The 144,179-nt window shown below is 39.5% G+C and overlaps 1 protein-coding gene across 2 annotated transcripts; it reads right to left on the bottom strand.

Moving 5' to 3' along the window:
* Nucleotides 1-31,303: 31,303 nt before the first annotated feature.
* Nucleotides 31,304-142,551, bottom strand: LOC126266937 (uncharacterized). Of its 2 annotated transcripts, none has more exons than XM_049971630.1 (5): nt 142,427-142,515; nt 110,884-110,999; nt 104,679-104,813; nt 64,358-64,485; nt 31,304-32,331 (listed from the first exon to the last, which is right to left on the bottom strand). In XM_049971630.1, exons 1-4 carry the CDS (start codon nt 142,428-142,430, stop codon nt 64,393-64,395), a joined length of 348 nt encoding a protein of 115 aa, XP_049827587.1. In that variant the 5' UTR covers nt 142,431-142,515; the 3' UTR covers nt 31,304-32,331; nt 64,358-64,392. The 2 variants fall into 2 exon arrangements, with proteins under 2 accessions (XP_049827587.1, XP_049827586.1); XM_049971629.1 differs by lacking the exon at nt 31,304-32,331 and adding an exon at nt 42,667-43,391 and having other exon boundaries at nt 142,427-142,551.
* Nucleotides 142,552-144,179: the final 1,628 nt, after the last annotated feature.

Below are 144,179 nucleotides of genomic sequence, written 5' to 3'. Positions count from 1 at the left end.
CAACGTCATCATCATCTTGGGAGAGGTTATAAAAATAATCTGAATTCAGTAGTAATACAATACAAATGTAAAATTGTCTATTGCCAAACGAATGTAATATATAGCTGTAGCAAAGCTTTGAATGATTAAATATATTATTAAAGTAACCGTCATCCGTATACATATTCATATTCTTACCTTACGGTTACTGCTACTCGTTCTGTCGGAGTAATAGGTATCCTTCTGAGACTTTCAAGTGTCAGATTGTCTTGTATTTTGCCGAGAAGCTCGTGGAAGCAACGAATAGACATACGAAAATATGTATTAAATTTGTCTTCGTCTTTGCGCAATTCGGAATACAATGTGACGAACGCTCCTTTTGTACATCTTTTCTCCACGATAGGATGCACCCAAAACCGTCTCTGGCGCGTGGAATTTCCCTTTTTGTATATCATATAGGCTGAAATGACTTTTACTTGCAGCTAGCTCATCTCCATAGATCCGATCAAACAGAACGATGTGTTGCACCACAGATGAGATCCAGCACAGTGCAGGGAGGACCGCGTTCACTCGACTGCACACAACCGCGCGCATCTGCCCGACTGTGTGAACCATGACGACGGTCCGCCAACCGCCATCCGCGTAAGTGTGCAACGGGCCTAATAGATTCTGGACGGCAGAAGGTGCGTGCAGATAGAACAGAACAAGTGGGTTTTTGCGCTGACACTGCGTTTAACTGTGTTGATATTCGGACAATGAGCAATATTGTAAATGAGTGTCCTAACAGACGTTTCCCTAGAGATATCAAGAGTCTGCATGAAACATCCGATGAAGGGCTCCGCAGGACTGAGTCTTCCAGCTTTAGTGTGTTGTCTGGGATGGTGCTTGTTTATATGTTTGTTAAATATTAGGTTGGTGCATAAGTTCGTAGCGTTTCTGTTTTGCCTGTTGGTATCTGGTTTCTATATGTTCATTTATCGATTCTTATTTCCTATTTGTACTTCACTGTTGTTATTTGAGGTTAAGTCGTATATTGTCATTTTGTTATTTGAATCTAGTGAGTGGAGTTGTGGACGCTGGAAAATGGAGTGCCAGGTGGAGAAATCGGGGCATTTCGGACATGTATTTCCGTTTAAATTCAATAAAGGGGTGGCAGCAGTGGAGACAACCAGAAACATTTGTGCAGTGTATGGGGATAGCTCCATTAGACTGAGCAAGGCAAGAAAATGGTTTTTCGATTTGAGGAGGATTGCTTTGCATTAATGACTCTTAACGTTCAAGAAGGTGAAGTTTGTTTATACGTATTAATCCACATTTATCTACGCCAGTGTACTCCAGAACTGGCAAGTATGATGAACTGCGATCGTTCCGCCATTATGCGACATTTGCATGCAATCAGTAAGGCTCAAAAATCAATTGTAAGGCTACCACATGCTCTAAGCCAAAATCACAGAAGCAGGGGGTGGCCAAATGTCCATTTCTGCTTGGTCATCGTCAGTCGCTCGTGAACAACGCCTACCATTCCTATCCTGTATCGTTACTGATGACGAGAAATGGTGACTTTATGCCATCATAAGGAAAAGAAAGGAATGACAGCCCAAACAAAGCAGCAGCTCCACGTACAAAGACCTGCGCGCATCCACAAAGGAAGTTACACATCTGGTGCAACATCGACGGTATGGTGTACGAAGAATTACTTCCCCGAGGTGAAACCATCACTGCTAATATTTATTGTCAACTGAGAAGTCCTGCAGGCGCAATGCCAGAACAACAACCAGGAAGATTACATGAAGTGATGGTACTTGTGGAGATACTGTTTCGGTATTTCTTCATAGACCAAAATGTAAAATATTTGCCAGATATCGATCGGCCAATCAAAGATAAGCAAGGGCACTGATATACTCTGAGAGACAATGACATAATGATGCTCTTCAATTATTAGCTTTAGTAGTAGTAGGCTGTTCTGTTCTTGTTCGTCATGAGTGTATACGTATATGTGAAACCTGGTACTATATTTATGAACGTTTATTTGAATAGTCACCAGTATAAGTCAAAACGAAATCTCTGCGTTTATCACTATTTATGGAAACCAAATAACACATTCTCATTCTCCTGGACCAATATTGTTATTATTTATGCGATATGGATACAGACAGCAGCGGCGATCTTCGCGACGCGCAGTACAAAAATGGAGGTAGGTGAACACACCCTTTGCTTCCTTTGTGGCCGCCATTTTAATTTTTTTTAATTTGGTTATTTGCCGCGACAATAATACCTAACGAAGTCCGATTCCTTTTGTTATAATTATCATCTCATTCTTCAAAAATGTTCAAATTTGTGTGAAATCTTATGGGACTTAACTGCTAAGGTCATCAGTCCCTAAACTTACACACTACTTAACCTATATTATCCTAAGGACAAACACACACCCACATGCCAGAGGGAGGACTCTAACCTCCGCCGGGACCAGCCGCTGTCACATCCTTATTTGCACCTAACTGATATTCTTTACAACCAGGCCACAAGGGAAGGTAAATCTAAGAAAATACGTGCGTCTACCTCTTCTGTATATTCGGTATATGTGAGTGACTTTCACAATAGTTACAATTTCTTACCATCATCCCCAAATCCAGTAGTTATTAGACAGCCCAGTGACTCACGAATGTATGCACCATCTGATATTGCGTCCTCAGATTTTCTCCTTTTTCGCGTTCAGTCTAACAACTTCCATTCCGGATGAAAATGTGCTTCAAGCATAGTTCGATGACTTCTTCACCTCAAAACCACGTGATTTTTACAGTCGTGGAACCAAAAGGTTACCCCAGGACTATCAGACTTTTGTAAATAGTGAAGGAGAATAAATTATTGATGACTACAGCCTCTGCTATGCATAACTTTGTTTATTAAACTTATGGGAAACGCTACGAACGTATGCAGCAACCCAATAATCTAACAACTGTGTTGTTGTAATTGATGCATACGATAATAAAAAGTAACAGAACAGCTGCTTTTCATATTCTAGTACATTAAAGACGGGACTACCGAAGAACGGGATACAACCCGTCGGCTTTGACCAATGACATCAGAATTTGCCAGAGATGATTCATTGCACAGATTTAACAGCAGAGACGAGTGTTCATAAACAGAGGAATTCAGAAGAGGAAACAGATTGTTGACATATATCACGTCTAGTAATATTTCGACCATAATGTTAAAGATATCGCTTGCTTGAGTCTTAGTACTTCTGTAAAAAATAAAGAAAAATGGGATAGAAGTAGCGTTAGGATAGAATACCTCAGTTGACATATATATGAGATGCATCTCTAACTTCAGTCGACCTGCATAGGTGAATTGCAGTACGGAATACAAATTTAACGTACGGCGATTTCTTCGTTTTCGTTAGCATTAGTATCATGTTCTTCAGTTGGGTCAACTGCAGTAAGGGATAAAAACTTTACAGGTGTTGTTTCTTTCGCCTCTGCTACTAGTGGCGTTCTGTTCTTACGTAGAGTTATTACTAGCGAAGGCGAAAATATCTACATACGTAATATTTGAATCCCATACTTCATTTGACCTTTATAGGTGAACTAAAGAGCAGGATATTACTGCTAACTGAAGTGAGGAAATCGACGTACGTAACGTTGGCAACATGTACCTCACTTCAACCACGCGAAGGCGGAAGAAGACGACACACATAGAATTTGTATCCCATACTTCAGTTGACCTACATAGGTCAACTCAAGTATGGGATACATTTTTTTTTTGTTGCCTTTGATACTAATAGTATCGACCGAAAGTTATCATAATCTTGCTAGCGACGACAAAAAACCAACAGCAGTGAAATTTATATCTCATTCTTCAGTTGAGGTATGCCGGTCAGCTGAAGAATAGGATACTAGTACCAGCGAGTGGGAACTAACGTCATTTATAACATTGTGAATCCTGTATTTCAATTGACCGATATAGATCAACTGAAGAATGGGTTACAAATTTTACGTATACTAGTACTGAGAAAGGGAAAAAGAGCGACAACTGCAAAATTTGTATTCCGTTTGCAGCTCGACGAACCCATACAGACAGTATAATACGTCAAAGAAATGGATCAAAATAGACAAGTTCAGTACAACATAAAAGTAAAAGACTAAACTTATGGCTCGCAAACCCCGCAAAAAACCGAAGCTCGCCTTGAAACACATCAACAAAAATCGCATGTACACATACACAAGAAACACAACATCACGAAAAATACACATAAAAATATATAAACCCGGAAGCTCACATCAACGAAATGAAGTAAAATAAAAATATCCACAGAAGAAAATTACCTGACATAAGAAAATGAAGAATGACGGATCAACCCCAAAAAATCCAAATCAATATTTTAACCACCCCAACCAAACCCACCCTTCTCCTTAATTATCAATTACCCCACAACTCCCATCCCAATCTGAAATTAACTAAAATTTTGGACGATACGTTTGCCCAACATGTTTAAGGAAACACTTAAATCGGCAATATGTACCGTGAACACTACGCCTCCACGAATATTCAGCTAAATGGCTCTGTAATATCGCAGTTCGTCGTTTACCCCTCCCTACAACCGATTTTATGGCTGACCAATAACCTTCTATACTATTGGTACGACGCCAAGTTGATGAAGATCTGAATTCAATATTATGCTTGACAACAAGATGATGAAAACCCCTATTACCCAAATCCGTATAAGAAGAAAAACCATCTATCTGAACTGTTTCTTATTTAAATTGTTTTGTTAATTAAATTGCATTGTGTATTATTGAGAAAGAGCGGGAAACCGCGCATAGATAAATTTTGAGAAAGAGCGGGAAACAGCGCGCAGTAATACATCTGTAATGGTAGCAGGGATTGTCTGCACCAAAAACCATTGTTGGCAGCGAGACCGCACTTTTGTAGCATTGAGCGTTGGAAGCGAGCAGTTGCGAGTAAGATGTGAGACGAGGCAGTCGTAGCTAGCGAGACATGAGAGGAGGTCGCTGTAAGCGAGGTATGAATTAACACTTTGAAAGAAGCGGTGTGCTCGCCAGCCACTCGCTATATGTAGCGCAATGCTAGTTTTTAAGAATTTTTGTAAAGAACTATGCCCCTTGTAATTGTTTGTCAAGATCGTTCTCAGAATATAGTTATGTAATTTTGATGGAAAATTAGGTATGTAGCGCAACGCTACTTTTTAAGAATTTTTGTAAAGAACTATACCCCTTGTAATTGTTTGTCAAGATCGTTCTCAGAATATAGTTAACTTCTACCAGATTAAATGCATTAAGAATTTTCTATCCCAAAATCATTCACGTAAATGCTTTACGGAATTTATTGTTATCTTAAAAGAAAAGTCTAAACTGAGCTTCAGCTTTTATCAAATCTAAATTAACTTCAACTTAAAGAATTCCAGTCACAAAGTATTATGAAACTCCACCAGCAGCTTATAATTATGTTAAAGAGAAGTAAGTATATTCATTCCACAGTTTGCTGTAGCAGTCAGATGGCGATCCAGTATAAATAATTAAAGGTAAGAATCAGTCTTAATAATTTCAGGTAACGACTGAGGGCCACGGCGACAACACATTTTATGTTTCGTCGTAATAATCAGCAGGTAGTCTTGACAGAGCAGCAGTTAAAAGATTTTAAGAGACGCAGCGTTCAGTCAGCAAGCAAACGTTCATCCAATATTAGACGGGAAGGTTTCAATGGCTCTGTAATATCGCAGTCCGTCGTTTACCCCTCCCTACAACCGATTTTATGGCTGACCAATAACCTTCTATACTATTGGTACGACGCCAAGTTGATGAAGATCTGAATTCAATATTATGATTGACAACAAGATGATGAAAACCCCTATTACCCAAATCCGTATAAGAAGAAAAACCATCGGAAATAACTACAGAACCCTCTGCAATATGATCAATTAATTCCACCAAACTTTTCTTCGTTCATTTTGGAACTACTTCAAAAACTACATTGTCACATTCTGGACCAGAAATTACAGCCCCCCAAACCCATAAACCTACCGCAGGTTGCCCCCTGTTGTATTTTGTTTTGCCAAAATGAGACTCATCAATTTCGACTATAGCACCCTGCCCCCTCTCCAAAAAAAAAAAAAACCCTATACTTTATATATTCCCCTACAAACTTTCCTACAAAGCGAATACCAGTCTAAAACGGTAAGCTCACTCACACGACATTCATGTACACACAATACCTCAAACTTCAACAATATGTAATTTTTATTATATCCCTCAAGGCAAGCTTCGATTCCTAAAACCATGTTCCTCGTCTAATTGAGCGCCGTAGTCGCTCCTTGCTACACCTCCATACGAATAAATCGTTAGTACGATGAGGACATACACCTATCAGGCGCATATGTTCGCCACACTCACGACATCGAACGTAATCAACAAGAAGACTAGACATTTGCAAAAATCGAATGGTTGCCATCCTGTCTAGGCCCAAAGCTTCTTAAGTCTTCTATGTTCATGGGAATAGATAAATCCATACCTACAAACGGAAACGAAAAAGTAAAAATTCTTCTAAATGAAAAACTATCTCAAACTCACTAAGAGTGAAATTAACTACTGAATGAATTGCAAAGTACCAATTATTTAAATAAATGCAAACGAAAAAAATCTTACGCAATGTCTACCGCTGTCTTTTAAAACCACATTCAGTTTACAGTGATGGCACGTATCCACAGCCGACAACCGATTTAGTATCTATGGCTCGAAAGTAAACAAATTAATATCTATGAGTAATCTATGGTGTCATTTGTCAAAACCGTCCGGTTGCATCCCGTTCTTCAGTTGATCCGAACCAGTGGATGGTATTAGCTGCATGCAATATCAGGCAGTTTCAACGTGATGCAGTTACCTTTGAGGCAATTCTGTTCACTAATAGATGCGTTAGATTTCGACAAAATATCAGCCTATTGTTAAGACTGGCAACTAGTCAGCAATGAAAAGAACATTGACAATGTGCACGACGTAGAATATAAAAGCGTGGCACCACTGATTACAAGCTCAGATTCTTCACAACTAGAATCACAGATATTTAGGTCTAACAAAATGCAGAGCTACGAAGTGGAGAGACCCTATAGGCTTACAACTTAGTTGCAGATAAAGCAAATGGGTTTCTATTCGCTGTTAGGATATTGCGAATTTGTATATTTTCTACAAAGAAGATTGCATACAAAAGATATTTGCTGCCCATACTGACCGAAGGTAAGAGGCCCGTACCAGATCGGACAGCTATATTTAACTGGCGAGAGACTGTGATAGAGTAGTTGAAAAATCGTAACTTGTAGATAAGTGAAGGAAGACGCTGCACTTCTCATGAGAACTTCTTTAAAAACTGGAACTAACTTTCAGGACATTAACCACAAAATATATTGCTCAGATCCTTATATATCCTTCCCATACATATCGCAACAGTTAAGATCACTCAAGTTACAACTCACATGGAGGTTTACAAGCTATTACTTTCCCACGTTCGATCAGTAAATGGGACGTAAATAAACGGTACAATAAAAATTACCCTCTGGCAGGCACTTCACAGTTATTCGCAGTGTCTATATACATACGAAGAGGAAGTACAACGTCAAAATCGCGTGCCTACAATTTTTTTTCCTGAAACCAAACTGATAACATGTAGTGTTTCCTGAATTTTTTGCGAGTTGTTCGAATGTAAGGAAAAAATGACACACTATAAACTGAAGACTTGAAATAAAAAAGGATCTACGTGCCAAAATCATAAATTTGAGAAAAATGAGTTTTAAGTATACTAGATATTGATGGTCATAATTGCACTATTAATGTGTTTTATTTGAAAGTTAAGCATAGTATGGATCTAGTTTACAAAGTAAATTACGAACACTGCATTGTAATACTATGTAAAACTTACTAAAAGTATAAACGTAATGAAAAGCTCTGGGTGTCATAGTTCAACAGTCAACAAAAATATAGTAAAAGTTCATTCCGATTTTGAAAAACTGTGTGTGGCCGTTATTTGTCAGGTACTGTATCATTTCAATCAAATATTTCTTTTCTTCATAGATGTGGCTCTTAACATCGAGGGCAGGCAGTTGCATTTTCTTGACGTCCTATACACGTACCGTACAACTATTCTCAAAATGGGGATTCCTTCCCAGGCTTCAATTTCATTTAAGCTTCTCCTGGTTTTAACTACATGAAGTTTATGTTTGTCCATATGTAGACCTTACTTTGGATATGTTTAGACTTCCTCTTTTTACATTACACTCTACAGCTTTCTTGAAATCTAAGTAGTCAGATGCATTTATGTTGCAAAAGGTGAATGGCTTTGTTTATTTTGAGTGCTGTATTGTGTCCTTTACATCTTCTGGAACAAGGCAGTTGATAACTCAAGAATAAAAATTCTGTCCAATTGTGGTGTCGGTTAGCGATCAGTAACGAGACTTACCGCCTGCACGAGCTTTTGCAGGAATACATTTATTGTTTTAATCCATGTATTCATTTTTCAGTTTTTTCTCATTGCAGCTACAGTACCTTCTTTAATTTGTCGTTTCTTTCCACTCAGAATGTTACAAATATGTGCTGGCTCCGCCATTTTATCTAAAGTAAGGAGCAAGTGCATGGAACGTGGAGTCTTTCATATGTTAACAATAGCGGCTGTTAAACGACAAGCCATGCGTTGATAGCATTTGGTACCACATTTTCATTCGTGGCATTTTGAGCCTTTTGTACGTTTTTGGGCTTCACATGCATATTCCATTTCATGCAAAACCTCAAAACTACTCACTGTGGCAGTTAGAGCCTTTTTTTATTTCAAGTCTCCAATTACGGAATGAGTTTTAGTCGTAATTTTCGTAGCCGAACAAAGAGTGGGAAATGGAAAAATGTGGTATCATATTGACTAGTGTGAGTTCTAGTTTTTCAAAACGGGTTCAATTGCTTGATAGTAACAAATTAACTAACAAAAGTTTAGTTATTGGTTTGAGGGAAACGTTTCATCCTATCTGCCATAGCCAAACAAGTTGTCGTAAATGGATACATGGGGTATCAAACAGAGAGAACTCTTAATGTTGCAAAAAGATTTCATTTCTAAAAAGAAGTCAGGGTAATTAAGAAAAACTTAGTGATTTGCGGGAAAACTGAATTATTTCTCTAACAGCTGGTAAAAAGTATGTAAGTGAAGCGTCAAAGTTCATATATTCAAGGCCTAGCCATTTTGCGCGTACAAAGTTACATTGGTGGAATATTTAACTGTCAAAATGACTTCTTTTGAACCAAGTACGGTACTAAATTCAAAAGGTTTCGAGCACTGAAGACACTAGGGAGGCAAATGAGGTTCATATCTCCTACGTGTAGTGATACTGCATACAAGAAGTTGCACTGGTGTAGTATTTGGTTTATTTAAGTGGCTCCCTTCAAATCAAGTACTGGAACTTTTAGATTTTTAGAGAACAGCTTTCTGAACAAAATGTGGAAAAAAATTTAAAAAACTGGTAAAAGTCGCGTTTTATGGTCTGACTTGTCCAAAAGTAATAAATGAAGTATACTAACAAACATTGCACACGCCGTTGAATTATGCTTGACATCATTTGCAGCAAAACAGAAGCTGATTGAGCATGTACATTTTCTTTCCTGTGGTCTGAAGGATTCATTAGCGAAAAATTCAGTATTGGAAAAGTTATTTTTGGAATGTAACTAAGTTACAGTTAAAGGTACTTCCTGGGAAAATTAACATAGTTACAGTTATAATTAGTACACACAAAAAGTAACTATCAGTTACAGCTATCATTAGAGTTACTTTTAGAAATTATAATGGTAACTCATCTGTAAATAAATAATGAACTCTATACATATAGAGAGGAAACAACCACTAATGTCAACCAGTAATTAAATATTTTGTCTATGGTGTCTTCTCTGTTTGTAAATTTCAGTTGAACTGCTTGTCCATTTTCAACAGTTGTTTTTCTTATGTTTCATCTCCCAATTTGCCCTTATTTCCCTCAACAGAATACCCCTTATACTGAAAACCATCTCTATAGGGTTCCTCCACCACATTTAGTAAAGAGGCTATTGATTACATGAAGCACACTGAAGATTTGAGTGTCTGTTGAATAATTTAGTAAAAATAGATCAAGATCCTGTTAAGCACATGATATATGTATAATTTGTGTCACAAAGCAGAAAAAATATCATCCTCATCCTTAAGTACTTCTGCTTCATGCTTGGCAATGTGTCTTGCAGCTGTTGTTTGAAACATGGCTTCCAGCATATGAACCTTACCTACATAGGCTTACCGTTGATTCATCCAGTTGGTTTTGAATTTTGGGTGAAAACAGGAAGACAGGATTAGATCTTTGTTTTCAAATGCATGTTCGAACTTTTTCTGCGATCCCAGAACTGCAGTACGCAGAGGTCTGCACAGTGTCAACTTACTGGATAACTTACCCAGCTTTTGTTTCAAAGCAGTAAAAGTTGGGAAAAGGAAACCCATGAATACGTTGTCTTCACCTTGTAGCAAGTTCAGAGCATGTGTCAGTGGACTCATCACTTCACTAGATCCTCTCAGGAAAGTAATTTCTTCAGGGTTTAGTCTTGACAGTGAACAAAAATTCATACAACTTAAGCTGCTTCATTACCACTATCCAACAATATGAAGATCTGCTGGACAGCGATATGTATTGAGTTCCATCCTGTAATTACACTTGCTGACAAACACCACAAGCATCTTTGATATGGTATGCAACTTATATTGACTGGTTCTGTCCGGACCAATGTCTGGAGCACTTTGCTGTGGAGTTTCTTGAAACATTTTTAAATTTTCTATTTTTAAGTGTACATACAGATTCTTTCACGGCAGTCAAATTTAATGTATGACTTGCACAACAGTGGCGAGGGAGCAATAGTATCTCTTCTTCAGAGTTTTCGTTTCTACTTACTTATACTGAAGGCATTTATAAATTCAAAATCATCATATTCATCATAAATTTCATTATTGTCTTCTTGTTCATCAGTAATATTTTGCCTCTGGAACAATCCCAAAGTCTTGCAAAAAAACTGTGACATTGTATGTAGTGGCACTACGAAATTCAAGTTGTATCTGATATTCTAACAATGTGTAACCTATTTCCTTTGCCACATCATCTTATGTATGCCTTTCTTTCATATTTCTACATTGAAGCACTTCCATTTTTCTTTTCAATATGACTAAATCAAGCCGGTGACCATTCATTCCAGCGACTTTCCTAAAACACAATAAATTAGTTGAACAATCAGTGAACGGAACTTGAAAACACAAGGAAAGCTACTTGGAACTGTATTAATCTCCACATAAAATTATAAAATAAACTAAGTAAATAAATAAATACTCAAATAACGTACTCTCAAATATGTGGTATTTATGAAAGTACCTTTGGCCTTTACTCCACATATTGATGGAGTTACCATCACATCCATTTTTGATTGATTTTTCATTCTCTCAAATTTCTTACTTAATGTGCCACTTACAGTTTTCCTAGACACAACTGACAGAGACTTGGGGAAACCCAGACAAAAAAAGGTCTTTAAATGAAGATTCTGCTAGTATGCTGAGTGGCTGAGCAGTATCTACGATAAAAGTTCATTACTGGTTTGTAAACCATACTTTGAGTTACATATGGTGAAGCTGAAGGGATAGTCCAGGAGTTTTGAGGCTGTACTGTAAAGATATTGCACTACTTTCTTTTTGTTATTTGCGCTCTATTTTCCTCACTTTTTTTTAAGGAATGTGGATATTTGCTGTAAAAGAAAATGAGAATTGAATTTATTAGCTGTTTCAGGTTTGTAGTTATAAATGTTGAGGATATTTCCTATTTAAACAAAACAATGGTATCACCTAACGCTGACATCAAGTAAAATACATACCTGTTAACGACTGAAACATTTCAGCATTAGTTGACCAGGGCATGAGTGTGTCTGCTTCCAGCTCCACGTTCGGAAGATATGGGAATGAACATAACCTTGAAGATAGCGTGTTATTCACGTGACACGTCTGCAATGTAATCATTGATGAAAATATAATTTTCAGAAAATAATGTTATGAACGGATGAATTCACGAAGAAGAATTAGATGCAATAAAGGCACTTGAAATTATAGACTAATTAAGGCATCAGACATTGCTGAAAATATTTAATTAAGAAACAATTTTTATAAAAATGAAGACCAGAATTAGCCTGTCTTGAGACTATCACAACTAAATATTTTACACGCAATATGAAAAATTAACAGCACTTTCGTTAAAGAGTCACCGATGAAAGCAATTTAAGTATGGTACAGTTTAAGTAACTTCATGGAACTGATAACGCCACTAGCGACCGATACCTTCAAAAAGTAATTATTACTACACCCCGATTAAAATTACTTGATAGCTGAAGTCTGTCATTTGCCGGTCGGCGTTTCCATATCGAGTGACGGCTACCGCTTGGTTATAGGTGACACAGAAACACGGCGTTCACTTCACAGCTGCTGTTAATGTGCAACACGGAGCCAAGTTGGAAGTGGCCACTGCGAGGTGACAGAAAAGAGACATGCTCTCTTGACACCTGACTTTAAGTGACCAGTGACTGAATTGTGGCAGACGACGGGTTTTGCACCCATGAATTTAAATTAATGTCCTAACCTAATCACAAACTCATGATGTTCAAAGTATTCGAGAAAACAGCTGTTATCAATCTTGGACAGAATTAATATCGCGATCGCATTGTTCACAGCGATTAAAGCTAGCCTCTACAAATGAAATCAACACAGAAAAACTTTAGTTACAGCGCAAAAAGCGAACTAGAATTTCTCGCTATTATTGGTTACCAGGAATTATCCTCGCATTGGTTTGCACTTGGTTGCAGATAATAGGCAACACAAACAGATTCCGAACGAAAACAGAATGATAGGAAGAAAAATAAGAGCAAATAAAAAAGTCAATACATTGATGAAAATGACACAACAAAGTATCAGAATGTTAAAAAACTTTTAAACCAGTTACCGGAATAAAAATATTAAAGACCTTTGGTTAGACTCAGAAATAAAAAAAATTCGGTGTATTTGACGAGATTCGAGCCTACTACTTTCTACACATCAGGTTTCTATGGTAACCAATGTGCTACGCCACTGAACTGCAATAAGCTGTATTCACGACTCTGGTGACACAGTTGCAACAATGAATTCCACCCTTCTAGAATTTGGCTCTACGCAGTATCGCGCGAAGCTTTCTAATAAATTGGTCTCTGTGATTATAATAACTGTATCTGTGATGCGCAATCACTTCTTGTGTGGAATGATCCAGTAAGGTATGATTGGTACTTTGTATGAAATGGATGTATATCGTTATCATGACTGTGTGCGAGCGCGCTCTGGCGTGTGTGTGTGTGTGTGTGTGTGTGTGTGTGTGTGTGTGTGGCAGGGCGGGGGGGGGGGGGGGGGGGGTTACTGCGGTTACATTGTGAGATGAAAAAATGCCAGACCCAGGACTCATGATCCGAATACATCAATTAAGAAAGCTGGACAAGGAATTGGAAGTGAACTGCCCAACTATCGTGGCAGCTTGGAATAGCGAATGGTTTGGATGTAACGTTGAGTTCTCTGATTGAAGGAAACGAGCTCCAAACGCATGAAGCGTCAACTATGAAGTAATTTTAATCGCACGATAGTAATGGCGTTTTTAGTAACGTGTTACACCCTAACTCTCGAAAAAATGTTTGTGCCTAAAAATAGTTGGTACTTTTTTACACGTTGAGCATAGGATGACAGAAATATGTCAAGGCCACACAACGGCAAACAGCTAAGTCTACATAATTCGCTAAACAAATATCCCTACCCTTTACAGATCTAAAATTCTGTGTTAAACATTGAATTTTAAATGCTCGGTCGTCACCTCGTTTCCTGTACATTATTTCGAGCCACATTCAAACATGCGTCAGATATATCTCTTGGATAGGCTATTCTGTTCCTTACTTTTAGACGATTCATTTCACAAAACATTTGTCCGGGACTCTTCTTTTTTTTTTTTTTTTTTTAAAAAAAAGAGCGTTTTTATATCTGATGATAAGTCGTCACTTCAAGTGTGTACCTAAAGGTGAGTAGTACAAGTAGTACGTCACAAAGTAAAGTGTAATTATAAAAAAACGGAAAAAAGCAACTGTTGTGTGGTGAAGTTTGAAAATGTCACTCGAGGAAGTTCTCCACCACCATCTGAATTTCTCCACAGTACGAAGGAGGCATTGCAGACGTTCCGAAGCACATTAAACGGCCGAATCTGTAGCTGGTCTACAGTTCTCTCCTACACTACCGCCTCCACTCCCTTTATTCCGAGCTTACTGCCTCTCCTTACAGTCATCATCATCTTGTAGTCCGTTAAGTCCTTATTAACGCTACTCGATCCAACAGATGAGTCAATGCCATCGGGTAAATGTCGCACTGAGTCAATGTAATGAAAATGGAATCCAATGTAAGAACTATAAAATATTCAAACTTGGCACTGACAACGTTAAGTGGGCCAGACAATATATCCATCATGTCATTCATGTGGAGATCGTACAAATAAAAAGCAATCAAATAACAGTTCGTATAGAGGCACACAAGCAGTCGTTTTACCAGCGCTTCGTCATTAAGTGGGACAGAGAGAAAAGTAAATAAATGCTACAATGAAGATTACACTCTGCCACCCTCTTCACAGTAATTCGCATTGCACAAAAATACAGGGTGCACCAAAATTGGCGCACTAGGCGCCAAGGGACGATTCCTTGCTTACTGACATTACAAAAACGTCTCTGACAAAGTTTCATTTCGTGCACATTTTCGATAGAAAAATGGACATCAGAGAAATATAGTTCGCAAAACCTTTAAATCACATGTGTGACAAGTATCGTCGTCTAATTCTGGGTAGCTGTGCTCCCAGTTAAAGTGGAGGATAGAGTTTTCCGTTGGAGTACTCGAGTTTGCAAATTCGTTTCCGGGTTTAAGTGCAACTTTTTACGATTTCCTAATTTTCGGCTGCGTGATGTGGTATCTAGTTTCTTAATCGTTATACAGCAATTACGTCAGGTCTTATACAGAACACGTGCAGTTACTTACCACTAACACAGTACATTCGTCTATTAATTACAATTTTAAAGACGTGATTTGCTGCTGTTGTCTTACACGCACTACACCCTTCCATACATTCCGGTAGATTGTCAGCATTGTTGATCTTTCCGTCAGTTAGACCTCTTTCCCCAAGGCAATAAAAAAACTGACACCATCCCTCCTCTCCTTGGTTTATGTCTAATTCTTTTATCGGCAGTTCTCTTGCAAACATGTAATTAAATATATTGTTTCGTACCACATGATCAGCTACATAAGTACACAGATTCAGCGAAACCTTCCTGCCACTACACTGAGGTGAGGTGACAAACTCATATCGTATCGGATATCATTTTGCCCGGCGTTGTGGAACAGCTCGATGCGTCATGGACTCAACACATAGTTGGAAGTCCCCTGCAGAAATATTGAGGCCTGCTGCCTCTACATCCGTCCATAATTGTGAGTGTTGGCGATGCAGGATTTTGTGCACGAAGTAATCTCTCGATTATGGCCCTCGCCAAATTATTCGCTGGAATAATGTTCTTCAAGTCAATCATGAACATGGCGCATTGTCATCCATAAAAATTCCATCGTTGTTTGGAATCATAACGTTCAAGAATGGCTGCAAATGGCCAATGTTCGGTTCAGTTGGACCAGATGACCCAGTCTATTCCATGTAAATACAGCCCACACCATTATGGAGCCGCCACCACCAAGTTGCACAGTGACTTGTTGAAAATTTGGGTACATGGCTTTGTGGGGTCTGTGCCACACTTGAACCTTACCTTCAGCTCTTCCAATTGAAATCAGGACTCGTGTGAGCAGACTGCGGCTTTTCAGTTGCCTACGGTCCAAACGATGTCATAAGCCCACGAGAGGCGCTGCTGGCGATGTCTTACTGTTAGCAAAAGCACAAGTGTCGGTCGTCTGCTGCCATTGCCAACTAATAACAAATTTCGCCCCACTGCCCTAACGGATACGTTTGTCATATAACCCACACTGATTACTGTGGTTATTTCGCGCATTATTGCTTCTTTGTTAGCACTGACAACCCTGTGCATATGTTGTCGCTACCAGTCGTTAAGTAAACACCGTCCGCTGCGTTGACCGTGGTGAGAGGTAGCGGTACTGCTTCAGATCATCAGCGCACACTTTACACTGCGGATGTCGGAATATTGAATTCCCTAATGGCTTCCAAAATGGAATTTCCCATGTGTCTGTCATTCTGCGTTCGAAGTCTGTTTACTTCCCGTGATACGGCCATTAACACGTAGGAAACCTTAGTACAAATGACAGCGCTGCCAGTACACTTCCCTTTTACGTCTTGCGAACGCTATAATGTCGCCATTTGGATATCGCTATCCCACGACTTTTGTCGCCTCAGTGCATTTAATCGATAGTAGCAACTACAATACTTGTCACTTTCATATCCATTGCATTTTAATAGGACATAACACCAATTTGGGTACATGGCTTTGTGGAGTCTGTGCGTCTCTCTTTAGACTCGCTGATAGCATCTCAGCATGGTAACAGTTCTATGGAGCAAATGTTGCAACATATTCAGCAATATCAAGAGAACTGTCACCGAAATGTGGTAACCATCAACATTACGACCACTAGTCTTGCCATGTTTCTGGTAGTAATTTGTGTACTTTGCTTTTGTCTCAGACAAAGACGTGACCATTTTGAAGACCTAGCGACACATCAGATACTTGTCGAGTGTTTAATTTAACGCAAGAAATGTAGACTAAGAAGACTATAAAATTATTGTAACTCGTAAAGACAAAAGTAAGAATAATATAGAATAACTGTGGAATGGTTCAGCAAACCGAAATTTAAGAATAATGGTACAGAATTATGAAACGAGAAAATCAATCTGAGCCAGCTCTCATGATACTAAAAGTTGTTGCTTAGAACATGCTGTACAATTATACAGGTTGTTTCAAAAATGACCGGTATATTTGAAACGGCAATAAAAACTAAACGAGCAGCGATAGAAATACACCGTTTGTTACAATATGCTTGGGAGAACAGTACATTTTCAGGCGGACAAACTTTCGAAATTACAGTAGTTACAATTTTCAACAACAGATGGCGCTGCAAGTGATGTGAAAGATATAGAAGACAACGCAGTCTGTGGGTGCGCCATTCTGTACGTCGTCTTTCTGCTGTAAGCGTGTGCTGTTCACAACGTGCAAGTGTGCTGTGGACAACATGGTTTATTCCTTAGAACAGAGGATTTTTCTGGTGTTGGAATTCCACCACCTAGCACACAGTGTTGTTGCAACAAGACCAAGTTTTCACCGGAGGTTTAATGTAACCAAAGGGCCGAAAAGCGATACAATAAAGGATCTGTTTGAAAAATTTCAACGGACTGGGAATGTGACGGATGAATGTGCTGGAAAGGTAGGGCGACCGCATACGGCAACCACAGAGGGCAACGCGCAGCTAGTGCAGCAGGTGATCCAACAGCGGCCTCGGGTTTCCGTTCGCCGTGTTGCAGCTGTGGTCCAAATGACGCCAACGTCCATGTATCGTCTCATGCACCAGAGTTTACACCTCTATCCATACAAAATTCAAACGCTGCAATCCCTCAGCGCCGCTACCATTGCTGCACGAGAGACATTCACTAACGATACAGTGCACAAGATTGATGACGGCGATATGCATGTGGGCAGCATTTGGTTTACTGACGAAGCTTATTTTTAAATGGACGGCTTCGTCAATAAACAGAACTGGTGCATATGGGGAACCGAAAAGCCCCATCTTGCAGTCCCATCGTCCCTGCATCCTCAAAAAGTACTGGTCTGGTCCGCCATTTCTTCCAAAGGAATCATTGGCCCATTTTTCAGATCCGAAACGATTACTGCATCACGCTATCTGGACATTCTTCGTGAATTTGTGGCGGTACAAACTGCCTTAGACAACACTGCGAACACCTCGAGGTTTATGCAAGATGGTGCCCGGCCACATCGCACGGCCGACGTCTTTAATTTCCTGAATGAATATTTCGATGATCGTGTGATTGCTTTGGGCTATCCGAAACATACAAGAGGCGGCGTGGATTGGCCTCCCTATTCGCCAGACATGAACCCCTGTGACTTCTTACTGTGGGGACACCTGAAAGACCAGGTGTGCCGTCAGAATCCAGAAACAACTGAACAGCTGAAGCAGTACATCTCATCTGCATGTGAAGCCATTCCGCCAGACACGTTTTCAAAGGTTTCGGGTAATTTCATTCAGAGTCCACGCCATATTATTGCTACGCATGGTGGATATGGGGAAAATATCGTACTATAGAGTTTCCCAGACCGCAGCGCCATCTGTTGTTGACAATTGTAACTACTGTAATTTCGAAAGTTTGTCTGCCTGAAAATGTACTGTTGTCCCAAGCATATTGTAACAAACGGTGTATTTCTATCGCTGCTCGTTTAGTTTGTATTGCCGTTTCAAATATACCGGTCATTTTTGAAACACCCTATATAAGTAAATCTATGAGTCTGTTGCATAGGATAATAAAAGGCACAATTTCGGACGAATTTTTCGAAACAAGGGAGGAGTATTGTGCAGCAGAATAATTTTCTTGTATAGGTCTATATTTTTCAAAATTCACCAAGTGAGCTCAGAACAGAGACGTTCTGGTGTACCAATCCGAATGTGAACAAGGTATACCGCCAATGTAACAAACATTAGTCAGGGCATGAGGCGAGCACTGCCACACAACCTCAGAGTGAGGCAAGCAGAAATGCAAACATTGAGATGCTACGTAATGAGGTAGTGTGAAGTAACACTTAGTAACTTCAGTGCCAGACAGCCATTACAAAGTCTAACTTAGGCTGAAAGACATAAGTCAGTGAGCCAGAATAATTATTGAATTACCACAGTGAGGTAAGGTGCACTGACAGCACCAATCAAAGAGGGCACATGCATTCACACACCCAGAGCCACCGCATCATATACGCAGTTTCCTCCCTTTAAATAACAAGGCTTTTCAAGCTCAGATGCATCGAGTAATGTTGCAGTTATATCTGGGTCAACATGATGCATACAACGGCGATGTTCTAACATTGCTGCCTACTACAACATAGCAGATGAGGAGAGGACTGTTGTGCAGCCGGCTCTTCTCCGCTAAAGGACGTCTGGGTGTGTGATGCCTTCTTGTCTCCATGCTGCCACCAGCACAACACGTGTACATAGCTCACTGACCTGCAGGGTGATGTCACATCTTGCTGTGGAGGCATCAGTACTACTTCATGGCACACTCTTATGCCCAGTCGCCGCCCTGAAGACACTTTATACCTGTGTAAACTCAACACAAGAAACAAACGTCACTGCAGATATCACTGTGTCACTGATAACCCTGGGCGTAAACTGGACCACTCTCACACACTTCATGCCTTCCTCCTGCTCACAAATGACCCCAGCTCTCCAGGTCGCAACAGCAAGTAGTGTTATGACAATGCCTATGTAGATATCTGATGTTAGGTCATCACTTTAAGGAGGTAACGAAAGGTAACACGAGTATTCCTCCCAATACAAAGGAGAAGACGACCTCCACAGGCAAATACTAATGAAACGGTAGCGTAATTGATGCAGCCATTACATAAATTTCCAGTATGCCTGTGCCAGCGATGGTGTGTATGAACGTCTGGGTAAGCAGCGCACTGAAGCAAGAAATGTTTACGTCGGTGCAGTGAACTGCGAGGGTACAGTGTGCCCTACCTGTAACAGTAACATGTACCGTGCAGACTAACGTGGAATAATGACTCAAAGCGATAGAAAAGATACCTCAAAGATTACCGTTGACAAGAATTTTCCTAGACAAAAACTCATTTGTGATAGAATCATGACTAAAAGAAGTCGTGCAAATCACATTCGACAATATTGTGGATATTAACTGCTGTATAGTGAGCAGTGTCGTTTACATCAAACAGGAAATCTTTGAAATATGAGACAGAATATTGTGGAAGTGTTTTGAAATTCAAACAAAGAGATGGTAATGTTGGTAATTTAACAGTTATGTATGTGGGATTTTGCATCTGCACAGTCAGGATTCTCAAGCAATCCTCAAATTGCAACCGAAAAGATAAATTTTGTAGTAACACCTTATGGCAAAGCGATCAATAATTTAATTGAAAGGCAGTCTAACGCTCATAAATTCCTGGTGATTAATGGGGTGAGGCACGCTAAGATAGAGCTTCAGAAGCACATATCGCAGTAAATGGACATCATGCTATAGTAATATATGACGGATAACCATGCACAAATGCTGGCTGTGGCTTGCCAGGCCACATCCGCGCACAGAGCATACAAAGATAAGTGGTGCCGACATCTGTTAGTGAATCATGAGGCCCCCCATGATAATGGCACTGCCTGTAGCATACACAGCAGCAACCAGGGACTCAAACCCACGACTCAAGCCATAGCTATCAGTTTAAGTGATGAAATTAATTCAGGAACTCTCGTGAAAATTAGTGATGATGCAAAGCCAACAGTACTGAACCAAGAAGAACAGAAACAACTTATGCTCTCCCCTTGAAGTTCAAGCCTCCAAATCCGACACTAACAACAGAGGATCAAAGCCTGACAAACAGTCAAACTTGAACTCTAAAAAGAAAGATAATCACAAAGGGACCTCTTCTAGAAAGAAGAGGAGACTGACATGTCAGAATGCTAATGAAGTAATGCCACAACTTCAAGAAAAAGTAATAAGGATTATAACCAACTGCCCCAGAAATATTCTGAAAATCCTGTTTTGAGCCAATCTAGGACAAGTCTGATGGACATCGATTCAAGAGACTCCCTCACAGTGATTAGGAAGGGGGGGGAGGGGCAATACTGTGCACTAAAAAGCCATTTTTTAAAATATTTTTTAGTTTTTGAACTCAACTGAAATGGCGATCATCATGTTTTGACAAGCAATCAGTTAACTACAAATTTATGGTTCCAGATTTGGTATATTAAATCTATTTACATTTCTATATGTGCTTTACAAAAATTTATGTTCCACAGTATTACGCCAATGATCGGGTAACCACATGCAGTGTAACGTATAATAGAATATAGCACATAAAACGGCAAAAACTCTGTAAAAATAAAACTAAAAAAATTCAAACTTAATAATTTATTTTCAACTGAAAAATGTAAAGTTCACCACTTATTAATGTTCTCACAAAGAATAAAAGGTTAAAAAATCTTTTCTGGTATAACAACATTGTAACATAATGGCCTCAACATATTTCTGTTCAGATTTTAGTGCCTATTGCAGTGGCAGTAATCAGAAACATACTTTCCAGCAGTGTCATATCCACTACACTCTGAGTGAACCCATTCACAGCAAATCACATATTGAAACCACGGCTCCCTGCTTTTCCCAAACAGAGTAGGCAGACAGAATCACTGTCTTTAAATTTTTCAGTGTTTCTTGTAACAGGAGTTTTTCCGAAAGGGTGTGTGTCATCCAGCTCATTGTCACTACAGAGTTTGTACAATGATGGGTCTAAATCATCATCTGATGTAGACTTAAGGAATTTTCCATTGAAATTTCACTATGCCAGGTTGCTGAGGGCTCCTCTTTGATGAAACCTTTCTGAACTTGCTTTCTTCCTTATGCTAACTCTAATTTCCTAATGATAATTCACCTTCTTTTCTTTCCTTCTTAATTTTGCTTTCTTACTTTCTGAACTAACTTTGTTAGGACTCAAAGCAAAAATTGAGGAATGATGTTGTCTGACACTTTTTTTTTTTCAATTTAAGAGGGCCTGATAATTGAAAAATATCTTTGAATTGTAGCTCAACTGCAGGCTGAACTTTTAAGTCTCTGTCTACATTATCGACGACTCCAGTCCCTGTCTTTAAAGAACAAAGCACAACTGTCTCATTACATTCATAAGTTTTAGGTGCTGCCATCCCCAACAACTGGTGGTCTTAAAGCTGTCTCTTCATCTGGGTGAAAAAGAACAAAGTCATTATCACTAAATTTGGTAGTTTCTAGGGGGAAAATTCCTATCTTTCTGAAGCCAGAGATACCCTTTCAAATATTTTCAATCTTTGTGACAGCTTTGCTAAAGATAGAACAAATGTCATAGGGTGTTAGACTTCATAAGGCTGTCATATTATTGATAAAATGAAATCTTCAAGCTGCTAAAAAATGCCACATCTAAAGGTTGTAACCAGTGAGAGCAGTGAGGTGGTAGTGTTGCCACTACTATTCCATTGTCATTCTGAAATTTGTAGGCTTCTAGAGACACATAGCTAGTGTGATTGTCTAAAATCAAATGAACAGCATGGGTCTCACATGTCATAGTAAAGACAGCAAATCGGTACACTTAGCAAAATGCTTCAGCCACTTTGGAAAGAGGTTCTTGGTCATCCGATCATTCTTGCTTTAATCCTACATTGAATTTGGTGGCTCCCAGCAGGGATCATCCTAAGCCAAGGAAAAATAGACATGGGACGTACATATGTCCCACTGGCACTCACTGCACTGTAATGCTCAAAATTTTTCCTGGCTTTTGAGCTGTTGATATCCCTAAAAAAATTGTAAATTCTAAATGCCTCAACCGCCTCAAACTTATAAACGTCCATTACAACAGTGAGGAGAAAGAGTGTTTAACTCCACTTGCATTAAAAGCTGAGATAAGGTTATGACTGGTAGCCTCAGGTTTCCAAATACTGACTGATGGATGTCTTGAAAGAAACCCAATGCGCCAATCCTTTCCAGCTATTTTGGATGATTTATTAAAATTATGCTGAATATTATTTGCCTCGGCACATTGACACACTAATCTTTCCAACTCCACTGAAGATATTCCATAAAATCTCTCTGCTGACAAACACACATGATTGGCTACGTCATCTTCCTCTTCTTTAGAAAATGTAGACTTTCTTCCTAAGCTTACTTTAGAACAGTCTTCAGTTTTAACCTCTCTCTTGAAGTAGGAACGGGTATTCCATACAGCCTTGCAGCTCCTCTCTGTGGCTTTCCATTTCCTATAGCATTGTGCAGTGTGGAATTCATTTCGTGCTCCATTCACCTGTCCCCCATTTTGGTCGTCCTGACTATCTCACCATCTGTGATTAAAAAAAAAAAAATAAAAGCTTGCAAGATGGCATACACTTCCAAAAATATAATCTGTGAAAATACTAAAACAAAATCATCATATGGGGCAATAGCATTCACCATGGAGCCATACAGTTTATTCTGCATGGTACTGACCCGTGACAATATGACCCCGCATTTTTAATTCTAACCTGATAATCACCATGTTTAACTGCTAATATTTGACATTTGAAAAAGTTCAAGAAATGTGCAATTAAATCAAGCTACTTTAAATATTGTTACCATTAACATAATTCACTTACCTCTACACATAACAAAACAGTCAAAATCAAACGAAATCAATATTGGAAACAACTGTTCTGTTAAAAGCTCACAACCTCTAGTTCCTTCTGTTATGCAGCAGCACTATGCAGTGCTCTTTACTACCAGTAGGAAACTGGAAAAAGCAGTGCACACTATTACCTTGCAACGGCATTGCCCCACTCTACCGTATGTAATATAAGGGCACTATAGGAAGATAGTCTTGGTACTCTATGCCAGATCACGATAAGTCTGAGAAAACAGAAGGCTCTTCATATTGGACCATACAAACAGGAATCTGGGTAGAAGTGGAAGAAACGGCTGTGAATAACGAAATGTGCTGTTGAAGAGTCACTGCTAGCCCCCCCCCCCCCCCAAAAAAAAAAAAAAAAAAAAAAAAAAAAAAAAAAAAAAAAAAAAAAAGAAGAGTACACTTCAACAAAAGAGAGTACCCCAAAAGAACTGATTTTGGAATGTGGACTTGCATTGAATTGCCTCTCAAATAAGGACCATTACCTCCCAACATGTACCATACAACATGAACCTGCCTCAAGCCCATAAAATTGATACTTTGAATATACATAAGAACCGATCTTATCTCCCACTATTTAAGCTACAAGATCTCTTATATGCTGCATATATAGACACACTATGTTATTTCCAAAAGTAGCTGATACTGAGCTGCAAGAACTAACTGGGTACAATGCATCGCTAATCCGGGAAGTAGGGCTGATTTAGGTGCCACCTATTTAATTTAAGAAGGGATTGTAACGAAAGACATGAAAAAACTACCAAACAGCAGAGGAACCCCTGTCGCCGTTAACCATACATGGATAATAATCAATGTGAAAGCTCCATCAAGAAGCAGCACTTGACAATGCACTGCAGATTATTTTGAGAGCCAAATAGTCCAACTTTTTTAGAAGGAAGAGAGACTACATAAAATCAGCAGGTGATTTCAATTGCGTGCTATGCCCAGCAGATCGGACACCTAACTTATCCACATTCGCAGAACTGGAACATATCATTCATGAAATGAGTAATGGATACTTGGGAACATATGCTTGCAGCTGCACCTGGGTTCGCACACGTCATGAGCCACTGCGTCAGTTGGGTCGACAGAATTTGTGTTTCAGGACATATAAGAAACGAAGCCCAACATTCTGGAGTTTGGTCGACAGTTTTCTCTGATAATGCCACATATGTATACTTACTGTACACACGAGTGACCAAGGAACATTTCACATCAAAGGCACACGGAAACACAATAATACTCATCTCCAATAAGTAGAATGCTGGTGTGCCTTTAACAAAACATGGAGGGAATCCAAAAGAAAATCAGCACAATACAATTCAGTAAAAGAATAGTGGCTAAAACATGTGAAATTAAAAATAAAATTTTATTTCACTTCTGTCAGAGACTTGTGCAAGTCAGACTCATCAGCAATACACAATTATCTGAAAATACCTAAATACACAATTATCTGCAAATACGTAGGTGACAGCAATCAGAAGGTCATAAAATAAGGTCCAGGTGATAGAGGAAGAGGAACCATCCACATTCCAGGTAAAAGGAAGTCAATAACTAATCTAAAGCTACGCTCCTGCAACAGACCATAATAAAGTATGCAGTGCACGAATGCTTGGAGGAGCTGCTGGCAGTGAAGAACACCGATGCACGAATACAGCTAGAAGCTGTGCTGTCAATGTTACAAGAGAAGATCAAATACATCATGTCAGCTTTCGGTCATTTTGTTACGTGAGAACAAATTTTTAAATTTAAATAAGGTATGTTAACACTTGCCACAAGAGATGGGTGATATATCTATATATATATATAAAAAAAAAAAAAAAAGATCGTAGGGCATTATAAGTTTGTAATGCTTATAAAATATGTAGGGATTGTTTCTTCTGCAAGATGCAGGCAACCAGGGCAGGATTGAAGCCACTGGTTGAGGCAAAGTCTCTTATTGTGTCTAACTCTGCTTTGAAATCATCTTTGGACAGAGGAACAGATATGAAATGGTGCATCAGTGAACAGAAAGCTGCATGTTTGTGTGCTACTGGTTGTTATGATCAAGAAAGTGTCTGTAGTTTTAGTTTTCTATGCATTTTGAAACAATGTGTGTGTATACTGATGTCAGTGGTTAGATCTGAGAAGTTTGTGGGTTTATTGCCAATCTACATTGTGAGCTTATGTAAAAATTATTGATTGTCTTGTAGTATCTGTCACATACACAGATCATCATCTGCAAACTTGAACCAGTATTTAATATTTGCACTCGAAGGTTTTGTTGTTCAAAAAACATGTTCAAAGTGGTCCATGAATATTTCATTGAAAACTGGATCACCTGGTCAATCAGACTTGCTTATCAGAAAACTATTTTCAATGCTGAAGGACTATGTATTAACAATTTGATGGGTCAGCTATGGAGACCCCTCTCAGTCCAAACATTGCTTCATACTTTCCCTTCACATAATGTTCCCAGTTTTCCATAACTTCCCACATTGTCTGTTCCTTCCCATTGCTTCATTTTCCTTAGTCTAGATGAGTAATATCTTTTCCAATGTTGTTTAAAACACTGTAACTTCTTTGACGACAACAGTCAGTTAAAGTCTGATGATGGTCTAGTAAGCCAAAAACATAAGAAATTTTGTGCTTTTCACTGATAATTACGTTTTTCACCCAGAAGACGGCAGTATACATTAACATAGTCTAGAGCAACTACAGTACCATATGCTGCTCAGCAGTTTTCATAAACTGATTGTCAGATGGCTTGTAATACCTCACCACACACAACACCATCACAATTCTCACACAAGGCATGACTCAAATTAACATAGACATAGCTCACCAATCTGCTGGCATAGCTCTCACTGTTTCGATCTCGATGCACAGCAGTGATGATCTTCTAGGCTAACTATGTCTGCAGGTGAGTCACGGATGCAGCACCTCAAGCTGGACAGGATGTACTGGAGACAGAACAGCATTCAGCAGTCAAGAATGTCAGTGAAGTATTGCCAATGACATTAGAACTGTCAGTGGCTGCTGACAACTAACTACCACTAGTGGACTTTTGAAAATTCTTTGTGCTAAATGAGGTTAATCAATATTGGGTCCCCAAACTATAAATTATTCTAACTTTTTTCAACTGCAGTGTTAATATCAGCTTACACACTGCTGCAAAGAAGAATGGTGATCTAGTTTTCTAGGACACCAAACTCTATTCCTTGAAAATTTTTTGATGAAAACTTTAATTTATTTTCATTATATCTCATCAGTTGCCTCTCCAACACAGAAATGTCTTGTGTCCTTTCAACAGGTAGCCAAAATGGAATGTTCCCTACTGTATTAGTCCAGAACCGTGCGACTGGTACGGTCGCATGTTCGAATTCTGCCTCGGGCATGGATGTGTGTGATGTCCTTAAGTTAGTTAGGTTTAAGTAGTTCTATGTTCTAGGGGCCTGAAGACCTCAGATGTTAAGTCCCATAGTGCTCAGAGCCATTTGAACCCTACTGTATTGCTCAGGTACTGAGAGGGAGACTCGTGTATTAATGCTGATGGTGTGCATTATCTGGAGTTTATCTGCCTCTCTGTATCTTCTTTATTGTTTTTTGGGGACTTCATCTCCTGTGCACTTTGACCTGTTATGGAAATGGAATCATTCTTATCTACTTTCAATAAGCTACTAAAAACATATGTACTAATATTTTTCATGTAATTACAAGTTTGGTAATAATTATTTGCCAGTACTATACACACTGTGCTACACACTACTTCACTGAAGTGGTACGTTACACTTCAAAGAAAAGTACCAGATAGGAGAGAGTGTGACATCTGCCTGTTTTATTTCTTTGTTAATAGTCCTCAGTGTTGATGTACTGCATTGTTGTACTGGCTGAAAAATGGAGAGTGCATGTTCAACACTGACCACTGTAAACGATGTAGCCGACAGTTGCATAATTGTGTTTCACAGTTATTTACTTTCATTGTTCACAAACCCCCAATATTACACAATTATGTGGCCAGTTCACTATTGGTAAATGCTGACAAGTCTCATTAATAGGTTGCAGGCAACATCAGCATACTGCTACAATAGTTTGCTGTTGAACATCTATCAGCAGTAAACACCAAACCACACAGTTCACAGTTCTTGCAGAACAATACAGTACTTGTGACACTATTTTTCAAATAAATTAAACAGACATTGTCATTAATTGTTCTAACACACAGCCTATCTGTGTTACACTTATTCCACTGTTAGTTGATACATTGTTGTCAATCTAACCAATACATGTTTCACATCCGAAAATCTGCCGTGGACTGACTTTCTTGGAGCCAAAAATTGGCCCTTTATACATCCTCACAATAATAGGCACTGGAACTATACATTGTTCAATGCTTAAGTTACAGAAATTAAAATTAAAACATAATTGATACAACTAACTGAATACATTGAAAAATTCCCTCTTTTTAATAGTCACCTCTACCACAAAGGTTATTTATTTAAATAACAAAATTAACATATATAGTTATATAAACAATACTTTTGACAACCTCCCCCCATGAACCATGGACCTTGCCGTTGGTGGGGAGGCTTGCGTGTCTCAGCGATACAGATGGCCGTACCGTAGGTGCAACCACAACGGAGGGGTATCTGTTGAGAGGCCAGACAAACGTGTGGTTCCTGAAGAGGGGCAGCAGCCTTTTCAGTAGTTGCAGGGGCAACAGTCTGGATGATTGACTGATCTGGCCTTGCAATATTAACCAAAACGGCCTTGCTGTGCTGGTACTGCGAACGGCTGAAAGCAAGGGGAAACTAAGCCGTAATTTTTCCCGAGGACATGCAGCTTTACTGTATGATTAAATGATGATGGCATCCTCTTGGGTAAAATATTCCGGAGGTAAAATAGTCCCCCATTCAGATCTCCGGGCGGGGACTACTCAGGAGGATGTCGTTATCAGGAGAAAGAAAACTGGCGTTCTACGGATCGGAGCGTGGAATGTCAGATCCCTTAATCGGGCAGGTAGGTTAGAAAATTTAAAAAGGGAAATGGATAGGTTAAAGTCAGATATAGTGGGAATTAGTGAAGTTCGGTGGCAGGAGGAACAAGACTTCTGGTCAGGTGACTACAGGGTTATAAACACAAAATCAAATAGGGGTAATGCAGGAGTAGGTGTAATAATGAATAGGAAAATAGGAATGCGGGTAAGCTACTACAAACAGCATAGTGAACGCATTATTGTGGCCAAGATAGATACGAAGCCCACACCTACTACAGTAGTACAAGTTTATATGCCAACTAGCTCTGCAGATGATGAAGAAATTGAAGAAATGTACAATGAAATAAAAGAAATTATTCAGATAGTGAAGGGAGACGAAAATTTAATAGTAATGGGTGACTGGAATTCGAGTGTAGGAAAAGGGAGAGAAGGAAACATAGTAGGTGAATATGGATTGGGGCTAAGAAATGAAAGAGGAAGCCGCCTAGTAGAATTTTGCACGGAGCACAACTTAATCATAGCTAACACTTGGTTTAAGAATCATGAAAGAAGGTTGTATACGTGGAAGAACCCTAGAGATACTAAAAGGTATCAGATACATTATATAATAGTAAGACAGAGATTTAGGAACCAGGTTTTAAATTGTAAGACATTTCCAGGGGCAGATGTGGACTCTGACCACAATCTGTTGGTTATGAACTGTAGATTAAAACTGAAGAAACTGAAAAAGGTGGGAATTTAAGGAGATGGGACCCGGATAAACTGAAAGAACCAGAGGTTGTACAGAGTTTCAGGGAGAGCATAAGGGAACAATTGACAGGAATAGGGGAAAGAAGTACAGTAGAAGAAGAATGGGTAGCTCTGAGGGATGTAGTAGTGAAGGCAGCAGAGGATAAAGTAGGTAAAAAGACGAGGGCTGCTAGAAATCCTTAGGTAACAGAAGAAATATTGAATTTAATTGATGAAAGGAGAAAATATAAAAATGCAGTAAATGAAGCAGGCAAAAAGGAATACAAACGTCTGAAAAATGAGATCGACAGGAAGTGCAAAATGGCTAAACAGGGATGGCTAGAGGACAAATGTAAGGATGTAGAAGCTTATCTCACTATAGGTAAGATAGATACTGCCTACAGGAAAATTAAAGAGACCTTTGGAGAGAAGAGAACCACGTGTATGAATATCAAGAGCTCAGATGGCAGCCCAGTTCTAAGCAAAGAAGGGAAGGCAGAAAGGTGGAAGGAGTATATAGAAGGTTTATACAAGGGCGATGCACTTGAGGACAATATTATGGAAATAGAAGAGGATGTAGATGAAGACGAAATGGGAGATACGATACTGCGTGAAGAGTTTGACAGAGCACTGAAAGACCTGAGTCGAAACAAGGCCCCCGGAGTAGACAACATTCCATTAGAACTACTGACGGCCTTGGGAGAGCCAGTCATGACAAAACTCTACCAGCTGGTGAGCAAGATGTATGAGACAGGCGAAATACCCTCAGACTTCAAGAAGAATATAATAATTCCAATCCCAAAGAAAGCAGGTGCTGACAGATGTGAAAATTACCGAACTATCAGTTTAATAAGCCACGGCTGCAAAATACTAACGCGAATTCTTTACAGACGAATGGAAAAACTGGTAGATGCAGACCTCAGGGAGGATCAGTTTGGATTCCGTCGAAATGTTGGAACACGTGAGGCAATACTGACCTTACGACTTATCTTAGAAGAAAGATTAAGAAAAGGCAAACCTACGTTTCTAGCATTTGTAGACTTAGAGAAAGCTTTTGACAATGTTGACTGGAATACTCTTTTTCAAATTCTAAAGGTGGCAGGGGTAAAATACAGGGAGCGAAAGGCTATTTATAATTTGTACAGAAACCAGATGGCAGTAATAAGAGTCGAGGGGCATGAAAGGGAAGCAGTGGTTGGGAAAGGAGTGAGACAGGGTTGTAGCCTCTCCCTGATGTTATTCAATCTGTATATTGAGCAAGCAGTAAAGGAAACAAAAGAAAAATTTGGAGTAGGTATTAAAATTCATGGAGACGAAGTAAAAACTTTGAGGTTCGCCGATGACATTGTAATTCTGTCAGAGACGGCAAAGGACTTGGAAGAGCAGTTGAACGGAATGGACAGTGTCTTGAAAGGAGGATATAAGATGAACATTAACAAAAGCAAAACGAGGATAATGGAATGTAGTCAAATTAAATCGGGTGATGCTGAGGGAATTAGATTAGGAAATGAGACAATTAAAGTAGTAAAGGAGTTTTGCTATTTAGGAAGTAAAATAACTGATGATGGTCGAAGTAGAGAGGATATAAAATGTAGACTGGCAATGGCAAGGAAAGTGTTTCTGAAGAAGAGAAATTTGTTAACATCGAATATAGATTTATGTATCAGGAAGTCGTTTCTGAAAGTATTTGTTTGGAGTGTAGCCATGTATGGAAGTGAAACATGGACGATAACTAGTTTGGACAAGAAGAGAATAGAAGCTTTCGAAATGTGGTGCTACAGAAGAATACTGAAGATAAGGTGGATAGATCACGTATCTAATGAGGAGGTATTGAATAGGATTGGGGAGAAGAGAAGTTTGTGGCACAACTTGACTAGAAGAAGGGATCGGTTGGTAGGACATGTTTTGAGGCATCAAGGGATCACAAATTTAGCATTGGAGGGCAGCGTGGAGGGTAAAAATCGTAGAGGGAGACCGAGAGATGAGTACACTAAGCAGATTCAGAAGGATGTTGGTTGCAGTAGGTACTGGGAGATGAAGCAGCTTGCGCAGGATAGAGTAGCATGGAGAGCTGCATCAAACCAGTCTCAGGACTGAAGACAACAACAACAACAACAACAACACTTTTGACAAACCTGGTAATTATTTTGGAATTAATTAAGGGCTGGCTTTGCTAATGTTTTCTAATAGAGTAAAAGAAATATTTTAGGAATCCTAGTAGTTCCTCTTCCAATTGTCTTTAATTAGTACAGATTTTATATTTGTTTATAAGCCAACAGTAGAATCTAAGTAACGAAACAATAAATGATTTCACCCTATAATGATCTGTAGCAAAAGATAGTAACTAGGAATGGTCAAAATAAATTAGGAAATTAATTACACACACAAAACTAAACACAAAATTACACCTGGTGCTATATTCCTTAAGACTGAGGCCAAGCCTTTCGCTTTTATGGAAATGCAGATTACACTCATGCATGTTAATGGCAATTAGGCAAAAATGAAAATAAAATTAATTTAAGGAGGCAGATGGCAAAACAGGAGAGGAAGTAAGAGACCCCAGCCCGCATCGTCACATTATCCCCTCATTGGATTGACCAGATAGATATTGCAAACAGCTAACTGGGCAGTTCGATGATCACAAGTGACCCCAGAAAGTGAGTATAATATTTCACACACAAAATAATATTACATAAGAAATCTCCTTATCAAAAACTACAGTACATATGTTTTTCAGCTTCTACTTATATGAACTGGCCATTGAAAACTCCCCATACAAAATATTTATATATAATGTATTGTACAAAGCACAAAATACATTTTTAATAAAAATAGGCATTGTCATCGTATGTGATGTTCTTTTTGGATAAAAACAAACATTACATTCTAAGATACATATCACTTTGTACAAATCCTTTCTTGCTTCAAAGAAAAAATGATCATGGGTTGCAAAAAGTTTAATTGCACCGTGCCTTGCAGTTCATTTTCAGACATAAAGTTTCACTTTTTCAATGTTTAGTATTTTGCACAAGCACTTTCACTCTTTTAATGAGCTTTAACGGATTTTCTCACCAAGTCGTCCATGCCTTCACAGATCCAACTGGCAGTTAGTAAGGAAATGCACTGCTATCAGTTCCCTTGGAGGTGGTTCTGAAAAGATTTGACAAAATACCCTACACATTAATACACTCACATTTACTTCTAACTAAGAATATGAGAAAAAAATGTTTTACACACTAATGGCAAACAATAGTCATTACTTCATAAATAAATACATTACACAATTCTCATAACATCACAGTAATTAGCACTAAAATTGCCTATAGTATGAAAAGTGGGGACCAGTACACATTTTAAAATCAAGTGCACATTACACTACAACACATTACTCTAGGTCGTAGCTCTGTCCCAAACTGGTTAAATTTGAAAGTTTTCAGTTTCTTTTCCATTTGCAAAATCACTAATAGCCAAGTCCTGGTTTGAAATTCACACCATTTATGGATTCATATTAGAATAATGTCCAAAATATGTACATTACCTCTAGCATAATCTGAAGACATGCAGTAGCATAGATTTACTAATCATTACATTATGGGAAAAGAACAGAGTTACCATTACATAACTTAATTACTACTCAAATCAAAATTAAGGCGATGGAAGTTGTACCTACTTCTCCAGTCAACTCTGAGTACTACTTTCATTCAACCAGAAAATTAAATCCTCACAAAATGTTACCAAATAGTTGGCCTGTCAGAGTATTCATATCACTCTAAAACTATATTTATAATTTAATCAGCAAAATTACTTTTCTTCATTCCAGCATTACCACTTTAAGCTTATAATTCCTCAGAACACAAATAGAAATTTTCAGATAACCTAAAGATCCAGTAATGCAGCATTATATGGCTTGTACCTCACTAAAATATTGCTTTTTATGTTAAGCTTTCATTCTCAGATGCAATGTCATGAATTGCCAATATGCGAGGGTTGGAACTTTAATAGCGGCAACTATTTATTTACAGCTCGTACAAAATAGATACATGTTTCAAAGTTTTACTGACTTTCAAAGTAGTCACCAGCATGGTGTATAACCTGTTGCCAGCAATGTGGAAGTCTTAGGATATTCTTAGCAGCGCCAGTTATGTTGACAGTTCAAGCGGCGCGGTCTGTTGCCCAACGAATTTTGTATCAGTTCTGAAGCAAATGCCGTGAGTGTGTTTCCTTCAGTTTAAAAATCAAGTTGAACTTACAAGGGCTTAAGTCAGTGGAGTGCAGTAGGTGGTATAGCACTTAGCAGCCCCATCAGTCAAACAAATCAGTAACAGCTTGCACTTCCCTCTCTAAGCTGGTCGTAGGTTGTGTTCCAAAAATGAACAGCATAGAGACATAAGAAGGGATGACACTTTCTGGAGGACATGACCATCATTTTGCAGGGAAATGTTCAAGCACGTACAGTGCAAGCTGTTACTGTTGGTTGACCTTTCAATAATCCCCCACGAGATCATCTTTTGAATTTCTTTTCTCACAGTTTTTTTTTTTTTTAAATGGAATATATAAGGCTTCTTGAAAAATGGTTCATGATCATTAAACTTTAATTTGCAACTCAAAATCTTTTACCAAACCTGGGCTGTCTGAAAATGCCTTACAGGTGTTCAGGAGAATACCTTTTAATTCCTCCCTTTGATTATTTGTAGTACCTTCAACATCGTCAACTCTCTTTATTATTTCCAACCTTACTCTCTCCTCCTCTTCTTCTTCTTCTTATTATTATTCTTCTTCCCCAGTAACCTGCTCCATGGCCAAAACTGTTAATGGCAAATCTAATTCAGTTTGCACATACTTGTCCATACCTTCCAAAACTGATACTTCGTACCTACTTCCAATGCACTTAAAACTAAACTTACCACTAGCAAAATCAATATTTACACACTGTTTGCACAAGTAATTAGTCCCAAATATTACATCAATGCTGAGATTTTGAAACAACAAGGAATTGCACTCAAACAGCTGTCCTACAAATTCTACAGTTAATAGTACCTCTCATTTCACTCTCTTTGACAGCTTACCAGTAGCACCAATAATTTTTATTCCAGAAAAATGCATCACTACTGTACCCTCTGCGTTCCTAATAGATTTTTAAAAAAAAAATGCCTGTGAAATGCCATTCGCATCACTACCACTGTCTAGTAAACACTTAACACGTATACCTTGGACAGTTGCTGTTATTACAGGGTGCCACACTTCCTTTTTTACTTACCACATGATCTTCATAAAACAAATCCTCATTAATCCACTCCCTGGAAAAACTATCATCCTGCTTACCAAAACAATTATCAGGCACAGTCAAAAGACAGATAACATGGTCTTCTTCCTCATTACCACTCTCATTAAACACTAACTCTTCATTAGGTCTAATATTATCATTCTTTATTTTTTTCTTTACTTAAAACATTGGCATAATTATAGATGATAAATTCAAATACCTCGTCCTCATCACTACTGGATTCATCATTGTTATATTCATTACAACTATGGTCAGAATCAGGCTCACTGTCACTTTCATTCTCCTCAAATACTTGGTTCTAATTAGTTGATTCTTGTTTCTAGTATTAGACCACAAAGCTAAACACCTGAATGCATTATGTTCACTTAAAAACTTATCATCCATTTTGTCACTTTGGACATACTGAGTAACAGCAGCATTTACTGTTTCATCACTTAATTGTATTATAGTAACTTCCTCCTCTCCTTTTACAGGATAAACATTGCTACGAACACCATCATTCAACCTCTCACTAGAATTAGCCTGTGATTACAGCACCTTTATATGCACGTGGCTCTTCATCACTACCTGCTTATAGTGCGAGCCAAAACTGGAGCATTATCTAGTTTAAATGGTTTGATCCAGAATTACCATATTCTTCTCCATTTCTGTTTCTTGAATTTCTCCTACCATTTCCTTGCCAATTCTGGCTAATCACAACCCAATCATTCCTTGAATTTCTACTATAATTAGTTCTGTTCATCCTATTTACCCCAAACACTTTCCCTGACTGACTATTATCATCAAAATTCCTCCTACGATCTTCCACTGACAGCTTCACCATAATTTAAATAAAATCACTAATACTAACCCTAGGGGCAGGTACAAGCAATTCTCTAACTTTCTGAGGCAACTTAGTTTCTAAAGCCATAATTATTGATTCACTATCTAGCTCTTTGTGCAAATATTTCAGTTTGCTTGTCCAAAACTGACAAAAATCTTTCACAGTACGGTCCTATAGTCAAATCCCTCCCCTCCCCAAAATTCACTCAAAACTTTCTGCTGCTTCTCTTTGGACCAACAGTAATCTAAAAATGCTTTCTTAAAGCTATGCCACGAAGTACAACTATCGGCTACCTCAACTGCCAATCCATAAACATCACCTTTTGATAAACCTCTGGCAAATGACTTTTTATCTTTGTCATTCCATGTTTTAGGCAATTCATTAAATGCCCCAATGAAATCCAGTGGATGCACTTCCCCATATGGTTCAAAACTTATAAATTTTTTGCAACTAACAAATGAAGGACTATTTGGGACACTACACACACTATGCTTTAGATCTTGTACCTCTTCCACCTTTTTCTCCATTTCAGCCAATTTTGAATATATATTTTTATTTACTTTTACCCTATTTTCAGCACAAAATTTCCTGGCTGCTTTGACTTCATATTTACACTGTTTCTTGGAAGCCTCCACACTCCAACTATAGTCATCGAAAAGTTTCTTTATCTCTTCTACACATTTACTACCCATTAATGTTAATTTCTCATTAGTATTCTGTACTACTTTCTTTCTTTATCTTTTCATTACAATCTTTCACTACCGCCTCAACCTTCTTATTTAATTCTGAAAGATTAGAGTTGATTACCTAATTTCCTTTTTAATTTCTTTTTTCAGTTCATCCTTTAATCTAGCCAAGTCAGTTTTAATGCTATCAGTTTTATTTTCCACCCTACTAATGTCTTCTTTCATAGTCATACTGCTTGAACTCATCATAATTTGCTTTACATCGCTTCCAATTTTTCATCTGCCACAAACTTTTGTCTTTGCCGACTTGCGCTACTAGATTCTTCCTCCTTAGCCATAACGATTTCACCCATTTCAGTACTGTTTTCATCCATTTCACTCACATCACCACACAATGTAAATGATGCTTTCACCATCTCATCTACAATATGACCTACGTCCCCATCATTCAAAGTTACATTCATGTCAGATTTATAGCCACTATCATCTACTGAACCAGTCCCTATGGAGCCTCTTCATTTAAAAACTTAACCTCTACAGCTCTGTCTCTGTTATCAATCACATCACTCCCCAGGTGTCCATTCTCCCCCATCACACTGTTTTATTCACTAAGGCCACTCATTACTTATCACTTAATATAAAACAGCTTTTGCTATGAATTACCTCATTTTTATTCTCTCGTCTCTTGCTGCTGTGGTTACTCCCATTCGTCCAAAACCTGCTTGTTTACATCAAGTGGGTTGAGCCCAGTTGGTGCGCTTATTGGGTGCTGTGGCTTCTCTTCATAATGGCTATCCTGAAAAGCTTGATTCCTAGTTGGTTGCTGCTGCTGTCCTCCATAATGGCTGCTTTGATGAGCTGGATTCCAGATTGGCTGCAGAGTTCAACATTTATAATTGCTGCCTCCATAACTTGGCCAACGATCTCCAGTTGTTATGCTTTGTTGTTGTTGCTGCTTCCTATCGCATTACTTGTTCATGCACGATCAAATATTTGGAATACTGTAATTACTTTTCACTGTCAGTTAGTCTGTTCACTGTTCTCAGTAGTACTGGTGCCACACATACTTTAAATTCAGTCACTCCATTCAAACTGCACTATTCAAAGTTTGCGAGTCCTTGTCTATTGTGTCCAAATAAAATAGTCCTCACCCAAAGGGGTAGCATATGTGACGTTCGCCAGCTTTATTTTTTAGTTGACAGTCCTTGGTGTTGACATACTGCATTGTTATACTGGCTGAAAATGGGAGTGGAAATCCAAAACTGACTACTGTAAATGATGTAGCCAACAGTTGCATAATTGTGTTTCACAGTTATTTACTTTCACCGTTCACAAACCCCTCAATATTACACAATTATATGGCCAGTTCACTATTGGTAAATGTTGAGAAGCCTCATTAATAGGTTGCAGGCAACATCAGCATACTGCTACAATAGTTTGCTGTTGAACATCTATCAGCAGTAAACACCTATCCACACAGTTCACAGTTCTTGCAGAATAATACGGCACATGTGGCACTATTTTTCAAATAAATTAAACAGACATTGTCATTAACTGTTCTAACACATGCCCTATTTGTGTTACACTTATTCTACTGTTACGTTGATGCATTGTTGTCGATCTAACCAATACATCAAAATATCCACGGGTGTACTGCCAGTCTATAGTGTCCAACGGCACCAATACATGTTTCACGTCTGAAAATCTGCCGACTGTCTCAGGACCAAAAATCGGTTCTTTATATATCCTCACAATAACAGGTACTGAAACTACACCTTGTTCAATGTTTACGTCACAGAAATTACAATTAAAACGTAACTCGTACAACTAACAGAATACATTGAAAAATTCCTTCTTTTTAATAGTTCCTTCCACCACAAAGGATATGGTGAATTATTTGTTTAAATAATGAAATTAACATATATAGTTACACAAACAATACTTTTCGCAAACCTGGTAATTATTTTGGAATTAATTAAGGGCTGGATTTGCTAATGATTTTGTGTAGAGTCAAATAAATATTTTAGGGATCATACTAGCTCCTTTTTCAAACATTTATAATTAGTAAAGAATTTATATTTGTTTATAAGTCAACATTTGAATCTCAGTCACGAAACAATGACTGATTTCACCCTATAATGATCTGTAGCAAAAGATACTAACTAGTAACGATCAAAATAAATGAGGAAATTAATTACAGATACAAAACTAAACACAAAATTATACCTGGTGCTATATTCCTTAAGACTGAGGGCCAGCCTTTCTCTTTTATGGAAATGCAAGAGAGGAAGTAAAGAGATCCAAGCTTACTCCGTCACAAGAGACAGGTAACTACATTAATGCTGTTATATTATATACAAATTTCTTCAAAGTGTCAGTGGGATGTTGACAATACCAGCTGACTTGAGTTTTTTTTTTTCAGTTCTTTTATTGCTTTTGTGACATAATTTCTGCTAAGGGTGTTAAAATACACTGACTCTGAACAAATTTCTAAACTAAATTTGGCAGGTGTAGCTTTCAGTTTAAACTGCATCTTACCACATCTTCTGCAGTGCTTGTAAAGAAATTATTAAACAAGTTTACCACTGCTGTGGGATTATCTATTTATTTGTTCTCGTGCATTAATGTAATGCTCATACCTGTGTTATTAATTTCAACATTTTCCTTATTTCAGATTTTCTACGTTGTGGTTACTTTGTACGCTGCATAGTTTATACAGAGTGAACATTTGGAAATGCCTCATTGTCACTGTAGATGGCGCTCATGAATGACAGTTCCTCTGACCATGTGGCATGTATTCCTTGTGCGTTGCGGGCTGAGTTTGATGCAACACACTATATGCAGCAGAATGGTCTGGTATTCATGTCAGAAACTAGTCAAGATAGTGTCTGTGTACAGACAAGCAGATGGAAATGGCCAAGAGGGAGCATGGTGCGGTGGCCTGGTGTAATGTTAAGCTCCCTCTATGCAGCTTAAGCGTTTTCGTGGACTTACTTGTTGAAGAATACTGGTTCTGCTTTCTAGCAGCGCCGATGTCTTCTGCTACCACCGGACGCTTCTCCAAAGATTTCACTGCTAGGAAGGGGAAATTTTCACTCTCTCACTCTCTCTCTCTTCTTATTTAAAAATACGCTACTCATGGAATATCATTCAATGCACCAGAACATATTTATTTTCACTTTCTACAAAAACTACCTAAACCCTATGATGTAAGCCCACACATTACTGAGCACCCAAGATCAGTTATTACACATTTTTGAACACAATTAATACATAAGCTTTAATCGTGGCTGACTACCCATGTCCAGTCCACGTGCTCTCAACAGCAGTTCAACGTCTAATAAACAGTCACCATCTCGAGTCACTCCATATGTTTTTCAACAATACAAAGCTGCATTACTCGTTGCAGCCGGCCACGGAGCTTCCGGGCCGTATATGTTTATTCTTGGCAGGTCGCGCTGAACACTTGCCAGTGCGGATGAATTTTCTCCCTTCCAGTTTCGCCTGCACAAGCAATAAATGGGTGTAGTATCCCACGCTCATCCTTACGCCCTGCTTTAAAATAACGCGTGTTCTAAACGGCTGGAACACAAGTGTCTCCAGACTTTCGTAAAATTCTGGGGGCACTACAACAGCAATATCAAAACAAGTACCGTTACAGACACCAACAACATCACACAACATTTCAAGCCTTTTTTGGGTGTTTGAGATCATGGGCCCTTTCAGCAGATGAATGTGCAGAGAGGCTGCAGACTGTGCATACACCAGATTTGGAGGACCGCTTTGTAATGGATATTGAGACGAACCCACGTACAAGCGCCAGGCAAGTGGCCCACCAATGTGGTTTAAGTCAAAGTATGATTGTGTGTGTCCTGCATGATAACCACTACTATCCCTATCACCTGCAGTCCCATGAAGGCCACTTTGAACATCTGTTGTGACGTGGATGCGATGCAGCTCCGTACCGCATTCCAGAACTATTTGTTGTCTTTGCACACACCATCCATTTCCGGACACATGTTCATAGGACTTTTTTTTCCTCTATTTCCCGCCAGAATCTGTCCATGCAGTTTGTCAGTTTTATTAATGGCCACTATGTATTCTTTTAGCAAGTCGAATAACTTTTGTTTAGCATTTTGATATATGTTTTGTAGTAACTGTGTAGCTCCGGTGATGTATAGGTCTGTCTATACAGCTTCTGTAGAAGTCTCTTTCAGGCAAGAGTTTATTAAGGTTATTATCTTCTGTCGTGATCCATTTGGACACCTTGATTTAGCAGTCACAATTTTTAGGTGAAAATTAATTTTAAAGTAGGCTAGTGGATTAAAATTTATATGAAAATAGAAAGTTTTTAATTTCTTATTCAGCTTCTGCCTCCAAAAGATGTATGAAAACATGTAAAATATGCAACATGGACGCAAAAGAATAGTAATGATTGAAAGTAATATGTAAGTTTAAAGGTTTTGTAATTCAACAGCATTAATTTTGTATTCTCTGTATCCGAAACAAATTTTGTTCATCCTTTCATTCATGTAACAGTGTCTTTGGTTTGTCTAGTATAGTTACAAGTAACACATTGGCTTCATTATATGAATTCTTTAAAAAAATATGAAATCACACAAGTGTACAGTAAGCCTGCTCACAAGGTACTAAGCCTTTGGTAGCCTAGTAGTTGCTCAATGACAGTTGTCTTCCAGCTGCTGAAGGATCTAATTAGCATATGTCAAATACTGCACACCACACTGCAGTAATTAATTTTAAATCTATTCATTTTCATTTATAAACACTCTTCCTTCACTCGCACCCGCTTAGTCATAAACAATAGTCTAAATATTTGCACCACATTACCAAACTACACTAATAAGTACCATGTCACACAGTTCGCTGGTGGCAGATGAATACATTAATTTAAACTATTTGGTCTTGAAATGTACATTTGATGGCTACATACCTACTAATTCATGTACATAGTCTCACATAGTACCTGTACTACAGAATGACTTTCACGATGAACTGCTGACTCAATACAGATTGTTAACTTCCTGATGCCCAACCATGGATTGACTATGATGCTGTGTGCCATGCCTATTTATAGATGAGTGAAGTATGAATAACGATAAAATGTTGAAATACAGAGCTATTATATTTTGAATAGTACAGTAACATAAAAATCAGAGGCATTTAAAGATGCAGATACAATAGGCAAGGAGCAAGTCTAACTAAGAGCTTTATGAAAGACAAAATTATAAATACTATTTTATGAGTATGATTTCTATACACATGGGGATTCACAAACATCAGCGAAAAGTTTTGAGGAAGTTCAAACTGAATATTTAACAAACTAACAAGTTATTTTAATGACAGTAGACATTTTTGGAAACAGGAAGCTCTGTGCTAGAAAATTATGGCACTGAATTTTGGAAAGAATCGCTATTCAAGACCACTAAATTTTCAAATGTTAATATATTATTTTAAAATAAAGTTTCTGAAAAAGTATCACTTGCTGAAAAGATGAGAATGAGAGCTAAATAAAACAAAATTACATTGACATGAAGGACAGTATAAGAACAAGTAGGATGTCTTGCCTTGCTAGGTTAGAGTGTATGTTTTACAACAGGAAAAACCGGAGAGGGGGGTAGGGGGGGGGGGGAGGGGGGGAGAGGGAGGGGGAGGGGGGAGGGAGAGTTGTGTTGCCTAATGCAATTAAAACAGACGTCCAGTGGAAGAAGTAAGTAGATCGATGTTGAAACACAAAAGTATTCAAAATTATTTTTTCTAGCAAATAATTTCAGCATGGTATAGTTTGGGTATGTGGAAGAAATCTTATACTTCTATCACGCTGCACATTTATGATAAGGCATACCAATTTGACAGAAATTATAATGATAATACATTTACTACTAGAGTTCAAAAGAAATGATCTGCTGTAGGTACAATATTAACAGTGCAGTGAACAGCCAACAGTCACATTACAGAATCGTCTGAAGAAATAATTTCTCTATTAAGGGAAGTGTAGACTGGGTTTTTCTGTTTAGCAACAAGAGGTAATGACTTCTGAATATCTTTAAAGTTGAGTTGGCAAAATCAGTTAACACTTTTTGTTATGCTTGACAGTAAGGCTCACTTGATAACAACACAAAATATTGGATTTATATCATGACAAATAAAGGATATGTGATGATATTGTTAGGTGCCTCAGAGTCTACAAACCAGAGACACTTTAATCAAGGGATGCAGCTCAACTTATGTTTCATTCAATTTTTTATAGGCATTGCTACAGCCCTTGCAGTTCAGGCCAAGGAAAATCTGTTTTCTGCTGTGCCCACTGCTGCACTTAATGTTTGCTGACCTTAATGCTGACACCACAAATTCTAATGCTCCTTCATTGCAATATGTAGAGGGGTTCCAATATATAGTGCTTGTCTTTACTTTCTGCTGTGCTGTGATGATTTTCTAGTGTACCCTCAAAATAAACTGGAAAACAAAACATTAGCATGCAAAATATTATCAATGCCTTGAGGTTATAAGTATATTTACTGTTGCAAAGCATCTGCACCTAATTCAAAAAGTTGGAGTGTGATCGTGATTTACGTATGTGCAACATACAAAACATTTTCCACACACATTTTGCATTACTGTACAAATTTTGGAATTAAATTTCACACTTCAAGAAATATTAAGTAAGACAGAACTTCAGAGGTGACTTTTTTTATTTATCTTTCACTTCTAGAAATTGTGTACACATATTCATGAATTACAAATACATGTTTCCATCAAGGATGGCTATTTTCTCAGTAAAATATTTCTAAATATTTTATAATCTGTTGATTTCTATCCCGTTGTTTGCATACATTTACACAAATCTTGTGTATATACTAGCATGTAAAAAAAAAAAACTGAATTTGCTTCTACAAAAGCAACAAATTTTCTTTGTGTGGTTTGTGGCACACATATAGAGCAATTAAAATTTTAAGTAGTGCTAAGAAAATAAGCTTTACTGATACATACAGAGTTTTCATTAATGAAACTTCGTAACATCTGATGTACAAAAGTAAAAATGACAATTCACCATTTTGTCAGTGGCAGTGCTACAATTTTAATTAAGATGTATGTCTTGTCTGCTTTCTGAGAAGGAGATAAATGTCTGTAACGCATAACACATTTACTATGTAATACATTTGATAATTATTTACAACAGATTTGTGCAATTTTATTGTGTTAGCATACTTTCACTCTTCTCCTTCTGTTATTAAACACTGAAAAGAGCCTTCTCCTGCCTGTTTTCATCAGTAACTTCAGGTAGTGCGTTACATCAACATTCTCAATATTTCAAAGACATAGTTGGCTTCTCAGTGTCTCATGCTTCTCAGAGTTATACTCCATAAATAATGCAGACTTGATTTAAGCTTTTTGTTTGCTGAAAGAGAAAGCATGATATATTGTTATCAGTGATGTTCATACAGTTTTGGTAACAGGGAATATCACTGGCAGTATACTACCAATGTGACTGACCAGACAGCACTCCAAACTTTCTCTGATATTTATACTGCTAGAAACCATGCATGCAGAACATTTCATCCTACAGTTTTTTTAATAGAATCTTAAGTACACACAACTCATTATGGTTTGAATACTGGTTTTCAAAATTCTATTTTGTACAACAGAGGGAGAGTATTTTTAGTCATGTTACTCGTGGACAGACATTTCAAAAATATGCACAGACTTGAAAAAAGTTCAACAACAATGCAAATTATCAGTAGTCCATTAACAGAGTGAGAGGAAAAAAAATTGGAATAACTTAAAGATAGCAAAAGCAATATACTGTAAAAGAATAGATATGTCAACATATACATTTTAAATGAAAGTGAAGACCTTTAATACATTACTGAAACAGGAACGATAACAACTCGCTGAATATGAACAGCTAAGGTGATGAGTTGCAGACATGCACATAAACAAAATTTCCTCTGCTTTCTCTCCCCTCCCATCTTACCATCGATTAATTGCAGCCATTTCTGAATTTTTTTTTGTCAAAGTAGTGGTGTTCCATATCCATAATAGATACAAGGTCTCAGACTTGTTTATGTGCCTCTTAACAACTCAGCACCTCAAGTATTAGGTCAGTTGCTAGCGTTACTCCTTTGATCATTTATATTTGACAAGGGCTTTCTGTTATGATCTGTAAGACGGGCATGTTAAGTATCAGGAATCAAGCTATGGGAGGTGAATATAATGAAGCCAATATACAAAAAAAACAATAATGGTGGTGTGTGACAAAGAAGTATAAGTCAGATTTACAATACATTTATGGTAAGCTTAACTGTATTAAGCAGACTCATTCAATTCACTATAAACTATGAAAAGAGGTGGTGGTGCAGTAGGGAGAAGTAGGCTAGCACAAGCAACAGGTCCCTTAAATAAATTGATCTTTAGTATTAAAGTAATAGTTTTGGAATAAGTGTGAAGTTTTTCAGCCCATAAACTTAGAGCATGCTTTGGCATGGCTGAAAGACCTGAACTTGTGAACATATAATTCTTTTCAGACGTGATATTACAAGAGTATCCGAAAATGTCAAATGAAGCAGTAAGATCAGAAATGTAATGGCTCTGAGCACTATGGGATTTAACATATGAGATCATCAGTCCCCTAGAACTTAGAACTACTTAAACCTAACTAACCTAAGGACAACACACACATCCATGCCTGGAGCAGGATTCGAACCTGCGACCATTGCGGTCATGCAGTTCCAGACTGAAGCGCCTAGAAATGTAATTCTTTTAATGTATTTTTTAGTGTAGTCAAAAAGCACTTTGCCTACACTCTAAGATCACAAAAGACAACATCCTTGGAAGAGGTAATGAGAAGTTTGTAGACATTGTTACAGAGAGACTAAACACATGTTATTGAACACTTACTGGGCACTAAGGTCTCCTGAGGCATAATAATTGACAGAAAAGTCAATGGGAAAATACCTGCAGGAAGACTATGACTGATGTACATAATCAACTTGCGAAAGATGTTGAGTGAGAGACCTATATGGTAACGACGGATACGAAGGATGGCGTTCTCCTGCTAATCATAATGCTACCAACCAAGCTTCAAATTTAATAAATGGAGGAAGAACACCTCTAGTCACCAAGTTCTTTTTTTTTAATTTGCTACCGCCATTATTATGCAAAACAGTACACAGTGTTGAGGCAAAGTATTCCTTATTTTGAGGGGTGGAGTATGGACTAAAACAAGACAAAAATATCCAGTAAACTTGGGCTTTTAAATACATACCTTAAGAGCTATGAGGCGTTTTTCATCTTTGATACTGTGAAACATCTCCTCTACAGTCTTTGCTGTTATGAACAATCTACAGAAGGCAGTAAACAAATGAAGACTCACTCTTCTGTTACTGTTCACACATACAGCACTAAATATCTGACAATACTGTTACCATATTCACTTTTCTGAGTAAGTGCAGCACATACATTATTTCTAATGGGCAAGTTTGTGTTTGATAAGTTTCTGAAATGCTTTTACATTGCACTGTTAGCTTTGCATTTATAAGCATAATGGAAGCCTATAATTTCACACAGAAAATGGCAAACAAGACGATATTTTATGGTCTGGCAAATGAAAGCAAGTGTTGAGCCCATGTTTTGAATGCTGAAAAAATGTCCAGAATGCAAGGCACTACGTACACAATTACTGTATATTTCAGCAGATAAGATGACCTTTATATAAGGTGAGGTACAAATGATGAAGATGTATAGTTTTACCGTATGCTCTTCCTATAAGATGATGCCCAAATTATCAATGACCTGTAAATTTAGTTTAGAACATTGATCATCTGGGTGATAATAATAGGTGCTCTGCTTTGGGTAATGAGCTTGAGTACTTACAAAAGTGTTATATTGGCTATTCAGTTTTGTGGACATGCCACTCTCTACTAGTAAGCAACTGATACACCTGCACACGTCATAAAGCAAAAGCCTCCTTCAGCATCGTTAGTTCTGTCTGTAGAAGCACATGCCAAATAATGAACTCCTATGTATAGCTAACAAGTATTGCTGCAGGTAATGTTGTGTGTTCAAACTGTTTGTACTCGAGTGTAATCAGCGTAAAATTTGTAAAGTGTGCACTGAATGACTGAACCAAGAAAAGAAGGATATAAATGAAGCAATGTTCAAGTGAAAGGTCATAAAACAGGCTAAAGAATCAAACAACTGTGCTGCAAAAAGGGCTTTCGATATAATAGAGATGATGGCAAGAGACTGAGGAGAGTGAAGATGCTATTTAAAAAGATTAAAAAGTGTTCTATGAGGAGAGGAATAACTTTCTGCCTAGATTTAGAAAGTAGTGTTGCAGAATGGGTACAAGAACAGTGACATAACTGTTATGTTGTTAGAAGAAATATGATTACGGCTTATGCATTGAAGTGGGCATGTGCCAATCCAGAGCACAGCAAATAATTTAAATTACCAGTAGGTTTGTGAAACTGTCTCACAAACAATTAAAAAATGTAGTTGTTTTATTTATTTACACATCACGTTCTGTAGGAGCAAACTGAGGAGCAAATCCCCAAGGTCATGGAACGTGTCAGTACATGGCTCAGAGCACTATGGGACTTAACAGCTGAGGTGATCAGTCTATCAGTACATGAAATTACAACATAAAAGTAATAACAGTTAAAAATAAATGTTTATGAACTCGAAAAATGTCAGTCCATAAGTTTAATTAAACGCAATCAACAGTGCAATAAGCTTAACTCTTCAAGGAACTCCTCGACAGAATAGGAGGAGTGACCCATGAGGAAACTATTCAGTTTCAATTTGAAATCATGTGGATTACTGCTAAGATTTTTGAATTTGAGTGGCAGCTTACTGAAAATGGATGCAGCAGTATACTGCACACCTTTCTGTACAAGAGTTAAGGAAGTCTGATCCAAATGGGGGTTTGATTTCTGCTGAGTATTAACTGAGTAAAAGCTGTTTATTCTTGGGAATAAGTTAATACTGTCAACAAGAAATGACAGTAAGGAATATATATATATATATATATATATATAAAACAGAAAGAAACTTCCACATGGGAAAAATATATTAAAAATAAAGATTCCAAGACTTACCAAGCGGGAAAGCGCCGGCAGACAGGCACATGAACAAAACACACAAACACACACACAGAATTACAAGCTTTCGCAACTGGCAGTTGCTTCGTCAGGAAGGAAGGAAGGAGAGGGAAAAATGAAAGGGTGTGGGTTTTAAGGGAGAGGGTAAGGAGTCATTCCAATCCCGGGAGCGGAAAGACTTCCCTTAGGGGAAAAAAAGGACAGGTGTACACTCGCACACACACACACACACATATCCATCCGCACATACACAGACACAAGCAGACAGAAATATGTCTGCTTGTGTCTGTGTATGTGCGGATGGATATGTGTGTGTGTGTGTGCGAGTGTACACCTGTCCTTTTTTTCCCCTAAGGGAAGTCTTTCCGCTCCCGGGATTGGAATGACTCCTTACCCTCTCCCTTAAAACCCACACCCTTTCATTTTTCCCTCTCCTTCCTTCCTTCCTGACGAAGCAACTGCCAGTTGCGAAAGCTTGTAATTCTGTGTGTGTGTTTGTGTGTTTTGTTTATATATATATATATAGAGAGAGAGAGAGAGAGAGAGAGAGAGGCCAATGCCAAAATACCCAGACTCGTGAACAGGGGTCAACAAGAGGTTCGTGAACTTACACCTCTTATTGCCCGAACTACCCATTTCTGAGCCAAAAATATACTTTTAGAATGGGAAGAGTTACCCCAAAGTATAATACCATATGACATAATTTTCGTGCCAAATGATTACTCACTTCAGGTACTGTTCGAATAGTAAAAACGCAAGCATTAAGTCTTACTGTTCAGTTTCACGAATCATCTGCCCATTCCATGGAATAAAATGTCAAGTTCTGTTGAATTTTGTGTTAAAAACTGTAAAAACTGAGTCTTACTGTGATTTAGCATTAGTTTATTTTCTACAAGTCATGAACTGCACTATTTGAAACCGAGCCAATGTTGCACACAACATCCTTTACTACTAAACTAGTTCCATCAGCAAACAGAAATATTTTAGAGTTACTTGTAATACTAGACAACATATCATTTATATAAATAAAGAACAGGAGTGGCTCCAACATTGGTCCCTGGGGCACCCCCCACTTGACCATACCCCACTCAGACCCCACATCACAGCCATTATCAACATTGTGAATAATGACCTTTTGCTGTCTGTTGCTAAAGTAAGAGATGAATCAATTATGAGCTACTCCCCGTATTCCATAATGGTTGAACTTCTGGAGCAATATTTTGTGATCAACACAATCAAAGGCCTTAGTTAAATCAAAAAAGATGCAAAGCATTCGAAACCTTTTGTTTAATCCATTCAGTACCTCACAGAGAAAAGAGAATATAGCATTTTCGGTTGTTAAAAGACTTCTAAAGCCAAACTGTACATTTGATAGCAAATCATGTGATATAAAATGATCAATTATACTTACAGACACAGCCTTTTCAACAACTTAGCAAATACTGATGGCATAGAAACAGGCCTAGAATTGCCTACATTATCCATTTCTCCCTTTTATAAAGCAGCTTTACTACTGAGTACTTTAATCTTTCAGGGAACTGATCATTCTTAAAGGAAAAATTACAAATATGGCTAAATACAGAGCTAATATGTGCAGCACAGTACTTTAATATTCTGCTAGGAACTCCATCGTAACCATGAGAGTCCTTAGTCTTCAGTGATTTAATTATTGACTCAATCTCCCCCTTGTTTGTATCACAGATGTGTTTTTCAGACATAAATCTTGGACAGGCATGTTCCAAGAAAGTTAGGTGATGCCCTGTAGAAACTAAATTCTTAATTAATTCATAAGCAATGCTCAGAAAATGATTGTTAAAAACTGTACATATATCTGATTTATCAGTAACAGAAATATATTTACTATGAACTGACTTTATATCGTCGACATTGTGCTGATGACCAGACACTTCTTTCACAACTGACCATATGGGTTTTAATTTTATCCTGTGAATTAGCTATTCTATTTGCATACCACATACTCCTTGCCTTCCTAATAACATTTTTAAGCACCTTAAAATACTCTTTGTAGTGGGCTATGTAGGTTGACTGTGACTTCTTCTAACATTTTGATATAATTCCCACTTTGTTCTACATGATATCCTTATCCTACTAGTCAGCAACCCGGGCTGCCTATTACTGCTAGTACCCCGATTAGAACATTCAAATGGAAAGCAACTCTCAAAGAGCATGAGAAATGTGTTAAGGAAACCTTTATATTTATCATCTATGTTATTGGCACTATAAACATCCTGTCACTCTTGTTCCTTGATGAGGTTTAAGAAACTCTCTATTGATGTTGGATTAACTTTCCTACATAGTTTGTAATTACATGTGATATTTGTTTGAGTACAAAAGCCTTTTAGTGTTAAAATTTGTGCGTCATGGTTTGAAAGGCCATTCATCTTCTAATGAAGAATGAATAAAAATTTTGTCTATGGCTGTGCTACTGTTCCCCTGCACCCTAGTTGGAAAAAACACAGTCTGGATCAGATCATATGAATTTAGGAGATCTACCAACATCCTTTTTCTTGCTCCATCATATAAAAAAGTTTTATTGAAGTCACCATATGTAGCTAATTTTTGGTACTTCCTACTTCTCTAGCTTGAGCAGAAATGCTCTGAAGTCAAAGTTAGGGGACCTAAAAACAACAATTAGAAGTTTAGTTTCACTAAATTCAACTGCCCCTGCACAACATTCAGATACCTGTTCAGTGCAGTGTTGTGATACATCTATGGACTCAAATGGAATATCGTTTTTTTATGTACATAGCCATTCCCCCACCCTGCAAGGAACTCCTTGAAAACAGCCAGCTAATCTGTATCCTGGTAAAGGAAACCTCTGAACTGCCAAATTATTTAAGAGGTGCTCCAACACACCAATAATTTCATAGTCAACATCTAAAAGCAGTTCACTAACTTTATCTCTAATACCTATTATATTTTCATGAAATATGCTAATTGCTTCTCTACTTGGAAACATGACATCCTCTGAAGGTGAGCCTTAGTTAGAGGGACTTCCTTGACACAGGTATACCTATCAGCTGATTTCAATCTAAAAAAGATGCACTTCTAACAACAACAACTACTAACATGGAAGAAAACAAAAATTGCACAGAAATTTACGAAACACCTCAACCATAAAGTTACGAATTTTTGTAAGTTTGTTATTCGTATGAGGTAAAAATAGAACTTCCACTATCTTATATTAGGAAATTTGGATGAAACACCAATGAACTTCGATATGATAAACAACAGCTCTGTGGAAACAAAAGACATAAAACTGTTTAAGTCAGAAGTACAGATAATGAAAAGACCAGATTTACTGTAGTATTAACATGCATGGCACATGGAACAAAGCTATTTTCAAGAGGAAACCATGCCTAAACTAAAATTTCCACCAGACATTTTTATATATTTTCACAAAATGGGATGGCTGGATGGACAAGAATGGTGTAAAATTATGGATGTAAAATGTGTGGCAGAGGCAAACAGGTGCTCTAAAAAATCAACCAAGTTTGTCAGTATGGAGGTATATTTTGCAATCACGTAACTGATAATACCAAAAATCACAAATCACAAAGCAATACTAAGATTGCTATTATACCGGATGGTTTGATTTTGATGCTACAACCTTTAAACATATCTGTGAATAAACCATTCAAAACCATATGTGTGAACAATGGGACAAGTGGATGATGAGTGGTGAAAAGTCACATACAAAAGATGGAGCTGTGCATACTGCATCACTTGATGTTTTGAGTGATTTCATGATCAAATCATGTGAAAAAGTGAAAATGGAAATAGTGATTAAATCCTTCAATTAGTGTGGAGCTTCCAGTGCTATGGATGTCACTGAGGACAGTTTGTTATCAGATACTGATGATGAAGTGGAAATCGATTCACATGGTGTAGAACAGTACCCATACACCAAAATTGTCAACAATGAAAGTGTGACTTATGACTCAACATATAGGTAGGGCCCTACAGCAGAGTAATTAGATAAATGATTTACAACAAGAATATGACGTGCTACATAAAAAAGTGTTTTCCAATGTGATGATTTGTTTAAGGATTACTTTCCAAGGTGTGTGTTTTCTGTCAAATTTCTTGTACTTCTAACCCTGTAAACTGTATGCCAAAATGTAACAGTAATGTATTTTCAAACTATGCTACCACTATGAGTGTAGATTTATGTGGGCTAGTAACAGAATACTTTCATGTCAATACTGTATAATAGTTAGGGCTGTCCGCTTATTATTTTATTTATGTTTGAATTACATTTATTTGGCTTCTATTCATTCAATACAGTGACAATATAATGATAAATATTCAATTCATTAAGACAAATTATATGAACAGGAAACACTAATAGACAATTGTTATTAATGTGTCACATTTAGCCATGCTATTTCAATGGGACATTACAGCACTGGTTATAATTACTGTAATTTTAAATTTTAAATTTTTTTCCCTTTTTGTCTTTCTATATATTTTTGAAACTTGAATATTCAAATATAATGTCACCATTATATTTTATCAAATTAAAGTGTTATTTTGGTGGGGATATGCAAGGATACAGTACCCTTACATAGCTGCAGCCTTACATAGTATCGATCATACGCTCTCCACAGTGATCATAAACTAAAGCAAAGACTGCAGTGCACTCAACAATGTTCAAGTGGGTAAGCAGGAGTCGAGCATTAGAGTCAATGAGTGGAAGTCAGGTATGTATACATGTATTATTTTAACATTATGCACAGGGCAACCATCATAGGCTCCCTCAAGGTTCTCAGAGAAGTTATCTTCATCCTGGTCATTTGCGAATCAGGCCTTCAATCTTATTTGTGAGATTCTAGATTTTTCCAGTAAATCCACCCACTATGTATTTAAATTTCTGTCTTGCTGCAGACCCTGTAACAAATTTATTGTTGCTCTCTGTACCATGAGAGAAAATTATCCAGCTTCCCATATCAAGCACTCTGTGTCTATTACATTGCATTTAATGTAGGGCAGCTATTCCTGTTCTGCCTTGGTTTTACTGAGGTGTTGTAGCAGTGACCTCAGCTCCTTGCTTCTCCTACCGTATAATGCTCCTGCATTCAAGGTTCTTTTTTTATTTGCCTTTGCCCTTCCCCTTAACAGTGCTGTGTCACTGTCCATGTAGCAGTCCGGCTTCTTTACTTTGAAGTTTCTGGACTTTTTTATTTACAGAAAGGGATTGTTAGCCACCTGCCCAACCCCCAAGTTGGAGTACCAGGATTTGTATCAGGTTTACTCCTTTACTGAAGTTGGCTTCACTACGTCTCTAGAACCCTCCCTGTCCTATATTGTGGGATACGCATTGTCTGGCTCCTCTGTCAAGACCACTTTGGCTTGAGTGACCCTACCATTAGCTATGCTACCGCCAGCATAGCTCTTGACTTTGACAGTGCATGCAAACCCTCCCACCCGGCACTGAAGGCACCTCTGACAAGGTGACATGCCCTGTAAGGTTTCCTTTAGATGGTCTATGAACAGGTTAGCATAGAATAGTGCCATGCGGTTGCCCATGACTGGGCTGAGGATTTACATCAAAGCAGTAGTAGTTCTGTACTAAGATAAAGGTAGATAGGTGAATGAGGTAATGTGTTTGAGCATTAAGGACACTGGGAAATGTAGTGTTCAGTTGTAACAAGACCATGGGCAAGAGGGATTTTGGTGCTTAAGGAAGTGGAGTCAACAGTGAGCAGTAGGGAACCAGGAGGTAAATTGGTGTGGATGGTGAAGAGATGGTGAAGGAAGTGGTTGGTATCTTTGTTGTGGGAGCCTAGATTTCAGGCAATTGGCTAGAGGCGTTTCTCAATGCGGGTTGAAATACTTTCAGTGGTGGTACAATAAACAGCTACAATGGGGTATCCAGCATTGTTTGATTTGTGAATTTTGAGGAACTTTTAGAAAGTGTGTATGTAGGGAAATGGATTCAGGGGCCTAAGGATTTAAGCATGGATTGGGGGTTTTGTTAAACTTCTGGGATGGCAGGTGGACATGTCAGACAAGTGGCAAATGCATTTAACCAGATTGTTGCTGTGACTCATTAAAACAGTGGTGGAGCCCTTGTTTGCAGGGAGGATGATTAGGTCAGGATCTAATATGACTACGGTCACAATCTGTTTTCAGATTGGGTATGGCTGTTCATTCTTCCACTGAAAGGTTGTTGTACTTAGGAAGGGACCTAGAGAAGAATCGTGAGGCCAAATTGGAAGTAAGGAATTCCTGTAAGGTGACCATAGGGTAGTTATATAGGGTGGGAGGAGGATCAAAGTTGGATGGTGGAACAAACTGGGAGAGGCGGGACGGACTTTGGTTGTAGGGATCAGTGGAAAGTGTTTCCTTTACAGGAATAAGGTAAAGGAGGATAGGTCTTTGATATGTCCACCAAGGTTAAATAAGGGTGAAGGGCTAAAGGTGAGGCCTTTGGGTAGGACAAACTTCTGTGGGACTGAGGATTTGGGTGGAAAGCTTAACAACTATGTTCCGGGATTATTTAGGCTCTAGATTTCAAGTAATGGTAGTGAGTTGTGAGGGATGTGGCAAGTTGAAAAGGTCCACTGGGCAGGGTCTTTTTATTGTGCCTCTTTGCAGTTCAACGGACCATCTTCATGGGGAGTAGCAATCTGTCTTTTTCCTAATGTTGTTAAAATGATTCCCATTTCCACTCTTCAAATGTGTATTATGATATATGGTTTATCACACAAGCTGACAAAATACCATATAGTTTGTGTCAAAAGTGAATGAAATTGACACCATTTGTTTTGGACCAACATAATCCATAACTTTCACAGAAATCAGCATTTTGTGAAGCCATCAAAGAAACAAACCTTGTGTTTTGAAGTAGTGTTATAAGTAACTGTAATATCTCAAAAGTATTAGTTGCTACGTACGATTTTTCAGAGCTCCTGTTGTGCATTGTTAACACTCAGAGGTGCTAAGAGTGTCTTTTATTGCTGCCGAATGATAATTATTCCATTGCTTCTTGTGATGTCAAATATAAAATTATACTCACTCTGGTCTTTTAGCTTTATTTGAAAGGATCCATTGTTAAAATAAAGCCGTATAGTAATATTTCATTTGGATGTTTAGTAATCACAATCACACTAGATGTTGTGACAAAGCAAGTGGATTCTTTCCATCTGTTTACCCCTCCTCTCCCACAAATAACCAAATTTTCGCTGATTCTGATCTTATTTTCGACACATTTGTCCAGGAACATGTAACAGTTACTTAAAAACCTCAACTTCCTATTCTGACTGATTTATACTTAAATTTTTAACTCAGATTTTTATTTCAAGTGCTCTGATCCCATTTGTATAATTAGTTTTCATTACAGCTCCTTTAATTAAAAGTTACAGTTAACTGAACTTAAAATTATAGTTTATCAAATGCAAAAATCTATGCGTTAATAATCATAGTTGCATAGTGAGCTACACCACTTGAAAGTTAAGCATTCTGACTTTCCTGGTAAGTATGTTAAATCAACAAAAACTAATTATCTTTGACAATAATTAAACTTTACTGTCTGGGCCAGTAGCGTTTTTCATCACAGATTTTGTAATGACCATATTTAGATTCTAGACTTTGACTATATACTTTTGTTACCTTGAATTTTCTGTACAAAATGACACACAGCAATGACTGATTAACTTAAAATTAATAACTTAGATAATTATGTTTAATTTACAATATAGTGCTTAAAGGGAATTCACGGGGGCGTGTTTGTTGCTGTTAGAAGTAGCTTACCTTATTGCGAAATTGAAGTACACAGTTCCTGTGAGTTAGTATGGGTAGTGGCCCTTCTTGGTAATGGGAATAAAATAATAATTGGATCCTTTTACTGATCTCCCAGTTAGGTGACAATTGTTGAAAGGATCAAAGAAAACTTGAGTTTGACTTCAAACATGTACCCAACTCGTACAATTTTAGTTGCTGGTGACTTTAATTTACCCTCAATACGTTAGTGAAAATAAATGTTTAATTCTGGAGGTATGTATAAAACATCATTCGAAATTGTGCTAAACGGATTCTCTGAAAATTATTTCAAGCAGTTAGTTCATGGGTCCACACAAATAGTGAAAGGCTGTGAAAACACACTTGACCTGTTGGCAACAAATAACCCTGAGCTACCAACGAGCGCCAAAACGGATACAGGGATTAGTGAACACTGGGTTATCGTAGCAAGACTGAATATTGTAACCCCCAAATCTTCCAAACATAAACTAAGAATATACCTATTCAAAAAAGCAGAAAAAATTTCACTTGATGCCTCCCTGAGACGCAATCTCCACTCCTTCCAAATTGATAATGTAAGTGTAGACCAGATATGGGTTGAATTCAAAGATACAGTATCAGCAACAATGGAGATATTTATACAAATTAATTAACAAACGATGGAGCTGATCCTCCTTGGCACACAAAATGTATCAGAACACTGTTGTAAACACACACACACCATGCTAAATTTAAACAGACACAAAAATCTCCAAAATTGGCAATCTTTTACAGAACCTTGAAATGTAGCATGTGCTTGCGAGATGCTTATAATAGTTTCCACAGCAAAACTTTGCCTTGAAACCTGGCAAAAAATCCAAGAGATTTTGGCTGTATGTGAAGTACGCCAGTGGCAAGACACAATCAACGCCTTCTCTCTGCAATAGCAGTGGAGATACTATCGAAGACAGTGCTGCCAAAGCAGAGTTACAAAACGCAGCCTCCCAAAATTCCTTCACTAATGACGACAAAGTAAATATCCCAAATTCAAATCAAGAAAGCTGCCAACATGAGTAATGTAGAAATAGATATCCTTGGGGTAGTGAAGCAACTTAAATCACTTAACAAAAGCAAGTTTTCCGGTCCACATTGCATACCAGTTAGTTTCCTTTCAGAGTATGCCGATTCAATAGCTCCATACTTAATCATATACAACCGTTTGCTCAATGAAAGATCTGTGTCCAAAGACTGGAAAGTTGCACAGGTCACACCAATATTCAAGAAAGGTAGTAGGAGTACTCCACCAAGTTATAGGCCCATATCATTAACATTGATATGCAGCAAGATTTTGTAACATACATTGTGTTCGAACATGAATTACCTCGAAGAAAACTGTCTATTGACCCACAGTCAACACAGATTTAGAAAACACCGTTCTTGTGACACACAACTAGTTCTTTACTCGCACAAAGTGTTGAGTGATACGGACAAGGATTTCAAATTGATTCTGTATTTCTGGATTTCCAGAAGTGTTTTGACAATGTACCACACAAGTTGCTTGTAGTGAAATTGTATGCTAATGGGATTTCTTCTCAGTCACGTGCCTGGATTCATGATTTCCTGACAGAGAGGTCAAAGTTCGTAGTAACTGACAGAAAGTCATCAAGTAAAACAGAAGTGATTTCTGGAGTTTCCCAAGGTAGTGTTACAGGCCCTTTGCTGTTCCATATCTACATAGACGATTTGGGAGACAATCTGAGCAGCTGTCTTAGGTTGCCATTCTATATTCACGAATATGCAAAGCTGGTACTTTTTGCCGATGATACTAGTATAGCTATCACACCCAACAGACAAGAATTAACTGGTGAAATTGTACATGATGTTTTTCAGAAAATCATTAAGTGGTTCTCTGCAAATGGGCTCTCATTAAACTTTGACAAAACATAGTATATACAGTTGCACACAGTAAATGGAATGACACCATTAATAAATATAGACTTCGATCAGAAATCAGTAGCTAAGGTAGAATATACAAAATTTCTAGTTGTATACATTGATGAGGGGTTGAACTGGAAAAAACACACTGAGGATCTGCTGAAAAGTTTAGTTCAGCTATTTATGCTATTAGGGCCATTGCAAAATTTGGCAATATACATCAGAGTAAATTAGCTTACCATGCCTATTTTCATTCTCTGCTTTTGGATGGAATCATATTCTGGGGTAACTCATCATTGAGTAAAAGAGTGTTCATTGCACAAAAGTGTGTAATCAGAATAATTGCTGGAGCTCATCCAAGATCATCCTGCGGACACTTATTTAAAGAGCTAGAGATCTTCACTGTAGCCTCACAATAAAATAACACACAATCACACACACAAAATTTCTAGCTTTTGCAACCAACGGTTGCTTCTTCAGGAAAGAGGGAAGGACTAAAGGATGTGGGTTTTAAGGGAGAGGGTAAGGAGTCATTCCAATCCCGGGAGCGGAAAGACTTACCTTACGGAGAAAAAAGAATAGGTATATACCCCCCCCCCCCCCACACACATATCCATCCATATATGTCTGCTTGTGGTGTGTGTGTGTGTGGGGGGGGGGGGGGGGGCGCGAGTATATACCTATCCTTTTTTCTCCCTAAGGTAAGTCTTTCCGCTCCCGGGGTTGGAATGACTCCTTACCCTCTCCCTTAAAACCCACATCCTTCCCTCTTTCCTGAAGAAGCAACCGTTGGTTGCGATAGCTAGAAATTTTGTGTGTGTTTGTTTGTGTGTTATTTTATTGTGCCTGTCTACCGGCGCTTTCCCACTTGGTAAGTCTTGGAATCTTTGTTTTTAATATATTTTTCCCATGTGGAAGTTTCTTTATGACCAAATGAATCATTTATAGCTAAACTAAAATTAAGCCTGCAACTGCAGAAAACAGCAGGGCTTGAGCGGCGACAGAATTAACTGGAATACCATTCTTCTTGTCTCCAGCTGTTGTGGCAAATTCGATGTTCTCGATGGTCTTGTAGACTGTCTGTCTGGAACGGCGGCGATATCTTCTTTATGGCCTTTAAATATGTCTGCTTGTGTCTGTGTATGTATGGATGGATATGCGTGTATGTGTGTGTGCGCGAGTATATACCTATCCTTTTTTTCCCCCTAAAGTAAGTCTTTCCGCTCCCGGGATTGGAATGACTCCTTATCCTCTCCCTTAAAACCCACTTCCTTTCATCTTTCCTTTTCCTTCCCTCTTTCCTGACGAAGCAGCCGCCGGTTGCGAAAGCTCGAAATTCTGTGTGTGTGTTTTATTCATTGTGCCTATCTACCGGCGCTTTCCCGCTTGGTAAGTCTTATATATATATATATATATAAAACAGAAAGAAACTTCCACATGGGAAAAATATATTAAAAACAAAGATTCCAAGACTTACCAAGCGGGAAAGCGCCGGCAGACAGGCACATGAACAAAACACACAAACACACACACAGAATTACGAGCTTTCGCAACTGGCAGTTGCTTCGTCAGGAAAGAGGGAAGGAGAGGGAAAAATGAAAGGATGTGGGTTTTAAGGGAGAGGGTAAGGAGTCATTCCAATCCCGGGAGCGGAAAGACTTCCCTTAGGGGAAAAAAAGGACAGGTGTACACTCGCACACACACACACACACATATCCATCCGCACATACACAGACACAAGCAGACATATTTCAATATATATAATAGAAAGAAACTTCCACATGGGAAAAATATATTAAAAACAAAGATTCGAAGACTTACCAAGCGGGAAAGCGCCGGCAGACAGGCACAATGAACAAAACACACAAACAGAATTACTGGCTTTCGCAACCGATGGTTGCTTCTTCAGGAAGGAGAGGGAAAGACGAAAGGATGGGGGTTTTAAGGGAGAGGGTAAGGAGTCATTCCAATCCCGGGAGCGGAAAGACTTCCCTTAGGGGAAAAAAAGGACAGGTGTACACTCGCGAACGCGCGCGCGCGCGCACACACACACACACACATATCCATCCGCACATACACAGACACAAGCAGACAGAAATATGTCTGCTTGTGTCTGCTTGTGTCTGTGTGTGTGTGTGTGTGTGTGTGTGTGTGTGTGTGTGTGTGTGCGCGCGCGCGAGTGTACACCTGTCCTTTTTTTCCCCTAAGGGAAGTCTTTCCGCTCCCGGGATTGGAATGACTCCTTACCCTCTCCCTTAAAACCCACATCCTTTCGTCTTTCCCTCTCCTTCCTGAAGAAGCAACCATCGGTTGCGGAAGCTAGTAATTCTGTGTGTGTGTTTGTGTGTTTTGTTCATTGTGCCTGTCTGCTGGCGCTTTCCCACTTGGTAAGTCTTGGAATCTTTATATATATATATATATACACCTTATGAAATTTGTTATTAACAATCCGAACGAATTTAAAAGTAATAGCAGTGTACATGGCTACAACACTAGGAGAAAGGATGATCTTCACTACTCAAGGTTAAATCTAACTTTGGCTCAGAAGGGGGTAAATTATGCTGCCACTGAAGTCTTTGTTCACTTACCTAATAGTATCAAAAGTCTGACAGATAGCCATATAACATTTAAAAGGAAATTAAAAGAATTTCTTAATGGCAACTCCTTCTACTCATTAGATGAATTTTTGGATATAGTAAGTGGGTAATTCTCCCCCCCCCCCCCCCCCCCCCACACACACAAATAAATAAATAAATTAAATTAAATTAAGTGTCATGTAATATCTTGTATAGACACCTTTTATTAACCCGACACATTCCACATCATTACGAAGTGTCGTATTCATGATCTATGGAAGAAGTACTAATCTAATCTAATCTGTTTGCAGGTGACTCTGTCTTTTATCATCAGAAGAACAAAACATATTGCAAAACGATTTAGAAAAGATATCTGTATGGTGCAAAAACTGGAAATTGACCCTAAATATGACAAGTGTGAGGTCAACCTCATGAGTGCTACAAGGAATCTGTTCAACTTTGGTTACATCATAAATCAGTCAAATATAAAGGCTGTAAATTCAAATAAATACCTAGGAATTACAGTTATGTACAACTTAAATTGGAAAGAATAGACAGGAAATGTTGTGGGGAAGGCTGACTAAAGGATGCTTTTTATTGGCAGAACCCTTAGAAAATGTAACAGACCTACTAAATGGACTGCCGACAATACACTTGTCCATCCTCTTTTAGAATACTGCAGCGCAGTGTGGGATCCTTACCAGACAGGACTGATCGAGTACGTCGAAAAAGTTCGAATAAGGGCTGCACGTTTTGTATCATTGCCAAAGAGGGGAGAGAGAATCGCTGAAATGATACAGGATTTGCAGTGGACATCATTAAAATCGAAGGCGTTTGTTGCTGCAGTGGAATCTTCCCACGAAATTTCTATCACCAACTTTCTCCTCCAGAGGTGAAAATATTTGGTTGACACCGACCTACATGGGGAGAAATGAGCACCATAATACAATAAGGGAAATCAGAGCCTGCGTGGAAAGATGGTGTCCATTTTTTCCGTGTGCTATACGAGACTGGAATAATAGTGTGTTGTGAGGGGGATTCGATGAAACCTCTGCCAGGCACTTTAATGCAGAGAATCGATCCAGAAGTAGATATTGCAGAAGAAAAATAGTATTCATATATTTTTCTAAATCTGCAACCAGCAACATTTCCTGTAACCTGAAATTCTATTGATTCCTGTAGCTAACTGAAAACATTAAATTCCAACCTAGTCATTTTTCCAAGTATTATGTAGTTTTCAAAATAAAAGTTGTTCTTATGCCTGTCTATAAGTAGTCAAATGTCACAAAAAAACAGTCAGTCCATGGTTTGAAATTAAATGACAAAACATCCATGTTTGTCTTGGTGTTCGTCTTTTCCCTACGTGTGTTCATCACGCCTTGTCTTTTTGGGCTGGATATTTTCATGTGGCTGGCTCATCCTCTTTCATTCTTGTGGGCAGCCAGCCCAGACCATCTTCTCTATGGTTTTAATACCTTCCTCTAGTTTTCCTTTTGGTGTGCGTTTTCCCCCAGTTTTGTTCCTTTCTTTCGTTTTCTCTTTTGGTGTGGTTCTCCATTTCTTTTACCCCCTTTTACCTCCACAAATTAAATTTGGGTGTTGTTTTACCTTGAGCCTTGTTTGCATCAGGAAAAATGGACTGACGACCTTGTAGTTTGGTCCCTTATATCCCAAACCAACAATCTCTGTTGGAAGCACTCTTGTTGTTGACTTAGGCCACCACTATGAACATTCTGTAAGTGAAAATACATGCACAAACACTGTGAAACTGAAGAACGGTAATATAAAAGAATTCCAAATATTTCTGTTACCTGAAGGGAACAATATTTTGAATAATTTTGAGTGCAATTAGCAAGGCTGAAGTATTATTGTCATCAATCTGGTTGTTGGACATAGTGCTTTCCATGAGGAAAAGACTTGATTTAACTACCCATATGTGATTCCCTCCAGCAGGTACACTGATGCTTCTAGGTAAGTGTGAACTGTTTACTTCTGCCACAATCGACTGTTTCACCACTGTGATTGCACTAATGATTGTTTGTAGTGTAAAAATAACCGTAGTTAATAACTAAAATTTGAAGGGAATAAAATGTGAGGGTTAATTTCTTCTAAACTATGGTGTCTTTTACATCAATGAACAAATCCCATCCCACACTCAATCAGATTTTCAGCTTTGCAGTGATCATATCTGGTGCCACTGGGGGGAGACTACAACACTACTGGTCAGTTCTTTTCACAGCATATCTAACTAGTTCATTTCTTCAAGAGAAACGCATTGACCTATGTTCATGCGAAATGATGTTACAATATTATTATTGTAGACAGTGTTCTTAATTTCTCACTTGATGACCATTCATGTTCATATGTTAAATTGTTAAATAACTTGTGTTATGGTGATGGGTTGACAAGATTATTGTCAAGCACAACAGAGCCAACATTCTTTGGAGAAGATATTTCTAATCTAATCTACAACTTACAAGGGAAAAAAATAATAAAATAAACCGCAATTGTCCACCAACACATGGGCAAATATGTTTTGAGTACAACACAGAAGTTTTGGCGGGAAGCCCTTACACATACCCCATACAGTCCCAATCTCTCACCATATGATTTCCATATTTTTTGAGTCCTAAAGAAAGGCAAACTGGCCATCAGTTTCTTTTGAATGAAGAGATGCATTTCTGTCTACAATCATGGTTCTGTAGGCAACTGCAAACATTTTTCCATGAGAGCATTGACAGTATTTTCTCAAAGTGGGATAAATGTAGTAAAGATTATGGCGATTACTTTTGAATTGATGAACAGTATACATACTTTTTTCCAAGTGACTCATTTTCATATGATTACCCCTTAGAGTGTCTACTGGAAATATTAGTTACTGGTAAGCCCTATTCTGCTTTTAAATATTTACTCTATTCTCTTCAACACACACACATCTTTTTTTCATTACAACCCTTTCCTGAAAGCTACAAAAATGTACAGGTTGTAGATTTACCTTCTTTTCTTTCTTTTTTTTCTCTTTGCGGTAATGGGTATAACTAGGGTGACCAGATGCGATTGTTTAAAAAGGAGGACAAACAGCTTTAAAAAGGAGGACAAAGGAAGGAAAAAGGGGATACACCAAATGGGTCAACTGCAGATGAGGATACCACCTGTCAGCTTTGGACAAGTCACATGACTGCTGGGAATTACCGGTAAAACTAATAGTTAATTATTACTAATGGTCAGGTGGTGGTTAACTGTGCAATATAGAAAAATTAAAAACATTGATTGTGCTGACAGTGTGGCGTCAATTGTTTTGTTATGTCAACAAAACGTAATAGTTTACAAAGTGCAAAACGTAAGACCATTCACCTCCCTTCATTCGACGCACCACTACCAACATCTACAATTCAAGCAGCAGCTGACAACATGTAAAGTGCACTTTAACCTTCCGATTACAATTGATTATGACACAATGAAATAAAACCATGAAAGTTAATCTGTCGAGTTATTTGTTACCTTTATTGGCCACTGAGACGTACGTTCCAGCTCCATATTTCTTACATTCCATTTCAAATTCATTTCTCCCTTTCTTGAAAGCTGGATATTTGCAGGAAAGGACACCAGAAAATGTGCACTTTCTTTTAGGCATAGCCAAATATTTTACGTAACTCACGCGGTTAAAAATTACACTAAAAAATCACATATGCACTACAGGAAGCCAAGCCAATACAAAGTGAAGATACAAAATGAAAATTTTAAATAATCGATATTTGCATTCGTTTATAGGTCGATCAACGATAATATCGACGATCCTGGTGCCACCTACTAACACCACCTTCGTGCGTGTTTATCACGAAGGCTGTGCCAATAGTTACAGCATTTAAGAAAAGAGTAATAGAACGGAACGAATTGTAAATTTAACTGTACTACGCTCAACTTTGGGGAAAAGCCGGACACTGTAAAAATCCGCCCGGACAAAGAGCTAAAAAGGAGGACATGTCCGGATTAATCCGGACGTCTGGTCACCTTAGGTATAACTGAAGAAAAGTAAGCAATGTTGCCATGGATGGAAAGCATTGTACAGGCTGCACCAATAGTGGATGTGCTCTGTGTCAAGGATGGCGGAAGGGAAGCAAGAAGAGAGGTGGTTTGCATTGGAGGAGTGAAATACACTTAAAATGTGGATATATTCTGAGTGCTAGGTTACATAAGTGCTCACCCAGGCCGGACTGTAGAGGAAATTGCCAGTACGGGGGACAGTTGAATTCAAGATTGGAAGAGGGAGAGAAGATGCTTCATGTTAAGTTTGGCTGGTGACTGGTAATGGAGCACAGAAAGAGAGAGAGATGGCAGAAGAAAATATTACTCCTGATAATCCAGACTGGCTAGGTGTCCTGTACAGAAAGGAAAGGTGTAATGCATCGAAGAGAGCAGAGTAAATCATCAAACACAAAATATGTCTTTGGAAAGTGAGACCAGCTATAACTGCTGTAAAATGAGTAAGAAGCCAGATACCATATCAAACAGTACAAAATCAGAAAAGCAAAAAATAATTACAACTAGTCCCAGAATCGAATTCTCTAAATCAAGTGTTCTAACACAAAACTCTACTGATTGCACCAGCATAGCTATGCAGCAATGAATGAAGGTACTTATTGTCCATGTGATTTGAGTGTTGCCAAATTTCTTTTATTTGATGTCCATTTTCTATCAATAATTTGCATGAGATGAAATTTGGTTGAGTCTTTTGTACTCTCAGTATGCAGGGGATCATGCTGTGGCATCAGAGCACAAGTTTTAGTCCACCCTGTATATCTGATCTAATGCCTAAATGCAATTAAAGCTTCAGTGTAGCCCGAGACAGCCATTTTTGTGCTAGTACTAATGTCTTAGAATCTTAATTGTTTGTATTTATGTTATTCATTTGTAGCATACATAAGATGTATCTATGATGCCAGTTAAAGTATTTTTATCCAGCAGAGTGCTGTATTACTAACATATCTGGCCCAATTCTCAGAACTTACCAGCAAACCTTCTCCATGCATCCCCACTATCAAGGTCATTTCCGTAAAAGCCGTTGCATATCCATCTGTTTATCTCTTATTTGTAAAACTTCACTGATATCCTTTAAGGAGTTGGTAACTTCATCAAGCTGTAAAGAAATGGCAGATTTCTAGAGTGTTTCTTTGTTTGAGACAAGATTTTGACATTTTACTAATAAAAGTGGGAGTACTTAATAATCTGATTTTAATTCCATAATTAATATTTATGGAAATAAAAAGTATCAGTAATTCTGAACATATCAATGAAAATAAATAATTTTTGAAAGTATAATCAATTGGATGGTTAAAAAAATCTACTCATCAAGCAGTAGTACAAGAATACAAATATAGTGATATTTAAATTTGCAAGCTTTCTAAGCCATTTGCTCCTCCTCCTGGCAGAAGAGTTGGAGGAGAAGGAAGAGGGGGAAAGAAAAGGACTGATGAGGTTAACGAAATGCCAATGTAAAAGGCCGAATAATGTTTATGTAACAGCCCCTTTGACAGCATATGTTTTTCCAATTACAGGGCTGGTATAGGTGGAGGGTGCATAGGGCAAGTCTTACAGAGGGGATGGGCACAGAGGTAGGAACCATACGGTTGGGAAATGGGTACTGGAGCTTAGGGTCTGACAAGGATATTGTGGAGACTGGGAGGGCGATGACAAGCTATTCTAGGTATGGAGGGCAAAATATCAGCAGATGGATTTATTTTCAGTGTATGATGTATAAGTCATAACCTTGTTGAAGTAGCTGATTAATACATTCAAGACCAGGATAATAGAGATACACAAAATTTGAACTTGTAAGTTGTTTTTCGAGTGATTGTACCATGATTGGATATAGCAGTTTGAGAGACCTGCTTTTAAACTAGGCCAGCAGTTTAATAACGTCCAATAAAACCTGAGGTGAGAGGGTTAAGTGTATTGCTGTAAGGTATGTATACTGAACAATACATCTGGCTCAAATGCTACAACTGTACACGAGGGAATGTTTGACATGGAAAGGATGGGAACTGTCAAAATGTAAGTAATGTTGTTTGTTACTAGATTTAATGTGAACAGAAATGTGCAGCTGACCTCCGGTGAGTATGACGCCAACATGGAGAAAAGCGGCATGAAATTCTGAATAGGACCACATGAAATCTAATTGGGAGAATGTATTTAGAGACTCCAAGAATTTTAATGGGTCAGCCTCACCATGAGTCCATATGGCAAAGATGTCACCAATATACCTAAACCAAACCAGGGGTTGGAGTGTTAAGGACCCCTCATTAAAATCTCAAGCCCTTCACAAGGACTAACACAACAATCCATTCAACTTCTTGCCCCACCTAAACCAAGCACTCCTACCTTTTACTTTCTTCCTAACATCCACAAACCTAATCACCCTGGCCGTCCTATAAATGCTAGCTTCAAAACACCCATTGAACGTATATCTGCCTTATTTGATCAACACTTGCAACTTATAGTACAAAGACGTACCTCCTATATTAGACACCAACCATTTCCCAGATTTTCTGAGATCTGTGCCCCTCCCACTCCCTCCACACATCTTGCTTGTCACAACTGATGCCACCTCCCTCTATACCGACATCCCACATGTACATCGTCCATCTGCTACTGAATGTTTCCTCGGTCAGCACACACCTGATACCAAACCTATGACATCCTTCCTGCTCACCTTAATCAACTTTATACTTACAGAAAACTACTTTACCTTCGCGGGGTAAACATACAAACAGATCAGGGGCATGGCCATGGTAACCAGAATGACTCCTTCCTACACCAATCTGTTCATGCGTCACTTGGAGAGGGCTTTCCTGGGATCCATAAGCCTTCTGCTCCTGAGTCAGTTTAGATATACTGATGACATCTTTGCCACATCAGGCCATGGTAAGGCTGACCTGTTAAAATTCTTTGGAGTCTCTAAATACAGTCTCCCAATTAAATTTCACATGATCCTATTCCGAATCCCATGCCACTTTCCTTAACATTGATCTCATTATCTCTTAAGGTCAGCTACACACTTCTGTTCACAACAAACAGTACTTACATCTTGACAGCTGCCATCCTTTCCAGGTAAACATTCCCTCCCATACAGCCTTGGCATTAAAGGCAAATGTATTTGTTCAGATGCAGCCTCTCAAAAGCAATACACAAACATTCTCACCTAAGCCTTCACTGGACATTATTATCCCACTAGCCTAGTTCAAAAGCAGATTTCCCAGACCATCACATCCAATCCTGATACAGCTGAACCTGCCAAAAAACCTTATGAGTACACTTCTTGTCACTCAGTATTATCCTGGTCTTGAATACATTAATCAGCTACTTCATCAAGGCTGTGGCTTCCAAAAATCATGTCCTTAAATGAGACCCATTCTGTCTGATATTTTGCCAACCACACCTACAACAGCTTTTCACCACCCTCCCAGTCTCCAAAATATCGTTGACAGACCTTATGCTCCTTCTGTACCCATTTCCCTAACACAAGTTTCCTAGCTCTGTGACTGCCCATGCTGTAAGACTTGCCCTATGCACCCTCCTACACCAGCCCTGTAACTGGAAAAACACATACTATCAAAGAGAGAGCCACCTGTGAAACAACACATCATATACCAGCTGTTTCGTAAACACTGTTCAGCCTCTTCCATCGGCATGACTACCACACAGTTATCAGTTAGGATAAATGGGTATAGGCAGAAGGTGTATACTGGCAAAACACAGTATCCTATGCATGCAATACAACATGTCAGTCGTGACGTTAGTGCGTGTTTCAACAAACGTGCCATCTGGACTGTTCCCCAGACACCAGTTTCTCAGAATTCTGCAGGTGGGAACTGGCATTACAACATGTCCTTGTTTCTCGCCATCCATTTTGATTTAATTTACTTCAATTTCTCCAGCCTTAGCATTTCTTCACAGAAACTATTCCTTTCTTTATTCCCTCTTTGTTTCCTATATCTTCTATTTTCTGATCCTTCCCCCCTCCCCCTTCCCCCACCACCACATACTGTGCACTTACCTTTCCACTCTTATTAACTTGTGCACAGTGTTTTGGCAGTAATCTCTTTCTTTTGTATTACTCTATCTTCTACCTTCAAGCTCTCAGGTTTTCAAATCTCATCCACAGCAGTCCCCAGCAATCTGGCTTTCTTTCTCATCTTGTCCAGTGAATCTCCTGTGAGCCAGGATTCTGGGCAACTTCTCTGAACTCTTCCTATTTACTAAATCAAAACCAGTCCTTTTCCTTTACCCCTCTTCCTTCTCCTTCAACCGTCCAGCCAGGAGCGGCAGCCACTGACTCCAAAAGCTTGCAAATTTAAATACCTTTATACTTGTGTTCTCCTGCTGCCGCTTAGTGTGTATATTTTTTATCTATACAATAGTTTTGAACCGCTTTTTTCGACATAAACAAACACAAACACATTCGGCAGCAAGATACATTGCATCAAAAATCAATAAAAAGTGGTTGTGTTTTTGTGGTCTACAGTATAAAGATTGGTTTCCTGCAGCTCTCCATGCTACTCTATTCCGTGTGAACTACTTCATCTCAGAGTAAATGTTGAATCCTGAATCCTTCTGAACCTGCTTAGTGTATTCATCTCTTGGTCTCTATGATTTTTACCTCCTGCTGTTCCCTCCAATACGAGGTCAATGATCCCTTGATGTCTCAGGACATATCCTATCAACTAATCCCTTCTTTTGCTCAAGTTGTGCCACAAGTTTGTCTCCCCAATTCTATTCAGTACTTCCTCATTAGTTACCTGATCTACCTATCTGATCTTCAACCTTCTTCTATAGCACCACTATTTTGAAAATTCCTATTCTCTTTTTGTCTAAACTGTTTAACATCCATTTTTCACTTCCCTTATATGGTTACACTCCAGACAAACACTTTCAGAAAATAAAATAAAAGGTTATAATATAATTAAACACCGGACAAAGACAAAAATATGAGGTTTATTATGAGAGGTAACATATACTGACCAATTAATTAGCAAATTCTACATTTTTATCTCCTCCCAGACCAATAAAAACTGAGGAAAACAAGTCTTTTATACAAAATATCCCCAAACAGAAGTCGCAATCCACAAATATAATTTAAATAATGCCAAGAATGAAGCTACCTTATGAGTTAAAACAACATTTGATACTACAAAAAACACCATCATAGCATCAAATGTTCTCTCAAGTTTCTTGGCATGATTATGTTATGGAGTGCTTCCAGTTGCTCTGTTGATTTAGCACTTGAAAAAGATGGCTGAGTTGGTCATCAAAATATTGTGCATAAAATGGGAACAGCATCTTGGCAGAACACCCAGAAGCACACCATAACATTATAAATCTAGTGAATTGGCAATAGAAGCATTACAATAGCAGGATGAAAAAATACGCAAACATTCACTAATACTAGTGGTATGAGGAAATTGAGATGAGGTAAACCTAAAAATAAAATAAAATAATCAGGCAGTAAAGTTCTGAACAATATAAAGGTTATTTCACGACATTCAACATCAAGAAAAAAAATTCAAGGAGCAAGAACTAATCTTGGAAAAAAAACTTCTATTGAAGGAAAACGTGCAAAAGACTGCGAACAAAAAAGGATTAAAGAGGGAATTCTAAATAAATAAAGGATGTTAAATATATCAGACATGACTCTTAGGGGCACAGGAGGAGGAGGAGAGAGAAAGGGGGGGGGGGGGGACGGGACTGCCAACAGACTATATGGAGAAGCTGACTAGCTGTCTGCTGCCTACAAGGCAGAGTGAGGAATGATCTATGATCCTGGAAATGGAATCAAAATTTTGCTAGTCCTTCCAGCTGTTATTACCAGTACATGAATCCACATCTACATACACACTCCACAAGCCGTTGTACAGTGCGCGATAGAGGGTACCCTGTCATTTCCTTTCCTGTTCCACTCGCAGATTCAGCGAGGGAAAAATGACGGTCTGTATGCCTACATATGAGCTCTGACTGCTCATATCTTATCTTCATGGTCCTTATGAGATATGTATATTGGTAACAGTAGCATCGTTCGGTAGTCAGTGTCAAATGTCGGCTGTCTTTATTGTCTCAATAGTGTTCCTCAAAACGAACATCACCTTCCCTCCAGGGATTCCTATTTGAATTCCCGAAGCGTCTCTGTAACACTTGCTTGTTGTTAGAAGCTATCGGTAACCTACCTTGCAGCCTGCTTCTGAATTGCTTAGATGTTTTCCTTTAATCCGACCTGGTAAGAATCCCAAACACTCAAGAAATACTCAAGAATATATCACACTGGCATCCTATATGTGGTCTCCTTTACAGATGAAACGCATTTTCCTAAAATTTTCCCAATAAACCAAAGTTAATCATTTGCTTTCCCAACCACAATCCTCACATGCTCGTTCCATTGCAATGTTACAACCAGGTATTTGAACGATGTGACTGTATCAAGCAGGACATTACTAATGCTGCATCCAAATATTATAGATTTGTTTTACCTACTCATCCACATGAACTTACATCCACCTACATTTATAGCTGGTTGCCATTCATCATACCAACTAGAAGTTTTCCTAAGTCATCTTTTACCCTTCTACAGTCACTCATCTTTGACACCTCTGTGCACACCATAGCATCTTGAGTGAACAACCACAGATTGCTGCCCACCAGGTCACTTATGTATATAGAAGAAATAGCGGTCCTATCACATTTCCCTGGGACACTTCTGACAATCCTTGTCTCTGATGAACACTCACTGTCAAGGACAACACACTGGGTTCTGTCAGTTAAGAAGTCTTCAAGCTATTCATACATCTGGTAACCATTCAGTATGACTGTACCTCTGTTACCAGTCTGCAGAGGGGTGCTGTGCCAAATGCTTTATGGAAATTGAGAAATATGGAATCAATCTGCTGCCCTTCATTCATAGTGAGCAGTATATCATGTGAGAAAAGGGCAACTGGACTTTTTGATCTCTAGGGAATTTATTATATTCGAATCTTGATGATGCCATTACTACTTTATTCAAACAGCTCCCCATTTGGCCTCACAAGGCTGGGCGGACCCTTTTCGACACTTTACTACTTCAGAAAAATCTATTGAGAATCGAACCCAAGTCCTGCTGCACCTAAGGTAATGATGCTAATCATTCGGCCAGAGAGGCAATCTTTTTACAAAGTAATGAACAAATAAACAACTGGGCATGAGGGTCAAAATGACGTATCAAAATAAGTGACCAAGAGTTAGAAGGGCAACTGAAATTGATCAACAGAGCAACTGGACCTGATGGAATAAGAATACAGTTCTACATTGAGTACACAAAATAACTTGCTCCTCATCCAGCAGCAACATTCCATAGGTCACTGGGGAGGAGCAATTTATTCCATATGCCTGGGTAGAGAAAAAAAAAGTCATTCCTGTGGGAAGGGTCTTCAAATAGATGCACAAAATAATAGAACTGTACCCCTTATGTCCGTCTGTTGTAAAATGTTGGAAAATATTTTATGACTCCATATTACGACATTTCTGGAGACCAAAAATCTCCTCTGTGTAATCAACATGGGTCCTGCAAAAATGATAATGCGAAACGTAACTCGCTCTGTTGATCCACATGACTTAGAAAGGAGTAGATACTGGTTACAAGGTTAATGCCTGTTCCTCAACTTCCAGAAGCCATTTGATACAGTTCCATACTGCTGCCTAATTAATAAAATACAACTGTATGGAGTATCAGACCAGCTTCGTGACTGGTGACTGGACTGCAGAGTTTCTAGCAAACGGAACACAGCATGTCATTCTTAACACAGAGAAATATCTAAGACATGAAAGTAACTTTTTTTTCTGTTGTATACATGTAAGTTGCAATGCTACAAATTTTTTGCGAAATGCAGGAAGACCTGTAAATGATCCACACTAGGTGCAGGGATTGGGAATTGATTCTCAACATAAACAAAGGCAGTGAATTGTGTGAACTAAGCAGAGAGGACCATTAATGTATGATTACAGGATTGGAAACTACCAATGGGAGCAGTCACATCCATAAAATATGTGGGAATCTGTGTACATAGCAGTTTAAGGTGGGATCACCACATAAACCTGTAAGGCAGATTCATTGGAAGAAGCCTCAGGAAATGTACGCTATCCACAAAGGAAGTTGCTTATAATTCCTCATACCCTTCATTAGTCTGGGATCTGTATGAGATAGGATTGATAGAGGAAATAGAGAAGATAGGAAGAAGAGCAGCATGTTGTATTACATATTCATTTAGTAAGCTTGAAAGTGTCACTGCGATGCTTAGCCAACTCTAGTAGCAGTTGCTGATGCTGCAAGAGAGGCATTCTTAACTAATGTGTCATTTATTGTTAAGGTTAAGAGATTGTACATCCCCTAGGAAAGTCAATCAATATACTGCTTCATTCCACTTATATCTTACCATGAAGGTAAAATTAGAGAGATACTCAGGCTCACATGGAGGCTTACCATTAATTGCTCTTCCCACACACTATTCGCAACAGGAACAGGAAAAGTGGGAAGTGACAGTGGTACCACAGTAACACGCCGTAATGTGGTTTGTAGAGTATAGATGTAGATGCAGACACAACACTACACCCATCTACAAACAGAAATAGTAAAAGGGGCAATAGAATCTTATAGAATGGAACTGCTACATGTACTGGAGGCATTCCTAAGAACTGGTCAACTGTGTTACTAGTAAACTGCATGATATATTAAGAAATCTCTTTGATAAATGCTGAAATGGAGAGGATGTAACGAGTAATAGGAAAAAATTGAATTTATTTCAATAAACAAAAAACAAAGAACAATTACACTGGTCAACATGATTTTTGCCTTGGTTGTACCAATATTTGTATGTAATGCAATTTTTTATCATGTTTTCAAATATGTATTCGGAATTTTTCCACCATCCACAGCTACTTTTATTTCAGTTTCAACTTTTTTTCTTTAAAATGAATGTTTTTTCCCCCATTTACCCAGTCAAATAAAACCACCCAGAACATTGTAAATACGATGGAACAGAATGAGCTAACTCAAATGTTACCCACATGCATGAACAAACATGATCTGGTGTAGGATGCATTCATCACAACGATGATAGTTGTGAGATAGCAGTGAACCATCAAAAACATCATTGTGAGTGCTTTGTGTGTCTGGATTGTTTTATATAATATATATATTCAAATTTAATTCTTTTGGTCAGTCATTAGTTACAAAATTCCTGGATCTGTTCAAATCATTCTCAGAACATTCGTTTTTTATGTTGTTTTAGGGTGCAAAACAACTGTCATAAGTGACCACGTCATAACCTAAGATTATCAAGAAGTAAAACAACTTAAAATCGACTATACATTAAGACCAACTATGGAAGGAAAGCGAGCTAGGAACAAGGACTTCCGCAGGGAGAATTGTCCTAGAAAATAGGTGATAGAGACAGTGCAGATCCTGAACCAAACATTACATGTCTGTCACCATACTGCTACGATGTATAAAAAGTAAAAAGTGATAACATCCCACACATCGTTCCCTACAACAGCTGATAACTGAGATGGCAAACGTACATTAGAGTATAAGTGGTTAAAAAAAGGGCATTCAGTCAAGAGATGGCAAACCACTAGAGGCTGACAACAATGAAGACAAAGTGGTGGGGGATCACCACTTAACAAATGGCGATGGCTAAAATGACAATGCCCAATAAGCAGCCTAGCTAAAATGATCTTCTCATGGCAAGGGGGCCGAGATGAGGTAGGCCAAGTAACTGGGAGAAGTTTAACCTTCCGGAGCTGGTTTCCATGACGACAAAACCAGTGGTGATGCCGAAGTGACAAGACCCGCTGACAGACGGCAACATGAAGATCATCCAAACGGATAGAAGAGCTAGCGGACTGAGTAGGACAACTGCACCCTTGGCGGCCTCACTTTCCGTCAGACTGACGTGACCAGAAACCCACATGAACATCACATGGCTCCCTCAACAGCGAGCAAGTGGAAGCTTTCTTGGATTGTTGTACTAAGGGATGAACTGTGTACAGCGCACAGAAACTCTGGAGGGCATCGACAGAATCAGATCATATGACACAATTAGAAAGCCTGTATTGACAGGTGCGCTGGGTGACCCGATACAGAATGAAGAGTTCTGCTGTAAATATTGAGAAATGTTGTGGAAGTCGACACCGAAAATGGTCAGTGCCCACGATGAAGGCACACCTGGCACCACAGTTGATCTTACAGCTATCAGTGTAAACAAAGGTGCTGTCACTAAGTTGTGTGCAAAGTCCGAGAAACTTACTGAAATGGATCAAGTCTGGAATAGTTTCTTAGGAAGCGAATTAATTCCAAAACGAACATGGGCCGCTGCATGAAGCCAAAGTGATGATGGGTTCACACCCATCAGGAAAGTGTCTGGACACGTGGAGTAAAGATGACAGAGTAGGAGCCGAAAGCAAACTCCAGAGGTAACAGAAGAGCAACGCTCCCCATACAGGTGGTCAAGGAGTCATCGAAAAAGGAGTCATAGGATGGACAGCTAAGCATGGCAGAGAAATTGCGTGCTTAGCTGCTGAGGGGAACATCACTCTGGTATGAAAGTGGTAGTTCGGCAGCTTCTGCATAGAGTGTTTCAACCGAACTAGTGTAAGACTAGGCGAAAATTGAGACGCATGTAGCACTTGTGGCGTGACGCAGGGCAGTGCGCATTTTTGTAACTTCACTGGTTCAAATTGAACCGCGCAAACTGCGACGGGACTGGGACACAAAACGCGCCTGCACTAGGTCACACGGCATTGTGGTTGTGGCACAGTTTCTCGTGCTACGCGAATACTACGGGAGGGGTGAGGCGGAAAGCGGGAAGGCAGTCCTGCCAATGTTCACTTCGGCACGGCGCATATTGGCAGTGGAAGTATTCCCCATCCGAAAGATACAGCCTTACTGTATACTGTGTTTCATTTTCACCTTTTAAGCGCTCCATCTCTCTTCATTAGTACATAATAGTTTTCAATTACATATATCTGCACACTTCTTTTGTTTTGTTTATTCTTTTCTCAACAACAATGCATAGTTCAAAAACCAGTGAGCCAATAGCCACTGGGATTACAGCTTCTGCCTCCACAATGTTTTCTGATCGTAAGAAGGGACAGATGATACATCGTGGACGTAATGAATAAGGAAGTAAGGTATATTATAAAATCACGTGATTTAAAAGCAAGGCAGGAAACTCAAACAAGGTTATCTACTTGCCGCCTGTTATGCTGATGTCTCTCTATGACCTGTTGCAAAAAGGTCGAAAAGGCATAATTTCCAAGATATGACCCATTTGTGCATCTGGTAAAAAGTGTCCAAAGAATGAAGTACACAAGTTTCACATTATTACTTGGATATGGACGTAAAAAGAGACATTATACTATCTACATGTGTACATTACATTTCCACTGCAAGCTAGAAAGAGTCGAAAAGCAATCACAAATAACAATGCTTTAATTGGCTCGCCGTGTTGAGTAAAAGCATTTAAATTGTTACATACACATTAACAGCATTAATAAACTAACTATACAACAGGCTACACAAATGAAAAAAAAGGTCTGTATTACTACGAAAGTAGGAGTATCCTGAAAGAGTGTGGTAATTAGAGATATATTTAATTTGTTGAAATGCATTGCTGACAAAGACGAATCTACTTTTGTGACACTGTTTTATAAACTCCCGCTCACAAAGCACACATGGCTAGCTTTCGCATTCCTTTCGTGCTCATTATGCTCAGCTGCCGACAATGCACTGACCATTGTGTTGTGCGACAGATCACGTGTTTATTTTTCTCAATCACAACTATTTTATTCGCAAATCACACATTGTCAGTTTGGCAAGCCTGCTGAGATCACGAGAAGGAATAAAATCCTTTGGTAAGTCTCCATTCCAGTCGTTCAGTGTTAAAAATACGATGTGTTACGGGGATTAAACCAAAATTCCAACAGAACTGGCAATTTATTTTTGTGTGTATTGTTAACCTTTTCTCATTCAAAGAAGCATCACCATTTATGAGTAACAGCCACATTTCTCTTGTTGACAGGTTTAATTGTACTTTCTTTGTCGAAACACAGTGTAATTTGCACAAATTCATCTCACAGCAGCTGCTGTGACAGGATTCTGAAAAGAGTACTTCATTAAACGGTAACTGGCAATCAAAGAGCTCAGTAGCTTATGAAAAACAGGTGAAGCGGCCTTGGAAGCCCCACCTGTATAGAGTAGAGAGGATACCAGTCCTCCAGCAGGTGTAGTAGGCTTTCTCCAAATCAAAAGACATGGCCAAAGTCTCATATTTCCACAGAAAGGCATTCATGACATGAGTTGACAAGGTGACATGATAGGAACTTCAGAACGGCATGCTCAGAATCCTTATTGGACAGTGGTTAGTAGATTGCGAGATTCGAGCTCCCACATCACCTAACCATGAATCATATGTTCCATCACCTTGCAAACAGAAGTGGTGAGAGAAACTGGGTGGTATCTAAAAGGAAGGATGTTTGTTATTACTGGGGTTAGGCATGGGTATGACAGTGGCTTCATTCCAGGGCCTGAGAAACGTGCCATCTGCCCAAATGCGATTGTATGTATAAAGGAGAAAGTGCTTGCCTGCAGGAGAAAGGTGCTGCAACATATGAATGTGAACATCGTTCGGTCCTTGGGCATCACAAAGAATGCAACGACACTGTGGACGCAACTGTTTATAACGAACACAGTTTTCCATAGCAGCATGACCGTTAAAACTGCAGAAAGCAGGAGTCTGCATGTGAATCGCATTGCGGCATGTCTCAGTCCACAAGGGGTCTGGAACATAGCATGATAAAGATGAAGTGCGAGGTATGGAACACTCTGCAGCAGTAAGGATGACGTTTGTCAGGTTTGTCATCACCCATGGGGAAAAGATGTTTGTTGGAGATCACCAGGGAGGAGTAAAGCCTTCAGTCAACCTTAGAAAGCTGCCAATTCAATTTACACATAGGTGGGGTGGGACTCAGTAAACTGATAGCATATGGGAAGCAGTTGCCTGAGTACGTATAAGAGAGAACAGACCACCCTAGATGGACAGGCAAGCTGGGCAGTGCAGAATGAGAGGTCCAAATGGGAATAGGTGTGCATGGAGTCTGACAGGAACATGGGTTTCTTGTGTTAAGACAAATGAGGTTGAGTTGATTGAGAAGATCACCCACGAGGGCTCCTCTCTGACAGGTTTCGGAAGAACCCCAAAGTGAATGGTGGGCATTAAAGTCAAATGGCGGAAGCATGTAGATGTCACAATGATAAAAAGTGAAGCGAGGAAGGAAAATGCGGACTGCAAAAGATTACAGCTGAGTGTCCAGTGAGATGGTTTGGCTCTGAATGTCATCCTGCATGAGATGGTATGCCATCCTCAGGGATAAGTCAAAGCAGGATGAGCAGCATGACTTCCCCATGAGATGTAATGCCATCCTCATGGGTAGGCCAAAGCAGACAGGAAGAAAATGTGGCATGTCAAAGCAGTCAAGACAACACAATTTTGTTTCTTGGAGGCATAGAACAATTGGATGCTGCAGTTCCAAGAGCAGGCGTAATTCCTCCCTGTTGTATCTAATGCCGCGAACGTTTCCTTTGAGAAGAGTGATAACAAGGAATGAGGAGGAAGGAACAAACCAAGGGCAGTCACCTCAATGGCTGCTGAGCGCCAACCTTCGAAGACTCATTGCTACAGGGTGTAGAGAGTGGAAGACCCTGCTTCACGAGATCTACAGAGGCATTGGCATTCTCACTGGGTCGGCCTGCAGATTCCAGTGCAGAAAAATGGTAAGCAATGTGCACTGGTGAAACAGAGGTCCTCCAGGTGAGAGTATCATGCAGCAACACCACTGAAAAGGGTCTCCGAGTTGGCGAAGGAGAAGACCATTAGACTTTGTTTTACTTCTTAGAGCCTTTGTGGTTGGCAAATGAAGACTCAGATGTTTGTTGGCTCGAGGACATAAAAAGTCTTCACAGGTGTCTTCCATTTGTCCTTTCTGGCCTGCATGTTGTATAGCAAGTGATTTTGCTGCCTGGGGCAAAGATTTGATGGCTTGCTGCACAGCTGGAGGAGAATGGGACTGGGATGCTACCATGATACTGTGCAATTATACAACTACAGTGCTGAATTGGAGGTCGCAAATCTACATGGTCATGGCCTTTGTGAAGTGAGGCATAGCAAGAACAATGCTGTAAGTGCTGGATGGTAAGATGCAGGGTTTCCAACTAGCCAACAACTTTCGAGTGACAGAGTAAGTTATTTTTTCCTTCACCTGCATCTCCTGAATGGTCCAGTCATCTATATGCATGGGACATTCACAGGACGAGGCAGCATTGTCACCATGACAATTGATACAGCAGGGATGGTGAGGCACGCAATCGCCCCAATGAGCGTACCTACCTCAAGTAACATGTTTCGCTGTGTTTTCACAAAAGACGTGAGTATGGTTGTAACATTGACATTCATAGCAACACATCAGGTTGGGAATGTATGGTCAGGCAGCTTCATAGACTGTTTTGATCTTTGATGGAAGCACTACTCAATCAAACATGAGGAAAAGAGCATGTAGACACTAAGGTTGTATCAACATTTTCACCACCCGATGGACTACAGTGACACCCTGATGAGGGAGATAAGTTTGAATTTTTCCTTCACTTAGACCATCAAGCAGCGTGGAATGTAAATAACACAAAGCGAAGAATTCAGCATTTGATGGGCCTCGATAAAGACAGGATAGCTGTGGAAAAGGGAACCTGTAAGCAGCTGTTGGGCTTGAAACTCACAACTGGTCTCCAGAAGCAAAGTCCCACCGTATAAACAACAGCAGGATTTCAAAGGGCCTGTAACTGCACCAACTCCTTTCTGAATAATAAACGGATTAACCGTAGCAAACGACTCACCATCTTTGGAGTGTGATATCACAAGGAAACGAAGTGTAGCTGGGAGAGTCTTTGAACCTTTAACCTCATTCCATTTACATTTAGTAGACGTAGATTGAGATGGTGATTGGCTTATTGCAAAAAAAATCCCCCATGACTGCCAGTGTCTCTAATGGCGTGCTCCTTTTGTCCTGGGTCCCCTCAGGAGGAGGCTTCACCTGCTTTAAGTGATTGTTTACACCTCAGGTCACACTTCCCGAAATTGTTCAGATAGTGAAGGGAGACGAAAATTTAACAGTAATGGGTCACTGGAATTCGAGTGTAAGAAAGGGGGGGGGGGGGGGGGGAAGGAAACATAGTAGGTGAATATGGATTGGGGCTAAGAAATGAAAGAGGAAGCCGCCTAGTAGAATTTTGCACGGAGCACAACTTAATCATAGCTAACACTTGGTTTAAGAATCGTGAAAGAAGGTTGTATACGTGGAAGAACCCTGGAGATACTAAAAGGTATCAAATAGATTATATAATGGTAAGACAGAGATTTAGGAACCAGGTTTTAAGTTGTAAGACATTTCCAGGGGCAGATGTGGACTCGGACCACAATCTATTGGTTATGACCTGTAGATTAAAACTGAAGAAACTGCAAAAATGTGGGAAATTAAGGAGATGGGACCTGGATAAACTGAAAGAACCAGAGGTTGTACAGAGTTTCAGGGAGAGCATAAGGGGACAATTGACAGGAATAGGGGAAAGAAATACAGTAGAAGAAGAATGGGTAGCTCTGAGGGATGATGTAGTGAAGGCAGCAGAGGATAAAGTAGGTAAAAAGACGAGGGCTGCTAGAAATCCTTGGGTAACAGAAGAAATATTGAATTTAATTGATGAAAGGAGAAAATATAAAAATGCAGTAAATGAAGCGGGCAAAAAGGAACACAGACGTCTCAAAAATGAGATCGACAGGAAGTGCAAAATGGCTAAACAGGGATGGCTAGAGGACAAATGTAAGGATGTAGAATCTTATCTAACTAGGGGTAAGATAGATACTGCCTACAGGAAAATTAAAGAGACCTTTGGAGAGAAGAGAACCACGTGTATGAATATCAAGAGCTCAGATGGCAACCCAGTTCTAAGCAAAGAAGGGAAGGCAGAAAGGTGGAAGGAGTATATAGAAGGTTTATACAAGGGTGATGTACCTGAGGACAATATTATGGAAATGGAAGAGGATGTAGATGAAGACGAAATGGGAGATACGATACTGCGTGAAGAGTTTGACAGAGCACTGAAAGACCTGAGTCGAAACAAGGCCCCCGGAGTAGACAACATTCCATTAGAACTACTGACGGCCTTGGGAGAGCCAGTCATGACAAAACTCTACCAGCTGGTGAGCAAGATGTATGAGACAGGCGAAATACCCTCAGACTTCAAGAAGAATATAATAATTCCAATCCCAAAGAAAGCAGGTGCTGACAGATGTGAAAATTACCAAACTATCAGTTTAATAAGTCACAGCTGCAAAATACTAACGCGAATTCTTTACAGACGAATGGAAAAACTGGTAGATGCGGACCTCGGGGAGGATCAGTTTGGATTCCGTCGAAATGTTGGAACACGTGAGGCAATACTGACCTTACGACTTATCTTAGAAGAAAGATTAAGAAAAGGCAAACCTACGTTTCTAGCATTTGTAGACTTAGAGAAAGCTTTTGACAATGTTGACTGGAATACTCTCTTTCAAATTCTAAAGGTGGCAGGGGTAAAATACAGGGAGCGAAAGGCTATTTACAATTTGTACAGAAACCAGATGGCAGGCATAAAAGTCGAGGGGCATGAAAGGGAAGCAGTGGTTGGGAAAGGAGTGAGACAGGGTTGTAGCCTCTCCCCGATGTTATTCAATCTGTATATTGAGCAAGCAGTAAAGGAAACAAAAGAAAAATTTGGAGTAGGTATTAAAATTCATGGAGACGAAGTAAAAACTTTGAGGTTCGCCGATGACATTGTAATTCTGTCAGAGACGGCAAAGGACTTGGAAGAGCAGTTGAACGGAATGGACAGTGTCTTGAAAGGAGGATATAAGATGAACATCAACAAAAGCAAAACGAGGATAATGGAATGTAGTCAAATTAAATAGGGTGATGCTGAGGGAATTAGATTAGGAAATGAGACACTTAAAGTAGTAAAGGAGTTTTGCTATTTAGGAAGTAAAATAACTGATGATGGTCGAAGTAGAGAGGATATAAAATGTAGACTGGCAATGGCAAGGAAAGCGTTTCTGAAGAAGAGAAATTTGTTAACATCGAATATAGATTTATGTATCAGGAAGTCGTTTCTGAAAGTATTTGTTTGGAGTGTAGCCATGTATGGAAGTGAAACATGGACGATTACTAGTTTGGACAAGAAGAGAATAGAAGCTTTCGAAATGTGGTGCTACAGAAGAATACTGAAGATAAGGTGGATAGATCACGTAACTAATGAGGAGGTATTGAATAGGATTGGGGAGAAGAGAAGTTTGTGGCACAACTTGACTAGAAGAAGGGATCGGTTGGTAGGACATGTTTTGAGGCATCAAGGGATCACAAACTTAGCGTTGGAGGGCAGCGTGGAGGGTAAAAATCGTAGAGGGAGACCGAGAGATGAGTACACTAAGCAGATTCAAAAGGATGTAGGTTGCAGTAGGTACTGGGAGATGAAGCAGCTTGCACGGGATAGAGTAGCATGGAGAGCTGCATCAAACCAGTCTCAGGACTGAAGACAACAACAACATAGGCTTCTCACTCCAAGCAAGAATCGCACACGCCACATGCCATTTGCTATCCCTATAATTTTGAGGGAACCCAAAGATCACTTGTCTGACATATTTCTGCTTAAAAAACATTAAACAGATTGTCAAAATCAAAACATATAGTGTAACCTAACACACAGTCTACAATGAGAAGGAAAGACTTTCATTCTATTCCTGTATGGTAAGTCTCCCCTGACCTGCACTTCTGTGCGACATTTCCAAGATCTACCGCTTTTCCTAGACCTCTCCAGTACCTTTCCTTCACCCTTCTTCCTTACCCTTCAACCCTACTGCTTGAAGAAGGAGCCACTGGCTCTGAAAGCTTGCCAATCACAACAGTCTTTTATGTGTGTGTTCTGCCACTGATTGGTTAGTACATTTTTTTATCTATTCACTTAAATAATTTTATCAATAATTAGTAAAATGATTTTATAACACACAATTATCATAAATTGGTAGTATTTATCATTTTGTCTTTAACGACACCACATACTATACACGAGAACAAATATTTTGTCTTTGATCCACTATCACCATTCAGCACATAGCTCTGCAAACATAAACTCCAATATTTATTGTTAAATGATGAGAGATAAGATTTTGTACCTTTTTTAAAATTATTTTTGAGTACTGCAGCTGTTTTCCAACATGTACTCAGTACATTTTAATAAGACTGTGGTTAATGGTTCATATACCTCGGCAAAAATTCATTAAACTATGCTTCCATAAGATAATAGCTAAATGCACAACCCAGAACATTCCAAAAAAAGCTTCTAGTTTATTTGACAGATGACCAAAACTAATCTTCAATATTTTCTGCATTTCCTCAGAGAGGAAGGTGATTGGAAATCCAGAGAGTAAAAATGCAAATCCATGCCTTGCTAAATGCAGAGGACAATGAACTTAAAATACGGTAACGAAATTGTAATTTCTATGCTGGAGACATTGAAATGAAACTCACTATATGGTGAGTAACAACTATCCTTTTCAAATATTGTTACGTTTCATCCTGTATTTTCCACTGTAGGGTAAATGAAGAATTTCATCAGTCATGGTCAATGCACATCTGGCTTCCTGTACATAAAACAGAAGTTTTCTAAAACGAGTGAAGCAAAAATTAAAGGAGGAATATTTGTGATTCCACAAATACAATCACTAACACATGATGAAAAGTTCAAGGAACTACTGAATCCACTGGAGAATGCAGCTTGTCAAGCATTCAAAAAAGTAACTCACAGTTTTTTGGGAAATTGAGAGTCAGAATTGTTGTGCTACTGTCAACAATCTTATAAAAATTTATAGAAATTTGGGTTGTAATATGAGCAATCATTAAAAGTACACTTCCTGCACTCCCACCTACATTTCCTCCCTGAAAATTTTAGCTCACGAGCAATGAGCAGTGTTAGAATTTCTTTTCTGAAGGTGAAACGTAGGTGATAAGCATTTCACACAAGGTAAAAATAGAAATTTTTGAAATGTGCTGTTACAGAAGAGAGTTGAAAATCAGACGTGTCTATCAAATAAGTAACGAGAAGGTACTGAATCAAAGGTAGACCACAGCTTGTCTACAGTAAGTACATTAAAACGTGTGTAATTTCTGGTAGTTATGCAAGGGTGAGGTGGCACAGGACACACTTGCAAGGAGAGCTGCATCAAGGATTTCTGACTGATGAAAACAGCAACAACTGAAAGAAATAAAGCTACATACGAAAGGTGGAGGAATGGGCAATGAAAGATGTATGAAACTGCATGTAGAATAGGGGTCAGAAAACAGATTTTTCTTGATGATACTTGCTTGAGCATACCTGCACTTGTCTATGGTGTGCTTGTGTGAATGCACTGAATGAACAAACGCCAGTTGAAAGAGGGGGTGGGGGGGAAGGGGGGGGCAGGAGGTGGACACAGGTGACCAGGTCTGGTGGGCACACCGCTCTGTTGTTATTACTGTAACTATTCTTCTGTAGTCTCAAACTGCTTCCAATAAAATAATTATTAGTATTCAGTTGGTCAGCAACAAAAATGCTCTTATTTAGTGCAACGCTGGAATTTCAGCTTTCTCCTCCCTGAGACTGAGAAAATGGTTGTTCATCTTGAGATGATTGTCTTAGGAAACTTACTCTTTATATCTGCATTATCTCATGTTAAAAGGGAATAATATGAAATTTTTACAACACTGGCCTATGCATGTGATATCTTCATTGGTATTTTGAAATATAGCACAATTTGCATTTGCTGAGCATGTGTCATGTCAAAACATCTGAACTTCACTGTTTTTGGGTCTTCAGTCTGAAGAGTGGTTTGATGCAGCTCTCCATGCTAGTCTAGCCCATGAAAGCCTCTTCACTTCAGCATAATAACTGCAGCCTATATCCGTGTGACACTGTTTACTATATTCATGAACAGGTCTCCCTCTACAATTTTTACTATCCACACTTCCCTGTATTAGCAAGTTGACTATTTCTTCAAGACTCAGGTCGTGTCATATCAAGCACTCCTTTGTTTTTGTCAAGTTGTGCCATAAATTTCCTTTTTTCCCAGTCTGGTTCAGTACCTTCCCATTAATTATATGCTCTACCCAACTAAGTAGAATGTCCTCCTCCACAACATTTCAAAAGCTTCTATTTTCATCTTGTGTGAACTACTGTTCATCCACAATTTACTTTCGCACAAGGCTACACTACAAAACAACCTTCAGACAAAACCTCCTAGCAATTATATTTATATCAGATGATATCAGTTTTTCTTTTTCAGAAATGGTTTTGTTGCTATTGCCTGTCTGCATTTTATATCCTCTCTACTTCGGCTGTTGTCAGTTACTTTGCTACCCAAATAGCCCAACTGAGCTTCTACTTCTAGTATCGCATATCCTAATCCAATTCTTTCAGCATCACCCGATTTAATTCGAGTATATGAGGTAATATCCAAAATTTTTGAGACTGGTGCTGCATCTGCTGAAAACCTCACCTTTGGACTAATGGTCACCATCACCCTCGAAGTAGTTCCCATCTGCACGTACACACTGGTCCCAGCGCTTCTGCCACTGGTCAAACATTTTCTGGAAGTCCTGTTCTTGGAGGGTGTTTATCACTGCCAGCGATGTTTCTTGAATCCTCTCTAAACTATCAAACCAATGGCCTTCCAACTTCAGTTTCAGTTTTGGGAATAGCGCAAAGTCGCAAGGTGCCAAATCTGCTGAGTACGGTGGGTGGGGTGCAACCACCATGTTGTTTTTTGTCAAAAAGGTCCTGGTGAGCAAGGACGTGTGACAGGGCGTGTTATCGTGATGCAACAGTCAGTTCCCTTGATGCCAAAGTTGGGGCTGTTGTCACCACACGTTTTCATGGAGCTGTCGCAAAATGTCACAGTAGTACGTGGAATTCACTGTTTGGTTGGGTGGGATGAATTCTTTGTGCACAATTCCCTTGGTATCAAAGAAAACAATGATCATGCTCTTCACCTGTCTCGATTCTTTGGGTCCTGGATAGGATACCCGTATGCCTCATGCTCTGTCCTCCAAACACTTGTTGAATCATTGCAAGGGTTTCCTGAGACTCGCACAGAATTTGGTATACACGCACTGTTCAGTTCATGGACCCACCGTAAAATCACCACACACCAAACACAGAGTATTACGGAAATCACTGTGGACACACAACACGTCCTCCCACCAGAATGCCACTCCGCACACTGACTCATCAGATATGCAGCTCTCGCCACCTAACGGTGCAAAGATCTACTACTCCTACTTTCCAGATGGCAGCACCAGTCCAAAAATTTTGTATTCCACCTGTTATTCCATTATCTGCACTAGCCGTTCCATTCAACTGCGCTGCTAAGTTTTAACTGTCTCCAAAAGACTTATAATGTCACTAGCAAAACTCAGTTTTTACTTATTCTCCCAAATCTGTAATTCCCCTTCCAAATTCTGCATTGGTTTCCTTTTACTGCTTGCTCAATGTACAGTGTAAAGACACAAAACCAAGGCTGCAGAAACCAAGTTGTTGTGATTCACTTAAGGCAGCCAATATAACTGGCCACCCTTCAGAGTTGTAAGTGTGGCCGTAGGCACGATTTGGCAACACTGCAGAATGCAGAAGTGTACGGAGGACGTACTGTCATTCTTTATGAGCTGTTACAGAGCTCCATCTGCTCATGGCCTAGGAGTAAGCATCGTGCAATGTAGATATCAAGTTGTGAGTTCGATACTCTTTGATGCCTTATTTTTTAAAATCATATTTTGCTTGTCTGCTAATAGCAGAAACTCCTAGAAACAATTTCATCAAACAGCGCGTGGCTGCTTCAAGATCAGGACAGTCAACGATTAAGTGTTTCCTTGCTCTACAGCAGCCACCAAACACATGGACACGGCATGGCATAGTGCTATCAGACACGGCATGGCATAGTGCTATCAGCGTATTATCAGCTGTTATTTTCTTATTTGCAATTGTAGTATTTATCTTGCAGTTACATATTGAGAGTCATTAAACAGTCGCAAGTGGAAAAAGGTCCCTGTCATGAGTATAATACAGTAGAGAGGTGAAGGTCACAAAGTCAGCTTGGAACTTTTGTATTGTGTGTGGGGCGAGTGTTTTTTGGAAAACACATCAGAAAATGATTTTCCTGTTTCAAGAAAGATTGTTCTGGCTCAATAATTTTCCACATTCAAGAAGTCTCGAGAACAGATGTTAACCGCGACCATTTGCATTCAATAGGCATGGCTCAGAAGTCTGGAGTAGAATTACTGGGTTCACTAACTCAAAGTGGCAAAAGTCAAAAGTATAACTACTGCTGCATTTTTGCCTGAAAGTTGTCAGTTCCCTCACTGAAAATTCATCTGCAATATTATTACTAGTTATGTGCTATGATGCCTTTTATGTTAATTTCTTAAGAAGTTGATGGCTCAGCCCTAACAAACAACAAATACTCAGAACCACTCCAAGGGGTCATGCCTGTTGCAGCTGGCATTTATTGCCAATGACTAACACATCTTTTGGTTGCAGTGTAATAAAAACAACCTACGAAACTGCATCACAAGTTGCTACTGCAAGATCATGTTCTCTGACGATTTCACAAGAGTTTGTTTTGAAAGTCATTCTCCACACACCTATCATTATAATCTTATACCCTTCGATGTTTACCATTCTTGCTCCTTATAAAAAAAAAATCAAGGAAATACTTTTCTGGACGAAAATGCAATTCAGACCTGGTTTGACATCTTTAACTCAGATCCTGTACAGTTCTACAGGTGCGCACAGTGAAGTACCTGGGAACTGTCAGACTTTTAGATAATGTGAGAGAATAGTCTGTTGATGATTAATTTCTCTCTGATGCAAGATAATGGAAAATGCTACTATATTATGCACTGTTCTAACACAAACAAAATGCTGTTATCAGCAACCTATAGTAATAGAAAATAAGGCACCTGCAGTACAAACAAGTCTGTATAGGCATGATATTACTTGCACTGGAATTCGAAATGTATCTATGTTTATCTACCGTCCTGTCTAACTCTAACAGTATCGAAATGTTGCAGTTCATAAGTAAACTGAATAAGATTTTCTTGTTGATTTTAGATCTGCCTGCCTGTAACTCTGTACTAAAACTGGTAAAAACACGTCCTTCAGTGAAACTAAAAATGCAAGCCAAACCAGCCTTCGCTTCACAGGCAATGAGGGTACATCAGAGATAGTGAAGAGTTACAGTATTAGTCACTATCTTATTGCCCCAGTTGGGGCCACAAAAGATAAATGACAATGTAAAAGGTAATCTAACTAATTAATGGAAAATCTCATATAAAGATGTGAAACAATTACTAACAAAGAGATAGAGGGGCTGGCCAGTACTTACCTCAGCTCAGTACAGCCGATAGAAACACAAAAAACAACCGAAAATTTAAGTTCCTAGCTTTCGGAATAAATGTTAATTCATCAGGGAGGAGAGAGGGGAAAGAAAGGGAAGAAGGGAAAGTGGATTTAGTTACTCACAACCCAGGTTATGAAGCAACAGGGAAACCTGGGTTGTGAGTAACTAAATCCACTTTCCCTTCTTCCCTTTCTTTCCCCTCTCTCCTCCCTGATGAAGGAACATTTATTCCGAAAGCTAGGAACTTAAATTTTCGGTTGTTTTTTGTGTTTCTATCGGCTGTACTGAGCTGAGGTAAGTACTGGCCAGCCCCTCTATCTCTTTGTTAGTAATTGTTTCAATGTAAAAGGTAAGTTTAATTCCAGTTCTCATGTGGAATAACTTTCCTGGACTCAGAACTACAAATTGGTAACACTATGTGCATATCACTCAGGTTATTCAATGATAATTATAACAATAAATCAAGGTAATTTAGCACGATGATTCTGTGCTATCCAGGATGTAACGCTTGTTCGAAGAGTTGTCAACATACCCAGCGTTGTTGCCAAGGTTCAGTTATACTACCAGCAGGAATAATACCAGCTGACATGTTCCTCACGTCGCTATGCAGTGACTAAAGATTCTGTCTAAATGACATGGCTGGCGAGGGTCGGAATACCAGAAGTATGTATTACTGAGTCTTATTTGCATTTCTGTAACTAGACTTAGGTAGTAGAGGGCAGCTAGTAATAATACACAGTACATATAATGCAGGCGAAAAAGCAACTCACTGTCACTTATTATGCACAGATTGTTCAAAACATTTCATCAAAGTTACATGTTCTAGCGAAAATAGTAGAATAATTCAGTTCTAGTCCTGGAAATCTATCAACCATCGCTCAGTTGCCAAACATTTTCTGGATGGCATTTCTTATGTAATTGTTTTTTGAGACAATGCCATTGATTTGGCAACATTTGTCTTTCTGTTGGTGTAATAACACTTTAACGGTGTTGTTTCCTTAGTCATTGTTTTGTGATGTTCTTAATTCGTGTCAGATATTTGTGAATCAGAATGTATCCCCTATATAGTCACGTAACTAACGGTCAGCATGTTTCAGAACAGTGGAAGCAGGATTGCAGAGGGCTTATTTCTTAATGACCTGTAACATACAACACAAGAAGTGACTGTCATTTCACTTGCATAGCAGGAGTAATATTTGTTAAGGAATTATCTGCAGAATTAGTGTACTCTGTGCCTGTTCGGTGCTAATGAGATAGGTACTGCACATATTAGGTTGAACAGATTCATGGGTGTTTCCCTTTAAATGTTAAGAGTTTTTTGTCCCTTTCTCCGTTTGTTCTTGAGGGAAATGTGAGGTGGTATAGCAGGGCAGGTGTCCCTAGTCGCACAAGATTATGTAGTATATACTGGTTCGCAGAGCAGGATGAAGTAAGTAGAGCTTAACCAGAGTTGTTGCCAAAAAGAAGTGCTGACGCCCACAAGCTATCTTTACTCTGGTAGTTAGCGCTAGATTATGTGTGTCACCACTGATGTTATTCAAACCATGTGGACAGCGTATCACCACCACATTCACTGAGCACCCATACCATTCTGTTCATATGGTTGTTACTATTATCTACTCGCAACAATTACAATATAATTGCTACTGACGCTTTGCCAAGAAAAGTGGAAAGTGTCTTATGAATGAAAATTTCTGTGTGCAGTACACCAAAGACTGAGATAAAAAAATAAGAGTTTAACAACACAGAACGAACAGCAGAGCCTCTGTTTATTTTCTTGACTTCTTGCAGTCTGATCTTAAAAAATTCCTGTTAGTTGCCAACGGGTCCTTTCAGCTGTCTAAATATTTGTATTGGTATTATCCCAATTTAATTGCTTCAGTACCATTACCTTAAGCAGTACCCCATTTTGGGTTGATTATGATTCTGAATGTGACACTAATTTGACTTTCAGCCCAACTTCTGATGACTTATGGAATAATGTTTGACCTGCTTTGGCAGTCGAGTTGCCTGTAATCTGAATTCTGGAAGGAGTTGTAGCATCTGGCAGTCAGTGATGACTGCAGATATGCATAAAGATCTTCACTGCTGCAAGGGATACTCTCCTTGCTGTGTGTTCCACATACTCTACTAAAAACTTAAGGCTCTCTGTGCTGAAAGAGCCAATGTACACAAGTCATTTATAAAACTGACAAACTGCAGGGAGTAATTCCTGACTGGAAATGGAGGCAGAAAAAAAAGGTTCTATGAACAAGGGGGCTTGAAATTTTGTGAGATGGGGTTGGTGTCTGTAAAAATACTCGTTTTGGTACAGCTGTCAGCTATACTGCCCCTACCGTTTCCATCTTCTTGGCTGTACAAAAACACCATCTCAGCTCATTCCCAACATGAATACTCGACCATTCTGCTGCTTACCGTATGCTGTCTCAATCATACAGCTTGCAACACAAAATGAATGAATGGCACATGGTCAGAGGAACTTCCATTCGTCATGCCATCTATGATGGCAAATATGCATTTCCCCGACAACTGTTCAAAGGACCTTCTTTCCTCAATTTCGAGTCAGGAATCTGTCCCTACAGTTTGTCAGTTTTAATGATGTTCACCCTGTATAAGTGTCTGCAAGTAGTAGTAATGCATGAAAGAAAATGCCTATGGGACGAAAGAACAGAGAACTCCCTGGTTTTTTGCAACGTTTCTGACTGGGACTACACCAAGAATCTCATGTCATCTTGTGCTTAAGAACCCTAGAACTTTTATTTTCTCACTTCATACTGAAACAACTGCTACGAGATAGGATCAACTGCTATGAGATGAGAGGAGGAAATTTAATTATATGCTTCTGAGACAACTTATTTACTTGTGTACTACTACCGAGACTGTGGTCTTCAGAATATTGAATTTCCTAATAATTTATGAAAATGGAATGTCCCATGCATCTAGGTCCAATTATTATTCTGCATCAAAGTCTGTTAATTCCCCCATAATCACATTGGAAAACTTTTCACATGAAACACGTGAGTGCAAATAACAGCCCCGCCAATGCACTCCCTTTCATACTTCGTGTTCGCGGTTCTACTGCCAACTGTATATGTGCATGTCACTATCATAACTTTTGTCACATCAGTGTAAAAAGAATGAACTGCTATATTTTAAACTTCATGTTTGGAAAAAAACAAATTTTATATTTAATTACCTCAATTTTTACCACAGTTTTTAATAGATTTGGAAAATTCTAGAGTTTCATACACCTTTAAGCATGGTTTTTATGCTGTGCAAAATTCATCGAAGAATCTCTCTTACTTAAGAAGAAATGTGTACCTATAGCAACAAATGCTGCCATTAGTAAGTGGGGGGGGGGAATCACATGTTAAAAAAAATTACTTCATTATGTTTTAGAACTTTCACTGGTATGAGTGTAAATTCTGAATTCTTCCTGGTCATGCTGACAAAGTTTTATGAATTTATTTGTAAAAGTATAGACAGTGGAAATTGAAATTTCCTGTGGTGCCTCTCCTGCTCCAAGTCGGCCCATTTGACGTGCTATCCCCCTTAAAGAGATGCTTGACTGATTATCACCATCATCACACAGGGTATCTCTAAGGTGCCCCGGCATTGATTCCACTAAGCACACCTTTTTTATATGGGTCCGAGTGTCATTTGCATTTGTAGGTCCACATGGCAATGACTTTGATACTTCCATCCACAAATTCTCTATTGGATTGAGGTCCGGCGGTCATGGAATGAATGCCATTAGCTTTATCTTGTCTTGGCCCTGAAACTAATCCTGGACAGCTCTGCTTTGATGGATGGTGTTGTGGTCCTGCAAATACACTGTTATCTAGTTATTTGATTTATTTGTGTTTAAAAAAAGTGTTTGTATCTGCCACACTGTATTAGTATTTTCTATGGTATTTAAGAATTCAAGTTCTGTCATAGCTGTGAGATTTAGGTTAAACAGTCCGATTAGGAACACAGTTTACCGAATTCAACTTATGATGAGTGTCAAAGCCCGCTGTAAGCCACATTAAGACCAATTTGCTGAATCAGATATGAATTGTGTGTTACTTAACTGAGATATATAAAACCTTACACAATTTTAACTTCTGCACCGCAACAATGCTGTGCAAAAAAATTCCTTTGATGGAGTAACACATAGCAATTGTACAAGAAAATTTGAGAATATGACTTAGCAGTAGTTGCAAATTCATAAAAGAAACATGTCAATGAAGATGCTATACATGAATTACAAAAGAAGAAATAACTCCTGAAACACCCTAATGTTAAATTAATGTCAGTGAGGAAAAAAGAGTAAAGAGATCAACAGAGATGTGAAAACATTGGTTACTTAACTTAATCAAGCCAAGCTGTTGAACCACCTCAGAAATAGTCCTGTAGTTACAATACATGCTTAACACAGATTAACAGAATAGTGATGATAAAACAAGCATTTATGGTTGAGACATTTCAATTATTTAACATATCATAGAAAATACATAGGTCCAGTGCAAAATCTACTCTATGTGGTTTACATCTATATGAAGCCCGAGGAATCGAGCACAGAACTGACTGTAAGCAACAGTAATTTACATCACAAGACAAAAACTGTATAATCTAGATGGACACATTAAAATAATTGAATGCAGTACAGGGAACAAAGAAAGCTAATGGACGAAACAAAAAAAAAGGAAGATACAAAGTCATTCAAAACATCTTTAGACACATCATCCTCCTTGTCAATGTATTTAGGGGCAACATATGTGGCTACAAGATATGAGGGCAACAGAGGAACTACTTTCAGGAAGTCATGACCAGAACAGAATGCAACAACAATATTGGGGACATTAGGAGAATACCAAATGACAATAGGATGGTTACTTCAATAACTGGAGTCTTGAGGAAATGAGTAAGTTAGTATTTGAAAGCTTTCAGAAACCTCATTATGCTATTTGCTGTTCATATCTGCAGGAAATAGGTGCCTCCTTGAAGATACAGCAGCTCAACGCTTGGCTTCATTATGTATTCCAGAATACTAACAGAAGTCTCTCCGATGAGGATGCCCTCAATCTTCCACAGGCACCCTGCCCACTGAGCCAAGACAGCCCCAAATGCCAAACGGAAGACATCTACTTCTCTCCCTGTCCATGAGACAGTTAGGACTGACACAATGTCCCCATAGCTAGTACACCTACTAATATCAAAACTGTTTGGCTGTTGAGATCTTCATTTCTTGGAGACAACCCAGGCAATTCCAGGTTAAATGATTAGGTATCACAGATTGGGTGAAAATTGCTACTGGAATCAAACGAATGGAGCTAGAACATAAATGAAGAGATCAACAAATTATTGCATTTTTGATACTATATACAGTCAATTTATTTGTATCTCATCTGAAACAAGGACTGGTAATGGCAGAAAACATTATCTAGTCGGAAAATATGGCTCTGCTCCACTCGAAATCAAAATGCCCTTCCCCAAAAGCCTTGTGGTCAATTTTCTGATAAACAGTCAAGTGCTGCTTAATAGCAACTCTTCGGCACAAAAGTCCATTATTTTTTGAGTCTCCTTCTTACAGTTCTTTCACATCCAGGAAACTGAGAAAGATATCTTATTTTATGGCAGCTGAGAAATGGATTATCACTATGCTGCTGAACAGACATCAGTCATCTCTCTCACTGGATGCTCTGGGTTTACCACTGCCACTTTTCACCTGATATGGCACAATTTGAAATAGCCAATCCACCCATGTCTAGCTGTCCTTTTTTGTACACCGCATCTCATACCATCTTAAGATCGGCAGTATCAGCTTGAGTGAACACAGTGTTGTGACAGTGCACTGCTGTGTCTCAGGCAGTTCTCTTTCATGCATTACTACTGCTCGCAGGTTCTTATTTAAGGACTTGTGCACATTCAGTTTTTCAGAAAAATGAGTCTTATGCTATTTTACTATGACGGTGTTGAAAACATGCTGCAAAGGAGAGTACCGCTCACGACGGTGAAGGCCTTTATGCATATCTGCATTCAGCACTGACTGCCAGTTGACACAACTCCTTCAAAAATTCACGTACTAGCTACACAACTGTTAGAACAATTCAATCATCATTCCATAAGTTGTTGCATTCAGAATCATATTCAACCTAAAATGGAGTACTACCTGAGTTAATTGAATGTGACAGCATTTAAAGTTTGATAATATCCATTCAAATATTCTGACAGCCGAAAGGACCCATTAGTGTGTGACAGTGCGGAAATAATTAGACCAAACTGCAAGAACTCGAGAAAATAAGTAGAGGTTCTGCAGTTCCCTCTGTATTGTTAACCTCTTACTGCTATTTTGGATCTCAGTCTTAGTTAGGTGTACTGAAAATATAAATTTTCATTCAGAAGACAATTTCCACTTCTCTTGGCAAAGTGTCAGCAGCAATAATACTGTAATCGTTGAGAATAGATAATAGTATCAACTATATGCTCATATTGGGTGGGTGCTCAGTGAATGTGGTGCTGTTAAGCCATCCAATCGGTTTGAACGACATTGGTGTTGACACACATAATCTAGAACTAACTACCAGGGCAAAGATAGAGCAGGGGGAGGGAGGGGGGGGGGGGGGGGGAGCATCGGTGCTTCTTATGAGCAACAACTGTGGTTAAGCTCTACTTACTTCATCCTGATTTGTGGACTAGCATACACTACACACTCAAGTGCAACTAGGAACACCTACCCTGCTATACCGCCTCACATTTCCATCAAGAACAAACAGAAAATGGGACCAAAAACCCTTAATATTTAAAGGGAAACATCTGACAATCTGCTCAATCTAATATACACAGTACCTGCCTCATTAGCATCAAACAGGCACAGAGTTCATTATTGTGTAATTACATTAACTCTGCAAAGAATTCCTTAATAAATATTACCGTCTGCTATGTAACTGAAATGACAGTCACTGCATGTCTTGTACATTACAGGTCATTAAGTAATAAGCTCACAGCAATCCTGCTTCCACTGTTCTGAAACATGCTAACTATTAGTTACTTGACTATATAGGCAATACATTTTGATTCACAAATATCCGATATGAATTAAGGGCATCACAAAACAATGACTAAGGAAACGACACAATTAAAGTGTTATTACATAGGCAGCAAGATGAATGTTCACAAATCAATGGCATTGTCTCAAAAAACAATTGCATATAAAATGTCATCCAGAAAATGTTTGGCGACTGAGTGATGCATGGATTTTCAGGCTAGAGTTGAATTATCCTCCTATGTTCGCTAGATATTTACATGTAACCTTGATGAAGTGTTCAGAACAATCTGTGCGTAGCAAGTGACAGTGAGTTGGAAAATTGCTTTTTTTTTTTTTTTTTTTACTGCATGAAGGTTATTTTATAGTAAATAATAAAGTCTCTACTCATTTACAATGTAGGAGACATGCTTTTTCCTTCCTTTGACTCTACTACAGCAATGAGAGGATGTTCACATTATTGATGCCTCACTAGCTGTGACTAGTTTAAGTTTCAACATTGCTTGTGATTTCCAACACAGTAGCCTTTCTGGATTGGAACTTTGTGATTTGTTCAGGTTTTGCCATCAATGCTGTGTTGTCATCTCTTCGATTCTCTCTTTTGGCAATAGTTCCAGTGATAGCAATCTCAAGAAAAATGTTTTCTGAGTCTATAATTATAAAAACGAGGAGGTGCCCAAACATAACATGGACAGTATACACACTAAAGATGTTTCAGAAATGTGAAACACGTTTGCCGATTAGCTCTTTATTTTTCAGTTCTTTACATGTTATTTAGTTTCCAATTGATGCATCTAAGTATAATTAGTAACTGCACTCTAGTCTCTAGACATAGTTACAGAAACGTAAGGTATTCCAAACCTCGGCAGCCATGTCGTCGAAACAGAATCTGTTGTCACTTCGCAGCCAACTCAACGGACTCACTGTCTTGTATTCTTCCTGTAACTAGTACAACTGAACCCTGGCAACAATTCTGGATATACAGTGAAACCCCACTTTTAAACTTTTCAAGGGACTTCAAAATAATGGTGTAAAATGTGGGAAAATATAAAATGTGAGAAATAATGTTTTAAGTTGTAACTGTGAGGTATGGGATGCCCTCCTCCACTTTATGTATGATATATGTACATAACAGGCATCAAAAGACTTGTCAGGCACTTTATCATCTAACAAACATTTATTATCTAATAAAAACTGCTGATGTAACTGGAACTGATAACTGTCTGGGACATGGAAACATTTGGATTAATTTCAAACGTCATAATCGATGTTTTTGGAAAGCTTGCAGCTGTCATTCATTATTTAAATAATGAAATACTGCACTAGATACAGTTTTTCATGCTTAATGACGTGTTTCGAGAATTTTTACTTTCAAACTTCATAACTGATGCTTTTGGAAAGCCTGCAGCTGTCATTCATTATTTAAGTAATGAAATACTGCGCTAGTTACATATTTTTTCATGCTTAGCACGATGCATTTTGAGAATTTTTTCTCGTTGTCCAGTGCAAATATGTAAATAAGTTATTTTGTATGGTGTTTGAATATGTGTTATTCTTCATCTCTTGCACTGTACTCGTCTTTTTGAGGTTATCAAGTACTTTGCCTCATCAGTTATGCAGAAGAGCGCGCATGCCAAGTAGAGCTTGGCAGCAGTGGGAGATACGACACTAATCGTTATAACTGATACTCGTTTACCTGTTCAAATCTGCTGAATAGAGTGGCCTGGTGTCAAGAAACTTAACCACTTAATATCTGTAAACACTAGTGGACAGCCAACATCTTATTTTCTCCACAAAATATTTTTTCGTAATGCGTAAATTGCAGGAAAATTATAAATATATTGACGCAAAATCAGGTGCAAATTAACATTGTGGGCATAGGAAATTTGACAGGACCAATAAAAAATGTCTTAAATGGTGGGAAAACGTTAATTCCAGAAATGTAAAAGCAGGGTTATACTGTATTTGACAACTCTGAACAATAATTACTTCCTGGATGACACAGAATTATCCGCTAATTTTACTTTATCTATTCCTATCACTTTCACTGAATAACATGAGAGATTTGCACCTAAGGTTATCAATTTATAGTTTTTAGTACAGGAAAGCTGTTCCACATGGAAACTGCAACTAATCTTACCTATTACATTGTGATTTATCTTTCAAAGCCACAACTGAGGCAGTACGATTGTGACTAATACTGTAGCTCTTCACCATCTCTGACATAACATTGTTGCCTGTGAAGTGAAGACTACTAAGGCTCCCGTTTTCAGTCTCGCTGAAGGATGTATTTTTACCTGTTTTGTTACAGAACTACTGGCAGTCAGATCTAAAATCACCAAGAAAATCTTATTCAATTTGTTTATGAACTGCCACATTTCTATACTATTTGAGTGAGACAAGACAATAGATCGACCCATTTCATTTGTGTTAGTACAATGCATAATGTAATAACCTTCATGGTAAATGATAGCAGCCAAACAGTTGCAGGATAAAGATTTACTGAAATCCTTTACCACGGTTTCGATATATCTAAATATACCTTCATCAGAAGCAAAAATACACTAAAATCACATCCTGCAGTGGAGATACATAAAACTATCATGCAAAAGGTGTTGTCAGTAGTACTGATAATATTCCATGTTCTCATCGACCTTCTCTTCATAATTATGCTGTACAGATGGAGGTGACATTTTAACTACTGGAGATGCCTTTGGCACAATTACTTTATGTATCTCCACTTCAGGATGTGATTTTAGTGTATTTTTTCTTCTGATGAAGGTTTATTTAGATATACCAAAACTGTGATCAAGGATTTCAATGAATCTTTAGCCTGCAACTGTTTGGCTGTTATCATTTACCGTGAATATTTTCAACAACTGCTGCTTCAGCCATGTTTAAAATTTTGTAATGTAATAACATTTTTCATTATTTTACATCACAGAGAAATTAAACATCAACAGACTATTCTCTCACATTGTCTAAAACAGTCTGATATTGCTCCGATAGTTTACTGTGAATGCCTGTAGAATTCTACAAGATATGAGTTAAAGATGTTGTCAAACCAGGTTTCAAGTGCATTTTCATACAGAAAGGTACTTTCTTAACGGTTTTTCGATAATGAGCATGACTGGTAAATATTTGATGGAATAAGGTCAGAATAATAAGTGTGCAAGAGGTGACATCAAAAAGTTTTGGATAATTCTGTTTGTGAAATCAGCAAGAGCATGATCTTATCATACAACACAAAAATACCAGCTGCGATAGGCACGCACTGGGTAGGGGGTTCGTAGTGCACAACATTCTTTTTGAGCCACTGTATGCAAAATACTATGTTCAAAACATCTTTTGCTTCAGTATAAGTCTTTTGTTAGGGCTGAGCCATTACTTTCTTTGCAAGAGGTTAACATAAAGGCATCATAGGACATCAGTAGTAAAATACTGCATCATAACTTTCAATGAGTGAACTGGTGACGTTCAAACAGAAATACAGCAATAGTCATCCCTTTGAACTTTGTTGCTCTGAGGTAAAGCATCCAGTATACTTACTCTGGACGTCTGAGCATTGATTATTGAATCCAAATGTCACATGACATTCAAATGGTGACAGTGTAGCACGTTTGTTATAGAGACTTCCTGAAAGTGGAAAATTACAGAAGCAGAACAATCTTTCATGAAAAAAGAAAACCCTTTTCAAAAAACACTCATTCTACACACAATATAAAGGTTCTGCACTGCCTCTGTTGCCTTCAGCCCCCCATTAAACCCATAGAGAATAATTTGTCTCACATTGTTAGACCTTTTTCCACATGCGTCTGTTTTACAACTCTTGAACAATGTTTTAAGCATGCAAAGTACAACATGTAACAGAAAATAAATACTAGAATTGCAAATAAGAAAATGACAGTTGATAATATACTGACAGTATCACGCTGAAATAACCTGCTCAGACAGCTCGTGGCGTTACACAGTGGGTGTCGTATGGATGGTGGCTGTTGTAGGACGAAGAAACTCTCGAGTGTGGACTGTTCTGATCTTGAAGCAGGTCCAAGCTATTTAGTGGAATTGTTTTCAGAAGTTGCTGCTATTACTAGTGTGTTAGACAGTGAAGCTAATTATCTTTGAGGCTCCACCAGACAGAACTTTAGTGGACATTAAAAGTACGGTTTAAAAAAATAAGGCCTAGAACAGTCACAAACTCGCAACTTAATACCTTTACAACCAGACCACAAGCAGATGGAGCTCTAACTGCTCACGACGAATGACAGTACTTCCTCCATGAGACTCAGCATCCTGTGGTGTTGGCAGATTGTGCATACGGCCAGACTTCCAATTCTGAGGTGTGGCCAGTTATATTGGCCACCTCAAGTGAACAGCTCTGATTTAGTCTCTGTGGTGGCTGGCCAGATTTTATGTCTAAGACTTTACATACTGTATAACAAAGGCAACGGGCAACAATATTGTCTCAACAACTTCCCCATTACTGCTTCCCTTTCATGTCCAAAAACTCTTGAACTATAGCATGTTTGTTTGTGTGGCCATCTTCCGCAGCAGCTGTTAACAGATCTTGAACTATAATTTGGTTTCTATAAAAGATGTGAATAATTTTTCACTCCCTGTATTTTATCCCTCGATACTGTCTCCTTCGAAATACTCTCCTCCACTACTGATACATAGCTCTGAATGGGGTATCCAATTCCAGCAGCCTTGGTATGCCTCTTTTTGAATTGTGCAAAGCTCTGTCTGGGAATTTCCTTTTGTCTCATATTTCACTACAAATTTTCATCCTTTCAATGAGGTTTTCAACTTTGGAAACAAACTATGTCTCAAGGGGGGGTCAGGTCTGGAGAGAACGGAGGATGAGGCAGCACAGTCCTCTCATTTTTTGTGTGATAGTCATGCACCAACAGAGAGGAATATGCGGGTGCATTGTCGTGATGCAACAGTGATGAATTTTCTTGCCACATTTAAGGCCATTTCCTTCTCACATTTTCTTGCAGGCGTTGCAACACATCTCAATAGTACCATCAATTAACAGTTTGTCTGTGTGGCATAAATTCATGATGAACTAATCGTTTAAAGTCAAAGAAAACTATCAGCATGGCTTTGACGTTTGACCTGACTTGACGAGCTTTTTTTGGTTTAGGAGAACCTTTCCAAGCCATTGTGAAAACTGAACCTTGGTCTCTGCAGCATAGCCACAGACCCATGTCTCATCAGCAGTTATGATTCTCTTAAGGAAGATCTCATTCTCAAAGCTCTTCACAGATTGCAAGGTGAAGGTCTTCCTGGCCTCGGCTCATGAGCCACGGGACGAACTTGGGAGCAACACAATGCATTGCAAAATGCTGTGTCAGTATTTCATGAGATCATCCAACTGAAATGTTACATTCTTCTGCAACCTCTCCGACAATCAGTCTTCGAAAGGCACACACAATTTCATTGACATCCCCGGCATGAACATCATCGGTAGATGACGTAGGGCATCTTGAATGAGGGTACTCTTTAATTTCTCTGAGGCCACTTGTAAACCGTGTGAACCATTTACAACACGAGTATGGCTTAAGCACTCATCATTGTAGGCTTCCTGATCCCATTTGGTGTGTCTGTGTACAGGTCGTCAAGAGTTTCACGCAAAATTTAATGCAGACACATTGCTCCTCTAACTCTGCCATCTCAAAAATCACAAACTGAGAGACCCAATGTTCTACTCAATACAGAACTGAACAATAACTAACAGACATACAACAATAACATTTCTGGCAGTTACACATTAAACGCAGGCATCTGCAGGGATGACAAATGTATTTTGCCCCAGCACACCATTAGCATGAAAATATGAATGTTCCCAAAATTTTTGAACAGACCTCATACAAAACTTTCTTTCATGATTCTAAAAACCAAGTGACAGGGACTAAAACAAAAGCAGAGGTTGGAGCAGAAGATGAAGCACAGAGCCCTAATCAGGTCACAGCCAGTGCCAGTCAGCATTTGTCACTGACTTACGTGGTCAGTAGAAGCAACTGCCTGTGTCATCAGGCCATTTGTGCCTGGACCAGTCTCCATGAACTACAACAGCCCAACCTGCTGTCCATTATGACAGCAACCCATTCATTGCCTCTCTCACAGATTGTTCAGCATGACAAAAACACACACACACACACACACACACACACACACACACACTACAATAAGGTCAGCAGGGGATCAGTAGCATTTAAACACACACAAACCACCACCACCACCACCAACAACACCACAACCAACACCTTTATAATCATCAAACAAGTGGGGCAGTTATGTGACACCAAGTCTGTGAAGGATAGTGCTAAACTGATGATTTAGCTGGACCAACTGCCGTAGGGCCTCTAATTCCTGCTCGTGACAACGTGGCACCCAGCCAACCCCACTTCCTCTGAGGTGTCAATGCGCTCTAGGTAACGAGTGTGACACAGCTATCCATACTCGCAGCTAATGCTGCCGAGCCACCCATACTGTGACTGGAGATTTTGAGCTTTCACAATGCTGCAATAGAAGGGTGCATGGTAAGCAACCATAGGCTGTCATACTTGGGCATGCTGTGACTGAGTATTCACCTTGCTCATCAATGTCACTTGCAATTTCAAAGTCCCATGACTACAAGCAAACAGCAATAAAGAAATTATTATAACCTTCTGGGACCATCCCCTGCTACACCTGCATCCATCTTCGGCAGAGTACCACCAGCCACTCCCAGCCATCCTGGCAGCTCATAGGGGGGAGAGGGGGGGTGGGGGAGAGGGGGGGGGGGGTTAAGTGACTTCCAAAAACTTTACAAATCGTTTCCAAACTTTATGAAACTTTTTCTTGCTTAAAGGCTTATAACTTCAAATATTAAACACATTAACTCGTTTGTGAAGTATTCAGACATTTGAAGCTGTTTTATTCATGCAAGTTCAACTCTTTATAGAATCGGGTGTTTACTGGTTTTGTTGAGAAATGACAAAAATTCCTAATTTTTTTTCCAGTGTATCTTGTGAAACAGAGAATCTGGGACCTTAGAATTTGCACATACTTCCTACCTTCTCAATTCACATCAGACCCATTTCTTGGGATTATCAACGATATACCAGCTCCTGTTCCTTATACACCTCTCTGACATCTGACATACTTTCCCACACATCATCTTCCTGCTTGTTCCGCATGACTTATTTCATTCCCAGATTTGCCCATTTTCCTCTCATCTGATGTATTAATATTCTGCTACTTCAGAACAATCACGAATCATGTTCATGTTCAGAAAGTAAGTGTATTTAAAATAATTACAGGATATTGTTGATACATTTGTTGACCATTTTTCCGCCTTGTCACCATCCCGTTCAATACATGTGGTGAGTTGTGGCACCAGCTTCTTTATGCTCTCCTCCAAGAACTTTTCCGCCAGCTCCTTCCTCCACCTCAGAACTTATTTCTGTATCTGCTCTGTGGTTGAAAATTTAATTCCACTCATGTGCCTTCAGGGATGTGAAAAGGTGATAACCTAAAGGCAATAAGCTGGGGGGGGGGGGGAATGCAGGAGATGGTTCAAAACATCCCAACCAAATTAGTCCAAGAGTGCCTCGGTGGGTAAGGGCTGTTTGAGAATGGTCACTGTCGTGCAAAATTGTGATTTGAATTTTTTGGCAAATGGGGAAGTTGTGTGCTGCCACTGTAACGACTGTCTTCTTGTGTCAGGCCTGTAATGAGCCACACATGTTTCATGTCCAGTCACAATACAGCTCATAAAATACTCACCTTCCATTTCATGATTTTTCTTGTGCTGCTCTGTCAGCCTTTTGTTACCCATCTTGTGTACAGTTTCCAATATTCCAGCATTTCTATGAGTGTTTCCCACAAGACGGTTCTGGAGAGTTGTGGAAATTTTGCAGAAATTTCTTCCACTGTCAATCAGCAGTCTTCATGAACAGTTTCCTCGATTTTTTGCACCAACTCATCAGTCAAACTGGAAGGTCTTCCACTCCTCCATTTGTCATGAACATTTGATCTGCCTCCATTAAACTCCCTACACCACTTAATCATACTCGTTCTGCTCGTAACACCTTTTCCATAAGCTGTTTTCCTGTGTGAAAAAATTTCAGTATGTTATTCCCTCCTTGAGTAGCAAGCGGATCAAAGCATGTGGATTTCTGACCAACACTTTTCACATAACTGGACACTACAATGTGAGTTTACGTCCTACTGTATTCCTGTGATGCTCGACCCCCACCCCCTCTGAAGTATTACACACAAATGCAATGAAAACTGTATAAACTTGAAAAGTATGCCGGACAATAATTTCTAATGCAAAATTGTATATTGGGCATCTGCAATAACTATCCAATCTGAAACTTACTGCTCCTCCATTGGTGCAGTGTCCATTGCTCCATTTCCCTTTCTCATTGGCTGTCAATATTTTTCCCTTTACACTCATCTCTTTTTATCATGTCCCTTCCATTATGCACATCTCTCCACCACACACACTGTGGCAACTCCTGTACCGAACTACTACTTCCTCCATCAATTCTTCACACTTCCTCTGCATTTACCATTTAACTTCTGTTACTATTTATTTTAGCTTCCTCTGCACAAACATCCTCAATAGCAATTGTCTTGTTACACTCAACCAATGCCCAGCTGGATCCAAGCCAACAACCTCCTTTCTGACAGCCATACAGTCTCATAAATTCTCCTTTCAACATATCACACATGAAAATGCTGTGACACTGCTACTGACCCCTTAATGGCATTTTCCAATGCCAATAGGATCACGAATCATCTTGACACACCCTTTCTATGCTATATAGAAATCTATACCCCTCAATTATTTCAAATTCATTGATGTCATCTTCATAATGTTCCAAGACAACTCTATCCTCATCCCTTCAGAATCTAAATGCCTACTCACCTCATTCTATTTACCAACTGTAAGTCCATCTTTATAAGAGGAGTGCAGGACCACAGCTGTTCAGTGTCAAATGTCGAATCAAAACTCTTTCAGCCAGCTAAATTTCCAATTATTTTATTTGAGCAACCAGTTTCTGTGCTACGTTACACATTCTTCAGACCTCCTGATTGACATGTAGGAGGAATCCCATCTCTTGTCCGGTCAAATTAGGGGTCAGCATTCAGTGACAGGTATCCATAGATTTTTGACACAACAGAACCTTGTGTCACCAAGTGATGATTGAAGGGATCACTGCGTCAAAAATACTCTGATACTATTCACTAAATGCTGGCCCCTATTTTGATTGGACCAGAGGTGGGATTTTTCCTACACATTGGTGGATGGAGGGGAGCTGAAGATGACATAATGTAGCACAGAAATTGGTTGCTTAACTGGAAATTTAGATGGCTGAAGGTATTTCGATTTGACATTTTTTTATTTTCATTCTATTTAGGTGACAGCTCCTCATCTCGGCAAGAACACATTCTTGGATATCTATCACCTTCCTCGGGGCTTCACAAAGACCACTGTTCACAACCACCTCATCACTTACCAACAATATCTCAATTTGAATAGCTGCCACCATTCCAATCCAAAAAGTTCCTTCCTATAACCTAACCATCAGTGGGTGCTGCACTGCAATTCTGCAACCACTATGCCAAACATTTTAAATAGGCCTAAGCAGGTCTGATCTCGGACCTTATTCAGAACATATTTCCTGAGTCTTCTCTTTAAACAAAACCAACTGAACACTTCCGAACTACACACACCTGCTGACAAATCACACAATCAGAGCTCTTTGAAGCTCAATGACTCCTGGGAGTAACATCTTCTGTCAGTGCTTCAACTCTTCTTATGCCCTAAAAGGAAACACATGCTCATCACTTTTATCCACCTTCCAAAGTGGTATTTAAATATCCACCATCCTATGTAATGAACCTGTATTTGTCTGTCCTTATGACAATTATGTCCCAAACAACTTGGTTGACCCATAGGTGTCTCAAATACTCGGGCATGAGGCAACACCTGCTTGCAAATCTGCTAATCTCCTCTTCTGGTACCCCTTCTCCACACTGCCTTAGCTGTATGTTATGTCTTGTACTATGGTCCCCAGCCTTTCTCCTAGTGGCCCTAGGCCCTATGAAGTTTGCCACCCCCCCCCCTCCCCCCACAAATAGGTGTAAGCCACCTTCCTAGCATGCACTGATATGTTTTTACACACCCAGCGTTTTTCTGAACATTCCCACCCATGCTCTCTGTCTCCTGTCCCCAGTCAATATCACACTACTCACCCGACATGCTGCAGTGCTGGCAGTGTGTGCTCTTCTTATGCCCTAAAAGGAAACACCTGCTCATCACTTTTATCCACCTTCCAAAGTGGTATTGAAATATCCACCAACCTGTGACCACATGCGACAAGAATGGAGACAGCAGCAACCATTACTGAGTAATAATAAAGACAAAAAGAGGCTGCACACACATTGAGAATGAAAGAGGGGCTTATAAATACAGTCTCTTGAAGGCTATGTGGAAGGGAAAAGGAGGTAAGGGAGAAAGAGATCTCACATTCTGGATGATGTGGCAGATGGCAGCACAGACACCAGCATTAAGGAGGAGGTGGTGGTCCAGCAGAAATGGAGAGGCAAAGAAGCTGTTAACAATGCAGAAAAATTACAATACTGTTGTTGATGACTACGGCATATCCTCATTTCTACAACTACTTTGCATTGGCTTATTAAAAAAATATATTTAGATATCACCTTTTTACAGATCTCTTTGCGAGTGGCACACATCTCCACGACATCAGACATGCATTTCTCTAAATCGACAGCACAAGACGTGGAGGTAATTTCTTGTAGGTCATCTTGCTTATTTATTTTAAATTCTGCATCTATCTGCAAACAAATCACAACAACCAAAGACACCTATAAATTATCTGATTTATTTCAGAACAGTACATATTGATGTACTAATTTAGTGAAAAATTGAGATGATTGTGACCACCTCTACTCGAATAGGCTTTATTGTGTGAAATAGAAGTTTCTTTAAAAGTAATATCACAATTCATATTGTGTACACGTCTCAAATTTGTAAGTACCTGGAAATCAAGGTATCAGATCTTAGATGGTACTTGTTTTCTGGTCCAAGGCTTAATTTTGTAACTAATGTTTCATCCTCTACTGCAGAAGAGACCGTAAAAGACAAAGGCTAGTACTTTCTCCTTCATGAACAACTGTAAAAAGAAAATTAGTGTACACTGCACTTCCTAAGCCAAACAGTCCGAACAAACTGTTTAAATGCAACCATCTGATCACTGGCAAAGATCGCAGAGTCAACCCAACATGAGAGAGGGTGTTCAGTAAGTAACAAAACACATTGTTTTGTCCGTGGGCAATTTTGGTTGGAAAAAATGTAGAATTTTTGGGACATTATGGAATATTCCCGCTTATGCCCTTATAGTTTTATGAAGTTCCAATATGTGGTGGCACCATACAAAGCCTTCAGAATAGTATCTGTAATGGTGGTGTGCTCCAAGCAGAGTGCTGGCACTGAGTTTCTTTTGGCAGAAAATCAGAGCATCACAGATATTCACAGGCACTTCCTGCAGAATATTATGGAGACCTGACAACGAAAAAAGCAAGGTGAAACATTGGGTGATGCCTTTGTCATCATCGCAACAAGATCGTTCAAATCTGTCTGATAGCCCAAGTGCTGGCTAACAGCATACAGCTGTAATTGTTGGAATGGAACCTTCTGATTTCCATCTGTTTGGCCCAATGAAGGAAGCACTCTAAAGGAAGCAGTGCATGCATGATGGGGAGATTACTGATGCAAGACATTGGCTCCGACATCAGTCAGTAGAATGGTACCATGTGGGCATATAGGCTGTCCCACTAAGATGGCTTAAGGCAGGCAGATTGAATGGAGATTATGTTGAAAAATATGGTTTTGTAGCCAAAACAGTGGGGAATAATATGGTGTATTGGTAACCTAAATAAAATCAAACTGGTTTCAGAAAAAGAATGTGTTACATTACTTATTGAATGCTTCTCATATGTTCTAGAGCTTGTACTGCAGGATAGTCACTTTATTTAGCAGTTATATTCCCCCCCCCCCCCATTCATGTTTCATTGCAGCAGTGTTATTCTGCAGTAGCGGGGTACAGTCATATCCTTTGTTAGAATATTTTTCTTACCACTCAAAATCACAAAAATTTAACTGAAAATTAAAACAATGAAAAATTCCCAGAATTGTAAACAATTCCCAGGTTTTTCCAGGGTTTTCTCCTGGATGAAAAAATTCCCGGGTTTTTCCCGGCTCTCCCAGTTGTCCCAGGTCATATACACACTATATATGTTCTAATTCAGTAGTTCTTAAGCGTAAGCACAGAAGCACACAATTTAATCATGTCAGCAATAGTTGGTTGGTTGGGTGTTCCATTGACCAATCGCACGGCACGGTAGCCGTTATGATGTGCAACGTGTCAAGTGCACAAGAAATGCACATATGAAACAAAATATTTCATAAAATACAGAGTTAAAGGATTAATATTTCTATTATTTAACCCATTCCCTTAAATGGCACAAAATGCATATACTATATTTATAGATCTATTTCCTCCTATTCAAGAATGTATCTATAGTATAGAAGGAGTTATTAAGGAGATATTTCAATTTATTTTTGAAGCTATAACTGCTGTCTGTAAGACACCTTATTTCATCTGGCAATTTGTCGAAAATTTTTAAAGCAGCATATTTTACCCCTTTCTGTGCCAAAGATAGGTCAAGCAAAGGATAGTGTAAGTACACTCCTGGAAATTGAAATAAGAACACCGTGAATTCATTGTCCCAGGAAGGGGAAACTTTATAGACACATTCCTGGGGTCAGATACATCACATGATCACACTGACAGAACCACAGGCACATAGACACAGGCAACAAAGCATGCACAATGTCAGCACTAGTACAGTGTATATCCACCTTTCGCAGCAATGCAGGCTGCTATTCTCCCATGGAGACGACCGTAGAGATGCTGGATGTAGTCCTATGGAACGGCTTGCCATGCCATTTCCACCTGGCACCTCAGTTGGACCAGCGTTCGTGCTGGACGTGCAGACCGCGTGAGACAACGTTTCATCCAGTCCCAAACATGCTCAATGGGGAACAGATCCGGAGATCTTGCTGGCCAGGGTAGTTGACTTACACCTTCTAGAGCACGTTGGGTGGCACGGGATACATGCGGACGTGCATTGTCCTGTTGGAACAGCAAGTTCCCTTGCCGGTCTAGGAATGGTAGAACGATGGGTTCGATGACGGTTTGGATGTACCGTGCACGATTCAGTGTCCCCTCGACAAACACCAGAGGTGTACGGCCAGTGTAGGAGATCGCTCCCCACACCATGAAGCCGGGTGTTGGCCCTGTGTGCCTCGGTCGTATGCAGTCCTGATTGTGGCGCTCACCTGCACGGCGCCAAACATGCATACGACCATCATTGGCACCAAGGCAGAAGCGACTGTCATCGCTGAAGACGACACGTCTCCATTCGTCCCTCCATTCACGCCTGTCGCGACACCACTGGAGGCGGGCTGCACGATGTTGGGGCGTGAGCGGAAGACGGCCTAACGGTGTGCGGGACTGTAGCCCAGCTTCATGGAGACGGTTGCGAATGGTCCTCGCCGATACCCCAGGAGCAATAGTGTCCCTAATTTGCTGGGAAGTGGCGGTGCGGTCCCCTACGGCACTGCGTAGGATCCTACGGTCTTGGCATCGCTGCGGTCCAGTCCCAGGTCGACGGGCACGTGCACCTTCTGCCGACCACTGGCGACAACATCGATGTACTGTGGAGACCTCACACCCCACGTGTTGAGCAATTTGGCGGTACGTCCACCCGGCCTCCCGCATGACCACTATATGCCCTCGCTCAAAGTCTGTCAACTGCACATACGGTTCACGTCCACACTCTCGTGGCATGCTACCAGTGTTAAAGACTGCGATGGAGCTCCGTATGCCACGGCAAACTGGCTGACACTGACGGCGGCGGTGCACAAATGCTGCGCAGCTAGCGCCATTCGACGGCCAACACCGCGGTTCCTGGTGTGTCCGCTGTGCCGTGCGTGTGATCATTGCTTGTACAGCCCTCTCGCAGTGTCCGGAGCAAGTATGGTGGGTCTGACACACCGGTGTCAATGTGTTCTTTTTTCCATTTCCAGGAGTGTATTTCTTTTTACTGGTATTATAATCATGAATATCACTGTTGTTTTTAAACTGACCCATGTTGTTGAGAACAAATTTCATTAGTTCCCAATGTTTTAAAAAGATATCTACAAGACGTGCAACTATGAACCTCACACATTATTCTAACCACTTTTTTTTGAGCAGTGAATACTTTTTGTCTAAATGTTGAGTTACCCCAAAATATTATTACGTATGACATCAGAGAGTGAAAGTATGCAAAGTATGTTAGCTTACTAATTTCTATATCCTCAAAATTGGCAATTATTCTGATCGCAAAAGTTGCTGAACTTACGTCGCTTTAGGGGATCCAAAATACGAATTTTCCAATTAAGATTGTCATCCATATGTACACCCAAAAACTTACTATGCTCTATCCTGTCTACTGACTTCTGTTGATGTGTTATATTTATTGAAGGAACTGTACTTCTTGCAGCAGAAAATTGGATGTACTGTGTTTCTTCAAAGTTTGGAGCAAGCCCATTTGCAGAAAACCAATTAATGACTTTTCCAAAGACCTTATTTGTTTCACTTTCAATTGGACTTTCTTTTACTGCATTAATAATGATGCTTTTATTATCAGCAAGCAGTGTCAGTTCAACTTCCTGTTTCAGATAGGAAGGGAGGACATTCACATATATCAAGAACAGAAGGGATCCCATGATTGAACCCTGTGGAACACCTAATGTAATTTCACCCCAGTTAGATGAAATGGCAAACTTATTTACATCATCTGATCCATGTAAGGACACTTTTTGCTTCCTGTTCTGTTGGTATGACTTAAACCACTCATATGCTATTCCATTTATACCATAGAATTGTAATTTCTGTAATATAATGTCATGGTTCACACAATCAAATGCTCTGGGCAAGTCACAGGAAAATCATATAGGTGACATTTTACTATTTAAAGACTCTATTGTGTGGACATTGAAATTATATATTGCTGTCTCAGTGGAACAGCATTTTTGAAATCCAAACTGTGATTTACTAAGTATCCCACTGCTGTTGAGATGGCTAACCACACGAGTACATTACTTTCTCGAAGATTTTTGAGAATGCTGTAAGTAAGGATACTGGCCGATAATTATTGACATCTGTGGTGCCCCCCCTTTTTGTAGAGAGGCATGACAATGGCATATTTTAACCTGTATGGGAAAATACCCTGAGTTAGTGATGCATTACATATGTGACTCAGAACATCAGCTGTGATTGTTCAACATTATTTTAATATCTTATTATAGACGCCATCTAATCCAATATTTGTTTTTTAGAGATTTAATAATTTTACTCATTTCACAAGAGGTTGTTAGGTGAAACTTAATCTGACTAATTTTTTTTCAAAACACACTCTTCCACATAATGCCTAGCTTTTTCTTTTGAAGTGTTCTCACCATTTTTTCTCCTACACTTAAGAAGTGATTGTTAAATACATTAGCTTCTTGTGTACTGTTGGTTAGGATGGTCTTGTTCTCTTTAACAGTAATACTACCTACCCCAGTGGTTACTTTTCTTGTCTCCCTTCTAACAACATTCCATATTGATTTCATTTTATTGCCAGAGTTGTTAATTTCTTCTCTAACATACATATTTCTTGATTTCCTAACAACTTTTCTCAGTATGTTTTATAGTGTAAAACTACTTCTGGATCTTTACTACTTCTTTCTGTCTTATACAGTTTTCTTTTTCTTTCTGAAGACACTTTAATACCGGCACTGTGTAAATGTGTGTGAAATCTTATGCGACTTAACTGCTAAGCTCGTCAGCCCCTAAGCTTACACACTACCTAACCTAAATTATCCTAAAGACAAATACACACACCCATGCCCAAGGGAGGACTTGAACCTTTACCGGGACCAGCTGAATACCTGTAGTAATCCAAGGTTTCTTTGAAAAATGTCTGGTGTTACACTTAGTAATTTTCTTTGGGAAACAATGTTCAAAGAGGGATATAAATTTAACAAGAAATATTTTGCATTTATCATTAGCATTTGGCTTATTATATACATCTCCCCAATTAACATTTCTTAAGCTTTCTCTGAAGTGCTGTATAGATACCGAGTTAAGCGACCACACACTTTTACTTAATGGTTTCTGAACTGTACACCCTGTTAGGTTTTGTAAGTTAATCAGTCGTGCATCATGGTCTGACAATCCATTTACCACAGGGAAAGCATGTGTTTGTTTTCCATCCACTTTCTGTACAAATACATTATCTATTACCATGCTACTGTCCTGAGCTATACGTGTAGGGAAATTGATCACTGATTCTAAGTTATATGTTGTTAGTAACACTTCTAGTTCACTTTTCCTATCAGAATTAATTAGAAAGTTTACACTGAAATCACCACAGATTAATAACTTCTTCTTTTTGTCTGACTCCCAGTATCCTAATGGGGACCTGTAGACTGATGCTAATATCATTACTACATTATCTAGCTTAAGTTCACATGCACAAACCTCAAAAGTGCTGATCACAGAAAATTTGCTCACTTCTTCAGTTTTGCATTTATACCCTTGTTTTACAAAAATGGCAGCTCCTCCTTTATCCATCCTAGATCTACAAGTGTAAGATGCTAAATTATACCCACTTATACTGACACTATCCATGCCCACAGTTACATGTCAGCAATATTACAAAATAACAACATACACAGGTGGTATTGAAGCACTGACAATTACAGATGTTTGTAAGTGAATATTAGGTGGAAACTTTATTTGAAAACACTCACCACAGAATTGAGTTTCAATCTTTTAGTCTTTATTAAGCTTTCCGAACAAGCATCTGGGTACACTTTTCTACAATGCGCAACAGTGCATATTAGCTGTTCACATTCTTCTCCATAATCTGAAAGAAAGGCCAACATTTAAGACAGACACATTTGATTCAAAGCACTAATTCTTGTACTATTGTCTCTTTATCCAATAATTACAATTACTGGATAAAGAGACAATAGGGGAAATAATAATATGCTTACATTAAGAATGTCTGTTAATAAATTCAGCAAAAAAAAAAATACTTCTTGGACTAAAAATATTAATGTGGAGCTACAGGGAAACACAAACAATGCATTTCCATCTTCAATGGAATGTCTATGAACAAGTGAAGTTATGTAATTACTGCAAATAATAATAATAAAAGGAATAACTCAAAATATGAATGAATTCTGTGCTATGAAAAATATATCTCATCCAGGTGTTAAGAGAAGGGAGCAGAAAAAAACTTTACAAGGACAAACCAAGATGGGAAAAAGTTGGACTTTGAATTCTAAGGAGGTTACACACCCTTTAGGAGTACTTCTACATGAATCTGCCGAATGAACATTAAATCACAGCAAAGTGATTACTGAGTAATATCAAGATTCCCACGTGTTGTTTTCCTGATATATTCCATACACCCATCTTGGGCTGCTCACTTACCGGTTTACACAATGAATAACATTATCTAATCTAGGCTGTAAGATTTAAGACTTCATGTTTCTTACTGCACAGACTGTATAGCAGCCTTCACAATGCCAGCATTCACCAATAAATTAATTCATCGTGGTTCATAGATCACTTCAACCAAGAAAACCTCTGTGGATGTAGAATAAGTCAAGATACACAGTATAATTGCCAGTCACCATAAAGATGATAGGTTGAGTAGCAGACAGGCACAATGAGATGACTGTTACACATTGAGCTTTTGGCCAAAGCTTTGTTCAGCAAAGGAAACACAGAAATATCACACAAACAAGCACACCTCATGTACACATGACTGTGGTCTCGAGCTGCTCTGGTGAACAGTTTCTTCATTATGCCTCAGCAACTCAACATGTCATCCTCATGGTGAGTACCAATTTATTCTTTTTAACAATATTGTTGATATTCCAACCTGGACTTTCAATTGTTCAAGATATTTGGGGTTATTTGTAAGTACCTTCAGACTTCCAGAAGGCCGCTGCACAAAAACTACTAAACAAAGAAAAATGACACATATCAGTTGATAAAGCATCTCTCCAAGTTTTTATTCACACTGCAAGTGGTCAATATGGGCACTGTTTGCAACCCAGACATTCAAGTCACTGCCCGGGAAAGCATGACAACAGGCCATTTTAGCAATCTGTTCATTGGCACCAATCTGCAGGCGCAAACTAATTCAGTGCGTCAACATGGAGTGGATGATGTGTCTAAATGTTCTTATACACCTTCTGCTTAGAAATGTGCCTGTTACTAAACCTTGGTGTATATTACGAAGCTAAACTTTGAGAGATGCTCTATCCACTGATATGTGCCATTTTCCTGAATGTCATGTAATTTCCATACAGTCATATTCTGAAAGTCTGGAGTTATTTACAAATAATTCTGTAAATGAAAGTGTAATGTAACAACCAAACATGGGAGTATTAGTGCAAGCCTGAGCAGTGTATTGCAGCTGCGCTGACAGCAAGCGAGCATGGGCTGTTGTCACTAACAATTCAACCAGGCCAGAGCAATGTTTTGAAGCAGTTAGCTTGCTGAAACAGCAAACTCAGCAGTACTGCACAGACTGGTGCAGCAAGGGGCAAGGCAATTTTCCGGACTGACAGTAGCAGTAGTGTCCTAGGATATGTGACAGGGAGTAGCACATATGCACAACAAGTGGGTCACTGCTGGCTGTAGGTACTAGTCATTTTGTAATAGAATTATTCTGAGTCTCTCAGACCTACCAGGATGACAGAGCTGTGCTGCTGGGCAACAAAGCCACAAGGACCTGCCAGTACAAGTTATCGGTTCAAGGCCTAGAAATCAATAGTTCAAGGCAACTGCAGGGCAACAGCTCTACACACCAAGCCCCTCCCCAGATTTGTGCAATAAAGCAGCTGGTCACACCATGTCATCTCCGCCAGTATGCCTGACTCCTGCTCAAGGGGCAGCGGGTCACTCCATACACAGCATCTGTCTATTGCAATCACAGGATCGGTGCCTCAATGTGGTGGACATCCCTTGCCATGATGTAGCTGGGTAATGCCTGCTGCCATTGCGGACAAAGCATTGCCAAGTGCACACTGTTGGTGTGAAAAGTACATGGCTAGCCTATGCAAGGGGACCACTGGTGTGCGACTACTGCATCACCATTGCAGCGCATGCTGGCTGGCAGCCAGCCATCAGAATTCAGCAGTCAGCTGACCACTGACGCAAAGTATCAGGCCTGCTCTTCACTCACATCACCAAGGTTTGCAGAGAAGTAGTCAAGATGTCAGTTGAGAAAATGAACTTAAATTGTCATGTTACAGCCCAGCTCCTTAAAGTTGTCGAGCATGTTCGCGACAATTGTCTTGTTGTTTGGATCTCTCGTTTCCTATGAAACTGGTACAACTAATTTAAAGACATCCATGCTGCCTTTCCTTTTGTTTCCATTTTGTCCACAAATCTGCAATCTGTCATAAGTTTTCTAATGTCTGGTCCGACAAAGATTACTTCCTTTAGCTTTGCATCGGATAAACCAGGAAAGTGTCCACAAAGATATTGGAAATACACCCCCTTCTTTTGGCAATGGCTTAACAAATTGTTTCATAAGCCCCAACTTAATGTGAAGTGGTGGGAGAAACACCTTTTTGGGATCTACAAGGCTTTTCCTCTCAACATTTTTAACCCCTTCCTGTAAGGTTTTTCTCAAGAGCCAAGCATTTTTTTATGTAGTGTTGCTTTCTGTCTCTACTGTCCCATTCACAGAAAAAACAAGGGAACTTTGTATAGCCACTTTGTTGACCAAGCAGCACTGAAATCACTTTTAAATCATCACATAGTGTCCATTTGTGGTCTGAATAGCAGAGTTGGCTTAAAACCAGTTTGAGGATTTTGTAGCATTCTTTTAAGTGAACCAAGTGTCCAACTGGTATAGAAGCATACTTATTGCCATTGTGTAGAAGTACTGATTTAAGACTTCTTTCTGAAGAATAAATAAGAAGTCTCCACTCATCACGAGCATATTCTATTTTGAAACGTACCAAAAGTCCACGAACATCACTGCAAAACACCAGGCCACCTTCTTGAGAGAAGTGAGATACAAACACCTTTTCCCTCGATTGATACCAAAAAAAGGATGTACCCCGAGCCAAAATACGTTTATCTTTCAATCTAGATCTTAAGACCTCTGCCGATTCTTTAGAAAGGCCTAGGTCTCTAACTAAATTGTTCAGTTCAGATTGCGAGAATGGAATGGGATCTGTTGTGCCAGGAACATACCATCCATAGTCTTCTTCACTATTACTTTGCTGAGCCAATGGCTCATTATCATCTATATCATCCAAAGAGTCTGGAGGAGAGTATTGGTACTTCAGGTCCATGATGAACAAGGTGAATGGCTGATTGAATGTTAGGACAAGAGATATTATTATCGTTTTTCAAATTGAAACCTCGTACATGGCAAGAACAAAAATAGCAGTTATCACTATGATTATTAGGCTCCCTCCAAGCCATTGGTAGTCCAAAACGTAAGTACTGCTTTTTACATTGAAACCATTGCCTCAGTTCTTCAACACACAGTAAACAAACTTTGTGTGGGGCACAAGGCTTATCTTGATTGCCTAACTTTATACCAAAATAGGCAAAATATACTTTTTCAGCAAAATCAGGAATGTTTCTTTGTTGCTTTTTTAATGGTGTAGTTATCATGAATGTAGCAGAAGCAATCTGGTGAGTTAATACATCCTCTGGTAGCCATTGCCCATTAATCATCTTCACAAAACAAGAAAACAGTCACTACTTTAAAGCACTAGTAACAACAACACGTGAACAGCACAGAGTGAAGAGATACTACGAACTGAAGACAATAGCAGAAGCCCACTGCTTGGTGATGGCGGGGGCGAGGGGGGAGGGGGGGCAGCGCGGCGTACAGGCACTGACCTGAAAATACTGCTGGTTTCTCCTAAATAATCTTTATTTTATGCATATCTAGTATAAAAACGGAAAAATAATGGTTTATGGAGATCCTAAAAACAAAAATTGAAACTCACTAGAGTGCTGAAATATCGAAAAAAGCTAAAACTAGACAAGCAGTTTGTGAAATAACTGTACGTGAATGCACTTTTTCACTATTTTTCCTGAAATCAGCATTGAAAACACTATAAAAACCACTTAATAAATTTGAAACAATTTTTATGTCGCAGAACTGTGTAATTATTGCGGGTAGCAAAATTGGGACCAGTGGGAAGTGAAAATGTACGTGACATGTACAGAAGCATTAAAGAACATAGTCCGCTTGAACAGTTGGAGAAAGGGCTTTTGCCAAGCTATAAAAAAGACAAAAGTGTGATGAATTTTCAGGAGTAGTTGTGCATAACTGTGACGAGAGATGGAGAATTTGTGGATTTTTACAGACAGGATAATTGTGATGAGCAGACACACAAGTAAGGGCAGTGTGATGCATCAAACGCAGTTTTGCTGCAAGAAGCTAGGGAGAGGGCACTCAACGCTTTTTCTGATGGGACTGCTGCTGGACATGTCAAGAAGGGTGTGTACACGTGCAGCAAAGGATCTACATTCTGCTGTAACATTTGAAAAGGAATGTGAAGAAATTTACAAAAAACAGGTTAGGAGATAGACATGAGGTATTTTCTGTGAACATTAAGTGTTACAGAGATGGAAAGAAAGGGAGTTTACAGAGGTAGTGTCACCAGACACAGGGAAATACAGGAAATGGGGCATATCAGTAGGAGAACTTTGATAATAGGCAAAGGGGTAGGAAATGAGGTGGAAGGCAGCCATTAATTGCAAGAGAGAACCCAAGTCCACCTGAAAACTTTCCTCTTACAATTGGATGTAATAAATACTTATGCAGAGGTGGAGTGTGCAGTAATAGATGCTGTAAGAGGTAAAGAGTACAAGTTTTTAGTGGACACAGGGTTGCATGTGCCTGTTGCCAGTACAAACTTAGTGGGTCACAGGCAATGCAACCTGTCACACTATAGGTTATGTGGTGTTGAGGACAATGATGTGGGACCATTGGAGTAACTGTACATGGATTTTCGTGTAAGGGTGTTTGATTTAACCAGTGTGTATGGGTACTACTGCATGCAAGCAAGGGCTACAGCATGGGAAAAAAGGATAGGTATATACTCGCGCGCGTGCACACACACACACACACACACACACACACACACACACACACACACATCCATCCATCCATACATACACAGACACAAGCAGACATATTTAAAGGCAAAGAGTTTGGGCAGAGATGTCAGTCGAGGCGGAAGTGTGGAGGCAAAGATGATGTTGAATGACAGGTGAGGTATGAGTGGCAGCAACTTGAAATTAGCGGAGATTGAGGCCTGGTGGATAACGAGAAGAGAGGATATATTGAAGGGCAAGTTCCCATCTCCTGAGTTCGGATAGGTTGGTGTTGGTGGGAAGTATCCAGATAACCTGGACGGTGTAACACTGTGCCAAGATGTGCTGGCCGTGCACCAAGGCATGTTTAGCCACAGGGTGATCCTGATTACCAACAAACACTGTCTGCCTGTGTCCATTCATGCGAATGGACAGTTTGTTGCTGGTCATTCCCACATAGAAAGCGTCACAGTGTAGGCAGGTCAGTTGGTAACTCACGTGGGTGCTTTCACACGTGGCTCTGCCTTTGTTCGTGTACACCTTCCGGGTTACAGGACTGGAATAGGTTGTGGTGGGAGGGTGCATAGGACAGGTTTTACACCGGGGGTGGTTACAAGGGTAGGAGCCAGAGGGTAGGGAAGGTGGTTTGGGGATTTCATAGGGATGAACCAAGAGGTTATGAAGGTTAGGTGGACGGCGGAAAGACACTCTTTGTGGAGTGGGGAGGATTTCATGAAGGATGGATCTCATTTCGGGGCAGGATTTTAGGAAGTGGTATCCCTGCTGGAGAGCCACATTCAGAGTCTGATCCAGTCCCGGGAAGTATCCTGTCACAAGTGGGGCACTTTTGGGGTTCTTCTGCGAGAGGTTCTGGGTTTGAGGGGATGAGGAAGTGGCTCTGGTTATTTGCTTCTGTACCAGGTTGGGAGGGTAGTTGCGGATGCGAAAGCTGTTTTCAGTTTGTTGGTGTAATGGTTGAGGGATTCAGGACTGGAGCAGATTCGTTTGCCACGAAGGCCTAGGCTGTAGGGAAGGGACCGTTTGATATGGAATGGGTGGCAGCTGTCATAATGGAGGTACTGTTGCTTGTTGGTGGGTTTGATGTGGACGGATGTGTGAAGCTGGCCATTGGACAGATGGAGGTCAACGTCAAGGAAAGTGGCATGGGATTTGGAGTAGGACCAGGTGAATCTGATGGAACCAAAGGAGTTGAGGCTGGAGAGGAAGTTCTGGAGTTGTTCTGCACTGTGAGTCCAGATCATGAAGATGTCATCAATAAATCTGTACCAAACTTTGGGTTGGCAGGCTTGGGTAACCAAGAAGGCTTCCTCTAAGCGACCCATAAATAGGTTGGCATACGAGGGGGCCATCCTGGTAACCATGGCTGTTCCCTTTAATTGTCGGTATGTCTGGCCTTCAAAAGTGAAGAAGTTGTGGGTCAGGATGAAGCTGGCTAAGGTGATGAGGAAAGATGTTTTAGGTAGGGTGGCAGGTGATCGACGTGAAAGGAAGTGCTCCATTGCAGCGAGGCCCTGGACGTGCGGGATATTTGTATATAGGGAAGTGGCATCAATGGTTACAAGGATGGTTTCCGGGTGTAACAGACTGGTTAAGGATTCTAGGCGTTCGAGAAAGTGGTTGGTGTCTTTGATGAAGGATGGGAGACTGCATGTAATGGGTTGAAGGTGTTGATCTATGTAGGCAGAGATACGTTCTGTGGGGGCTTGGTAACCAGCTACAATGGGGCGGACAGGATGTTTGGGTTTGTGAATTTTAGGAAGTAGGTAGAAGGTAGGAGTGCGAGGTGTCGGTGGGGTCAGGAGTTTGATGGACTCAGGTGAAAGGTTTTGTAGGGGCCTAAGGTTCTGAGGATTCCTTGAAGCTCCGCCTGGACATCAGGAATGGGAGTACCTTGGCAAACTTTGTATGTAGAGTTGTCTGAAAGCTGATGCAGTCCCTCAGCCATATACTCCCGACAATCAAGTACCACGGTCAGCCGGAAGAATGATGATGGATCGGTCAGCTTTCAGATCACGGATAGCCTGGGCTTCGGCTGTGGTGATGTTGGGAGTAGGATTAAGGTTTTTCAAGAAAGATTGAGAGGCAAGGCTGGAAGTGAGAAATTCCTAGAAGGTTTTGAGAGGGTGATTTTGAGGAAGAGGAGGTGGGTCCCGCTGTGAAGGAGGACGGAACTGTTCCAGGCAGGGTTCAATTTGGATAGTGTCTTGGGGAGTTGGATCATTAGGAGTGGGATCAGGATTATTTTTCTTCGTGGCAAAGTGATATTTCCAGCAGAGACTATGAGTGTAGGACAGTAAATCTTTGACAAGGGCAGTTTGGTTGAATCTGGGAGTGGGGCTGAAGACGAGGCCTTTGGATAGAAGAGAGGTTTCGGATTGGGAGAGAGGTTTGGAGGAAAGGTTAACTACTGAATTGGGCTGTTGTGGTTCCAGATTGTGTTGACTAGAATTTTGAGGTGTTGGGGGGAGTTGTGCTGGAAGTAGATGGGAGAGACTGGATCTGTGTGCAATGAGAGGCGGTTGAGGTTTGTTGGAAAGGTTGTGGAGGGTGAGTGAGTTGCCTTTCCGGAGGTGGGAAACCAGGAGATTGGATAGTTTTTTGAGGTGGAGGGTGGCATGCTGTTCTAATATGCAGTTGGCCTGTAGGAGGATGCTATGAACAGCCGGTGTGGATGTGGGAGAGGAAAGATGAGGACTTTGATTTGGGATAGGAGTTGACGGGTGTGTTCATTGGCCGAGTCGATGTATAGGTGAAGGATTAGGCGGGTCCTATGCACCCTCCCACCACAACCTACTCCAGTCCTGTAACCCGGAAGGTGTACACGAACAAAGGCAGAGCCACGTGTGAAAGCACCCACGTGAGTTACCAACTTTCCTGCCTACACTGTGACGCTTTCTATGTGGGAATGACCAGCAACAAACTGTCGATTCACATGAATGGACACAGACAGTGTTTGTTGGTAATGAGGATCACCCTGTGGCTAAACATGCCTTGGTGCACGGCCAGCACATCTTGGCACAGTGTTACACCGTCCGGGTTATCTGGATACTTCCCACCAACACCAACCTATCCGAACTCCAGTGATGGGAACTTGCCCTTCAATATATCCTCTCTTCTCGTTATCCATCAGGCCTCAATCTCCGCTAATTTCAAGTTGCTGCCACTCGTACCTCACCTGTCATTCAACATCATCTTTGCCTCCACACTTCCACCTCGACTGACATCTCTGCCGAAACTCTTTGCTTTTAAATATGTCTGCTTGTGTCTGTGTAGGTATGGATGGATACATATGTGAGTGCGCGCGCGCTAGTATCCTTTTTTCCCCCTAAGGTAAGTCTTTCTGCTCCCGGGAATGGAATGACTCCTTACCCTCTCCCTTAAAACCCACATCCTTTCATCTTTCCTTTTCCTTCCCTCTTTCCTGACGAAGCAGCCGCCGGTTGCGAAACCCGAAATTGTGTGTGTGTGTGTGTGTGTGTGTGTGTGTGTGTGTGTGTGTGTGTTATTTTATAGTGCCTGTCTACTGGCACTTTCCCGCTTGGTAAGTCTTGGAATCTTTGTTTTTAATATATTTTTCCCACGTGGAAGTTTCTTTCTAAAGATCCCAAGACTTACCAAGCGGGAAAGCGCCGGCAGACAGGCACATGAACAAAACACACAAACACACACACAGAATTACGAGCTTTCGCAACTGGCAGTTGCTTCGTCAGGAAAGAGGGAAGGAGAGGGAAAAATGAAAGGATGTGGGTTTTAAGGGAGAGGGTAAGGAGTCATTCCAATCCCGGGAGCGGAAAGACTTCCCTTAGGGGAAAAAAAGGACAGGTGTACACTCGCACACACACACATATCCATCCGCACATACACAGACACAAGCAGACCTGATGTTTTCCTGGACCCACTGCACTAAGGGATGGGCAGTGTACAGCGCACATAGGCTTTGAAGGGTGCTGAGTGAGTCTGAGCAGAGGACACAATTGAGAAGGCTGTGTCACTGGATGTACTTCGTGGTCTGATACAGGGCAAAGAGCTTGGCTGCGAATACTAAACAGTGTGCCGGAAGCTGATATTGAAAGACATGGGTGCCATTGACGAAGGCACAACCGACCCCACGGTCAGTCCAAAAGCCATCATTGTATACAAAGGTACTATTGGGAAGTTCCATGCAAAGGTCATGAAACTGAAGGCGACAGACTGAGGCTGGAGTACTGTCCTTGGGAAGCGAATGAAGGCCAAAGTTAACACGGGCCCCTTCACAAAGCCAAGGTGGTGAAGCGTTCACACTCATCGAGAAAGTTGGAGATAATGTGAAGTTAAAGCCTCCATAGCAAGTGCCAAAAGCTGACTCCCAGAGGTAACAGAGAAGTGGGACGTGACCCATCCTGGTGATCGAAAGAATAATCGAAGGCGGATGCATGGGATGAGTGGCCACATATGGCGGACAAATGGCATGCATACCTGCCAAGGAAAAAGTCACGGCGGTAGGACAGTGCTAGTTCATCAGCTTCAGCATACAAACTCTCAACCAAGCTAGTGTAAAAGGTGCCCGTGGCCAAACGGATGTCACGTTGGTGGATAATGTTGAGATGACGTAAGAGGGATGGATGTGCAGACACATAAACAAAGCACCCATCGAGTTTCGAACAGATAAGAGACCTGTACAAACAAATGAGGGTGGTTCAATCAGCACTCCAAGAAGCACCTTTGAGGACACGTAGGACACTGAGGAACCGAGTACAGCAGGCTGCCAGGGAAGACCCAAGACCAAGAGTGTTTCCTATTGAGCATGAGCCTCAGGAATTTCGCAGTTTCAACGAATGGAAGGGCAACAAGCCCAGGACATACAGATGGTGGGAGAAACCATTGGTACCGCCAGAAATTCATACAGACAGTTTTGTCAGTGGAAAAGCAAGTAAAGACAGTCAAGACATCACTGAAGACGCCACTCTGTGAGACAGGTCCACGGAGAACTGCAGTAGATGGCAAAATTGTTAACAAAAAGGTAGCCGGATATGCCCAGTGGGAGGCAGGCCATTACAGAGTTAATGATGATAGCAAAAAGTACGACACTCAGGGTGTAACCCTGAGGCACACAGTTTTCCTGGATAAAGGTGTCTGACAAGGCACACACACCTTGAAAATTCAGTGTTTTAAAAACGCCTGAAGGAAACAGGGCAGGCGCCCATGGAAGCCCACCGTGTAAAGAGCACAGAGGATACCAGTTCTCCAGCAGGTGTTGTAGGTGTTCTCCAAATCGAAAAACATGGCCACAGTCTGGGATTTCCACAGAAAACCATTCATGACGTGGGTGGACAAAGTAACGAGAAGGTCGACTGCAGAATGTCGGATGGCATCTGGCCCTGGGGCGGAGGGTCGGGATGAACTGAGAGCATGATCTAGCTCCCCCACAGTAAAGGCAGCATTGCAGTACTCACAACTCAGAGAAGAGAAGAGTATCACCCAAGCCGCCTCCGCTCGTTTCCAATAGAAGAAGGCAGGGTGATAGTGGGAAGCGTTTAAAACTTCCACATAATGGTGGCCCAAGGTGTTGGAGATAGTAATTGGGTCCACGATGACATCGTCAGCTATTGTCAGGCCAGAAATCGGGGAATGGATCTTGGTCCCAGAGAGCCATTGGAGGTCACCCCACACGACAGAGGAGGGGGTGGAACTGTTAAAGGAACTAGTGAATGAAATTTATTTTTACTATCCCGAAGAACACAATGACACTTTGCAAGCATCTGTTTATAATGAAAGCAGTTTGCCATCATAGGATAGTGGTTAAAAATGTGGAGAGCACGTCTCCATGCTCGAATTGTGTCACAGCATGCCTCAGTCCACCAAGGGACTGGGACACGACATGGTAAAGATGAAGTGTGAGGAATGGAACATTCTGCAGCAGTAAGGATAATGCTTGTGAGATATTCCACCTGGTCATCACAACTGGGGAAATCTTGTTCTTCGGTCACCAGGGAGGAGTAAAGCTGCCAGTCAGCCTTAGAAAGCTGCCTTTGGGTGAGCACACAGACTGGGTAGGAGTCAGCAAACGGACAGCACACAGGAAATGGTCACTTGAGTAGGTCTCAGAAAGAAAGAACCACTCAAGACGAAGGGCAAGCTGGACAGTGCACATGGATAGGTCCAAGTGGGAATTTATGTACGAGGAGTCAGAAAGGAAAATGGGTGCTCCAATGTTAAGGCAGAAGAGGTCAAGTTGGTTAAGGTAGTCAGCCAACAGTGCACCTCTCTGACAGGTCCTGGGATAACCCCAAAGGGGATGACGTGCATTAAATTGACCAAGTTGCAAAAATGGGGGAGGTAGCTGCCCAATATGCTGAAGGAAGTCTATGCTGGTGACAGCAAATGATAGAGGGACATAAACGGTGCAGAGGGAAAAAGGCAGGTGGGGAAGGAAAAGGTGAACTTTAACAGCTTGTAGATCAGTAGTCTGGGAGATGGGTTGACTATATATGTCATCCTGTAATAGCAGCATGAAGCCCCCATGAGATGGAATGCTGACCTTAGGGGCAAGGTCAAAACAAATCAGTAAGAAATGTGAAAGCACAAAGCGGTCATGAGGGTGCAATTTCATGTCCTGAAGGCAGAGTACAAGGGGATGCTGTGATGCTAAAAGCAGCCGTAAATCCTCTTTGTGGGACTGAAGGTCGCGAACGTTCCATTGGAGGAGAGTCATGATAAGGAAGAGATGTAGGAGTCTCACCTCGTCGGCTGCCAAGTGACAGCCGGGGGAAGAGTTGCTGCTACAGGGCACAGAAGCAGGAGTATCCTGCTCCATGGGGTCTACAGAAACATCAGCTGGCTTGTGCAGTCTGTCTGTGGAGTCAAATGCTGAAAAACAGTTGTTTGTGCGCACCAGAAACAAGGAGGCCAGGCAGGCTAAGGTGTCTTGTGGTGACACCATCGAAGAGGATCTTCGAGATGGAGAAGGAGAAGACCGTTTGCCTTTGGTGGACTTCTTCGAGCCTTTCAGGTTAGAGGAAGACTCGGGGTTGTTTGGCTGGAGGGACAGAGGAAGTCATCACTGCAGCAGTACTCCTTCTGTCCTTTCTGGCCTACTGGCTGTGTAGTTGGTGGCTTCACCCCTTGAGGTGAGAGTTTGATCGCTTGTTGCACAGTTGGACGGAGGGATGGCAATGCTACCTTGACACAGGGAAATTTCACAACCTCAGAGTTTAACTGGAGGTCGCATGTCTACGTGGCCATGTTCTTCATGGAGCAAGGGGTAACAAGAACAGAACTATAGGTACCAGATGGGAGAATGCAGGGTTTGCGACTAGTAAGTAACTTGCAAGCGACTGGGTAGGGCACTTTTTGCTTTACCCAGATATCTTGAACAGCATGGCCACCATTAAAGTTAATACAGCAGGGAGAAGGAGGTGGACAATCGCCCTCGTGGGCATCTCTACCACAGGTGAAACATTTGGATGGTCAAAATGATGTCACTGGTAGCAGCGCATTGGGTTCGAAATGTACAGCCGGACTGTGATAATTTCATCGCCTGCTTTGATCTTTGGCGGAAGCACCACTCTATCAAAGATGACAAAGAGAGTGCGGGTGGGCACTAAGGAGGAATCTACATTTTTATTACACAATGGACTGCAATGACACCCTGATCAGAGAGGTAAGACTGGATTTCGACATCGGTTAGACTGTCGAGCAGCCTTGTGTAAATTACATCACGGGAAGAATTCAAAGTTCTATGGGCTTTGACATGAACAGGTTAACTGTGGAGAAGCGAGGTAGCAAGCAGTTGATGTGCTTGAGAATCAAAGAAAAGTGCCATTCTGTAAACGAGAGCAGGATTTCACAGGGCCGGCAATTGCATCACCATCTTTCTGAATAATAAACAGATTTACCATCTTCAGTACGTGAGACCAGCGCGAAGGGTCTTTGAATCATTAGCCTCATTATGTTTACATTTTGTAGAAGTTGAGTGGGAAGATGATTGACTCATCGCGAGGAAACGCCCCATTACTGCCAGCGCCTCCAATGGAGCACTCCTTCCAACTGGAGCCCCCTTTACAAGGGAGCGCACCTGCCTTAGGTGACTGTTCACACCTCCTAAACACCTGACAGAGGAACCAAATGGCAATTCGGGAAGGTTACAGTTCAGGCAATCACCCCTCTCTGGACCTGGCCTACACTAGGCAGTATGTGTGAACCCAACCTGTTGACCCGGGGCTGGGAATTACGCATTACCCAGCCACCTGTTACGCGTCAGACACATGGGCTGGCCCTCTGGAGTGCACAGGGAGGGAGAAGAGAAAGAGGAACCTCAAATGCCGAAGTGGAGAAATGAGAGGAGAAGTGAAACAAAAAAAGGAAAAGGGAGCGAGAAACATAGGTGAGACTGTTCTTACGTCAGTGACAGGATGCAGCCCATTACCAATAACACACCCAGACATGTTCCCCAAGGGAAGGGAAAATGAATAGCAAGAGGATAGACATGCAGTACAGAAGGAAAAAAATGCTGCAAAGGCTTGGGGCCCCATGGTAGTCAAGAACAAACCCGTCAAAGAGTGGCGAGCCCCCAGGGGGACCATAATTTGGAATGTGTTTTAAGCCAAGAAATTAATGGTGAAGAGCATCCTTTAGCCTAGATGTCGACACAGCTGAATGCAGCAGGGAAGAACTATTGAATGGCAGAGAAGCACATGTCGCACCTCAGTTACAGCATCACATATTTTTGATGTTATCTTTATGGAAAAAGTTTTGGGTAGTGACCGACCACACTGCTCTGAAGTGGTTATTGGGACTAAAAGGCTGGCGAGATGGGCCCTGAGACTTAGCAAATTTGACTAAGAAGTCATACACAAGCCAGAGAAGCAATAAAGGAATGCACACATATTAAGCAGGAAGGAAGCAGTGGTGAAAGTTCTGAGGTGTGGTCTGGCAGGCAGTGTAGAGCACTGACAGTGAACTAAACAGTGCAGGATACAATTGCAGTTTAACAACTGACGGACTGTTGTGCCAGGAAACGAGGCTAGGGCCATGGATAATAGTAACAGTGAAGTTTATGGACGAGATTTTAAGGGAGGCATATGATTACTTGTTATCTGATCATGAAAGCAGCAGACTAACAAACTGGAGAGTGAAACTTCCTGGCAGATTAAAACTGTGTGCCCGACCGAGACTCGAGCTCGGGACCTTTGCCTCTCGTGGTCAAGCACTCTACCATCTGAGCTACCGAAGCACGACTCACACCCAGTCCTCACAGCTTTACTTCTGCCAGTATCTCGTCTCCTACCTTCCAAACTTTACAGAAGCTCTCCTGCGAACCTTGCAGAACTAGCACTCCTGAAAGAAAGGATACTGCGGTGACATGGCTTAGCCACAGCCTGGAAACAATCCCCAGTGTTTGTCAGTGGAGTTTGTACTCCATCTAAGCAACTGTTCAGAACAGAGACTGGAACTTCATCCAAGCCTGCTGATTTCTTGTTGTTGTTATTATTTCCGTATTGTCTTCCCAACTTCAAGCTCTGTTGTGGAAACATCACTGTACTTGCTTAGTAATTCATTGTTTGTGTTTTATGTGTTTCATGAGGGGATATCAGAAAGTAACTTACACATTATTATAGCAGGCCAAGTAGCATTTATTGAATACTGCACTACATTTCAAAGTGATACACACATTGCTATTTTTAACACAGACATTAAGCACTTCCAAACTATGGTCAGAACATTCAACCAGTCATCTAATTCCCATGTGGTGTGCTCCACAATTGAATAAATCAAAGACCACAACTCCCTGTTGATGGTGCAATTTTGAATTTTTACCTTGGATGTGAGATGGTTTGTCTCCAATCCGTAGGTACTCTCTCTCTGTTGCAGGTATGAAATAATAGCCCCATGTCTCCTTGTCCACAGTGACATAGTTTATGAAATCATCGTGTTCCACGAAATAATGCTTAAAGAAATCCAGAGATGCCATAAACCTTGCGCTTGTGGCATGCAGGTGACAATGATTGCCGAACCCAGCACAATCAAAATTTCCCATGCTGCAGACCATCTCAAATAATGGAACGAGGGCTGCCTATTGATATGCATACCCAATGAGCAATGCCCCCAGTAGTCATTCTGTGAGTGCTGTAAATCAGTTCTTCGACTGCCTGGAAATTGCCGTCTGTGGTCACGATGGGCTCTCTTACCAATTAACATAACACATCTGCAGCCTTGGTCAAATGTTTGGCGTCTATTTTCAAGAATATTCTACCTAGTAGCCAAAGTCTACCATCTGCTTTACCCATGACTGGGCCTATGTAATCACTCCATCTCATATCCCTATAAAGTGTTATACCCACATAGTTGTACGAGTTGGCAGATTCCAACTGTTACTCATTCATACTATAGTCATAGGGCACTTTCTTTTTCTTTTTTTTCTTTTTGTGAATGTCATATGGAATAATGTCTTAACTGTTCAAAACCATGTTGTAAGAATAATATCTGGTGCTCAGTCATGATCATCTTGTAGGCATTTTGACTATTACTTCACAGTATATTTATTCTCTCATGAAGTTTGTTGTAATTCTAAAAGAAGAATGGTGTACATAACTACAAAACCAAAAGAAAAAAGTGACACTCATTATGTCACGTTAAGACTGTCTTTAGCACAAAAAGGTATGCACAATCCTGGAACACAAGTTTTTAACACATACAAAGTGATATAAAACACAAGACAGACAGCAAAGAATAAATTGCAAAAGTTTCTTCTTGACAACTCATCCTATTCCATAGAAGAATTTTGTGTTGTTGTAATGTGCAAAAGGTGGTGGGTAGGAATTAATAAATCACGTGTGTGTGTGTGGGGGGGGGGGGGGGGGGGGGGGGGACGACACTACTGTAATGCATACCACATCACTGCTGAAAGACTGCAATTCAACTTCAAGCTGGTGTACTTTACATAATTCTGAGCAAATTGCTGTGTTGTTTGTGCATTGTGATGTACTTTCAACCTTTCATGTATATCTTGAAAAACATTCTGAAACAACAGACACTTAAGGAATAATCACAAAAAGGACCTAGTCCTCTTGACCGTGACAACAGATATTTGACTATGTGGGGCCCCAAGCCCACCTTCTATATTCCAATTCCACTAACTGTCCTTACCAGTTCTGTTGAAAAGCAGACCATGCCTAGTGTAGTAACATCTCAAAATAGCCCTATCAGCACCCACGAAATCTGCGTCCAGTGAACAGTCAACAGTGCTGTCTCTAGTTCTGCACTAATTCGCCATACAGCACTGCCACAAGGCCAATAATGATGCCAGAACTGCTCAACTGTGTTCACATTGGAGCTACTACTTGGGAAAGTAGTCTTACTCATGTTATCACCTATCCTGTGCACTCCTTCCCTATCCAAGCTGCTTCCTATCCCATCCATTATCGGATCATCTTTAATGATACGGTTACAACTAATGTCCTATGCCAGGGATGCAGACTGCTGCTTGCGATTCCCCACGCTGTCTGTCATTAATATTGTGCTGATCCATTCCTTACCTTTTATTCATGTTTTTTAATAATTTATTTTTTCTCATCTTTCACTCCCTTCTAGGAAGGATGAATGGGCACTTAGAAAACTAAGTTCTTTTGAGCCAAGCCAGTCCAGCTGACAACTGGGCAGGGGGATCCTAAATCGTTTTTTTTTTTTTTTTTTTTTTTGCTGCCTATTGAGCAAGCAGTAAAGGAAACAAAAGAAAAATTCGGAGTAGGTATTAAAATCCATGGAGAAGTAATAAAAACTTTTGAGGTTCGCCGATGACATTGTAATTCTGTCAGAGACAGCAAAGGACTTGGAAGAGCAGTTGAATGGAATGGACAGTGTCTTGAAAGGAGGATATAAGATGAACATCAACAAAAGCAAAACGAGGATCATGGAATGTAGTCGGATTAAGTCGGGTGATGCTGAGAGAATTAGATTAGGAAATGAGACACTTAAAGTAGTAAAGGAGTTTTGCTATTTGGGGAGCAAAATAACTGATGATGGCCGAAGTAGAGAGGATATCAAATGTAGACTGGCAAAGGCAAGGAAAGTGTTTCTGAAGAAGAGAAATTTGTTAACATCGAGTATAGATTTAAATGTCAGGAAGTCGTTTGTGAAAGTATTTGTATGGAGTGTAGCCATGTATGGAAGTGAAACGTGGACGATAAATAGCTTGGACAAGAAGAGAATAGAAGCTTTCGAAATTTGGTGTTACAGAAGAATGCTGAAGATTAGATGGGTAGATCACATAACTAATGAGGAAGTATTGAATAGGATTGGGGAGAAGAGAAGTTTGTGGCACAACTTGACCAGAAGAAGGGATCGGTTGGTAGGACATCATCTGAGGCATCAAGGGATCATCAATTTAGTATTGGAGGGCAGCGTGAAGGGTAAAAATCGTAGAGGGAGACCAAGAGATGAATACACTAAGCAGATTCAGAAGGATGTAGGTTGCAGTAGGTACTGGGAGATGAAGAAGCTTGCACAGGATAGAGTAGAATAGAGAACTGCATCAAACCAGTCTCAGGACTGAAGACCACAACAACATCAACCTTTCCATAGTCATCTTGAGGTGTTTGTGGCCTGGGGTACTAGCAATTCTGTACAACCCTGCCCTAAACACACTATCACATGATTCAGACCAGTACTCTGTTTGAAAATACTGGTGACCCGATACTCTTCCCCTATCTTCTCCTGTAACTGAGGGTATACATCTCTGCAATGACTGCTACCTAGCAGTACTTTCTTCTTCCTAAAACTTGTGTAAGTTTAATTCTGCAAGTTGCTTGAACCAGTTAATTAAGTACTTGCAGAAGTGTTTCCACTAGAGTTGCGTTATGAGAGAAGCAAGACGAAGTTTACAGAGTTGTGTTTACGAAGCAGAGAAGCCGCCACCATTGTAGCATCATCATCTTTATTAATGGAAAACTGTGATAAAAACAACAAATTAAGAAGAAAGAAGTATTTGGGTGAAGAAATACATACAGAGACATACATAAGAGTTTTAAGAAACATTACTGAACAATCTAGTCTGAGGACTTAGCTCAGATTAAAAACTTTCTGAGAATTTTGCAGGCAAGTTTTGAAAATCTCTCGTCTATTGCACAATACAATACTTAAAAATCATATACAAAAATGCTGCAGGCTGTATCACCAAGAGATTGCCTTTTAATTATATTTATGGATTGGAAATACTAACAGCCAACCAGCTACAAAATACAGATTTATTAAACCCTCACCATGGTTTCAACAGTTTTAAAACTGTCTTCTTCTGAAGGTATTGTAACTATTAACAAATATTACAACATTTTGTATGGAACAGAGATGGCATCATTACAATAAGCAAAATTACAGGAGATCTTAACAAATAATATTAGTGAAGCATAAGTCACGTAGAGTCACATATTATCAAAATCTGATGCAGGAGTCATTGACTCTGTTTAGTACATGTGCCCATCATCCACTAAATTACAATTTAAAATACATGATTTAAACGTATTGGTTCTCTACTGTAGGGGTTTTTCTTAAAACTTTTTTATAATAGTACACACTATCTTTTAGTTACTCTTAAATTTTTGCAAACAATAATTATTACAAATTTAACACATTTATGTTCACACTAAGATTAAAAATTAGATAAAATATAAAGACATCTCAGACTACCATTCTAATTTCCCTTTAGGTGAAACAAAGTAATCAGGAACTTCATTTCACACTCCCTTGGTTGATGTTGGCCAGTTCTATTTGTTTAGGGGTTCCAATGGTGCAATTGTTTTGGCCCATCTGTCTGCCATTCATTTTTGACAGTGATATTTCCGTATTAGTAGTGAATACAAGAAACTTTTGCAAGTGTGAAAAAAACTTCCAGCAACAGGCAAGTTCAACAGGTACATGCAGCAAGATGAAAGAAACTGTTTTCACTAACATGTGAAAGCTATCACTAACTTGTGGAAGCTACTTCTGCAAGTTGACAAAACTTGTACAAGTTGACTTGCTGCAGGGGTTTCCATGTCAAGGAAATTGCAGAAGTAGCTTCTGCAAATGACTTGAGAAGTTTATTTTGTAATTGATACCGTTTTTGGTAGACACAACCAAACTGTCAGACAGTATCAACCTTTTCTCAGCCTTCCTACCAAATACCAGTTCCCAACCATACCTCTTACCACCACTCCCTTCCTTCATCCTCACTGGGCCTCTTCTAGCTTCTTCTAATGTGCCTGAAAAGCATAGAGCTTACTTTCGTGCTCCTCATTAATCTGTTCCTGCTGCATACTTACAAAGTAATTTAATAGTAATTACCATATTTATCAGTTTGAGTAGATTAGCGCTAGTCATAATTTGTTGTTAGCAAACTTCACAGAAGTTGACACAAGTGGTTACTTCTGCCTGTTACTGAATAACTTGACCTGGTCCGTGTCCCTGAATGTTCTCTTTCGTGAAGGGATTTACGGAACATGGTGTGTGTGTGTGTGTGTGTGTGTGTGTGTGTGTGTGTGTGTGTGTGTGTGTGTGTGTGTGTGTGCGTGAATAGATCAATGCTGAGGCACTAAGAATGCCAAATTTTAGTAATTTGCAACAATATGCCAAGATTATGTATAGACTGAAGACCATGTTGCTCACTGCTAAATGTTCCGATTCCTGTAGCTAGGCCAGTCTTTTAGAGGTATTTGCTACTGTCGAGTATACTGAAGAATTCCTAAGGATGAGACGTGCGGCAAGTTACAACCATCCTGGACATTAACAGATAGTGAAAAGCTGCCATAGCGATTAATTTGACAATATATTTATTAAAAACACATCTACATTACTACTACAAAATGCAAAATTAAGTGCCTGGCAGAGGGTCATCGAACCACCTTCACATTATTTCTCAATCATTCCACTTTCGAACAGTGTGCAGGAGAAATGAACGCTTGAATCCGCCTCCTCCTCCTCCTGTGCAAGCTATAATTTCTCTTATTTTATCATGATCATCATTTCTCCCTATGTAGTTGGGTGCCAACAGAATATTTTTGCAATCAGAGGAGAATGTTGGTGATTGAAATTTCAAGAGACAATCCTACCACAAAGAAAAAGTCTTTGTTTTAGTGATCACCATCTCAATTAACACATCATGTCTGTGACACACTCTCCCCACTTTCATGATAATACAAAACATACTGCTCTTCTTTGAGCCTTGCCTATATACTCCATCATGATAATACAAAACATACTGCTCTTCTTTGAGCCTTGCCTATATACTCCATCAGCCCCATCTGGTGCAGATCGCATATCACACAGCAATATTCTAGAAAATGGCAGAAAAATATGTAAGCAGTCTCTTTAGTAGTCCTGCTGCATTTTCTAAGTGTCCTGTCAATAAATGACAGTTCTTAGTTTGCTTTGCCCAAATTATGTATGTGATTATTCCAATGTATGTTATTCATAATATTGTACTACCTAAATATTTAATATTTAATTGAACTTACAGCCTTAAAATTTTGTGATTTATTGCATAACCAAACTTTAGTGGATTTCTTTCTGTACTTACGTGAACGACATCACACTTTTCATTCGTTAAAATTGATTGCCACTTTTCACACCATGTAAAGTCATCCAATGACTAAAAGCAACTGCAAAATGATATAGGCAAGATGTAAAAGACAGAATCATCTCCACACAATCTAAGAGAGATAAGTTGTTTATGTAGATCAGGAACAGCAGGGAGCCTTGGGGAATGCCAGATATTACTTCTGTTTTACTCGATTACTTTCTTTGAATTACTACGAACTGTGACCTTTCGGACAGGAACTCAGGAAACATGTCGCACAACTTAGGTGATACTCCTCAGGCACACAATTTGATTAAAAATCTCTTGTGAGGAACAGTGTCAAAATCTTACTGGAAATCTGATAACATGGAATCAATCTGCCATCTCCTGTTGATAACACTCATTAAATTGTGAGAACAAAGAGTTAGTTGTATTTCACAAGAATGAGATTTTCTGAATCCATCCTGATTGTCAATAAATTGATTTCTTTCAGGTAATTCACAATGTTGAAACACAGTATATGTCCCCAAACCCTACAAGAAATTGGCATTACTGATACGGATCTACAGGGTTGTCCCTCGGAAGTTTCGGATGAGATTATCTCAAAAACTATACATCGGATAAAAATAGTGGGTAAGACAAGTTTGTATGCTCAAAGGGGGACATCTAATGATACTACACGTGACCCCCAGCCCCCACCCCCTTGGGTGGGGTGGGGGGGGCAACTTTTAAACATTAAATGAAAACCCCATTTTTTGTTGGAGATTCGGATTCTCCATAAAGAAAGTAATCAAGTTTTGTCTGGAATATTTCTTTAACCCATTGACAGATGGCACTGAAATCGAGAAAAATTAAAATTGGGAAGGACTCCGATTTATTTAGAATGATTCACTTCACTTTCAGGCAGTGAACTGTAAACATCGACTGACAAAAGTAAATTATTCTTTAGCAAAACATGGCTCACTATCCGCCTACAGAGATTGTTGATATGATGTTAATTTTAGGTGAATGCCGTAACAATCACACTGCAGCTGTGCAATTGTATGTGGATAGTTTCCCAGTAGACAACATCCAAGCAAAAACATTATTTGAAATTGCACTCAACGAGCTCGAAATGGATGCATGCACCGTCCACCTTGTCATCATGAATACAATGAAAATAACGCTCGTACCCTTACCGTTCTTGCCTGTGTTCAATTGGATGCAGAAATGAGTAGTCGTGTGATTCTTTGGAATACCGAAATCAACTGTTTTGAAGATTTTGAAGTCATATACATAACATGCGTATCATATCACACTGACACAGGCATTAATGCCGAAAGATATGCAAATACGCATGCATTTCTGCCAATGGGACTTGGAAATGATAAAGAGGCGACAATGAATTTTTTTAGATATGTTACGTTCACCGATGAAGCCACAATCAAAAACAATGGCGAATTATATCATCATGATTGTCATTAATGGTCCCCTGTCAATCCACACTGGCACAGACCTGTTGACATTCAACACAAGTGGTCGTTAATGGTCTGGTGTGGAATTTTAATGGTTACTTCATAGGGCCGTATTTTTTTGACCGAAATGTTACTGGAGAATCTTATTTACAACTTCTCCGTGATGATTTGCTGGTTCTAATGGAGATGTTGATTTAGAAACTAGGCAACAAAGGGGGGTTCAACAGGACGGAACAGCTCCCCATTATGCTAAAAATGTGCAGAATGTTTTAAATTTACAGTTACCTGGTCGGTGGATAGGATGCGGCGAACCAATTCAGTGGCCTCCATGTTCACCAGACCTAACATCTCCTGATTTTTTCTTGTGGGGTTATTTAAAAAATATTGTTTATGAAAGACAGTCTACAACCTGAAACGACATGGAGCAATGCATTCGAAGAGCATGTGCAGCCATGCCACGGGATGTGCTGCTCAAAACGGTGGGCAACTTTCGCAGGTGTTTGACTTTATGCATTGAAGCAAATGGGGATAATGTTGACCAATTTCTTCATGGCTAATTTCATTAATTAAGCATCCCAAATCGTGAGAGGCAAGAGGGCTCACACTAATGAAGCACCCCAACATGTGGAGACAAAGGGACTCTCACTAATGAAGCATCCCATGGGAACATCATTCTACTACGTCCATGTCGTCGTTCCTGGGTAATGTTAAAAGTAGGATACAATACATTTTGTACAAAAATAGCTTAATTTGGTGTAATGAAAGAATTGGTGCACCTTTTTTATCAATTTGATGTGTCCTCCTCGGATCATTCTAAATAAATCGGAGTTCTTTCCAAATTTTACTTTTTTCTCTATTTTAGTGCCATCTGTCAATGGTTTAAAAAATGTTTCAGACAAAACTTGATTACTTTTTTATGGAGAATCCGAATCTGCAATAAAAATGGGAGTTCCATTTAAGGTTTAAAAGTTGCCCCTGCCCCACCCACGGGGGTGGGGGGGGGGGGGGGGTGTGGAGGTCATGTGTAGTATCATTTGATGTCCCCCTTTGAACTTACGAACTCATCTTTCCCACTATTTTTACCCGATGTATAGTTTTCGAGATAATCTCATCCGAAACTTCAGATGGACCACCCTGTATAATTCAGCGGATTACTCCTGATCCAATGATTTGACAACCTATTCAATAAGATATTATTATACAAGACGCTGTAATTAAGATTTGACATCTTCAATGAGGGCAAATGGAATCAGCCTAGACACGAAACAGAAAAGCCGAAAGTAATGTCAACAGTGATAGAATTTATGATGTGGAGAGGCCTTGAGATATTTACATAGGCTGCATCAACAGTGAACAACTGTATATTCAAACTGAATGATTATTGTAGCAGACTAGTCGAAGTGACATACACAAAATACTAATGAACTGGGATGGTAATGTGTGTGTTGTGGTCTTCAGTCCTAAGAATAGTTTGATGCAGCTCTCCATGCCACTCTACCTTGTCAAGCCTCTTCATTTCAAATTTTTACTCCTCATACTTCCATGCAATACCAAACCGGTGGCCTCTTGACATCTCAGAATGTGTCCTATCAACCAATCCCTTCTAGTCAGGTTGTATCACAAATTTCTTTTCTCCCCAATTTAATTCAGTAGCTCATTAGTTACACAATCTACCCACCCAATCTTCAGCATTTTGCTGCAGTATCACATTTCAAAAGCCTCTATTCTCTTCTTGTCTAAACTGTTTATCGTTGAATTTTCACTTCCATATGTGGCTACACTCCCTACAAATACTTTAAGAAAAGACTTACCAATACTTGAGTCTTTATTCAGTTTTAGTAAATTTCTTTTCTACAAAAACGCTTCTGTTGCCACTGCCAGCTTACATTTTATATCCTCTCTACTTCAGTCATCATCAGTTATTTTGCTGCCTAAATAACAAAACTCATCTACTATTTTAAGTCTCTCATTTCCTAATCTAATTCCCTCAGCATCGCCTTTTTTAATTAGACTACATTCCATTATCCTTGGTTTGCTTTTGTTGATGTTCATCTTATATCCTCTTTTCAAGACACTGTCCACTGCTCTTGCAATTCCTTTGCTGTGTCAAACAGAATTACAATGTAATTGGCAAACCCCAAAGTTTTTTAATTTCTTCTCCCTGAACTTTAATTCCTACTCTAAATTTTTCTTTTGTTTCCTTTACTGCATTTCCAATAAACAGATTGACTGACATTGGTAATAGGCTACAGTCCTGTCTCATTCCCTTCTCAATCACTGCTTCACTTACATACCTCACAACTCATAACTGCTGACAGGTTTATGTACAAGTTGTCAATAGGCTTTCACTCCCTGTATTTTATCCCTGCTACCTCCAGAATTTTGAAAAGGACATTTCAGTCAACAGTGTCAAAAGTTTTCTTTAAATCTACAAATGCTATAAATGTAGATTTGCCTTTCAAATTGCCTGTCAAATTATTCTCACTGTGTCATATCTCCCACTTTCCCTTTATCTACTCCCTCTTCGCTTTCTACAATACTGCCTTCACATTAATTTCCCCATTCTATAACACCTCTATATATTCCTTCCACCTTTCCGCTTTCTCTTTTTTGCTTAGTGCTGGTTTTCTACCTCAGCTCTTCATATTTGTACAGCTACTTCTCTTTTCTCCAAAAGCTGCTTTACATTTCATCTGCCTAGTTATATGTGTTTCTAAGGGCTTACATTTGTCCTCTAGCTATTTCTATTTAATCACTTTCCACTTCCAGTCAATCTAATTTTTTGGGCATTTCTATTCTCTTTCGCCTGCTTCCTTTGCTGCACTTTTATATTTTCCCTCTTCATCAATTAAATTCAATAAATACATCCATTGTTACCTAATGATTTCTAATAGATCTTGTCTTTTCATCTATTTGATCCCCTGCTGCCTTCACTGTTTCATCTATCAAAGCTACCCATTCATCATCTACTGTATTCCTTACCCCTGTTCTAGTCAATTGTTGCCCAATGCTCCCCCTGAAACCACCAACAACCTCTGGTTCTTTAATGTATCCAGGTCCCACCACCTCAATTTCCTGAACTTTTGCAACTTCATTAGGTTCAATTTACAGTTCATAGCCAGTAAATTGTGATTGAATACACATATACCCCTGGAAATGACTAACAATTTAAAACCTGGTTTTGATATCTCTATCTTACTACTGTATAATCAATCCAAAACCTTCCAGTGTCTCCAGATATCTTCCATGTATACAAGTTTCCTTCACAATTCTTAAACCAAGTGTCAGCAAGGAATAAACTACACTCTGTGCAGAATTCTAGCAAGTGGCTTCCTTTTTAATGCCTTTCCACTAGTCCATATTCACCTACAATTTTTACTCCTCTTAATTTTCTTACTATTGAATTCCAGTTCCCCACTACAATTAAATATTCACCTCCCTCAACTATCTGAATTATTTATTTTCTCTCATCATACGCTTCTCCTGTCTTCATCATCTGCAGAGCTGGTTGGCATATAAACTTGTACCACTGTGGTGGGTGTTGGCTTTGTGTCTATCTTGGCTATGATAATACGATCACTACACTGTTCACAGCAGCTTGCCAGCATTCCTATTTTCTTATTCATTATTAAATCTCCCCCACATTACCGCTATCTCATTTTGTATTTACAACTCTGTATTCACCTGACATAAAGGTGGTGATATGTTACATAATTATCGAGCATAGAGGGCACAGGCATCGTCAGCTACAATGGCATACTAATGCAAAGTGACCACACATTATAACTATGACATTGTTAAAGAAATCTAATTAAAAAAGTGGACCTCAGCTACATATGATGTCAAATGTAATCTGTTACAGTCAGAAATGTTACACTTGTTAAAATATTCAGGGCTATTATTTAGCAACAACACAAAATCCTGGAATATTTTAATGTGTGTGTCATGGATGAGTGATAGCCACATATATTTTAATAAGTTTAAAGTATGTCACACAAAAAAAAAAAAAATACACAAATAGCTCATGTTGTTCACCTGATGCAACACCAACGTCGAAACATGCCAAGTGCTTACAACATGGTACTACTTCCGTAGAGGCCACTTGAGTTACTATACATACTAACAACATTTCTACAAAAGTAGCATTTGTGGGCATTAGTGTTTCACTTCCTTTTAAAGAGCAAACCAATCTAATCATGAATATGGTAGGCCTAAATGAAACAGAACTACAGTGGAACTTCAATTTTACATTCTCTGATTTCACATTTATCGCGATTCTACATAAAAAATTCACAGGCCCTGTGAAAAACCAATGAGATCAATGCTAAAAATTTCCCAATTTTACATTTCTTCCTAGTAAAGTTTACCTTGATTCTTCGTTCTTACTCAATATCTCACTTGACTTTGTCCTGTTTTCTTCCTATTGGCTTTTGGTGTGACTGAACAAGTTACAAATGGCCCAAAAGACAGATGGTTTGCAGCAGTAATCGAAAAATGAGACACTCAATGCAAAGTGTTCCAGAATGAGCCAATACATGATGAAGGGGCCCAGCCACCGCCTTTACTTATGCCACTTGTAACTCACTCTCATCTTTATGCATGTATTTCTGATGCACTGTATTCGGCAACAATATCAATTGTCAATCTTTTAAATCCAAACACAGATTCTTAAAGAATACGCTCAGTCATAATTGAAGAAACAATGCCCCCTTTTTGGTTAGTGAAATCTTATTGGCTTGTGACCTGTTAAGTCACCAAATAGCCAACGCAGCCACCACACCACAATAACACATGTAAAATGAGCTCACCTATTGGATGAATGGATAGGGGGAGTGGCCCTTCAGTGACAGGAGTACAAGTACGGGCGAAAGCATTATGCGAAGTGTTGAAAATATACTTTTCATGTATATGAGTGCTATGACAGAGATGTCGCACAGAAATGGAACAACGGTTCTGTTATAGCACATTTTAAAGACTTTTGTGTTCAAATTTTGACACGATACAGTCACAACAACTACATACACTACTCATTTATATACTTTGCACCACACACACCATACACTCTACTTCGTTAGGATAGGCAGCAGTGATAGTGGGCATGAAGCGAAACTGTAGCATCTGAAATTTCTTTAAAATTTGCATTTTACACAGTGCAGAGAAATTCACTAAGCCGTCTTCTAATAAGCTTGTAATGTCAGTTGGGAAGTAAACTCATTTTTTTCATGTCTATGTTTCTCTCACCAAGCCTAAAATAACACTTTAATAGTGGTGAACATATGAAGTGTGGCTCATAAGAAAAACATTAAACAATAACAGCAATGGTGACAAAGTATGTCATTAAGTGAATGTCAGCATTTATACTTATGGTTTAACCACTTTGCTGCTCTGATTTTTTCAACAATTTTTGCTTTTTTCTGAGTGAGCACAAGAATAATCTCTCAAAAATGCATGTTTCGAACCTATATGCACTTGTATCATGTCAGAAAACAGCTCAATTACCTTGTACACAGATACCAATTCCAATTTTTTATTCGTTTTTACTTGCTGTCATACATCTGTGATTTTTTTAAGAACTGATGTAATTCATTACCGCAAATTATTGTATAAACATTATAGTGTATGTTTCATTTCCTTCACTTAGCAGATTTAATACAAAGTTTGGAGAGGACTGCAATTTTTTTTAACCATGTAAGCAAATTACATGTGTTTTTGCTCATATTTTGGTATCCTCAATTCTGCATTTTCCTCAATTTTGCGATTTTAAGTCTGGACTGCACAAAAAGATGGAATAGGGGTTTTTCTGTAGTTACGGTGACAATCCTCTTTCATAAATGTGATTCACTCCAGACTGAAATGTCTTACTGTCCTTGTATGGTTACTGTTTGAAAAGTGACTGTATTTACTCTAGCTCTAGGTATCATCTACACTAGGTCTAGTGATAAACTGAAAATTCCTTCTTGTAGTTATCCCCCTAGTGTTCCAAGATCAGTGTTAACTTATTCCATACAATCCATACTGGTCAGAGAGTCAGGAACAGCATTCACAAAATGCACCTGAAATTATCTGCTACTAAATAACTGAGAGAAGGAAATATCCTTAGAGTTAATTATCCATTCAATCATTAAATCTGTAGACCGTCTACTGATGTAAGACAAAAGAAAACAACATTCATCTGAAGAAATTCATTTTATGATTGCAGCTGGATCTTCAAGTCGACTCAGCAGTGGCGGCATCTGACTTCATGATGGGTGTAAGTTGGGGCATCAAAATATTGTGTCAACTTGACTTGGGACCCCAGCTGCTAACCAAAGAATAGTATCACAAGATGTTTCACTAGGACAGCCTCCAAAGTCACATGGGAAATCTAGAATGGCAGAATGAGGATTTGAACCACAAACCACCAAGATGCAAGTTCATAGTGCCAAACACTACACAACCTACTCAGGATTGTATAACAGAGAAAATATCTTAACTACTCCCTGCACCTCACATAAATGATAATGTGATATTTACTACGATTTTTGGTAGACTGAGTGTAAATCACATGTAACATGTTTCTTGCAGAATCTTTCTAGAAACATACACTGCACAGTAATCATCTATAGGAGCAGGTTCCACATTTATGTTGGCTTATGTTTAGTCAGTGAATACACATGATTCTTTCAAAAAGAAGGACATGTCAACAACAAAACTGATGAGAGATTAGACACTTTGTACTATCAGAGTAAGATCCAAAGAGCAGTCTTCAAGAAATTGATGACCTCACATGGATGAGCAGTTCAAAAGAAAATTAAAAACATACATAATTAGCCACTCATTCTACAAATTATCGTACCCAGTTATCTGGATTCATGGACTGAAAATTCTTGTTAGCCGTAAGGCAATAAAAGTGATCTCCCCCCCCCCCCTCTCTCTCTCTCTCTCTCTCTCCTCTCTCTCTCTCTCTCTGTGTGTGTGTGTGTGTGTGTGTGTGTGTGTGTGTGTGTGTGTGTGTGTGTGTGTGTGTGTGTAAGGGGGGGGGGGGAGGCATGTACATATGATATTATTGTGAAGAAGGGCATCACTGAAACACATCACAGCAACAATAACAATTACAGTAGTAATAAAAGAGAACTCCTGAAAGTTTTGGAGCATTGAGTAATTTTTGTGTGGACTGTTCTGCAACCTCGACAAACTGTGTTAAATACATAGTGTTGTAATAGGATCCACAAGACCTGTTTACTCTATTTCAAGTGATGGATCGTTCTCGGGTAGCACTTTACAAGGTCTGAAACATTATTTTTCAAAATTTGAAAAATATGATTTACAATCCTTTTTTCATACTTGAAATATTACATTTAAGATTTTATAACGTACCGCTTGAGAACAAACTTCGGCTCACAATGTAGCAGCAAAAAACAGGTCTGGTCGACCTTGTTACAACAGTGTGAATTGCATACAAGTTTTACCGCCATTCAGAGATGCAACTGAAGAGCTTTTAAGCTCTAAAAGAAGGCTATCTAAAGATCAGAAGGTTCTCTATCTTTTTTTAATGTACCTATTGACTGCCCAGCACCTTGACTATGCTGATATGTAGATTAGCCTAAGGTCTAGGTAAGGTTTGAAAGTGATAATCTCATTGCGAGTTACTGAAGCCAATGAATGAAAATTCAGGAAATAGTTTATGGTAATAAAATTACATTTAGCACAACCTAATGTTTATGTCGCACCACATAAGGAGCATTTAGCCACATGTAATGCAATTTTCATCATAAAAATTGAAACTGCAAAATAAATTCAGAATATATCTATTAGATAGTGGTTATGTCTCTGATGAGTATTTTGATATGTATCATGTACATACCTATTGCACACAATGCACAAAAAATGCAAGGAATGAGGAGGGTTGGGAGGGGGCACTACATAATCTTCACCTGACTGGTTACCTTGACACCTTCCATTTAGTGAATTATCTATAATGTTAATAATTACTGTTAAGTGAACAGTAGATAACACTGCTCAAGTCAGCACCAACCTAATAATGATGATACTGTCAAGGATTATTTCATAAATCATTAATTTAATGCTATTTTGTTATATTGCAACATTGCAGGCGAACTATGACTGTTATGACACAGTATAGATTATTTCCAGAGTCAATCTTTCACTCTTCATCTGAGAATACACGGTTTTGGAATATCCTACTAGAAAAAAATTGTGTTGGCCTGGGGCTCAAACACAGAGCATTGTCATTTGTGGACAATGCTCTTGCTGACCAAGCTACCAAGCATGGCACACAGGAACCCTCCTCACAGCTTCAATTCTTCCTGTATCTCTTACCAGCTTTTCAAATTTCACAGGAATTATGATAACATTGAGAGGCTAGCACTCCTGGAAGATATCAAAGGAAAATGACTTAGCCATGGCCTACCTAGATGATTGTTTCCAGGATGAATCCCAACCTAGCAGCACTAACTTCTATGATACTTAACCACTCAAAGCACGATAAATTGCCCTATGATGGACAGAAACAAAGTTTGAAATCAGTGTCAATATCAGCAGAAATCAAGATTGCATTACAGACATGTAGGGTGCAGCTTACATGAGATGACACAATCTGGATACGGGAATACCTCTGAAAAAAATACAGCGCTACTGTCCTTGGGAAAATATCATTAAAGCAAACATCTGCACTATTCAGTTCAAAGGTCGGCGGAAGGGAACAGCCTACCACCTCCAACAGGGCCACACAAGGCAAAGCAACGCTGTGTTCAGTCATCAGATTAATGACTGCTTTACTTTGGATAACTACTTACTCACAGCCGCTACCATACATGCCTCACCTATATGTGCGTTATGCACAATCCAGACGCCTTCATAGTTATTGCACAAACGTACTACATTTTATACGAAAATGCTTTTACCCCAAGTATAACGATACTTGTGAAGTATACCGATAATTATTGCATGCTATTAATTCTCAAGTTTCCAAAAGCTGCAAATCAATGATTTGTGCAATAAATATATATAAAATAAATAAATAGAGCATCACCTGTCTGGTGAAATATTTGACTTTGGTACCAAACCATAAATTAGCTACATGTTAATTTCAGTTTTATACGCTTTCATTCAAGCTGAAAGTGAGTATTCACATAACTTCTTGTAAAAACAAATCCGCCAGCAGTCATAATAAGTGAATTTTGATTAAGGACAATAGCTTACCCATTGTGTTTTCGTAAACCTTTGTAAGCCCGGATACCCACTTGTTTTCAAAATGTCAGTTTACCACTCGAACTCCCGCTACCAGAGATACTTACAGTCACAAAAACATTCATCGGATCATCACTGGTATGGCGTCCTGCAGCAACGCCAACACTTCAGAACATGTGCTGTAGTCGAAAATACCAAATAGAAAAGATCATTGTTAGATTTATCTCGTAGCGTAGAATGTGACTGGTTACTGTGAACAAAATAACCCCTGAGTGTTTTATAATTAGAGCTATAAGAAAAATCAGACATATATACTGAAATGACATGCAGATAGTATTTTGTTTCGGTCAGTAGTTGATGTATCAGAGATTAGTTGAAAGCTACTTGTAGGTACTAGGTAGCGTCCTTGTTTTGCTTAACGTGTAGGTGAGTTTATGAATTTTAATTTTTAAGAAATCTGTTCTTGATAGTAGCAGAAAAGTGCATGAGTATATTCATTTCCTGAATATTATTCCATAATACGTCCTTTCCTTCATAGCTTGGGTAAACCATGTTCTGCCGGGTGTCCAAGACACTTGATAAACACATTATTAGTAGATGGTATATAGTGTAGATTGTTTTTCATTGAATTCTGTTTGATAGGTGTAACGCGGAAGAGGATGACGTAATAATTCCACGTGCTTGTTGTAGCGCTAATCACAGTCTGTATGGCTATTAATAAAAAAGGATTAAGTTGTTTGTTGTAACATTGCTCTAAATAAGTTAATTCCTAATTTATTTTACCTAGGTTTTAGTTTTACTGTAGCGTTTTGTATGTTCTGTGTATCGCACCCTTGACAATTGCCATTATTTGGAACATACCAGTATGTTTACAAGTTAAATTAATTTCATTTTGAAAACACGGCTTCTAGCCGGTGACAGCGCTCGTTTATTTTTAAAATCTTTACATGTAATAAAAATTTCAGTAATATAACCCAAGTATATACATTTGCCCATTAACAATAGTAAATTATTTACGGCAGTAGTCAAGCAGAAACTATTTAGATTGATTTTTAAGACCCTCATTATTTGCTAGTACCTTTAATTTTAAGCGATTGCCTGCCAGTGCCGACCCGTTGTAAATAGTGGCAGCTGCTTTTGTTCCCACGTTTTATTTCTGTACTGCCATTGTTATCTCCAAATAATGCTTAATTCTTCATACAGTATTTATTGTATACCTATTTTCTTTAACATATTTGTACATGAAGTTTAAGGATGGACAGATACTAGCACAGAATGTCTGTGTGTGTAAAGAATGCTTTATGCATATGTGGGGGATTGCGCCAGAAAATTACTCTGGGATAACGGAAACGTCCGATTCCACCCGTCTGCTTTGACCAATGACGTCAACAATATGGCGGGAACGACCATTGACAACAACTCTCATATCGCGACTATGACGTCAGACAACAAACACAAAAATAGATCGAAAAACTATCAAATACATATTCCTCCAAAAATATAATGAAACTAATGGGACAAGCTAGGGAAATTGGGGGTTTTTGGGTGGGGACAAACTAAAAATAAACAGACCCCACTGAACCAAATGAAAAAATAAAACGACCACAACCTTCCCTAAATCAACTAAAAACAATAACCACTGGAATCGAACACTTCCCTTGACCTATATAGTTCAACGGAAACTACCAATACCAAATCATGAAACCCAAAACTACAACCACGTTCACAATCGTAACTACCTCAAAAAGGGCAACAAAATTGGAAC

The sequence above is a fragment of the Schistocerca gregaria genome, chromosome 4 (genome assembly GCF_023897955.1).
Source record: "Schistocerca gregaria isolate iqSchGreg1 chromosome 4, iqSchGreg1.2, whole genome shotgun sequence".
In the NCBI taxonomy this organism is placed as follows: Eukaryota; Metazoa; Arthropoda; class Insecta; order Orthoptera; family Acrididae; genus Schistocerca; species Schistocerca gregaria.
The sequence above is the reverse complement of the archived record's forward strand: the minus strand, read 5'-3'. Positions and strand labels throughout refer to the sequence as shown.

Coding starts and splice junctions, on each gene's coding strand:
- LOC126266937 (XM_049971629.1), bottom strand. Junction 104,814..110,883: donor GATTGAAACTCAATTCTGTG/GTGAGTGTTTTC, acceptor ATTTGTTTGCAG/ATAGATGCAGAATTTAAAAT. Junction 64,486..104,678: donor GCAAAGAGATCTGTAAAAAG/GTGATATCTAAA, acceptor ATTTCTTTACAG/CTTGATGAAGTTACCAACTC.